The sequence below is a fragment of the Zingiber officinale genome, chromosome 4B, assembly GCF_018446385.1.
Source record: "Zingiber officinale cultivar Zhangliang chromosome 4B, Zo_v1.1, whole genome shotgun sequence".
Lineage (NCBI taxonomy): Eukaryota > Viridiplantae > Streptophyta > Magnoliopsida > Zingiberales > Zingiberaceae > Zingiber > Zingiber officinale.
Genome location: NC_055993.1, coordinates 135,815,044 through 135,959,222, shown reverse-complemented (window position 1 = coordinate 135,959,222; position 144,179 = coordinate 135,815,044). Strand labels below are relative to the sequence as shown.

Below are 144,179 nucleotides of genomic sequence, written 5' to 3'. Positions count from 1 at the left end.
ATTGCTAATAGAGACGAATTAAATTTTATATTTTAAGTCTATCACTATTAATAACGGTAATTAATTTGACTATTGCTAGATAAAATTTAAGCTAATAACTTTTTTTTATATAATGATTAGTGTACGTGACCAAGATATAAAAAAAATTATATTAAGATATATCAAATTTAGATCCTAAAATTTTATATAACAATATTTCATATCTTAACTATAGCATGGCTTCAATGGTAATCCAGGTTGGTACCAACAGACATCAATTGGTCAAATCTGCACCTTTAATTCTGACGTAGTTGATAAAGTTCTAAAGTGAGATTTATATTATAATAATATTACGTGTCAAGTAGGTCAATGCATGCTTATCTAGTTTATTTTGATATATACTCACGTTATAAGTGCAATGGAAAAAATCAATATGCTTTTATAAAAATTAAAGTGAGTCATGATGATTGGACTAGAAAAGTCTTACAAGTGCAGGTAAAATTTGAAAATTCAATTGGTGTTGGTAAATGAAATCTCGGTAGAATAAGATGGATAATAAGTAAATAAAAAAAATGCCAAAGGTGAAATTTCTTGATGATGAAAGTTCAATAGCAGTTGGTAAATGAAGTGATAAGATATTAAGTAAATAACAAAGATCTAAAGGAGAAACTTTTTTGGTGATGAGACGTGTTAATAAGGTGATGAATGACTGAATACTAAGAAAGAAAATTCATGAAGTAAACTCTGAGCCCATGAGTTATGAGAGAGTGGTAACTTATTGTATGTTCGGTAAGTCAGTTAAAGGGGATAGTTCTCAAAATAAAGTAGAGAAATATTTTTACTTTTCAAACTAGATAAAGACACAAGATGAATTAGGTATAAATAATTAATATTTAAAAGAATAATAATTTTAAAATAATAAGTATGAAGGTTATGGTTTAATTAATTATAATGTAGGTGATTATTAATCTAAGATAGTTGAAAGTATAAAAAGATCTCCTTTATTGAAGACGAAGAAGTCTCTTACATACTTTGATAACTTAAGAAAATACTAAGAATTGAATACAAGAGTTTTGCTTTATTCCTAGCATTAGAAGGTATTTTATAACCTCCTAGGATGAAGTGGTCGTTGGTATTCGTCGCTTGGAGGCACCTCCAAAGAGGTTCAGGGTGTCTCCGGTGTGGATAAATATTTATCCAAACTCCAACGATCGATGAATGACTTTGCAGAAATGGAGGCACCTCGAAGTTCCAGCAAGGCGCTCCCTTGAAGAGGCACAAGCGCGCCTCCGGATCACATGAGGGCGCCTCCAAGCTAGGCGCAAGGGCACCTCCAATTGCTACAGATTCCAAAGTCAGTTTTGGAGTTGACTTTCCTCGCGTGGGGTGATGCTCCAGTCATTCGAAGTTGAGCAAATCAGAACTTAACTCTGACTTTCTCCTCGAGCAGGCTTCCTCCCGGCTTTTTGTCCCTCGAACGTTCCTCACGCATCCTTCTCGTCCACCGATATACTCTTTCATAGTTTTTCATACCTAGGATGCACTGAGCCCATCAATTCGTTTTCTGTACTATCCTTCTTGCTCACTGCATCTTTTGATCGATTTTTTGTGTTCCTAAGTTTTTACACACTTAGAGACAAGGTATCAAACACATACAGGACTTAACTTAACTCAAAACCAACCTAGAGTACTTACAATCTCCCTTTTTTTATATGTATCAACCATTAACATTAGGATTAAACAAACAAGTAAAATGCAATTTGACATTTAAGTGCAAGTAGTAATTGCAATGAAATAAATGCAAAAGTATTAAATGCAATAAATGCAATAAAATCTTCTCCTAAACTTAACTTAATAACATATTATCCCCCTTCAATCATATAAAAAATAGAAAAAAATAAATAGAGTTAGAGAAAAAATATTTGAAAATATTTCTAGGGGGTCGTATACAAACATCCCAATGTTGTGGATTTTTACTGATATTAATTTGCAAAGAAAATAATTTTTAAGAATTAAAATTTAGAATTGAAAAAATTAATCTAAAAATTATTTTAGTTTTTGAAGAATATTGAAAATTTTTGTTAATGTCCAGATAAGTATTCAAATCAGTATAAAAATTCTCAGGAACGTACTATTTTTTTTCATTATCAAAATAATTTTTTTTGAGACAGAGATATATATATTGAGAAATGTAATGTTTAAAAATATTTTTAGACTTCGGAAAATATTGCTAATTTTTTTAAGCATATAAGATATGATGTTTATCAAAAAAAAAAATTGTAAAAATAAAATTTCAAAAAATTTTAAATAATAAAAGAATATTTTTGTTAAAAAAATCATATAAAATGAAATAGTAGTCAACAAATTTTGAAAATTTTTATATTAGCAGGCAATATTTTCACTTTTCACATTAAAAAAATTTGGTCAAAAAATTCAAAAAGAGAGTTTAAGAATTTATTAATTTTTGCTAACAATATCAAAAGCAGAATTAAATTTTAAGCATGTATTATAAAATTAATCAAAGAAAATTAATCATGATTTAGAAATCTAAAATAAATATCTACCTACTAGATTTATCAAAAAAAAATTATAGAACATTATGTCTAACTACTTTTATAATTCGACCCCTATGACTCTTAATATACCAAATTAGTCCTCTATTATTTCTAAAATTTAAAAACTTTAAGCATGCATAATTCTTTTTCAATCTTTCTACTTTCTCTTTTAATTTAGAATTTCCATTTGAATTTTGTCGAATTCTTCTCGTGGACATGCTTTAGCTAAGATTATTTTTAAATCCATATTGTCCTTTTTCAATTTAATATTCTTAGATCTAAGTTTACATAAAGATGTAGACATGAGTTTAATACCTTCGTATAATTGGTGGACATGAGTTTAATACCTTCGTATAATTGGTGAGGAGATAGAAGACATACCTCACTTACCGTGTCGAATTCGAAGTTGGATGCTCTCCCTTCACCGCTTTTTTCCTCTGAAGTAGCTCCCCATTTCTCGATACTTTTCTCTTGATAGTTGGTTGTAAGTGTGATTCTAGCGTATTCTTCATTCTCGAATGCTTCTGTTGATGACTAATCCTAGGTTGTTTTGAGGTTCCGTTGTTTGAACATTCTTGTTCCTTTGTCTTTGTCTTCTTCTTTTTCTTTGCTTTCCATCTTCGGACAGTTGTCTTTGATGTGTCCTTCTTCAATGCAGTTGTAGTATCAAATTTTTCTTCTTCTAGGGAGGAACTTCTTAGCCTACATCTTATTAAATTTATTAGTCTTAAAGAACTTATTTAGCTTTCTTACCACGTATGCTTGATCGTCTTCGTCTGTTGATGAACCTAAATTTGGTCTGGTTTGCAGTGCTAAGTTTTGACACAACCCCTTTTCTTTTCTCAGTCATGCACATCGAGTTTCGTGTAATTCCAAAGTAGAAAATAAATCTTCTAAGATACTTACCTCAAAATCCTTAGAGATATAGTGGGAATCGATTATCGATGCCCAGTTCTGGGTCCTCGAGAAGACATTAAGTGCGTATCTCAAGGTATCTCAATTGATTATCATTTGTGTATGATTGTGTGTTGTTTGTATGATTTGTTGGTGTAATATCCTTGGGTCAAGGTTAACCAAGTTGACTAAACTTAAGTTAGCTCAAGCTTGAGTCTTGATGTTAAATTTTCGATATTTGACAATATATGGAGATTGCAGGAGCAATCGTTCGATTAGGGAGATTGTTGGTGCAATTCTCCTCTGGTCAAGAGTTGACCAGTTTGATGTGAAGAAGAGTCAAGTAGGTCAAAGTTGACCAGATACTTGACTGAGAAAGTCTTAACTGGAAGCTAGGTAGTGAAAGTCCCGGTGAGTGAAGTCGGACAGTAGGAAAATCCCAGTGAGTGAAGCTAGGTGAAAGTCCTATTGAGTGAAGCTATGTAGATGGAAAGTCTTAGTGAGTAAAGCTAGGCAGATGGAAAGACTTGGTGAGTGAAGCTAGACACGTGGAAATCTAGGTGGGTCAAGGTTGATCGGACACTTGGTGTTGGGAAGTCTAAGTAAGTCAAAGGAGTGACCGGATACTTGGCACAAAGAAATCCAGATTGGTCAAGGGTGACCGTACATCTGGTGGAAGGAAGTCCAAGTGGGTCATGGAGGACCGGACACTTGGCACGAGACGATAAGTCAAAGTTGGTCAAGGTTGGTCGGACACTTGGCACGAGAAGACAAGTCCAAGTGGGTCAAAGGATTGACTGGACACTTGGTGAAGAAGTCGCAACATGTCAAGATTGACCAGATGCTAGGCACGAGGAGTCTCAATAGGTCACGGTTGACCGGATGTTGGGTATGGGAGCCCTAGACTTGACTTGGGCAAGCTAGGATACAGCAGCCCAGTCGATCGATTGGAAAGTGATGTCGCGAGCACAGAACGGTCTCCAATAGATCAGCCAATCGATTGGGCACCGCCAATCGATCAGTCGATTGATTGGAGGCTAGTTTTCTCGTGCGGACACGAGGAAGCCTGAATAGATCAGTCGATTGATTCTGGCTATTTCCAACAGAGCACAGATGCGCTTTGAATCGATCAGCCGATCGATTCAAGCCTCCCCAATCGATTGGTCAATCGATTGGAATATGACCGTTGTGCAAGTAGCGAGCGACGGACGGCTGGGATGGCGCCGATCTCTTGTGGCAATCGATTGGGAGCAAGCTCAATCGATTGGGAGACCAAGAAGCGTCGAGTATAAAGTCGTGGCTAGCTTTCTTCTCCGTAGCGCTTACACGATCCTTCACTACTACTCATCGCCGGACTGAAAGCTTGGAAGAGAAGTGTTGTTGCACTTTCCAAAGGGTCTAGAGGCGTCTCCATCTTGGTCAAGCAAGAAGAAGGTTTTTCATTTTCATTCTTGTTTCTTCTTGAGTGTGTTGTATCTTGTTGTGTGAGTCTTATACGAGGTTTCTCCACCTCCGGTAGTTACCGAGAAGGAGTGTTTTTCATAGTGGAGAGCGTGTCGTGTGTGGATCCTTGGATTAGTCACCTCTTCTTGAGGCGGATACCAAGTAAATCCTTTGTGTTAGCGTTGTAAGTGTGTTTCGTGGTTCATTCCGTTGCATATCATCATCACCAAGCAAGACAACGAGCGCGACGAGCTATTCACCCCCTAGCTATAAATCGACTCTAACATGAATGTGATAGATGATGTATTGTATGAATTGTGATGTATGGATTGTATCTGTATCGTCATTGTCTATAATGGTTTATATATATTTGGAACTTAGACACAAGGTACATTCTAAATATAAAGGTTCTCTTGCAAGAAAAATTTTAAATTTACCGACGGGAATTTGTTTTCCGTCGATAAGTTTCAACGGAAACAACTATTCTGTTGGTAAATATCGATAGAACTAAGATGTTTTTTCAACGGAAGCCTTTGTTCCGTTGGTGTTTGCCAATACAATTCAAGGATCCCGTCGATGTGTACCGACGGAGCAAAGATTTTCATCGATGTGTAACGACAGAATCCATGGATTTTGTTGGTGTTCTTCGACAGAAAATAAGATTTTATTGGTACGTATCATGATTAACATAGGTTACTGATGGTATCTACGTTTCCATCGATGCTTACCGATTGAATTATAACTTCTGTCGATAATTACCAACAGAAAGTAGCTAGATATACTGACGGAAACACTAATTCTGTAGCTAGATATACCAATGGAATTGTAAGATATTCCATCTTTAGATAAGGACAGAATATAAACTCCATCGGTAAAACCGTCTTCGACACGATATATTCAGGCTACCATTTTTTTATCGCTAAACCAATATAGCGACGGAATACCGATAGAAATTTTCATTGGTAATACAGATTTTTTTTGTAGTGTCAATTGCGACACACTATAGAAAATTTTCAATTGGATGAAAAATCTAAAACGCTGACCGCTTAAATGGGTATTCGTGAGCGCTTTCTGATTTATCCTGCTAGTCGGTGGAAAATTTTCATAAAATCGGACCAGTCAATTCCATGATTAATTGATTCAAAGAGATGAATACCTGGATTTTTTTTAAAAAAAACCTTATGACTTAGTTAAGAATGTTAGGACTCATTGGGAGTTAGCGGTGATTAACTCCGATCGCTTTGATGATGATTTGCTGTAGCGGAAACTTCAAGCAGTCGCTAATACATTCGTTTTACTTGGAATTCACCTCCTTGAGGTAACTAATCCAAGGGTGACCTCCTCACTCACAGTTGTGCTATGAAAACTTCCTTTCGAAGGCGGAGAAGTCTCATACAAACTCAATCACGAGAATACACGAGAAAATACAACAAGGATACAACAAGAATAAGGAAATAAATACAACAATAAAGAACTTTGATCTTGATCTCTTGTTGCTATGGACTGCCTCTTGTTGACTCGAAAATGCAGCAATACTTCACTCTAAATCATCCAAGAACTAGGGTCAATAATGTTACGAGAGTGTTGCTTCAAAATGTCCACGAAAACCCTTTTCTAGGTTTCTTCGGTGCCTCTCAATGGATTAGGCCCACTCCTAATCGATTGTCACATCATTATTTGTCTGTTCACTTGCAGAACGACTCTTTTTCTAAACCCTAATCGATTGGCGAGCTATACCAATCGATTAGACAAGGCCTTAATCGATTACCCAATCAATTCCCAATATTTCTATTCTCTCGCAAAATGCCTTAATTGATTATCCCAATCTGCCTAATCGATTAAACTATCCTTAATCATTTCCTCCAATAGATTGTCCTCTCTTCATGACAAATTACTGTCTAATTGATTGACTCAATCGATTAGTAAGGTCTGAATTGATTGGGCCAATTGATTCAGCACCTATTATGTGATTTGCACTACGAAGCTTTCAATTGATTAGGAATTCATCCTAATCGATTGGCCTTAACTTAATCAATTGCCCTAATCGATTGGATCTACCCCAATTGATTAGTCAATTGATTCCCAACCCTGACATTTGGAATCTGAGTTTAGGGTTTCGTTTGCCCAACATCCGGTCAATTGTGACTTGTTGGGTCTTCCCAACCAAGTGTCTAGTCAATCCTCGACCCACTTAGACTTTTCTCTTTGCTAATCTCTCGTTGAACTTCTGATTACCTAGTACGGTTCTCCTTGATCCACTTGGGTTTTCCTTTGCCTAACCGCTGTTTGAACTCATAACTAAGTAGACTTCTATCCAACCTAATTTCAGTTAGGACTTTCCCCTGCCTAATCGTAGTTAGGATTTTACTTTTGCCAACATGCGATCCTCCTTGATCCACTTAGATTTTTCTTTGTCTACTCGTAATTATGACTTTTCTTAGCCAACGTATGATCTTCCTTGACCCACTTGAATTTTTATTTGCCTAACTCTCGAGTTAGGACTATCACTCGGTAGACTTCCATCCTGTCTAACCTCAGTTAGGATTTTCCTTTGCAAATGTGCGATCCTCCTTGACTCACTTGGACTTTCCTTTGTCTAACCACAGTTAGAACTTATCTTTGCCTAACTTCTAGTTTTGATTTTCTAGTCAAGTATTTAGTCCTCGAGGCCTATTTTACATCTTCTCACATATTATTCAAATATAGAAACTCAAGTTCAAATCTACTTAAGTTTAGTCAAACTGGTCAACTTTAACCCGAGGATGATTATACTAACAATCTCCCAACAAAGAATTATGTGACAACTCTCACTAGGGGAACAAAATGTGAGAGAAGATCAGAAGTAGAGATCTACCATTAGAGAAATTGGGCAAATGTTGCTTGCTAGAGTAAACTACTAGAAAGCAAGAATGAGAAGAATCAAAGGTGAGATTTCATCGCCCATCGTAATGATGCAACAGTAAGACGTCATTTTAATTTTTTTTTAATAGATGTTTATCTAAAAATATTAGATTGATAGGCTACTTATTAGGAACATTTCTCGATTTATTTTAATAATCGGCGAAAAATTTTTATGAGACAAAATCAATTATCCCAATGATGTAAGCTAGATACCTAGTAAAACTAAAAAAAAAAAAAATTAAGATTTCATCTAAAGAAAAAGAAGTGAGAGCTTCCCATACACACACTACAACTAAACCACAAAATATGATCGAATTGGACTCCAACTCAGTTACGGTTCAAGTACATTTCAATCAATCACTAACCATAACTAACTCAACTATTATCAATTTCAACCAAATCACTAGCCATGCTACACAAAATTGCTCGAATTGAGTCCGCACGACACGATAAGCAAGGAAGTGACTAGAGGACTTGTTGTTACTCGACACCAAAGCAAGGAGACCTCGAAAGGGAAATGGACAACGAGTCGGACGCATTCTTCTCGGATGTTAATTTTCTCGTGATTATGTATGTCGTAACACGCCTATTTAGTCCACCGTAATAATTAAGTCTAAGATAAATTGCAAGAGCCGGTCAATTCAAAAGTTCGATCTATTTCATCATCTTTTATTGAGGTGGTTTAATTATTCCATGCTAATTAATTTATTCTTGTGACCCCAAAGAAGGGTACTAGTAGTAGTTGTTGATCAAGAGGAAGACTTTTGACCAAAGTCCATTCTTAATAGACCATTGGTCACGTCAATTTTTATTTTAGTCAAGGAAACAAACTAATAATAACAATAATAATAATAATAATATACTTTTATGGAATATGTACGCCTTAAAAAAAAATCTGGGAATAATAGAGAATAAATTGACATACGGAAGTTTATATAATTTACTTTAAAATTAATATCTGCAATTATAAGGGTTAAATTAAAAGAATATCTTACTAGTTTTCATAGAAAATTTCTACAGTATGTTTCATGGTCAATTTTATAGTTAAATAAAAAATGTAAATCATGGTCGATCTTTTTAGATTAGAGAAATTTCATTCTTTAAGAAATTGTTCTTCAAAAATTTAATCTCGTGACAATTTATCATTTAAATACTAATTCAACTATACCTGTAAGAAAAATATTATCAGTAGTGTCTATGGACAATATTGTCATTTTAAGATGATATACCTCGGCCCCTAAAAATTCTTCTTAACTATTTCAATCATTTTTAATCATGATTTTTTCTAGGTTGATGTCGGGCTAGCGTCCAGCTAAAGGCAAAAATAGTGGGTCTATAAAATGAAAGAGATTTTCTCTAACAATCTGTAGAATTTTGCAAATATAAAAATGTTAGGGGGTAAAATGAAATTTCACCTAAAAAAATAAATTATGGTCGGTAAAATTACGAAAAGAGAGAAAAAAAAAAAAAAAGAAGGAAGAAAGTGGCGTCCCCCTCGTCCAGCGTGGCGCTTACCGTTTCCTCCCGCGGTTTTACATGTTCAAAAATCAACGGTCAACATTCAAATCCGACTCTTTACTCTTTCAACATTTCAAAAAATTCCTCTTCCCTTTCAATTTCATATACGCCCACCCATTCCATCCGCTTCCCTTCCACCGCCCATCTTCCTCCTCTTCTTCTTCTCCATCCTTCTTTCGATATCCAATCTCTGATCTCCGTTCTCCGATCTTCGATCTTCATTCTCAGATCTTCATCTTCCATGGCGTTTCCGTGGAGAACTCGCCGCCGCAGCCCCAAGCGGAAGGAAGACAAGCGGCTGGCCCTCTCCGCTGCCGCGGCCTCCGAGGAGCTCTCCGTCCCCGCGCACTTCCAGTGCCCGATATCGCTCGAGCTCATGGAGGATCCCGTCGCCGCGCCCACCGGCATCACCTACGACCGCCGGAGCATCGAGGCGTGGTTGGATCAGGGAAACGGCACCTGTCCAGTCACCAACCGCCCACTTGGCCCCGATGCCGACCTCCTCCTCATCCCCAACCACTCCCTCCTCCGCATGATCCAGGACTGGACCGCCGCTTACGGCCCCCGACGCGTCCCCACCCCCAGGGCCCCGCTCACCACAGCCGACGCCGTGGATCTCGCGTCGGAGATGTCGGAAGCCGCCCGGTACGGCGACTGGCAGCGCTGCGAGAGGTTGGTTTCCGCGGGGAAGCGGCTCTCCAGGGAGAGCGAGCGGAACCGGCGGTGCTTCGTCTCTGCCGGCGCCGCCCGGTCGGTCGCATTTGCCTTCCGCGCGTTCGCGGAGGGGATTAGCGCGGACCGCCAAGATCCACCCCTCGCGCTGGAGGAAGAGACAATCTCCCTCTTGGCCGCGCTGCCGCGGCCGCTCACCGAAGCGGCTGTGGCAGAGGATTTGGGGGCGCCGGCGTCGCTTCGCCGTCTCGCGGTGGTCATGCGCCATGGCCGCGAATCGGCCGCCGCGGCGGTGCTCGTGAGGGAGCTAGTGGTGGGTTCCAACGGGACGCAGTCCGTCGCGGTGGCCGCGGCGGAGGGGATGGTGGAGGCGCTGGTGGAGCTCATCAAGAGGCCGGTCTCGCCTCAGGCCACCAAGGCCTCCCTCGTCGCCGTCTTCTACATCATCAAAGACAAGACCTCGGCGTCATCGGGGGCGATCGGATTAGGCCTCGTCGGCGCGGTGGTGGAGACGCTGGTGGACGCGGACAGGGGCACGTGCGAGAAGGCACTGGGTGTTCTGGACGAGCTGATGGGGCTGGAGCAGGGGAGGGAGGCGGCGAGCGGTCACGCGCTGGCGGTGCCAGCGCTGGTGAAGAAAATGTTCAGGGTGTCAGAGGCTGCGACGGAGATGGCGGTGTCGGCGATGTGGAAGCTGTGCAGCGGGGAGGAGGGAGGAGGAGGAGGAGGGAATGGGAGGTGCGCGGAGGAGCTGCTGCAGGCGGGGGTGTTCCAGAAGCTTCTGCTGCTTCTTCAGATCGGGTGCAGCGACGAAGCGAAGGAGAAGGCCACGGATTTACTGAGGGCGCTGAGCGAGTGGAGAGGAAGGGAGGAATGCATCGACACCACCGACTTCAAGGGCCTCAAGAGGATTCAGTAAAAACAATCATTTTTAAAAAAAAAATTTTCCTTTGTTTTTTTTTTTTCGTTGAAGGGAAACTTGGCCCAATGATAAAATTACTGCCTACAAAATGTGAGATGAAAACAATCTCTTATAAAATATAGCATAAGACTACTTATAATTGATCCAATATGATCCTTCTCCAGTTCTCCTGTGGAATTGCGCTGTAATTTTGAATTGAGGTTGGAAAAATAATGTATAGAAATTATTTTAGATTCTGACATTTCAAGAAACAAACGATCTTATTTTGTTATTATATTTTAATGGCATTGAAGTATATTTTTCTTAAAAGATAATTTTATTGTTTTAACATAGAAGCATCACATACCTTCCAATGATATTTTTAAGTGGTAGTAAAAGCAAGTTATAGGGTACGCATTATATTTATTTAATTAAAATATATGAAAATCTAAAATAAACTATAAATATCCACTGTGCAAAACATAAAAATCATTATTGATGAGATAATTAAGCTAATATCTTTGTCTAAATTATTTGAATAATCTTTATAATTTTGATTAGGTTATGATACGACAGGTATGTCACGTGATTAAGAGGAAATTAATAGTCCTATTAAGGTGATGGTCAAAGTCAATAGAAAGTCGTTCTTCGATTCCAGACCACCCTCGACTCTGTGTGGTCTCCGACTCCAGACTGCCTCGACTCCGTGTTGTCTCTAGGCTCTAGACCAACCATGATTCCATGCTATATTCAGGATTAGTACCTCTCCCGACTCCAGGTTCCCTAGAGCTGGATTGGTATATCTGACTTCTGGCAAGCGAGGCATTGAGCCATTGTCTAGTGAAGATACAGACAACATAACCATTTTCCCCTAAAGAATATGGAAAACACCGCCATTTGTTCTTGAAAAGGTGGACAACACAATCATTTATTTCAAAAAATGTGGGTAATGGAAGCACATATTTCAGAACACATAGAGAACGTGAAGCATAGCCACAACTCTATAAAAGGTCGTATGCTCTTGCGGGCACAGGAAAAGGGAACTGCCTTGACTTGGAAGAACATCAAGTACTCTTCTTTTTCATTATCTCCCGTCGTAGATTAACTTGAGTGTCGGAATGATTGAGCCGGGACATCCCGGACATCATTCTAACCCTCCCCTTCCTTGTTCCTTCTTTCTAGGCTTTGGTGGATCTCTCAACAAGTCTCTGCTATCCCTAGGAGATTGACGACTTGGTGAACCTCAATGTCAATTCACTGATAGCTCAGTCGTCGGTGATCTCTGGCAAGATCAAGTTAGTGTCATCTATCGGAAATCTAAGTTAAGACCATAATTGAGACGTTGAGATGAGTAACACTAGAAGACTTGACGTCATCACCTCGACAACACATGATTTCAATAGGCTAAGTTGTCGCCACAGTGTAAGTGGTGTTGCAAGGACAATCCCAACAACCAACACCGCCAGTACCCAACCCTCTGCTATTCGAGATGTGCCTCATCAACGGTCAACTCGACCAACCAGAATGCCTCAGGCTACGAGTCCCACTCCAATTGGGACAGCAGTTGTGCGAGTATCATCCCTTGGAATCTTCGGAAGAGATCCCACGTTAAGATCCTTTTAGGGAAAAGCTCGCGCATCTAGCTGAGAGAATGCCCCTCAAGGCCCTCCATTTTCAAGAAACATCCTTCAAGGTGAATTATCATGATATTTCATAGCACCGTCGATCGGGGAATATAATGGAACAACTGACCCTGAGTACCATATCTATAAATTTGAGAACATCTCTTTATTACATCCATACATATAAAACTGTGTTCATGCATCACTTTTCCAAGAATAAGATGAATAAAAAAATTTTCACTCGATGGGTTCGCTCTCAAGAAAAACTCCAAAGAGCCTTTGAAAAAATATTTACAATGGTCAAACTAGGTATCTATGGATGTTCCCTCAGTTACCTTGGGTGTCCTAGTCAGTGTTTTCTCACAAGCTTAACAGATGGAGTTTTTTTAGGTCTCTAGTAAAGAAGTCCTCAGTCGATTTTGAAGATTTCCAGGCTCAGAAAGTCAAATATGTTCATGTTGATGAAGCTCAATATACAAGGAGAAAGGAAATTCCAACTTTGATTTGCATCTATAATCAGCCAGATCGTAACGCTCCCCATCTTACTTTATGAAATCAGAAACTCACAAATTGAATGGGAGAAAAAGTTGTGCAGACGGTGGAAATTGTCGCGGCCCCTACGCCTAAGTTAGGTCGAGGGTCGCTCGAGATGGATGGTTATTGCGCATATCATCAATCAAAAATTCATTCTAGTCACGATTGCCAACAATACGCAAGGGAGTTACGACAAATGGTTGATCAATAAAAAGTCGATCAGAGCCTACCGAGTAGAAGATCCCCCAAGCCTTACTGAGGCTCTTGCTGTCCCATTTGCCATGCTGATACTAATCATCAATCAAATCAGCAAATTCACTACTCCTCTAGGACGCCTCGAGGCTTATCTCTATCTTATAGGGAAGTGGATTGGGAGAAGGATAAAGATAAAAGAGGCAAAGGCAAGATTGATCCCCGAGGAACTGTCCACATGATTTTAGGAGTCCAACAGATGTAGACTTCGCTCGGGACAGAAAGGCTCATGGTCGAAGATAGGAGAGTTACGTTATGGAGTCAGCACTAATTGGGAAAAAGGAAATGATCCTTCAATTAGCTTTGGGCCCAAGGATTTAGAAGGAGTAAAGACTCTTCATGACGATGCTCTGGTGATCAAAGCTCTTATTGCCAACTACATAGTGAAAAGAATGTTCATAGATATGGGTACTCCGTCAACATCATCTTCAAAAATAACTTTGAGCAAATGTAACTTGATGAAGAAGAGCTTCGTCCTATAAACACCTCCATGTATGGATTCACAAGGCATGAAGTGCAGACCCCACGGGTCATCCAAGTTGGTAAGTAGTGGTTTGTTTGCCACTTGAGAACGTGGGGTCGAACTGTGGGACTGTCGGGGCATAAATCCCCAGATCCTGTGCACCTCACCCCACCCACTACTTGCCTGCTCGGTTGCCGTGATTTACCTCCCTCGTGATGGCCTAGGGTCGGGTGCAGCGGGGGCGCTGTGGGAGAATAATTTCGCCTTTGCCACAGGGCATGAAGTGCAACTACTCGGCCAAATCAATCTCTCCCTTTCCTTAGGGGATGATCCGCTAATGAGGATTCGACATACACCCTTTACTATCATAAATATGCCTTCCATCTACAACGTCATACTAGAGAGACCGACGCTAAGTATTTTCTAAGTAGTAGTCTCCACTTTCATCAAAAAAATTCAGTCCCTATAAAAAACCAAGTTGGAGAGGTGAAAGGAGACCAGTCGGTGGCTAGAGAATACTATATTGATATAATCAAGATCGACTCACGCAAGATCCATTGAGCTTGAGATACATCAGTACAAGCTGTTCAAGAGATGCTAGTGTCCCAACCGATAGAAGGCCAACAAGACGTACAAATTCATCCAGACCGAGCATAGGGAATCACTCGAATAGCTGTAAATCTCCAAAAGGAACTCAAACAAGCACAACCATGACATCTTCGCTTGGTCAACTAAAGAAGTTAGAGGTGTATTTTCAATTGTGATGGTTCATTGGATGAACATACTTCCAGATGTTTGGCTGATTTAACATAAGAAAGGATATTTTGGACCTAAGCAGAACAACGTGATCCAAGCATAAATCAATAAGTTAATGAAAACTGGACACATCAGAGAAGTTCAATTCCCGACTTGACTCACCTATGTAGTACCAGTGTCTAGGCTAGATGACAAGTGGAGGGTCTGTGTCAACTTCCAAGACCTCAACAAGACCTACTCAATAGTTTGTTATCTTCTTTCTCACATTGATCAGCTAGTAAATTCAACTTTTGATTGTTAACTTATATGTATAATGAATACCTACCAAGGCTATTATAAAATTCCCCTGGCTCCTGAAGATCAAGAAAAGATCAGTTTTATTATTTTTGACAAGACTTTTTCTTATATTGTTATGACATTCGATTTAAAGAATGTAGGGACAACTTACTAACTACGTACTTATGAATCAAGTCTTCAAGCATCAAGTGGGAGGAACATTGAGGTCTATATGAATGACATCCTAATCAAAACTACATGATCTGAGAAATTAATCTCAAACATGAAGAAACTTACAGTATTTTGAGGCAATACAAACTCAAACTTAATCCCAATAAATGTCTATTCAGAGTCAAGAGCGATAGGTTTCTCAAATATAAGTAATCGAGTGGGAATTGAATCTAACACTGAGAAGGTCCAAGTATTTCAAAATATGTCTATTCCCTGCAATTTCAGAGAAGCCGAGCGACTCGTCTATCACATCATTGCGCTTTCCCAATTCATCTCTCACTCTATAAGCCAAAGATTGGGTGTACTTATATATAAATTTTGAAAAATCTATATACCTGAAAAATATTAATTGTTGTCAAGTACTTAGGAATCCACATCCCACACTAAAATCCAGTCCCCTAGACACTTAGGTAGATTTCCTCATGATTAACAAGGATAACCAGGATATGTTAGATTAAGGGGAGGTACTTTTTCAGGAAAACGCTTTAAAAAAATTTTAGGGATTTTTTAAATTTTTTTAGAATTCTTTTTAAATCTTTGTAAACTCTTTGAACAATCTAAATATGTTTTCCTTTTGAAAAATCACACTTGAAAATATTTTGAAAACTTATTTTGAAAATTCATGTTTTAAAAAATATATTTTAACTGATCTTTTGATTTGGATCAACCCCTAGACATATAGGCAGTCTTCCTTGTGATTAACAAGGAGTCCTAAGGATGTGTCAGGATAAGCGAAAACCTTATAAACAGATCGATATATAAGTTTAAAAATTATTTCAAAATTCATTTGCAAAATTTTGAAAACTTATTTGAAAATTCATTTTGCAAATTTTTGACAATTATTTTTGAAAACTTACTTTGAAAACTCTTTGAACTTCTTTTTGGAAAACATTTGAAAAAGTTAGTTTGAAAACACTTTTAAAAACTTCTGAAAATACTTTCCTTAAAAAATTTTAGAAAATATTTTAGTTATTCTTTTAATTTAAATCAATCTCTAAGACACATAGGATATATTCCTGGTAGTTAATAAGGTCCTAATAAAGTATCAGATTGAGGGGGAGTCCTGATTGAAGGATCAAACATAGTTTTCAAAATTCTTTCCAAGTTAATTTTTAAAATTCTTTAAAACTATGTTTGAAAACTTTTTGAAAATTATTGTATTTTTAACTATATTTTCAAAAGTGATATTTTCAAAATAATGTTTGAAAAAAAATGCTTTAATAAAGATTTCTCAAATGTTTTTTAAAATTATTAGTGCAAAACCAAGGGAACCTTCGATAGTCTTTTTGATGTATGTCAAAGGAGGACAGTGACCTTAAGTTAAAAATATTTTGACTCCCAACTTAAGAAAATTGTCAAACATAAAAAAGGGAGAGATTAATGGTACAATCTGTAGGACTGTTGTGGTCGGCTAGGAGGGGGTTGGATATTCTGCAAACACAAAAAGACAAACCCTCCTCGAACTCTTTAAACTAACACTTGCATATATAAAGTAAGCTGATAAATTAAAAGCATAAAGAAAAAGCGAGGCACAAAAGGTTTACTTGGTTACAACCGATGTGGTTGTTAATCCAAGGAAGATAAAGTCCACTATCAATCTCCTTCAGGCGGAGAAGCCTCGTACAACAATGTAGCGCAAAAAACAGAAGCTAAACTAGAACAGAAGCGCACAAGTGTTTGGAATTACAATACTGAGTTCATTGAAAAGCTTCTGGACCAAGGCTATATTTATAGCCTTGGTCGGGGCTCCTGGAAGGGTTTCGGGTGCCCTGGGGGGATAAAACTTATCCCCCAACGTTCAGATCGAGTCAAAACTCGATCTGGTCAATTTTACTGCTCAGGGCGCCCCGGAGGGCTCCGGGCGCCCCGGAGCCCAAAGTCAACAGTTGTTGACTTTTTCATCCGGGACTTTTTCTCTGGTTCAGTCCCGCCTCGGTTCGGTTCTTCTCCTCCGGATCCGCTCGCTTGGGTGATCTCTGCCATCCGGAAAAGGGCTCACCCGAATCCAACTTCCGGTCTTCTCGAGCAGCCTTCCGCTCCGGCTTCTCGTCCCTCGGAATCGTTGCGTGTTTCCTTCTCGTCCACCAGCGTACTCATCCGGTCACACCCCGTGCCGACCTTAGCTGCGTCTCTTGCTCCCGAGCAATCTTCCGCTCGACTTTCGCCCTCCGAACCACCACGCTTCCTTCTCGTCCACTGGTGTCCCGTCCCTCGGACTGCCGTCCTTCTCGCTAGCTGCGTCTTCCGCTCGAGTACCTGTGCTCCTAAGCTCCTGCACACTTAGACACAAGGTTAAAACAACGTAGGACCTAACTTAACTTGTTGATCACACCAAAACAACCTTGGGGTTCCAACAATCTCCCCCTTTTTGGTGTGATCAACCCAACTTAAGCTAGGGTTACAAATAGACATAGAATAAAAACAATTTATTGCAATAACATGCAACATGATAGAAAAATTTGAATTTCAAAAATTTCAAATTTTAATTTTCAATTTTCTACCTCCCCCTAGACTTATACTTTCCCTTCTCCCCCTTTGATCACAATAAAAATGGGGTTTCAAGAAAAATAATCTAAGAGTTTGACACTTAGAAAAATTATAGAAATCTATTTCAATATTTTTCGGAGAAAAAATATTTCCAAGTTAAAGAAAAAAAAATTCTAAGTCAAAGAATGACTTTTGAAAAATTTCTAAGTTTTCACCAAAAATAAATCTTTCTAAGCTCAAAAATTTATGCAAGAAAATTTAAGAAAATTGATAGCATTAAAAAAAAATTTCTATGCATTTATTTATTTATTTTATACTGATACTTATATCAGCAAGTTTTAAATTTCCATTTCAATTTTTCATAACTTCTCAAATTGCACTTTTTCAAATTTAAAGTCACATATATTAAACATGCAATAATTTGTATCATGTTAATTTCTATTATTTTTTGAATTTCAACTTCACAAAAACATTCAAATAGCATAGATTCTAACTTAGATAAAAATTTTCGAGAATATAAAAATTCTTTCGGCAATGTGCAAAATTCGTTCGAAAGAATATTTTGTAATTTGCAAGAATTTTTTAACAACAAAAATTCTAATTTACAGGAACCTATTAACAATAGATTTCTTAATCCGAAACACCTTTTTGGTGACTCAATTTCTAAATCGCAAAATTCTTTCGAGAGAGTAATTTGTAATTCGAAAAATTCTTCTAATTTGCATAATTCTTTTGTCAAAATATTTTTTAATTTGCAAATTTCTTTTGATAATATTTCTAATAAGCAAGACAAATTTGATAATTGATTTTCTAATTCAAAAAACTTTTTCGGTAATTCAATTTTTAAATCGCAAAAATCTTCAAGCAATTTTTCTATTGAATTAACCAGTTGTTCAGAGGGTAGAGACCATACCTTACTTACATCGTTGGCCGTTGGTTCTGCCCCTATTGAATTAATTTCTTCCGAAGATTCTCCCCCTTCATCGATCTCGGGATGTACTTCGGCTGTTGGGGCTGTCTCGGTAATTTCTTCCGTCTCGGATTCTTCTGATGACGGCTCGATGTCTATCGAGGGGACGACTTCAATCGGTTCTTCGTAGAGTTTTAAGAACTTTTCCCAAAGTTCTTTTGCGCTGTTGTATTCGCCAACTCTATCAAAGTCTTCGTTTGGTATTGCTGTTAAAATGTGAAACTCTGCCCGACCGTTTGCCATTGACTCGTCACGTTGCTTCTTGTTCCATAGGCGTAGATCGAGTTCTTCTCCATTCGTTGTCTTTAGTGCTTCATAACCTGTTTTCATTATTAGAGAAATACCAATATCAGAGTTAAGAAATACCGTCATTTGTTGCTTCCAAGAAGCAAGCTCTCTCTCAAATGTTGGTGGGTAGTCGCTAGCTCCGGCCTAAGGGATTAACCCTTAGGTAATAGACTTGGAGGAGAGACCTCAAAACAAAAGGTGAGCCTATTGGGTCAGGTAGACTTACAGATATAGGCTAGGTTGTCTGTTTATGTTTATATGATTGTTTTACAGGAATCTGGAGCTGGAAGCAAAACAGAGAGAAGACAAACATAAATGGATGAACCAGACCTGACTCGGGTAGAACTAGACCCAAACCGGTTCAATAGACCGAACCAGCGATTTGGTAGACCGACCGGGCTTGGTCCAAAATTACTGAGTTGTTAAATATTGATATGGAAGATGATGTGGTAAAAGATCTGGTTTATTTTTATGATTTGGATAAGGATAAGGATAAGCCAAATAATTTGAATAGAGATAAGGCTTGATCCATATATTGCTTTATCCAGATATGCTTCATCAAGATATAATTTCATCTAGATAAGAGTTGATCCAGTTAAGGATCTGATCCAACTCTATAAAAGGAGATGAAGGCTCTACATTCAAGACATCACTTCTGCTACTACTCATATTCCGTGTGCTCAAAAGGAAGGCTACAATGTGAAGTTTTACTACCGAGAAAGCTCTAGGAAGGGTGCGCTATGCTCAGGACTTCCAGATCAGCTCAATAAAGTTTTTGTTTGTATTTCTTTTATTACAAGCTGTATTTACTTTCATTCTTTTATCTTGTATTTGATAAACTGTAAGATGGGTTTCTCCGCCTCTGGAAAGTTTCTGGAAAGGAGACCACTAGTAGACTCACGCTTGAGTGCATAAGCCTTAGACGTACTGACCTTGGGGGGTTCGGGACCAAGTAAATCCTGCGAGTATTATTTTTCTCGTACTTTATTTTATATTCCGCCACTACTAACGACTTTGATAAAAAGAACGGACAAAATTGAAAAAAACGACAAGTCGAGATTCACCACCCTCTCTCGACCACACCTATCCTACATATCATCAACATATAATGATAAAATGACATACTTTCTTTTTTCCCTTTTCAGGAAAATACAATGATCTTCATTGATCATCTCAAAAATCATAAGATAAAATGACATAGTTAAATCTTATGGTCCATTATCTTAACGCTTGCTTTAGCCTATATATTGACTTTTTAAATCTACATACTTTTTCCTCTTGGCCTTCAGCAATGAAATTTTTTGGTTGAACCATATAGATTCCCTCGTCAAGCTCACCGTTAAGGAAAATAGTTTTTACATCCATTTGATGTAATTCCAAGACATAATGTACCAAAAAGGTCAAAATAACTCATATTGATACCAATTTCACTATGGAAGAAAATGTCTCTTCAAAGTTAAAACCCTCCATTTGGGTATATCCTTTTGTAATTAAATAAACTTTGTATCTGTTAATTGATCTATCAACTTTCCTCTTTATTTTGAGAATCCACTTATTCCCAATAGTCGTTCGGCCTAGAGGAAGATCGACTAAGTCCCAAACATGATTTGAATCATAGACTCCATTTCTTCAACCATTGCAACTTTCCACTTTTCTCTAACTCAACATTCCAATGCTTTCTCAATGGATTGAGGTTCGTTATCATTAACTGGAAGTGTTATCAATGCCTCATTCTCAATATCAAATCTCTTCTTAGGTTTGATTTTATAAACACTTCTTCATAAGTTGGGTTGTTGAAAAGTCAACTCATAACTTGACATATCACTCTCACTTGGTTAAGTAGACTTAGACATCCTTTTGACACCTCTCTTGTTAATATCTCATCCTCCTTAAATAAAGGAATATTTTTATCAACATTACCTCTGGTTGGGAACTCTGTTTCGAGAAAAGTCACATATCTTGAATATATTTCGGAGATGGTTTCATCTTGTTGCTCACCTATGAAAACATAACCTTTGGAGATTTTATGATATTTAATAAAGATACATTTCTTACCCCTAGGTCTTAGTTTTCCATACTTGTGAGAACTATTATGAACATAAGCAACTGACTCCTAGGGTCTCAGATTACTTAAATATGATTTTCTGTCTGTCCAACGTTCATATGGGATAGATGGAACTGATTTTGAAGGCACTTTCTTAAGTATATAGGCTGCAATTAATAATGTATCTCTCTAATAAGAGATAGGAAAATTAGCCTATGTCATCGTAGACCTGACCATTTCAAAAAGAGTTCTATTTCTTCTTTCAGTTAGCCCATTTTACTGTGGAGTTCTAGGGATTGTTAGTTGTCTATTAATCCCTTTATCATTACATAGTATCTTAAACATATCAAATAAATATTTCCCTCCACGATTAGTGCGTAAAGTCTTAACTTTACATTCTGTTTGATTCTCAACTTTGTTTATATAACGAATGAAGTAATCCAATGCTTTAGATTTATGAGAAATCAAATACACATGACCGAAATAAGAGAAATCTATTGGGGTTGGAAGGTCAGAGCCCAAGAGCAAAGCCATGAGGGCCTAGACCCAAAGTGGACAATATCATATCATTGTGAAGATATCTAAATTCTTTTCGATCCAACAAAATCATCAATAAATGTAATGAAATAGGAAGCTCCATGTTTAGCCTTCACATTCATTGGACTACAAATATTCGAATAAATTAATTGTAATGGTGATTCAGTTCTAATAACCCTACCAAATGTTTTCCTAGTTTCTTTTTCAGCAAGACAATGCTCACATATAGACAAGTTAATCTTAGCTTGAGTGTCCAATGTTAAATTTTGAGGGATATCCTAAGACAATTGCCTTCCAATTTTTACTAAATATAGATTCACTATTTGAGTACATATTATATGTTTGATTGTCTTAAACTCATTTACTAAATGTCCACAATATAATTCATAGCATGAGAGAAATTGTGACTGGATTACAACTACTAATTATCTCTATATGTACAATTATGAGCATAATAGAATTTCTCTAGTCGTCGAATTGATGTATTCAGACATCATCAATTCTATAAGAGTAGAACAAATTATACTCCTTGGTTCGCCAAGCAACTGTTTTCTCATGGCTGGATACAATAGGATGTCGAGAGTTAAACGTGGATACTAGTTATGGTAACTAGTTCATTAGAGTGACTCGTTGTAAAACTTCATATGGTTATATATATATATATATATATATATATAGAGATCGAGTGCAAGTTTCCTTCGACTTAAGGTATACAAGTCATCTTGGTCATGGAGACTTATACTTTAACATCTTAAGTAAGCATCTCATTGAGGTATGGACCCGGGATGAGGGATGATTGCTTATAAATTGAAGTGTCCGAAGGTGTTTGGATAGCCCACAGAAGATTCACCACTCCTAGCGAGGAGATGCACCCGTGGTAGTTTTGATGTGATCAACCAAGTCAGGTTATTGTTGGGGTTGCAAGGTTGCAAACATAGTCTTATATTGAAAACACATGGAAAAGATCATGGATTTATAAGAGAAAGATATCTCCATTGACATGAGACCTTTTGGGTAGAGCCCAAGAGCAAAACCATGAGGGCTTAGGCCCAAAGTGGACAATATCATGTCATTGTGGAGATATCTAAATTCTTTTCGATCCTACAATTGGTATCAGAGCGAGGTTGCTCTTCGACGGATCAACACCCGTGGGAGCACGAGCTAGAGATGGATCTCTATGGAGAAGAGGACACGAGGCAAGTCCTAGTAGGTCGGGTGGACCGAGGGGCAGGAAGTCCTAGTTGCGGCTAGGCAAGGAAGTCATAGTAGGTCGGGTGGACCGAGGGGCAGGAAGACCTGGTGGGTCAAGGATCGGACGTGGGAAGTCTGTGATCCTTTGTTTGAGGGGGGATTGTTGGGGTTGCAAGGTTGCAAACATAGTCCCACATTGGAAACACATGGGAAAGATCATGGGTTTATAAGAGAAAATATATCTCCATTGACATGAGGCCTTTTGGGTAGAGCCCAAGAGCAAAATCATGAGGGTTTAGGCACAAAATGGACAATTTCATATCATTGTGGAGATATTTAAATTGACCAAAATCACCTAGGCGATTAGATCAACAGAAGAGCGAAAGGAGGCTGGAAACACTGCTGGAGGCGCCTTCAAAGGGAATTAAAGACGCCTCCGCGCCTCACTGTGGAGGGCACCTTCCATGAATGGAAGGCGCCTTCGTACTGTTCATCGAAGGCGCCTTCCAGCCTTATGGAAGGTGCCTTCAACCAGGTAGATTTTATCGTTGGTAGTGGATAAACTCTTATCCACTGGTGCCTTACTGGAGGCACCTTCCAGCCCTATGGAAGGCGCCTTCTAACCCAAGATAAGATTTTCTGAGGTTATAAAATGGCTCCTGGACCTAGGAAATATAACACAACACTTGTGATTGATCCATCTTGAGTTCTGAGTTGTAATTGAGGTGTCACTCATGATCATTCTATAATTAAGTAGTTAATTATGGACGACCAAGATAAACCAAGAACCTATTAGTTCACACGCACTGACGAGTCTCTAAAAGACATAAAATAAGTTAAAGAATAGGATTCTTAGATCAAGATATAAATGTAATTGGTTAGACCATACATAAGACAAATATGGAAATGTTTATCATAATGGAAGCGCAAATGGAGTACATCTCTTATGGTAGAGTTGAACCATATTTTGTTTAATCACGAGTCATGAACCAACTTGGTTTAGTTGTGAACTAAACCAAGGGGTCAATGAGCAAATTTTTGGTTAAGAGATAATTGGTTGGATTTGTGCTTTCTAATCCAACTCATTAAAAAGGATTATATATAAATGTAATTAAAAAGAATTAGACAGAAGTTTCATTATTTGGTTAATTGGAATTTTAGAAACCTGATCCTCCTCTCCCTCTCCCCTCCCTTTGTCGCCACCCACACCAAGGAGAAATACTTCTCCATATTGCCATGACTACCAAGCAAGGAAGAGACATCTTCCTTGTTTGCTTCTTCTTGCTCTTGATCTTTCTTCTTCTCTCATGGCTAGTAACTTTTGAATGAGAGGCTTGTACTCAAAGAGTTGTCTTGAGGAGCTCTGTATTGATACAAATAGATACGAGGTTCGATAACGTCGCTACGGTTGATGTCCTTCTCGTTATAGGTCATTCGTAAGGTATACATAGCATGAAGTGTGTGTATCCATAAAATTTTAATTATGAGATCATGTTTGGCATGTTGTATCCTTGTATGCGTGTGGTGTGTGTGATATAATAATTAGGAATTATTATTGTTTTATTTTCCGCTGCGCATGTTTATGAAACGTGTTCTAGCACGCACACACATCAGGCATATTTCAATACCCAATAAACCCTCTCTAGCCAACCGATTCATACATTCTTGTCCTGTGTCCTAATCTAGCATGTCAAACCTCATCAGTTATATTTGCATCATTAGTTAGAGCAATGTTTAAAAAATAACTTTTAATATCATAATTGACATTTGTTTCTACATCAAGAACCATAAAACTATTTGTTAAAAAATCATATCCGATTAACACAGAGTTAATCTTAAGTTCAACACATCGGCTATACAATATCCTAAATCAAGAAGACACGTAACGGAAACAAGATTATATTCCATCGAATTTCAGGAGTATACAGGATATCATGTAGAAACAAAACACTAACACCACGGAGGTTGAGTTTGCAAGTGTCTACTCCTTTGACTTTAACTCTTGTATTATTTCCTACATAGATCCATTTGTTGCCAGCTGGTACTCGACGGTACTCTACAAATGTAACTCACTCCTGAGCTATATAATCCATAAAGGATAAGAATCAACTAACAATACTGAGCTAGAAACAAAATACTCAAGAAAAGAATACACATTCGGATTTACCTTTTTCGGCTCAGTGTACTCCCGAACGAAGTGACCCTTCTTGCCGCAATTAAAGCAAGTCAACTTGCTTAAGACAACAGGAATCACCTTATTCAGCCACACAACAGTCCAGTCAATCAAACTCTCGTCTCATTCAACTAGATTTAAAGGGGAGACTAGTGATACAAAAGATAATCAGAGGCTGCCACGTGGTTAAAGGAAAGTCAATGTCCTGCTAAAGTAGTGGTCAAAGTTAATAGAAAGCCGATCTCCGACTTTAGACCACTGCCGACTTTGTGTGGTCTCCTGCTCTAGACCGCCCCAACTCTGTATTGTCTCTGGGCTCCAGACTGCCCCTGACTCTGTGTTGTCTTCAGACTTATGACCACCGTCGACTTCATGTTGTCTCTGGCTTCGTACCGCTCCAAACTCCAAGTTCCCCATAGCTGAATAGATATACCTGACTTCCGGCGAGTGGGACATTGAACCATTGCTTATTGAAAATATTTACAACGTTACCGTTTTTCTCTAAAGAATGTGTGAAACACAGCCGTTTATCCCAAAAGAGGTGGATAACTTAGTCATTTATTTTAGAAAGCGTGGGTAATATAAACACGGATCTCGAAACACGTGGAGAACATGAAAGCACAACCGCAACTCTATAAAAGGTTGTCTGCTCTTGTGGGTGTAGAAAGAGGGAACCATCTTGAGTTGGAAGAATATATAGGACCCTTAGCGACCGGCTAAAGGGGGTGAATAGCCCTATAAAAATAACACGAACCTTCCTCGAATGTTATAGCTTAATTAAACTAACACTTGCATAAATTAAATAAGAAAGTAGAAAGTAGAGGCACAACGAGATTTACTTATTTACAACCGGAGAGGTTGTTAATTCAAGGAAGTTGAAGCTCACTATCAAAGTCTCCTTTAGGCGGAGAAGCCTCTTACCGCAGTTAAAGCACTCAAAATACAAAGCTAGACAAAGGAAATTATTTACAAGTGATCTATCTAAGATTCTGGGACCAGGACTGTATTTATAGTCCTGGTCAGGGCGCTTGGAAGGGTTCCATGGCCTAGAGGGGGATAAAATTTTATCCCCGTCTCGACGGATCGGACAAAACGCGATCTGGATAAATTTTCATGGTCCGGGAACTCGAACGAGTTAACCTTATGTTAACTTGTTTAGTCCGGGTTCTTGCTCCGACTCCACTCGCTTAGGTCCGGGTCTTCCGCTTCGGCTTTGGCTCCGCTTGCTTGGGTGATTTCGATGATCCAGAATAGGGCTCACCTGAACTCATTTTTCGACCTTCGAGCACTCTTCTATTTTGTCTTATTGTCCCTCGAAAACGCCGTGCGCCTCTTTCTCGTCCGCCCGCGTACTCTTCTACAGCATCTAGTCCCTCGAACGCACCGAGTCCGTCGGCTCTCTCCCGTGCCGTCCTTCTCGCTAGCTGTGTCTTTCGCTCGACTTCCTGTGTTCTTAAATTACTATACACTTAGACACAGAGGTTAAAAATCAACAGGAGCTAACATGATTGATCACATCAAAACTACCTTCGAGTACTAAAAGAATATCTACATTTTTTTTCCATTCTACCCGTCATAGACTTACTTAAGCATCAGAGTGTCCCAGGCCTGGATACCCCCGTCATTATTCTAACCTTTTACTTCCTTAATTCTTCTTCCCTTGGCAGATCTCTCTATAAGTCCATGTTAACTCTGAGAGATTGACGATCTGGTTAGCCTCAACGCCAACTCATTGGAAAATAAAAGGGTATTCATTTTTATTAGATGGATAAAAGGGGCGTTTCTTTTTTATTTATCACCAAGACAATGTTTCCTTCCATTTCATCCTTAGTTTTTTATCTTCAAAAATATCCTTATTTTTTTATTATTATAACAGTCATGGTTCACACTTGTTACAACATACCCACTTCAATTTTAGTGAGTACTAATAATATTATATTATTTTTTAACAATAATATTATATTATAGTAGCTAAGAAATGTAGATGTTATGACATTGATATTTTATTTATAATCTGTCCAATATTATATTATAATAATTATGAATAATAATTACTATTACTATAACTATATAATTGTAGCAGTTACAAATATATGTTTAAATCATTTGTTTATATTGTAGTTTTAGGTACCTTCTATAATGTAATAGTATCGAAAAAGTTGTATTTTCACAAATAAAAAATGGATTGAGATGTGATGAAATATTGTTTCATGATAAATAAAAAATGAGTATCTTTTTCGATTCTAATAAAAAAAATACCCTTTGGATTTTGTCCAACTTTGACCGGATATTTTTTTGAAATTTCATGAAAGAGGTGGGGGCATTAATGAAAAATACAACGTCGTTGATTTTAGACCTGTCAATTGTATCGTCACTTCTGGCTGAGCATGGACGTGTATGATAATACTAAACGGGACGACTTCAATAAAGACTTTGACCAATTAATCAATGGGTCAACACCGGAGATTAGATTGTTTTAACAAGTCAATGTCATGATGATGCCGGTGTTATTATTATTATTTTTTTGATATTCTAGCTATTCATTTTTTTAAAAATAGATTAATTTTTAAAATAATCGATTGATTTCATAAAAAAAATGCATCGACCATCAAAATAAATTAAAAAATATTTATAATAATCCATTTAAACGGCCAGCTTTATTATCCCATTGAAAAAAATTTCACCCATAAATACCTAATTAATTATTTGAAGAGTTGAACCACTATATCATAATATTATAATATAAATAAGAGTGCCATTTTATTTTAAAATTTTTTCCTTAAAAATATTTTAATAGGACACAACATTTTCCACAATGTGCATTAAAATTTCGAACTGTCAATTATATCCATAAAATAATTCGTTAAAATGTTAAACGTTTTCTGCTTAATTCCCTCAAACCGAATTTTGTTATTTTTTATCTGAATGGGATAAACTTACTGAAACATTATAACTAAGCCATGTAATCATATATAATTAATAATAGTACATAAAAATATCTAAATTTTAAATTATAAAATAAAAATTGTTTGATTAGATGATTAACTCAAAATGAAATAGGTTGTAGAAGTTTACTTATTAATTTGCCAGCAAACCATAATTCTATTGAAAAAATATGGCGCTGTAGTACTGAAGACGCTGTTTAAAAAATAATTTGGCATAATATTATCTATTTCCTAAGTTGTGGTATGACCGACCAAAAAACATCTATAGAGAAAATAAAGATAAAAGGAAAAAAAAACAAAAGGAAAGAATTTTTTTTTAAAAAAAGACAAAATAGGAAGAAAAAAAATGTGAATAAAAAATACATAGCCACGCATAGGCAGGAAGCGAGGAAGGAAGGACAGTTAGTGGACGAGTAGTCTGTTCTTTTTCAAGAAATAAACGTTCAAAAAAATTCCATGTGAAAAATTTTCTTCATTTTTATTTCCGTCCTCTCCAAAGAAATGTAATAAAAATAATAACAAAGTAATAAAGGTTTAAAATGCCTATAACATCGAATCTAATACAACCAATTCGACTAAAAAAAAAAATTTAACCCACCATTGTACCATTGTGGGCCCACTAAAAAAAATCATTACAAATACACTTTTAACTGAAAATCAAATATCTTAAAGAGAATTAAATACTCTTTCATTTTATCATAGCCCTAAAGACAAATTAATAAAGGTTTATTGGCAACATACAATGACAATAACAACCAAGTCTTATTTAATTTTACTAAATGAGGTCAGGTATATGAATTCTTTTATGTTATTGAGCTCTAACTCTAACTATATTATCATCTATATTTAAATAAATTTTATTTTATTGTTATTGATCAAGTTTTTTTTTATCTTTCTCCTCCTCGTTTAATATGCGTGTTTGTCATAGTTTCGCATCGCCTAATTGAGAACATTTATTGGTCGTCTAAATATATGCCCGCATCATTTTAAGCGTGTCTCTCGGAGTTTTCTCTCTATAGATGCAACTCCGACTTCCTCGCTAATACTCTCATTTTTTATTTTGTCCATTCTTGTATATCCACACATCTACCTAGGGTTGTAAACAAGCCGAGCAAAACAATAAGAGGCTCAGGCTCAATTCGTTATCCCTAAGCTCAAGCTCAAGCTCAGCTCGAGTTTGATTCAAGCTTTAGTTCTTAAGCTCAAGTTCAACTCGTAATAAAATTAAATTGCTCGAGTTCGACTTGAGCTCAGCTTGAACTAAGCTCGGTTAAAGATCGTTTAAGATAATTAGCTATAATAATTAATAATATATTATTATATTTATTATTTATGTGATATTTAATAATAATAATAATAATAATAATAATAAACGTGCCTCTTAACGAACATGTTCGCGAGTCTTACAAACTAAATACTGTTAAGCTCAAGCTCGGCTCGATAATGTTTTCGAGTTCGAAATCAGGCTCGAGCTCAGTTTGTTAACTTAATCAAATAAACTCGAACGAACTCGAACGATTTTTTTTTAATCGAGACCTGAATAGCTCACAAGTGACTTAGCTCGTTTACACCCCCAACATCTACCTTAACATCCTCATCTCTGCAACTCTCATTTTCTATTCATGTGCTCGAGTTATAGCCCAACATTCAACCTCATATAAAATAATAGGTTTAACTACAGTTTTGTAGAATTTTTCTTTAAGTTTTAGAGGTACTTTATGATCACATTAAACATCCGACGTTCTCTTCCATTTTAACCATCTTATTTGTATTCTATGTAAAACATCTCTCTCAATCTCTCTATCATTGTGTAAAAATGATCCTAAATATTTAAAGCTCTCGGTTTCGAAGAACTCATCATCTCCTATCTTAAAAATTATTTTATTATATCTAATATTGCTTCTGTCTTTATTCTATTAAGCCTAAAACCTTTCCCTTCTAGTGTTTCCCGCCAAGATTCTAGTTTAGCATTTATTCCACGTGTTTCATCTACCAAAACAACATCATCTACAAACAACATGTACCACGGTACTGTGTCTTGAATGTACAGTGAGTTCGTCCATAATTAGTCTAAAAAAATAGGGACTTAGAGCTAATCATTGATGTAACCATATTTTTATTGGAAATGCTTCAGTTACTCTGCCTGAAGTATTTACTCTTGTCATTACATTCTTATGCATATCCTTAATTAGTTTAATATATGTTACGCTAACACATCTTTGTTTCTAGAATTCTCCATATAATTTCTCTTATGACTCTATCATAAGTTTTTTTGAAATCAATGAATACTATGTAGGGTTGTAAATGAACCAAGCGTTCGTGAACAAATCTGGTGTTCGATTTGGTAAGAGTTTGATTATGTTCATTCAATATACACAATATCAATTAAATAAACAGTTGTGGCAAAAAGGCGAATACGCTCGCACCCAGCGCCCCCGGCTCGTTAACGTTCGTGAATAACGTTCATGAACAATGTTTGTGAACAACGTTCATGAATAATGTTCGTGAACAACGTTCACGGACCATATTCATTAATAAAAACTCTTATCAATATACTAAATAAACATTAAAATAAAATAAATAAATAAGTTTGAATTATCAAACTTAATAATCAATCAAACAACTGAAAGTTTCAATCAAACAAACTTAAATTGAAAGATCGATAACATCTAAACGAACCAAGCTCAAGCCAAGCTTGAATTAAGAGTTCGATGCCATATCCGTGGGTCGGCACTAGGGGAGTCGCTAAGGTAGCGAATCTACCTTTTTTGAATTAAGAGTTCGATAACATCTAAACGAACCAAACCAAGCTAAACTTCAAACAAGCTCAAGCTCATAAAAAATATTCCAAGTCAAGTTTGGACAACCATTTCAAAAAATTGGTTCATTTTAAGCTCGGCATATTACCTTATCAAAAAAGCTTGAACGACCCAAAGCTCAGCTATGCTCATTTCGTTTACAACCCTAATACCATGTGTAGATATTGTTTACTCCTTATATTTTCAATTAATTATCTAAAAAAATGAATAACTTTTATTGTCGACCTTTCGGACACCCAAATTGATTTTTAATCACCATGATTTTCTTCTTTAATATTTTTTCTATTATTTTTCCCAAAATTCCATGGTATAACTCATTAATTTAATACCCCTATAATTTGCACCATTTTATATATCTCCATTATTCTTATATAAGAAAACTGAGTATTTATCCTTTATTGATCAGACATTTTTTTCATTTTTAATATCATATTAAATAATTTTATAAGTCAATTAATACTTTTTTTCCTTAGATATTTCCATATCTCTATCAGAATCTCATCTAATCCAACAAATTTTCCATTGTACATCTCATTTAAAACTTGTTTTACTTTTAAAATTTAAATTCTACAATAAAAATTTAAATTTCTATACTCATTAATCTATTTAAATTATCTAAATTAAATTAATCACCTAAACCTTTATTAAAAAATTTACTTCTGTCATTCTTTTATTTCTCTATCATTTATTAATACTCTATTATATTCACCTTTAATATATTTTATTCAGATAAAATATCTTTTCTTTTTATTTTATTTTATTTATTCTATAAATATCTCTGGTCAGTCTATTGACAACATATGAAATTTAAATAATAAAATTTGAAGCCACAAGTGGCTAGTTTTTTTTTTCTTTTGGATCATTGAAACATCCAGAAAAGACTACAGATAAAAGATTAATAGGCCATGCCAACTGAAACCAGGCCATAACTGTAAGTAGCCCTACACCAATCACCAAAAACATGTCAAGAATTGCAACATCTACAAAATTACTTTACACCAATTCCTACAAAACATATAGAAGAACAAAATTTACTGGTCGCAAGTCGAGGGCGTAGCGTTTACATACACAAGATGGATCATTAATCCTTCTCATACCAATTAAAATCTTTTACTTCATATTTTGAACCTATAGCACAAAAACTATGGATGCTTGCAAAATTAATTTAAATCTAGTTCCAATCTACACACTGTTGCACGCTGCGCCGATCTCCCAACAATGTCCAAATAAATTATATCACAATCATCATAATTAATATTTTCATGATTGGAGACCACAAATGGATCTGTAAGGATAATGACACACCATAAACAATGCAGATACAGTGGAATAGTTAATGAGAATTCTGTCATCTTCTGTGCTGTAGAATCTGAAAGCTTAATGGATCTGCTTGTGGCAAGGTCCACAAATGCAGTACTACAAATTCCATCGTTGAATCCATCTTCTGAGTTTATTCTGATCCCCGACAGCACTGGCATGGCACAGACAGCAGAAACACTAGATGTACTCATCGAGGTAACAGGTTCATAGCTCAACAAAATTTTGACACCATTAGATGTTATCTTACACCTGGCTAAGCCTGCAATAGCTTGTGATGTTGCTCCTAGAACATCAGCACATAGATGCTCATCGCCGACTACTTTCTGTGCTTCCTTTTTGCTTCAGGTCTTCGCTTTTCTTCTTCCCATTCCCTTTCATGTAGTCTGAAGTTACAAGTCAAAGTAACACTTTCTAGACCAAAATGGAAGATGAAAACAAGAAGAGAAGCTTGCTATCTACTGTTTTTTTTTTAAAAAAAAAATCATATAAACATCAATTATCTAGATATGCATTTTGGCCTTGTGCAACAAACAACTTGCAACTTGAAATGTAAATTGTACCGCACAATAATTCATGTAGTTCAATTTGGTTTAGTGCTTCAAGTTGGTTTACAAATTTGGTTTTGTTGATGGGTTGTAGAACCAAGTTGGGGTTCAATTTGGTTTAGTGCTTCAAGTTGGGTTACAAATTTGGTTTTGTTGATGGTTTGTAGATACTCTAAAACTTTTTGGGATGCCCTTTTGGCTTCCTAGATCTCACCAATGAGCCTCACCTAGTAGAGAGCCTCAAGAACTTTTGTGTTTACTTCATTTTCTTACCCTGGCTATTTTCAAGTCTTACAGCATGTTTGCTTTTTGCCTTAGCCTGCACAGATTTTACAGAATACAGAAGCATACAGTTCCGTCTCCTCTCTTAGCTAGTTACTGTTCTACCAAGGTATACTAAGACAAGGACTGATGAATTCTTGATGTAGAAAGTAAAAGAGGCAGAGCCCTTAAAGGCTTAGAGAGATTTATTTACTCAGCCATGCAAACTATATAAACACATAAACACCATGTAGCCATTTTCACTATTCTGATGATTATCCTAGAAGTACACACCCTTTTTCTTCAACTACAAAAGGGAAAAAAAACTACTCAGAACACTTGGAGCAAAATAAAAGGTAGGTATATAAGTAGTTGTTGATGAAGAAAAATATTAATCTAATTGGTCATCTATTTGTCTGACTCATTTTTGTGCTACTTACAATTTGTGAAAAAAAATATTTTCACATATACAAGTAAAAACTATAAGTCGACTGAAATAACACAAGATTAGATCTAAAGAGGATGTTATAAATTGGTGAAGAAATGTAATTGAAAGCATATAAGTAGGCACAAGGATACTGATCAGATTCCCTTCGGTTAATTTTGCCTACAGCTTCCTTCCCATGTATTCTTGGTGCTTCCTCTATGTATGCAGCACGTTGCTGCCCTATGACTGCCTTTTTGTCTGCCCTTTCTCTACCATCATATAACTGAGGCATTCCTGAAGCAAGTGAGGAAGGTAGCTGACCAGCTTGGGAATACTCTCCACCTGTTTCAGGCATGTGTTCTCTCTTCAGTTTCCTTCGCTTGGAGCCTGCAATGAGTTCCGTATCATCCTTCATCATGGGTACTTTATCCCTTTCCCTGTCATCCATCTGGTGATCATAACACAAAAACATCATTGACTTTTAGCATATTAATGATCTTGACCAAAATCTGACAGTCAACTATCTTGCAAAGGAATTGAAAACCTAACCATCACTATCCATTTGCAAACATGAAACGAGTAGTATGATTTAAGACCTTGTACCCATTAAAAGTTGATGGACGTGAAAGTTGATATGATAATAATTGAGACATGCATTGGAGGAAATTACACATCATTAAAAGTGGAGCTGACCAATCAGTTGCCACGCATTGCTTAATGTTGAAGATTACAAATGGAGCAGAAACATATTGCCCAATCAAAAATGATTAATAAACTGCACGGGTGTATTTGTTTTTATGTAGGTTATTGAATGGATAACACAAAGCAAGACAAGGATGAAGAGCAAACACTAATTAAATAGTAATGTTGCTGATAACCATATATCTTTTCACATTTGGTATATACTATCTTATCAAAGTAAGATGTTTCCAGTTTCCACTTCAGTACAACGTGCTGCCGTTACAAATTTGTTGGCAATTTTTGCATATTGGTGCTTAGTTTCCATCCGGAAGAGTTTTATCTACAATGTTCCATAGCTTCTGATAAAATTGTTGCTTTGTTTCTTTAGCCAATTATCTCAGATGCGTGGCACATTAAGATCCACCTATATATTTAATCATGATCACCTAATAGATAATGAAAGCCAAAGCCTTTTGGACATGCCAATTATGCAAATCCTAAAATAGGATAATAATGATAAACAAAAGAATTTTGAAAATTTTAATAGAGAAAAGGACTTTATATAATGTGGATAATTGTGTAGCCTTTTTAAAACATGATCTTTTATCATTCTGGACAATGATAGAAGAAAATTTTACACAGAATTAAGGTCTACCTTGACTGACGGTCCATCCCGTTCATCACGCTTTCTTTCACGGTAGTCATCCTCTCTTCTACGTTTTGAATCATCTTGGGAGGTTAAAGTATTCTCTTCTGATCGCCTCCTTTCTTTTTCATCATGTCTAGGAGAAAGTCGCTGGATGTGTCTTGTGTTAGTAGTTCTTCTGTCAGTCTCATCATCTCTTCTACTGCTACCCACTGATTGAGGAACAAAACTAGGAGGTAATGGTGGAGGTGGAGGCAAACTTTGTCCATGAAATCGTTCATCGAGATGTGTCTTATCTGTGGAGATCTCAGTATGCCTGGGCTTGGTCCGATCATCTTTACTTCTATCCTCTCTAGCTTTCTCAACTGACCTATCAAGATTTCTATCGGTGCTCCTATCTTGCATTTTTTCAATAGAACGCTCTCTTCCATGCCTCTCCAGTGACCTATCTCTTGATTTGTCATGAAGATCTTTGTCCGTGCGATCCGACTTTTCTCTGTGATCCTTTTCATGTCTTTCATTAGTTTTATCCTTTGATTTATCCAGTGATCTATTAGTACTCTGCTCTTCCAAAGAAGGCTTCTCAGGCTCCAGAAAAGGAGATTTATCCATTGCTCTTGCATCATGACCTCTTTCTTTATCAGAAACTCGTACATCAGTAATTTCACCATCTTTAGTTTCAGTTTCCCCTTTCTTGCGTTTGTATGTTTTTTCTTGTTCTTCACCAGGAAATGTTCTCTTCTGTTGTCTAATGGATGCATCAGAAGTTTCCACATTTTCATGCATTTCATTCATTCTAGTAGATGCAACTGATGTTTTTGTAGAAGCAGGCACAGAGATGCCATTGGATACTGCAGAAGAAGTAACAATAGTTCCACCCTCCCTATTATCAGCTGGATAAACTTGGGCATCTTTGTCTGCAGATATAGAAGACTGTTGACTGGCACTCCTGCTAACTGGTTTTCCAGATTTGTTGTCTTCTTTGGCAACCTCCTGTTTTATCAGCTTTGGAATAGAAGCTCGTTTTTGCAGTACTCTTGTCTGCCAACAAGAATATATCTAGTTCAGAATAAGGTTTACTCCTGTTGCTAGTTTAGAAAATGATTAGGGCAACAAAGCTTGTTCATCAGGTAGATTGCTTTCAGTTTTGTTACAAGCGATCATTCAGAAAATCACAAAAAACAATAGAGTTTAAAAAAGTTGATCTTTTAGATTGATGTCTTATGATGATAGTGCATCTATAAGTCGGTAACTATGAGCAAATATTGATTCTTGCAGTATCGTTCGCCGATTGATCTATAAATTGATGCCTCTACGAGGAAAGGGCAGCCATAAGTTGTTAGCCTAAGCATGGATTCTTACAGCAAGTTCTCCATTATAGACAATCAGCCAAGCCTATTGCTTTTTGTATAGTGTCTTCAGAAGTTGCCAATTATTTTCCACATGGCAAAGGTCATAAAAATTTCAAAATTCAAGAACAATTTCGATATGATGCAAGAGAAGATTTGGTATATTGTGCCAATATTAATTGTAAAAATATTAAAAAGAAGCTTAGGATCTGATACAATAACACATTTAAGACACAATACAACAACAGTTGCATAAAATGCAAGACAAAGAGTGCAGTTGAAAGTAACCTTACAAGCATCAACCCAATATCTGTAATTATTCTATTCATCATATCTTAACCATAAAAGAATGATTTTTTGTTATGCTCTTGTTCACCCATGCAACTTATTATGACCATTATCTATTAATACTCTTATGTGATGAGAAGAGCCCGTAGGGCGTAGCTCAAATGATGGGTGCATGACATCTCTGGCGTAATGACTAGAGGTCGATTCCCAAGAACTGACGACTTGTGATCACCCCACCATGCGCCTAACATGTACCTGCATTTACCTCCCTCCATATTTGTGGGTCCGACATTAGAGAGGTCGTTAAGGTAGCACGGATCTACCTTTTTTTTCTTATGTGATGAGAAGAAATATCCTCAGTAGTCTGTACTATGAGAATTATAGATGATAGATATGAGAATCTTAAATATCAAAATGAAAAACAGTTTGTTATTAATAAAGACCTTGATTAGTCAGCCTAAACAATTCCCAAAAAATTGTTAATAGGTTATTTGACTTAAAAAGTAAGAGTGATGTACACCAAACCTAGATCGATTATTAACATATATCCTTCAAAATGCCTGGTACACAATTTGCATGTTGACCAACAACTATACCTGTATAAGAACTCTACCAGCTTTTAGTATAGAAACTAGATTATAAAACTGGTATGGGCCATCAGGAAAATATACTTACAATTTCAATTTGAAAACAAAAAGGATAATTGATTAAATGAACCGCATAAAGTTGAAAAACCTAGGAGAAAACCAGATGCATTCGAACTACCCACATAGGAAGCACATGGAGGACAACTCTATATGGTATTTAAGTTGATTGGCTAATTCATTATCCTAGAAGCTTGAACATTGAAAAAAAAAGACCAACCTATAGTTTATATTTCTATCCCTTCCACTTCATGTGTGGATGGGTATATTGATGGCTCAAATCCAGCACATGAATAATGAGAGTATCTTTGACACAAGTAGGATATCAACTCAAGACATTCTCCTTTGGTACCATGTTAAGTTGATTGGCCAGATATTTATCCTACAAGTTTGATTTGTCAGGAAAGGGACCGACATATGTATTTATATTTCTTTTATATCATAACAGATATAAATTGTCATAAATCTGAAATATGCATGAATCAAACTCCAAAGAAGTCCATCCTCTGTAATACAAAGCTGTATGGGTAGACAAAATCAGTCTCGGATCCAGGTTTGTGCCAGTTGACGTGGGCAAAATGTATCAATCATCTAACGTATCAAACTCACACAAGGCTGCAGCATACAAAAATAAAGTGTTTTAACTGTGATGTGCAATAACAATCTTTGTATCATTTGTATTGGATGATATTCCTTTCCAGCAATGTCAAACAATACAAACTCCAACAATGTCTAAGAAGAGAAATCAAGCTACTAAGTACTGTTCCTTTTTTTATTTTTTATCTTCCTTAGGCTTTGTTCTCTCAACCTCTCATTATTACTGTCAGATTGCTTAGCCATGCCATCACATGGCAGTGCCCTAGGCAATCCAGTCTAAGTTCAATTAAAAATGATTCAACGTAAAACCAGATTGAACACAATTCAATCCTAAAATCAAACTCTAATCAATAAAATTATAATTTCACCAGTAGAGGTTAACATAAACTTGTTGAAACCAATTCAAGTCTTGAACTCAAGTAAATTCATTACTGAATTGAATATGTTTTTTTAGCTCAATTAAACATTGGTTTAACAATAATAATAAAAAAAATATATAAGTTATTATGCACAAGTAGCATTGAATTATAATTAAATTTCTGCAAGTTGTTCTATGTAATATTCACACAACTAATTATACTTTTTAGGTAAATGGATTAAGTAGGAGTAGATCAAAGACATCAACACAGTTCAACTCGTGCTAAACTATATTGTGTGCTGATACAAGTACCAAATTACCCATCCTTATTGGTTCGTTTGGAGATCTCAAATTTTAAATGTTGGACGACACCTCTTTATCAATCACGGTGATATGTTTGATGTCCTCAAATGGGAGCAGAGTTACAAATAGGGTGGATGTTCTTCCATATGTTATCTACACTATTCTTAATTGACCTTTGTTATTTGGCCTCTTCATCATTACAATGGAAAGAGTACATATTCTTTTAACCAAAATAAATAACCATTAAGCTTAATCCTACTAAACGTAGCCAAGCAAAAAATAAAAGTAAAGCTACAAACAGCAAAAGTAAGCCTCTCTATCTCCTCATACAGACTCAAGTTGAAAAGGAAAAGAAGATCCAAGAGCAATGCAAATTTTATTACCCAAGATCCAGCAATCAGAGCCTTCACCTCATTTAGTTGCACTTTCCTTTGATTAAAGAACTTTTAAATGAGTCCTAAAATTTAACTCTACAAAAAACACTTGTTAAATTGCCTTAAGACTCCACTTTGAGAAAGAAATGAGAGACACACAATTGATGCCAACCATAGTATCATAAGAGATAATAGGCAAAGCATAACCCACTTCTACTAAAATTAAAGAACCTTGAATGAGCTTATGTTAAGTCAAGAAGAGTCACCTAATAACGTGCCTATTTTAAGGAACACCCAATATGCCACTAACCATAGCCCGAACTCAATTGTTGAATTCTCCAAACTATTTTATGAATCTAAAAGAACAAATTAAACTAAATAAACACGATGAAGAACATTAGATAAACATTAGATATCATATAAAATTTGTTAATTGTCTACTAGTACACGTCCAATTTTAGTTACTCATGAGTATCAAGCTTGTAATCAATTGATTCAATTCTGTTTCTTCTACCAAACAGAGTTCAAATGAGTGTATATAAGACACACATTGCAAAGTTACGAGAACAATCATATTGAGAATGATTAATAAAATATTGTTAATATTCCAATCTTTAACGTAGTAAAATTGCTAATTGTAAGGCATCCAATGTTCTATCTTTGTCTACCAATTTTTCCACAGATGTGCGCCTTTAGTTATCATGCAAGAACTCATCTTTAGCACAGTTATTCAAGACAGAGGGGACAGTTGGGATGCACAGTGTTTTTCCTATTGTTGACTTACAATTTTCCTTATTGGAGGAAATGACTATGCTGTAGACAACAACTCTTTAGGAGGCTGTCATTGCTGGAGAATGATGCATATAAAATACCCATTTAAAATAAACTGGGGAAAAGGAAATCAATTGATGCTTTAATTTCTATTTTTTATTTATTTATATTCTCACTATTTCAATCAAACCTAATATAATTTTATATTTATTTATATTCTCACTATTTCAATCAAACCTAATATAATTTTATGTTGAGGAATTTATTGTACGTAAATCATATAAGACTAATTTGTTGTGCCCAAGTAAATTTTAGTCTGGCTTGTAAGGACTATAAAATGGCATCACCTCATTGTTATATAAAGTTACTTTGCTCATTATTCGTGTTTGAAAGCATGTTGCAGTTAATAAATAGCACTTAAATGAACAATTAAATAAAGCAAGGTTTAGCTGCTTATTTCATTCCTTGATGTTGACCTATGCTGCATGATATAGATTGGCACAACTTAACTCTGTTGATATGGTGTAGTTGGTGGACAGGAGCAAGATTGAAAAAAAGAAAAAGAGAGAGAGAAGATGAAGAGGAATCAACAGAGAGGAAGGATTGGAAATGAAGAAAGGATGTACAGTTGTTATTCCCACCTGCACATAACAGAGAAATTGTTTGCTGGCTCACAAGTCATGCTTTGTTTGACATTCATTCTTTCATGGTCACCTTTGAACACTTGCTGAAGACAGCAAATGGTGTGATGTTCCAACATTGTCCCATGGCTCAGTATGGGCTCAAAATAATATCAGGCAAGAAGGTACGATAGCACGAGATTTAAATTGTAAACTAAAATATTTGTTTTCTTTCATTTAGTGAAAACTATGTTGAAGAATTTAACACCATGATACCAGACCCGAATATATCCAGAAAATTATACATAATAGATTCTCGAAACTGATATCTACAAAGGCGATGAAGTGTGCAACATAAGATGCATAGTTGGAGTATGATCATTACTTACATCGGATTCTGCAGCACCTTTAGTATAAGCTTTGGCACTCACATCATCTGATCTCATGGATTCATCGATGTTTTTCACAAGACCAGAATTCTTACTCATTGTAGCAGATATAGAGAAGTTTGTTTCCTGCCCATTTGCCAGAAGGCCAGTTTTCACTTTCGGTTGTGTAGAATCAGGCTTCAAAACACTTCCGCCATCTGTTCTATCAGTAGATTTCATGTGTTGGATATGTTCCTTGCCTGTGTTCAAAGGGTCTACCATCTGATTTCCTGTAGAAGAATTTGGTCCTCTTAACATCCTTTGGAGTAATGTTGCAGTTGATAAAGACGTTGAAAAATTACCAGGTACTGATTTTGCAGCCGATGCTGTTGATTTCAACTCTACAATGCCCATGCCAAATTCTTCTTCAGAAACCCATAAGCTCTGTGTCAGTAGATAAATGAATGAGCAAGACATTGACCAGAAAATTGATATGGATAAAATTTGTTGCAAATTAAATCAGTCTAAAACAACATTATCCAGTTTATGACTAACCTTACGAGCAGCCAATGCCGCAGCAACTCCAGTGGCCAAAACCTTCAAATCCTCTCTTTCATCCCCTTTAATCTTGGTCACCTATAAAGAATAGTCCAACCAAAATGGGAATTGAGAATTCTGAATTCTTTAGATGGCGTCTGAAAAAAAGGGTAAAGAAATGATTATTACCCTTTTCTCAAGATTAAGTCCAGACTTTCGGGTAACAGGGAACACATTAGATATTTTGGTTAAAACAATAAGTGCATTTCTTATTTCCATGTATTCACTAGATTCCAAGCACTGTACAAGTAACCGTGTTATTCTTGTGTTCCATTTGAAGTGTACCTTCCCAAAACAAAATAAAAATTCAGTAAAATACAGTAACAAATTTAGCTGAAATAATTAATGAAACTCAGTTTGCTAAAATAATCTCCAATTATATATATGTAAAGTGTGTTCTATTTCCTAAGATCAAGAACGCTAACCATAAACTGAGAATAAATTTTTTGCATTACCCAGCAGATGGCCATTGCAGAACTTTGCAAAAATCATAGGAGTATCAAGTAAATCTATTGAATAAATAGAGATGGAGGTGTAGGAAACATACATTAGTGATATATTTCAATCATCTAATTCAGAGCAGACATAATAAAAACGATTAAAAAATTGGCAGGATTAAAAAATTGGGCAGACATAATAAAAACGAAACAGAAAGGGTTAGAAAAAACAGAGGTAGAAATAAGTCAAGGAAGAGGATGTCCTAGCTGAAGAATAATGCAAAACAAGTTAAGATGAGAATACACGAGATATAAAAAAAAATAATGCAAATAAAACAAGATAACATGCTGATTGGCACATAAAACATTTGGGTAAAGATATAAGAACATGATAAAAATCAATACATCGAAAAAAAATCATAAACAACTTCTAGCATAGACTGTTGAACCTATAAACTCTGTGTGTGTGTGTTCTGCATCTGAAATTAAGCAAGTTATTTTTTGTTCCTTCTGTTATCGAACATGTTTATGAAGATTTGCAAGCCACATGTTTAAAATGTCTAACCAAGGCTAAGCAACAATGCTGCATCTATGAAACTTCTAAACTTCATAAAAGTAAAAACACGAAAAGTGCATACTCGAACAAACTGGCTGTAAGTGACACGCTGACTGTTTGGAAATCTGTAATAAACGGCAAATCCAGGCATGTTTCCGCATTCATTTTCATAAATAGACTCGTCACTCTGAAAGGAAAAAAAAAAGATCTTATGGCATGAATTTGAAGCAAACTGATGAATCATCTTCCTATAAGACAATTTTGACAAGATAACTTTACAAAACCAACATAAGAAACCAATGTAGCACAACTGAAACAATTCCCATTTACCTTCCAGTGATATGCCATTTTTAATGTCTCATACAAAAACCTTCCAAGTCTTCCAGCTTCATATTCAGTGCAGCAGCAGATCATAGGTTGCAGGGTTTTACAGATAAGAACATCTATATGGTTCACTGTGTTAAAATAAGGTGTTCCAAGAGAATGCAAGGTAAACACAAAATTAGCACAATATACAGCATCTTGCATGCTGAAAGTGCAACGAGGGAAAATGCATCGCTGAAGAAACTCCATGTTGATCTTTAAAGTGTCAGGACAGGAACTTAGCCACTTATCCTTTTCACGAGCAAGCCGTTGGAGCACAGATGAGACATGCTGCTCATGCTTTTGAAATTCACTAGTCAATCTATCTAAAACCTCTTGAATCTTTTCCTTGTCCTTTTTACGTTTTGTGATTGCAATACTTGAGTTGTCAGAAATCTCTTCCAAGGCTTTCATGGCAGACTGTTGTTTGGCAATCTCTGCCTCATACCTGTTTCTGGGAACATGAAGATCATAAAGAGTTAACCCCCAAAATGTGGCATACAGATCTGGAGAAAGGCTATTCCAAGCTTTTGAGGGAAGCATTGACTGGACTGTAGCAAGAAGATCTGACCACCTGAAAAATTATAAGTAGAACATGAATATGTTAAATATTAAGAAGCATGATGCAATTTCAATGTAAAATCCAAAAGTTATTGAGCTCAGAAATAAGGCAGCTACATATTGGACAGGCTGCATACAGCTAAACTTTGTGAGAGAGATTGGATCAAAGCTAAGAAACAGAGCTTAAATCCAACAGAACTTACATTATAGGTCTCCATGGTGAACCAAGATCCAATACAACATCATTTGATGAATTTGAAGGCTCTACTTCATTTTCTTCAGTTTCATTGTTTGAGTGGTCAATGGTGTCAAGGGGCCAGCAAGAATCAGATCCATGCATTCTTTTGAAGAGTCTCATCACGGGCCGGTATACCAGAAAGGCAACCTGTGTCAAACGAGAATTTAGATTCTAAATCTACATATGACAAAACAAAAATCATATTCTACCATACAGCTCAGTTTTATCTAGGTGCTATAAGAAGCAACAAGTCATATGTAGGCTCACATAAAAAAGTAAAAGCAGAAAATTCTAATGCTATTTCAAATAAAGGTCCATTCAATGAAATCTGAAGATAAACTTTCATGTCTTCCCAAAACCACCCACAAGTTTCATGGCTACAATTTGATAGCTAAACTATTTAAACAATTTTAACTTCATCCAATTGTCCACATGAGTTCTTCAATTCAAATAATTATTGATTTTTTGAAAATGATTTTTCTTTGAATGAAGAAAGTATTTCAAGTTAAAAAACACATTGTTCCTAATGGAAAATATCTTATTTTTTGAAGGAAAAAGAGTTTTAACAAATAAAGAGTTTATAAAATTGGTTTATAAATTCAAATAGAACATATATTATTAAGAATAGGATACTATTAAAATAGCTTAAACAGTTTAGCTATGAATTGGAAGCAAGTGAAATTTTTAGAAAGATTTTTAAACAAAAATTGAAAGTTTGAGACACTTGTATTAATTAACCAAAAGAGAGAATAAAAAGGAAAAACAAAAATCACCTCTGGGTCCAGATGGTACTTTTGCACAAGTTCATCTAAAGAAGGAATTAATTGAGCATAAGCTGCAGGAGCCAATGCGTTGCATAGAAAATCTACATATTGCAGGAGTGTGCCGTGACACCTGTCAAACTGTTCACTAACCATTTTGATGTATGACGCATCTGCATTCATGACAACCCTATACACGAAGCAACGAACTCAGCATTGGAGTTATAATTACATTATAAATCAGAATTCAAAATGAACTAGTAAAATTATCATGCAACAACTAACATAATGGATACACAAACAGAATAAGTTGAAACAGTTTTGAATAAATGGTGAAGCAAAACACATTACATGGAGCGGTGGTGAGCAATAAGTACTAGAAGTGGAATAGCCAACTTTGGTTCTTCCTTAGGTAGCAATGCATCCCTCAACCTGTTGGTGGATTTACTCAGTACCTACAAGAAAAAACAAAATATGATCACATGACCAAAGAATTTGGGAGTTTTATAAAGAACTACAAAGACTCCGGTAGAATAACTCAGTCCCAAAAAGAAAAAACAAGATATGATCATACAATTAAACAACTTGGGAGTTTTATAAAGAACTGCAAGACACCAGAAGATCAACCACACAATAAAATGACAACCAAAAAACACTTGCTAAGGTATAGAATTGTTACTGTGTCAAAATTTGCTAATGTATATAGGGATTGCCTGAGTTAATATTAAGAAATCCAACTTAAATTGCTCTACTTGCCACTGCTTGTTCTGTCACTAGCTAAACCAAGTGCCTTATCAACTACTCTCGCTAGATCAAGAGATGTCATCGTCAATCAAGAAAGAAATATAGTACCACTTGATCAACATTAACCTCAAAACCATTGTTCTATATATTAATAATTTAATACTATTTTATAAGTTGACTCCGTGATTTACCTCTCTTCACATGACCTGGGGATGGACTATGAAGGAAGCCTAGGATGAGCTAATCACCTTTTTGCTACAATAATCTAATACTACTTGGAAACTTTACATTAGTTAACTATTTAATTTTCTCTTCATCAATTTGTTTCTTAATGATTCCAATTTCATTTATCCTATCAAACTAACACAACTAATTCATACTTGGATATTCTTTTACCATCAGATCCACAAATGGATATGGATTCTGACAACTATGTTATCTCTCTCTCACACACACACAGTGCAAAAGCAACAGCAAAAGAAATAATGGCATACAATTTGTACATTTTTCTTTATCTTAGAGCATCAACTTTAAATTTGAATCTAGCATGCCAAGGTTCTACCATCAGATCTACAAATGGATATGGATTCTGGCAACTATGTTATCTCTCACACACAAAGTGCAAAAGCAACAGAAAAAGAAATAATGACATACAATTTGTACATTTTTCTTTATCTTAGAGCATCAACTTTAAATTTGAATCTAGCATGCCAAGGTTCAGATGGCTGTCTTCATCAATGAATCCAACAAGAGTGGAAATAGATATAGAGGCCTAAATCCAAAAGTTTACCTATCTATTAAATCCCATGCAGAAAATCAATTTATGTAATAACAAAAAAAAAACATAAATATTGGCAAAATAAGAGTTAGAACAATAAGAAATAACAAAAAATACACCTAATAATCACAGCAATAACTTATACCAAGTTGAGCATTGATAAACCTAACAGTAAAATCTCTCATTTGAAGCCAGCCAACCAATTTGAGAACAAAATTTTCTTCTGTAGGGTGCCAATAGTAGAACAAAAATGGAGAAACCAAATACAATAGCATGCAAAAACTCGCAAACTCTCAACGATTAAATCTGAAACAATGTAGATATTAAACAAGAAAAATTATTGTCCAGGTAAAAGAAAATATAGCCAAATCCATTTCATTGAGGCTTTGTCTAATCGAAACTAATTTGCATAGGCATTGAAGCCACAACAGATACCAGTTTGGCATTGGGCATTAAGCAAAAGCTACAGCCAAATGTGTAATGCATATGTTGAGATGTGTGTATTCAGTTACTAAGAGACCAAATTTTTAGTTTTTATTTATGATAGAATGAGAGAACGTAAGTTAGCATCATATGAAAATGTCCAAACATGACTAGAAGAATTTGTAGTTAGATAAGTCAAACCAATTGGAGTAAAGGGGAGGTAAAGGCCAAATAAAACTACTAAATTTCAACTAAAAGAGATTTAGACATTCACATAGTCACCCTAAATAGTTGGAAAAAGTGTTTGCACACGTTATCTCTCTCACTATCTAGAATACAGAGGTAAACAGATAATTGCTAGAGAAGAAAGGACATAATTAAATTGAGCTAGAGCGAGCATAGAGAGTGAGAGGACAGGAGAGATGAGTTTCTATTTTGGACATGCACTATCCTTCCTCTCTCTATAGTGAGAAGTAATAGAAATGCATATGATAAATGTGGGCAAACATATACAAGTACATTAAAAACACAAATCATCACAAATGTTGAAAGATTATCTGATTAATAGTCTCACATGATGACTTATAGCGGCCGAATGTGAGTTTACCTTATTATTTTTAGTCATTCCAAAGAGAGTAGCCTGATACCGCAAAGTCTCGCTTCCAGACATAGCATCAAGTTGTTCTTCAGTCATATTTTCAGTGTATTGCATATTTGCCATTTGCTGAATAAGTTCCTGCACTTGGACCAAAATGTGTAGGTTCAAAATTCTTAGCAAGACCATAAACAAAAGATAAAGCCTTTGAAGCTACCTGTAAAAGAACAAGCTCAATACCAGTGCCCTTCTTCAACTGATTGACAAGATATTGAAAAAGACCTCTCAACTCCATGGAAGGATACTTCTTACAACTGAAAATAAGCAAATAAGTGATATTGGTGATAGTACCAAAAAAAGCAGTTTTTGTAGGCCGAATTTAACAAGCCAGAGTTTAACAAATAAACACATTCAGCTCATAATAAATTATCATGAGCAAACATTATGGAGGTTAAAAGCATTTATTTGAAGAAATATATACACACAGATGACCCCAGAAGGATGCAAGAGATTGAAGCCAATCTGACAGATTAAGGCCATCATCTTTCAGCTTAGATCGCCCTCCATATACTAGACGCTCAATCACCACATATTCCAGCATGTCATACTCCAACTGTCATGGAAAATGGAAATAAACACATGAAAAAAAACATGAAACTGCAAATAATTGATAAATATATAAGACATGGCAAAACTAAATTCAATAGATCAACCAACAAATAAATTGCTCAGTGCAAGAACTCTGTAAAAGAACACAATCTACACATGACAATAAAAAATATTTTTAGCATAACAAATTTACCTCAAGAAGAAACATACACATGAACCTGGTGGTGGTCCCTTAAAATGCACGGAAGAAAAAATACTGAGGAAATGGCCATAATTTTTTTTTTAAAAAAAAATATGTTTCCAATTCCTCAAAACAATGAAAACGAAGAAAAATAAAGAGACAAGGTTAATCCTATGATCTGCCAAATGAATGTTCTGAAGCTAGGATACTAGTTCTGATAACACAATAATATTTGGCACTTAACATGTAAATATGGACCAGGGCATTAAGGCAGATGACAAGAGACACTCAGATGTCAGTTTATTCAAACAAAAGCAAGGTTTTGGTGCTACAAACATGTAAAGATAATTTACAGTTGTCTAAATAGTGCAACATGCTATAGCATGTTGAGAAATAATACATGGAAGAATCCTGCAATATGAATCCTCCAACGAGAGCTTTACTCTTTGAATGAAAGAAAATATTATTAGTATGTTATGGATGAACTTCTTCTCAACTGACCACCTAATCTCCCCTTAGAGGAGAAAGACTACTGCCATTGCAGCTTCCCCTTTGTCATGTTACAGCACCACCATCCCTCAAGTGGCAGACCCCTCCTTTCTCGCCTCTCATCCCACTAACCCTCTTGATGTCTCTTCCCTTATTCTTTTGTATTGTGTTGAACATAACCACTGAACTTTCCTACCATATCCATTACCCCTTACTAGCTTGTTGATTAGGTCATGTGTTTTCTAAGTCAGAAAAACATTCTTATCTTTAAGACTATGATTTTGTTTTCATCTGTGAGCACGTAAACCATTATTGTTAGATTTGCTTTTGTTTTTCATTGCAAGGCTTTTGAATTAGGCATGTACCATTCAAAATCTCACACCATGCCTGAATTTTGGATTTTACCTAGAACTGTATTGTTGTTATTTTTGAGTTATGGTGCCAGTGGAGATGAAAAAGAAGAATAAAAAATAGAACACATCCATATTATTATCTCTTATACAAAATCATACAATTTTAACATTGTTTTGCATGAACATAAGCTAAAAAACTAACAAGCATCACTTTATCTTCACGTTGTTTGTAACACGTCAAAGGGTGTTGAATGTTAGTATGACACTATACTCATCAACAAATTAAGTTAACAACACAGGATAAATTATAGTAGTTTCGAGTTTTTATAATTTATCGGAACGATACATTTTGACTATGCTTCACAACACAACACAAGATTTCAAACAATGCATCATGTTTCTTTTACTTTTTGAGTCAAAATAAAAATACATCAACTTTTCCTCTAGCTCACTCCAATATGATGTTGTGTTGGATGGAAATAGGATAGATAAGAAAACAAATCAAATAATTGATTTATCCTATTTGTATAAAAGAAGAAATTAATTTAATTCCAACTAATTTCACTTTCTTATTTCTACCAAAATCAAGCAAAAATGAAATTAAATGAAGCTTAGGCATTTATTACCCACAAATAATCAAGTGGCATAATTTTTTTTCCTTTTGATTCCGTCCAAGTAAACAACAGGCATGGGACAGAGTTACAATAGTGGGTAATATTAATTCTTACCTTTCATTTCTTTCCATTTCCCTTCACTTGAACTACTTCATTCCCCCCTACTTCCACTCCAAGTAAAAAAAAACAACTTTAAGGTCCATATTTAATTTTTACTATGGGAATTTTTGTTACAATCATACATAAGTATTCTATTAAGTCATAGTTGTATCTTATTCTTTGTTACTCTCTTGTCAATATTCATCAAATCATTTATTGACTTGTTCTCATATATCTTGTCAAAAACCATCTCCTTGATGATTCTTGTACTATAATGATTCCTGTAAATATTTCTTTGTAATACCAAAAATACTTCAAATAATACATTAAATTTTATCAACTTACAAAATACATACCTAAACATATAAATATAAGGTATATTTAAATATGATCCGTCTTGGTTCTGTTTGGTTTTATCAGCAGCTTACCATTGTCCCAAATTATACCGATTTTTTTATTTTATAAAATAAATGAAAAAGAGGTCAAACTGACAAACTAAATTTTTTCCCACTATGGTTTGATACAATTTGATTTCATTTTAGTTATGGATGCCCAAGCTTACTTGGTGAATAACAGCAGTGGCTGTTATAAAAGTTATGATCATGAAATTAATACTAGAAATCAATACCAATTGTTATTTACCAGACGAATTAAGAAAAGCAAAACTAGACCATGGTTGGCAAACTCAGCCGATTTCAATACGGATAGGAGTAGGCATCTATAAACCAAGCCCAACAAACCAAATTGAACCAAACCAAAAAATTCAAGCTATTGGTTTATTGATTAGTTTCAGGTTGGATACTAGGAACAATTTTCAGTTTTGATTTGGTTTCAGTTTGAACTTGTTCATGCTGTTAAAACCAAACCATTAAGGTTTTTTCAATATATATATAGGGGGAAAATGCAATGTTAACTATTATGATTTCTTATTATTATCTTCCCTAATCTATGTTAACCTTAAATTATGATTTTGTCACTAATTTCAATATAAGTATTATTCGGAAACTAGTTTTTAATTTATTTTTGATTAATTTATATTTATATTTATTTAACAGTTTAAAACCAAATCAAATCGAACAATTCAGTGTGGTTCAAACCGAACCTCAAACCAAACCAAAACAGTTTCAGTTGGTCTTGGTTTGGGTTTGGGTTTTCCAAGCTAAAATTTTTATATTTGGTTGTAGTTTTCCTCACTAAACTAAAAGAATAGTGCTCTTCCCTAGATACCCATCAGCTAAGTTGGATCAAAATCAGCTGAGAATAATCCGATTTCAGTCAAGAAGTCAAGCAATGCTATCAATCCTTTGGAGGTACGAAATAATAAATAAAAAACAACCCAGAATATAATTGATTTGGCCAGAAAACAGATCGAAGAGATGAGAATTTAAGGAATCGGTCTTTTTCACAAAATCAGGTGGCATCACTCCACCATCCTGCCGTCGCAGGCAATGGAAAAAAAAAAGAAAAATGAAGCCAACTAGAGTTGGGACACCTCACAGCTGTGAGTTTACAGAAGAGGCACAGGCCTTGGCTAGGAAGGGAAAAGAAATAGTGCCTTGAAGTTGTGTGGCTGCTAAATTCAGAAGGAGAAGAGGAATGAAGTGTCCCTGCAGTGACACGTGTTCACTGATTAATTATAAGTTTGCAAAGCTTCTAATATATGAAACAGTTTTAACATTCAGTGTTATTAATTGCTTCTATGACAAATGAGGAAATGAAACTAACAATATTATTTAGTTATAATTTTTATTCATTAACTATCATCTAGTATTTAAATGTTTTATATAATTTTAGTTATGTTAAATTAATTGCTATTTTATGTACTATTAATTGTTAATGCATTTTTAACCACCATTCATGAGATATTAATAATTGTCAGATGTCATTCATTATGTTTATGTTTGATAATTTAATCTGAATTTTCAATATGTAAATGTTTTAGTTAAAATATTGTTTGATATTTTTTTAATCATTATAAAACAATATAACTAATTCATTAAATATACTAATTAAAGGATGCCCTTAAACTAAATACTAAAAATATTATCAGTATTATTTTTTGTGTTTTTAACATATGAATAATTGGATTAGGTGTAGGAAAAAGGTGATAGTAGAGGCGGATTTAAGGTGGATGGAAACATTAGAAGAAGGATGCTGTGAGCATGTATAAGTGAACAAATTGGTCTGTTTGGGGGTAAACAAATTAATAATTAAAATTATTAATTACTACATAATTAACTAATACTCCAATACTGTTAGATTAATTAATATAATAAATAAGTAAATAATATTGAATATATAATTAACATTATTAATTAAATTGTTAATGAACACAGTCAAATAATATGAAAAAACTAATATATATAACTACAGATTTAATTGTGCAATATATTTGATATGCAATTACAAGTTTCTATAGCATTTATTTATATCTAGATTAAAAATGAATATTTTGATGCTAATGATTATATTATTTGATATAATATTATTAATTGAGTGATCAATTTTCAATATAAGTGAGTATATTAACAACCAAGGTTTATCCCACTAGGTGGGGTCGGTTATATGGATCCTTTTATGTCATTGAGTTCTATCTCCTACTATATCATCATCTATATTAAATAAATTTTATCTTGTTTTATTGTTGCTAATCAAATCTTTTTTAGTATTTCTCGTTTGATATGCATATTTATCATAATTTCATATCGTCTGGAGCATTTATTGGTGGCCTAAGTACAAGTACATGTCCGTACCATCTTAAATGTGTCTCTTGGAATTTTTTCATGCAACTCCAACTTTCTCTCTAATATTCTCATTTCTTATTCTGTCCATTCTCGTATATCCACACATTCACCTTAACATCCTCACCTCGGCAACTCTCACCTTTTGCTCATGTGCAACAGTGAATATATAATACTATATATAAATTATTTATTGGTTAATAGTGAGTATATCAAATTCTATGATATAAATTGTTTATTCGGATATTTACAGAGTAAAGAAAATTTTTCTTTTAAAATAATAATATTACTCAAATATAGCAACCATCTTTAGGTTTTTGAATACCTTTTATATCTTATTTATTAAACAAGCTTAATTATTGTACATATTTTGAATTTATCCTGATTCAATCCCACCAATCAGATGCCAAGGATACTTAGGTTTTGCAATTTCTGACACCAATACTACCACCCATGAATCAAATTACCAACTCTAATAGACCAGAAAATTCACCTAGAGCAATTCACTATCGTTCAAGGTATTCACATGTTACCGCGTTTGAAAATTGATTCAGATATATGACTCTATACTCAAGGCTAAAAAAGAAAGATAAAGGAGGAAATAGAGGGAAGTTGAAGGAAGTGCGTCCTCCATTGTCCACTCCCTTCATAACTATCTTATTCTTGTAGTAGGTGACACTAACATGTGGTGTTGCTTTGTTCATGGAGTACAAGTACAATGATGAAGCAATGATCCATATCTTGATCCACCATATAACAAACCTCAAAAGCACACAAGTTTGAATCGAGATTCTGTAGCAAATCTCCCCAGCAACATGGTCATATACGTACAATGATAAGAGATAGTTATCGAGGCAGCAAACTATAGTTAGCACGATAAGCTAAAAGTGAATGTTAATATAAACTTGGCATTTACAAATGTATGTTGGTTCAGTTTGATAAAATAAGAATGTGCATAAAAAAAGATAGTGTCAACATCATGGTTATGCTCAGTAATGCTACAAGAGAACCAATATAACCATTTACCAGAAGCACAATAGGCATAAAAGATCAAATAAAAATGGTACCTGTGTTAAGTACTTGAATGCATCCACAACGGGTGTTATCATATCCTTATATGCTTCAATCTGCAATTTATGGTCTTTCCATAGTTCTTTATCTCCAATGGGGATGGAGGCATGATATATCCAAAAAAAAAATAATAGGATAGTCATTCTTGGGAAAAGTGAACCTGCTGAACTATTGTGCGGAGAACAGTCATCGGATTAGAATGAGCAAGCTTGGCTACCATGCGACTCAGTTGTTTCAAGTTTTCCTTTGCAAGCCTTTTCAAAATTCTCCTTGTGTCCAACTAATTTCCCAAATACTGGAACTAAGTTCTGTGCATACAAAATATACATAGATGATATGAAAGAAATTAAAAGATATGGACCTTTGCAAGTTGCCTTGCTGCCAGAAGAATTGGATTTTGTTCATCCTCCTTCTCCCATTCACCATATAGACGATAACGGGCCTACAATGCAAAATTGACAGGATAGGACCAATATTGACTCATTACAAAGAATAACAATACCAAGCGAACCTCATAAGGAAGCATAGACAGAATGTTCCATATCTCCTGGCCAACTGCAGGATTTGCAGGTACCATTTGCAGGGAGGGGAGTAAACATGTTCCTAAAGCTTCCTCAACTCTATGTCTAGCTTCTTTAGCTCGAAAACGAGGATCTCGGTTCTTTGCATCATTCAAATCAGCACATGAGACAGTACTGGAAATATCTTGTGCAGATACATAATATGCCCTTAACAATATGCACACCTGCACATGCAAATATCACCAAATATGCAACCAGAATAAGGAGTGTATTGATATTCACAGGGTATAAGTTACATATTGGTATAGGTAGACATAGTATCTTCATTATATTCAACATTGGAAGTTAGCCTGTAATTTTAGTCTATGGCTTAAATATTGTATCAATGATGCACCATGCAATCCTATGGTATTGACCAAATCATGCAGAGGAGTCGGGAAAGAAAACATAAGAAAGACATCATGTGGTTAACATATGTACAAAAAAATGCCCTTGGATAAAGAAACAGTTTGAAAAAGCATTGTCACCATGATTAAGCAATAAAACAACTTTTCACCTTCTGAAGCAGAATTGTATCACGGTAGAGGTATGGTCCAACAGCAGCAATCATTTGAAAAAATTCCTGGGGAAGATCATCATAAATATTCAGCTTGGAAGCGACAACTGTTGCATCCAAGGAATCAGAGCAAGGATAACTAAGGCTTCCAAGGCTTCTAAAGCTTGTTTGACTGATTAAATCATAAGCTCTTGACATAGTCTTCTTAATGAGCCTACAGCCAGATAAAAGATAGTTGATATAGAAGATTTATTGAGGCCAAAATTGAATGGAAAGAATAAATCATGACTTAACAAGAAAGGCAAGCGTACCCATCACAATACCACTGCTAGACTGTTATACCCACCACTACTAGAGAAGAAAATAAATAAATAAATAAACACTTGAACCCTGAAGGTAAATTTTCAATGTTAAAATTGTGCAGCTTGCAACTGTAGATAGTTAAACATCTTTTATATTGATTTAAATATCCTTTTTTTTGTAAACCAGCAACCATCACACAACAGCATTACTTATGTGTCTGTCTCTAACCTCATCACCTATATATTTTATTCATCCTTTGTCCTCTATGTTGAACTTCTACAGCTAAACCACAACTATTAAATGCTCAATGAGTTCTATCTTCCTCTTAGATCACTTTTTAATATGTTAGTTAATGTTTAAGAAGAAAATCAAAATTCTAGGTATCTCTTTACACTTACAAATATTAGACTTGATGAGATTATTCCAGCACAGGTAGTCCACAAGAGGGTCCAAACACTCCCCCTCAAATTGGTCCAAAGATTTAGTATAAACTCAACTTGTTTCATGTATATTCAACTCTAGGCTTATCATAGATGTTAGGTCATTAGAACTAACAACATGCATAATGATAAGGTTCAAAATTTCATTCCATGCCGGGCGGAACGGGCGAAACTTACCGTTCCGCCCGCGCATTGAAATCGACACTAAACTAGCGGCGATTTCGTCGCGTGCGTCACGCGCCAGAAGGAAGCGCGCTCGTCGTCGGCAGCATCGCGAGACGCTTTCGGTGCCATTGGAAGCATCACAGGGCGCGTCGCGGACGCCGTCTTGACATGACATTTCTATCGGCGCCGAAAGCGTCGCAGGACGCTTCCCGCCGGAAGCGTCGTCGAAGGTGTCGCTAAACGCCTTCGGGGCCGCGAGCGCACGCACGCGTCACGGGAGGGCATGACGCCACTGTGCAAAATTAATATTTTAAATAAATCAAACAATTACTCCTTGTTTGTGATATTTTAAAGAAGCTTTCATAAACCCTAATTAAATTATCTCAAAAAAATATATAAAATATATTTAAATTTTTTAAAAAATTAATAAATCTTATTAAATAATATTCCGAATTGTTTTTACTGTTTTAAAATTTTTTAAAAATTTATAAAAATTCTAATAAATCAAATTTATATTCTTATATATATTTTTTAATTATTTTATTTTTTTTACTGTTTTAATGTTTTATTGATATTCTATTTTTTTTACTATTTTAAATATATATTATTTAAATTATTAATTAAGTAAATAAATTTATATATATAATAGTATTTTGTATTAATTTATATAATTATGATTATTTAATCGGGATATTGGAGAACTATAAAGGTTATCTAAGTAAAATATATTTGATTCACGCTAACATACTATAATATTATGATTTATCACTTTTAATTCAAGTTATTTATAGATCAATTGTTTTTTTTAAAAAAATATATATTTGATTATTTTTTATAACAATATTAAGTTATTTAATAATGAAAACTTATATAAAATTAATATATAACTTATTTTTAAATTATACATAATAAATATATTTATCAAATAATAACTATATATAAATAAAAAAATACCGAAATCGTATTGGCACGGCACGATATCGAAACCGTATCGTTCCGGTCTGGGACCGAAGTCTCGGCACGGATCGAAATTTTAAACCTTGCATAATGGTCTCTTAATATCGCTTTCTATCTGACAAAAAGAAACTCTTCGTGTTTTGTCCTGCAATGGAAAACTAAATCATAATATAATGTAAATGATGACCTGATTATTATAATATAATTTAATTGGTTTAGTTGAAAGACACCCAACTGTTTGAACCAAAAAGACATAATAACTTGGTTTATGCCCAATATGCATTTATGCATCCTGACAATATAGTAGCATCATTCACTTAAAAAGACAATAACTAGGACCATGCCAATATGCATCTTGAAGATGACACGATCATGATATAAGAGATCAACTAGGGAAGCCTTGGGATATTGAAGAATTCTTGAACCTGTAAACTAATGACCCAGGACAATGAGACTCGAGAAAGGGGCTACCACAATCACAAAACAAGATGTCATATTAATTTAGTGAATGCAAGATATTTCAATAAGCCAACCAATTTATGATTTTTCCCTAGACAAGATAATGGCATCTGTGCCCTGGTGTTAGTCAACATTTGGATCCACAAGATGTCAAAGGATCTAGTACATATAACACCAACCTCTATCACATATTTACTTTGAAATGTGAATGCATCCCTATCAGAGCATTCCAATGCTTAGGAATTACCTCATGTTACCTAATCCTAAATTTGAAATTGCTAATAGAGATGGAATTTCAACCTTATAATTCATGTAGTGTCAATCCTATATAATATACCTATGAGTAACATAAACAATGAGAAGAACACTTCCTGAAACTAGGAGCGGCCTTATACACTCTTGATCATGCTTGGTTAGATAAGCGAAAAGATAGATTTTACCAAATCATGCTCTAGGAGATTGCTTCCATATATAGAATTACTGTTTTCAATTTAGATAGAAGGTCATAGTCCCTTTAAACAACAAAAGATGTCTTATATATAGCTCTTAATTGAGACCATTGGGGAAGAAAGCAATCTTGATATCCATATATGTAAAAATTAAATATACTGTATATACCTATATTGGGGAAGAAAGCAATCTTGATATTCAAGAAATCTTAGCCACGTGAGAATATACCTATATTGCCAATACTATATATTATATATACCTTTTTGCCAGCAATCGATGTTTTCGCATGTCAACTAAACCATTAGAGAATGTTTTAACAGTAAATAATAACTTGCACACAATAATAGACTTCCACAAAGCAAGAGAACTAAATTCCCGTGTATGATATAGCCATAATATCACAATTTATCTCCAAATGATGAGAAGTGACGAGCTATAACTGAACTCTATAAAGAAAAGGAGAAAATCATGGTAACATCAAAGTGATTTTGAGAGAGAGATATCGAGAGAAAATCATGATAACTCTTTGGCAGCTTGCAGTATCTACGAGGAGAATTACCACCATGTGGTGGAGGTGCGCAGCCATGTGAGCAGAGAATTCAAAGTTATTCTTAAGAATTTTCTCAAGGAGAAGCACCAAGTAACTTCCCTGCAAGTCTAGGGTGTTCAAAAGTTTACAAGGAGGAGATGGTGCAAACATTGGGAAGTCAACATAAGGAAATTCTAATAAGGTAAAGTTTATTAAATGCAATTTAATCAATATACTAATTAATTTAACTAATTTAATTATTATAAATTATAGATTAAATTAATTTAATTAAATATATTTTAATTCAAAAATGATTAAATTGACAATATTATAGATTTTAAATCATATTTTAAATTAGAATTAACTCATTTCGGTTTTATATCAATTAAATTAATTTAATTAATCACATTTGAAATATATATTAAACTAATTAAATTGAATCATATTAATTACAATTTAATTATTTTCATCACATTTCAAATCCAATGTAATTAACAAAAAATCATTTTAATCATGTTTTAAAATTTATTTGATTGAAATTAACTAGAATTTAAATTATTAAAAATAAAATTAAAGCTACTCAATTTAATTAACCTTAATTTAGAATTAAATTAACTTAAAATTTTTATCAATTTAATTAAGACTTTTGATTAGATTGATTTTTTTTAACATAAGATTGATGGCTAGTGGAAAAGGAAAAGCACTAATCAAAGACATACATAGTAAAGATTAAACAAAGTTCATTTTTAGATTTTTAAAAAATCTATTGTTGGATTATTCATTAAATACTAATTATTGTTAGTTTATTCTTTCTAATTTTTTTACTTTTCTGATTTTTAAAATCTATTTTACTTATTTTCTCACTAAACCAATATTGTCCATACCTGAGTTTTTGAAACTTTTAATGTTGATACATACACCAATACTGACAACAATAATAGATAGCACGATTCAAGATCATGTAATCGAAACTCGGCGCATCCGAGCATCCCCCCCCCCCCAAATGCCTTGGCCACCTGCACTAATGGCCAGTAGCCACTCGTGATTTACCTCCTCCATGTTGGCTTAAGGACGGGTTAGCAGGAGCGCTGGGAGCGAGTGAATCACCTTTTGCCACACGATTCAAGATCTTGTACCACATTCAGCAACACGATCAAAATGTATTTTTAAGTAAATTTGTAACAAATGATCTCTTCTATGCTACTTGTACCAAACATGTCAATGAAAACAGTAGGCCTTGGCATGTCATAATATGTGTCAATATGCATTTAAGTAATTTTTTATTATTTCCATGTACCTTATTTCTTTAAAAATTCTAATAATTCGATTAATAATTTAATTCCTATAGTTTTATTTTTATAAGTAAATAAGTTAAGTGGGAAATTATAGAATTCATTTGCACAACCATTTAGTAAATACTGAATAAAATTATTTTTTCTGTTTACAAATTGATATAGCCATATTAAAAGTAGAAATATAAGTAAAAAAAGGAATAAATAAGTCAAGAATAAATCAGCAAAAACCCAAATGGATTTATCCCAACATGCTTTAATATGCAGGATGTTGGTGGAATACAATGCGTGAAACTTTAATCGAACTGATTATTTAATAGCTACATTCATATTTTTATAAATAATTAAACTAAGTGAAAGAGTATTAAAGAATGAAATGTCATTGAAATCGATTTAGATTTGCCAAAGCATACCAAGTCAGCACAATACAATGTCAAGACTGTACAATTCTAATTGAGATCAAAACTCCAGTATGGAGTGGTACTTTTAACCTTACCCATGGGTTTGTAGTTCTGTTTTCCTTTTCTTTTTATTCTACTTATCTTCTTCCATCCTCCATCTCCAATTTACCATCGGCACTCTCAACACTTCAGAAGTACAAAGAGAGTACCCATCCCAGTGAAAAACTAAATCTCCAACATGTATTAAGATTTTAAATTTTGTTAGGTAGTGCAAAAGAGAATATGTGGTGGTGCACAATGAGTATATAGAAACAAAAGTGGTAAAGGTTGAAGATACAATTTGGGATCAAAAGGATCTATTAAGATGAAATTTTTAGGAACACCTGTAACAAGTTCAAATTTTGTCTATTGTAGGATCTAAGTTGTTTGTTGTAGATCCTTAGTGACTGAATTTGTTGTAATAATAGTTCGCCAACTGAAAATGGTTGACAAGATAACAAAGCAAGAAAAGGAAGTAGCTCAACATTAGACTCAGGAATGGAGAAAAATTCCTATTCTTTGATTTTACAGTATTTAATTGTAATGATGTATGAGAACAAGATCAATCATGGAGAATATTGACTAGTAAAAAAGAGTGAAAAAAGCTAAGAAGTATTCTAAGAATTATCCATTGCTCATATGAAAACACCAACCAGTATTTTTATCTCAACATAACAACAACAACCAAACATTATCCGTGGGATCATTAAATAGACATAAAAGGAAGATAAATAAAAAGGATTAACGCCCTTTCATTAAAAAAATTGTCATACAAAAATAAACATTAAATAGAACCAAACATGTTTTCCCACAAACACTCAAGACACCTAAGACTGAACTACAAAGCATTTTTTTTTATACTTTGCATGGTTGAATGTCCCAAGAAACAATGTTTCTACTTTCTAACGAGTGAACTCAATCACCAGAGCGGAAGTTGGAGCCGTGGCTAACTTACACAATTATTGGGATTTATGTCTTACATTCTTCTAATCCATGAATCTAGTATTAAAACATAATAAACAACAAAAGTAAAAAAGTAATTATTGACTTAATTTCTATCAAGTATAGTGAACTAAACAAAAAAAAAAGGCATAAAAGTGAAACAAAGTAAGAATTACCTGGCCAATGCCTTTTACTAATGAGGAAAGGTAGGCAAGAATGACACTAGTAGGATTGGAAGCCATTGTGAGGCTAGAGATACAGGAAATATACTATGAGACAATGCCCAGAAGCACTTGAATCTAGAATCAATGAGTTTAATGCATGTGGAGCCATGATCCCCTCCTAGAGTGATAATCAAATGTGACTGAACCATAGAAGCAAATCAATCTTGTGCTAGTTCAGGAGGAATTAGTAGCGGGCGCACACAACATCCATTTCTAGAACATGGATAGATGTGTCTCCTAGAATGAGTTTTGATTGGCCCAATTCAGATCACACAGTGGGAAGGAAAAGAATAGTGAGTAGCTTATCATTACCGCCTTGCATGATTCAACAACTAATGTGACCTTGAGTAAGTTTCTAAAAGTGGCAGCAAATGCCTGGAATCAACTGATATATGCACACATCAAACCGTTGATGTGCTTATCGAAATGCCTCAATGGTTTGATGTGTGAGGATCTTGAAGAGAGGATCTTGCAGCAAATGGTTGAGGATCTCTTTCAGCAACTTTTATAACAACCTAAGAAGCATTTTTTCCACGTTTCATCGAAATGATGGTTATGGAGTCAGAAAGATTTAGAGGTGTTGTAAAATAGAAGGTGAAATAATCAAAGAACTTGACATTCTCCTGGAACAAAGGAATCCCTTGAAGTGAGAAGCAGATAAGATCAGTTGGCAACAACAAGAAGATAGACGATGAGTCGTGAATGTAGGAAAGATTTGAAAAAGATCTTCAAACTGGAGATGCACTGACAGATAAAAATAAGATGGTTGACGATCAGTAAATCAAACATATCAGCATATCATCCTGGAAGAAACTAGCATATCTGGTTATGAGCATATTAAATCAGTATCAGGATAGTAACTCAGATTCTGTGACAATATGATCTGAGGCTGAAGATCCAGTTCAGCAGGTAAAGCAGATCTCGGCTGAAACAGAGGCATCAAAGAGCTGAGAACTTGAAACATTCAATGCTGAAGTGAGGTTATAGAGGATTGCGAGGCAGAATGATCTGGTGTTGTTGCAATATTTTGAAGGATCAATAGGAGCCCACAATCTAGTAAGGAGAACAGCATCTCTTAAATAAGAAGACAACTGTCAAAAGAAGTGTTTTTTAACCCAAACCAACGTCTAGATCAACTGGTTAAACCAGAAATCAACAGCCAACCTCCAGTCCTATTGATGGAGAGCACCCTGGTTGAACTAGATTTTGAATTGGTACAACAAGAAAAGAGAACCAGTAATGCCTACAATTCCCTGTCAGTTCCAGTTTTAGAAACACTATCTAAACCCCATCCTTATCCCCCAACAGAGCACACTATGGCAGACATTAAGGATGGCATGGATGTGGGGGCAGCGAGCTCCTAGCTACAATGAGTGGCAATTTGGGTTGATCGGTCAAAAATAGGTCTTCTCTCTCTGACTTGTGATACATTTAATCTAAACCCATACCCAACCTGGGTCTGTAAACAAACCGAGCCAAGCTCAAGCCAACCTAGGCTCGAGCTCGGCTTGACTTGATTTATACCTGCTCGACTCAAGCTCGAGCTCACTCGAACTGGTAGAGTTGAGCTCAAGCTCGAGTTCGATATTTAATTATGGGCCCGAGCTAGAGCTCGAAATTTTTTAATTTTTTAATAAATAAATTAATATATTATATATTATAAAAATATATATTATTGCTGGCTCGTTTGGTTCGACAAGCCACCAAGCCAGTAATAATTAGGCTCGAGCTCAGCTTGATTAGAGGCTTGATTTATAATCAAGCCGGCTCGAACTCAGCTTGAGCTCAGTCAACTTCGAACTCGAGTCAAGTTTTGACTGAGCCGCTCAAGAGCAACTCACGAGTGGCTTGGCTCATTTGCACCCCTAACCCAACTCATATAAGGGTCAAAATCTTAAAACCACAATGACCCATCGACTAGTTTATGACCCGTTTGATAAAATGAGTTAGACATGTTATGTGACACAATCTGTATAATTAAAAAGGTCAGACAGGTTATAATTGAGTCACATGACACTAGTCATGCTACACGTGAATTCATGATGAAGAATCAAATCAAAAGCCAAGGTAGCCACATTTAAACTATATGTATATTAGATTGAATGAGATACTTATGAATAGGTCCTTGTACAATATGCAGGTTTATCCCTTACTTTTCCTTTGTGTGCCTGCACCTTTTCCGGCCTCTGAGGTCTTAGAGACTAGTTGTGTATAAGCCTTGAAAACACTAGTGTGACTATCATGTTAGCATATCCAATATGGTCCCGCTCTTAAATTGCTAGGCACAGTGTCATCCATTTTAGTGTCAGCCAAAACACTACTAACAAGGTATTAGAAAGTGCCACTGACATGATCAATCTTTTAATATGTCACACAAGCTAATCAGAACAAGAATATAATGGATGTTCTCATTTACAGTTACTGTTTAATCCAGATATGTAACTTTATAAATATTAAGGTAAAATAGGTATTTTGGAACTAAGGGACAACTAAGAATCAAAGTGATGCAATGCATACAGGATCATATCATGTGTCAATATTGTAACACACTTGATCAAACTAGGACCAGTGCTTCTATCAGGTTAAGATTTAAAATTTTAATCCTTGGGAACTGATGCCAGTATCTATAGCAGATCTATATGCTAAAGCAAACGGATCACAAGTGAACTGACAGAATCATGAAGCAGAAAGACTTGATGCTGTTGCGATCTTGTAAGGTAGGAGATCACAATCTAGTAAGGATCACAAGATGGTGCAATCCTCTCTAAATCTACAGTCAAGTGCCACAAACCACAACATTTGAAGCAAGGAAAGAATTCACCAACAAGGGTGCACACTCTGAATACACAGGTTTTGGGGCAGCAAGATCCTGCCTATAGCTGATACCATGTGAATTTATAGGAAGAATCAAAGTCATAACCCTAAGCAACAACTTCCATCTATAAGCATATTAGATTAAATGAGATATCTGAGTAAGCCCTTGAACAATTAAATATTCTCCCATTGGTCCTTGACGAACCAAGGTGTGAGTGTGTCTATGCCTTCATAAAACTGGTGTGAGAGTTGTGTTTATATATCAATGATATCCAGCTCAGGATTTGCTAGTCTAGTAAAACTCTATTAACAGTGTATTAGAGAAAATGCTAGTAACAAGATACACCACCTAGTCAACCTATACAAGTTAATAAGAGTCAAAAATCAGGATGGAAGGTCTCATTATTTTTTTTCATTTATATATGTAATCTAGATCCTTATGCTTTGACATTGGCTGATATAGTCTTGGTTGATTGATATCGGCCTCTTCATCCCAAAACAATTTCTAATAACTCAATGTACAAAAATCAACAAAAGACCAGAATCTATAATGGATCAAGATTTCAACGCTTGGGTTTACTATAAAAGGTGACATTTTGGATGCACCTCATCCTAAGGAAGTCCATTATATATGGATTAGATTTTCAAATTGTTGGACAGTATAAATGCAAGATAAATTAATTCTCAGCCATAAATTTTTAGCTTTATCCACATGTGGAAAAAAAAATGGTCATAAATGATAGCCGAGTCTGTTACCACCTGAATATCTCTCTAATTTGGAGAAAGGTCTAGGCAAAGATACTTATTTGGTCCAACAGTAGGATAATTTACATAAGAAAACTACCAAAATAAATGCTCAGCAGAGTTATTCCTGAAGTGGCTGATCAAAATCAGCCATCATACACTTCAATATAATAAGGAAAAGGAATGAAGTGATAAAAAATAACAGTAAAAGAAGAATACCAAAAAATCAAGCATACCTGAATAATCCATCACAAATGTCAATATGCTCAACTGGATTTAGACGAGAAAGTCGATCAAGGAGAATTTGGGCATGGTACCTGAAATCCAAGGTGCCATTTCCATGAGAACAAGTAGGGAATTCCAGCCAGAATATAAAAAGAATAGCATGAATTTAAACACCTTCAGAAACAAGAATTCAGATGAATGAAAGTAAATAGGTGAATAAGGATTGAAATCAAATGCTTGATTCTACAATTGCAATGATTTCAACAAAAAGACACTCGGCAGCTTAATGCTCATTGTAGTTGAAACCTGTCCCATGCTCTCCTATAACTTACAGAAGGAAGCCTTCGTTGAGATTTTAGGAAGCATCTCAGATCATACTGGTGTAGCTAACCAGCAAACCATATGATCATTTCTGCGAGCTTTTGCGAGAACTTGTTTCTATTTGGAAACCAACCATCCAAAATAGTTCTTCTTATATCTGTCAAATTTGTGCCTAGTTTGTATCCAGTTTATTTGAGCCAAATGAAGTTAATATATTAGATTAATCTTTAGATTGTAAGTTATTTGATAGTGCTGTTGTAGGAAGTTCAGTTGTTGCAGTTGATTACTTGTGTGGTAGTGAAGAGATAGATGATCATGTTTTAGCTTTGTAGGACGTCCATGTTGGAGTAGAGAAAGTATCAATTTATATGGCTTAGTTGCAGCTTTGTAAACAATTATATACATGATAAAAGATGAATAAAACATGCAAACAATTGCACAAATAAGAACAGATGAACACAAACAGGATACAACACCCTCTAATGACTAATCAACTTTGCATATCCTCTCCGTCTATGGAAGATTGGCTTCACTTCTCTCAACAGATCCAAGGATATTTGAAATCCTCACATCAGTAAACTCCATCCCATTCAGCTCGTGCGGTCGATAATACTGTGCCACACTCACATTTTTAGAAGATTGATAGATGAAAATGGGAAGTTCGTGTCATGAAACAAAATGAAGATTATGTGAAACAAACCTAAGTTAAGATTAATTCAAATATTAACCCTAGTCTATAAGTAGCACGGCATTGAAATAAAGGTACACATTATGACTATTTCCAGAGATTAACCCCAGTTCTGCAATGCCCGTGTTGCCTAATAAAATTTTACCAAATTAGCATAAAAGAAGTTCAATAAAATGCATCTTTGCAAGAAAAAAGAAAATACTAAAGAACATGTGCTTATATCCATATAAATATCAATTTAAGGAAAAAAAACAAAATTATCAAGAAATTCATCTTCTCTACACAACATATTTACCAATCATCAACGGAAAGGAAGCCGATTAATAAACCAAGTTTTTGGTTATTTCCAACTTCTGGCACCCGTTCTTTGATTGCTTCACTCTCCATATCCAAAGAAGCAAATAGATCAATAGCAACATCTTGCTTTTCATCATCCATTAGATCTTTGCCAGTTGCAGCAAGATTAATTTTGCCAATCTTGTTAACCTGTATAAAACAAAAATTTCACCTAAAATATTTTGTTGGCGTCTAAATTTTCTATGTGCAATTTGAATATCTTAAACAAACATCCAAAATATAGCAAAAAAAAAACCAACAGACAAAAAAAAGTAGTATGGAACAAAAAAGGAACGTTGCTTTTCAACCAACAGATTAACAAGTGAAAGACTAAAAAATATCATTGACTGACTAAATAAAAAGCAGGTATTATATGTGGAAAATCTGCTAACATGTAAGAAGATATGTTTTTGTACTTTAAAAGATTTTAAGTGTAATAGAGGATAATGGTTAAATGAATGTTTGAGGATGTTAATGATGATAGAATCAACAATACAATCCAGAATCAAAAGTGTAACATCAACAAATTGGTAAAATCAAAGAACATAGATAAAGATGGACATATTCAAAGTGAACCAATAAATACTATAGTTAGACAAACTGAATTAGTTAGAGTTGGAGGTGAGAAGGGTAAAGAGAGGAAAAAGAAGACTCTCTTTGCAATAAAAGTGATTAAAAATTGTGGATATTTGAAGAAAACCAGGAAGATTGAAGGGGAAAAAAACTAGAAGAAGAGGAATTGTTAATATTTATTTTCAACTAGACATTACATCAAGAAATAGGAACAAATAAAAGAAAGGAAACATAATAAATGGAAATTATTAAAATCAATTATTTCCTGATTTTCCAAGATTCTTTCCTAGTTCTATGCAATCATTATCTCAAATATTATTTCCTGATTTTATGCAATCAGAATCTCCTAATTTTCCAATACTTCCCCTCAAATTGGTGCATAAATATCAATCCTGCTCAACTTGTTTATTAATTGTTCAAAGTTGACTCTTGCAAGTCCCTTCGTCAAGATGTCAACTAATTGTTGGTTAGAAGGTACAAATGATAAGCAAATGGTCCCCGCTTTAATTTTTCTCCTTTATAAAACGTCAATCAATCTCAATGTGTTTCGTTCTATCATGTTGGACTGGATTATGAGCAATGCTTATTACGGCCTTATTATCAGAGTATAACTTTAATGGAAGTTTTATGGGTTTCTTGAGCACTTCAAGTATTCTGTATATCCACAATACCTCACAAACTCCCTGAGCCATTGCTCTAAACTCAGCTTTTGCACTACTTCTAGCTACAACACTTTGTTTCTTACTTTTCCATGTTACTAGGTTTCCCTATACAAAGGTACAACATCCTGAAGTGGATCTCCTATCATTAACCGATCCTGCCCAATCTGCATCAGTAAACACATTAACACTCCTTTGATTAGTCTTTCTGAAAATTAGACCTTTTCGAGGAATAGTCTTCAAATATCTCATAATTCTATAAACAACCTCAAGGTATTCTTTAAATGGTGCATGCATGAACTGACTCACAACACTGACTAAAAAAGTAATGTCTGGTCGAGTATGAGATAGGTAAATTAATTTCCCAACTAACCTTTGGTATCTACTAATATCAACAGGAACACTTCCTTTTTCCCTGAGTTTTATATTAGGATCCATGGAAATCTCTGCGAGTCTACAACCACTCATTCATATTTCCTCCAAGAAATCAAGAATATACTTTCATTGAGAGACAACAATACCTTCTCTAGAGCGAGCGACTTCCATACCAAGGAAATACCTTAACGCTCCCAAATCCTTAATCTCAAATTCAACTGCTAGGCTTTTCTTCCGTCTTTCCACTTCAATCACATCATAATATCATCCACATACACTATCAATACAGCAATCTTTCTTTACAAACTCCGAGTCTTAGAAAAATCATTCATGTTCAATAGCTCAAAAAAGTAATTGCATGACAACAACCTTAGTGTCAATTCTAATCGTGCCTAGATTGACTCAAGTGCAACTGATCATATGACAGGAATGTCAAACCTTTTCTCTTCATATAGACCTTGTGCAAGTAACCAAAAATTTAAGATTGCAGATAGCACTCTTTCAGCCATTGCAAGAAAAGGTTCTGTTGTAGTATCACCTATGCTCACTCTAAATGATGTTCTTCATGTTCCAAAATGGGCCTGTAACCTTTTATCTGCCAATAAACTGATCCATGATCAAAATTGTCAAGCTAATTTCATTTCGTCTCATAGTGTATTCCAAGATTTGACCTCGGGGAGGATGATTGACAATGCTAAAAAGAGTGAAGGACTCTACTTCCTCCTTGAAGATGGATCTGAATCAAGAAAACAATCTCAACCAAGAGGTTCCTGCTTTGAATTTATTTCTGTTTCGAATAGTAATATTATGTTGTGGCATTTTAGATTAGATCATCCTAATTTTTGATATTTAAAGCACTTGTTTCCTAAATTGTTTCAGAATAAAGATTCATCGTTGTTTCATTGTGAAGTATGTGAGATTGCAAAACACCACCGCACATTCTTCCCTTCACAGCCATAGAAGCCATCAAAAGTGTTTACCATAATTCACAATGATGTTTGGAGTCCTAATAAGATAAGCACTCCCTCTAATAAGAAATGGCTTATCACATTTACTGATCATACTCGATTTTTCTAGGTGTATTTATTGAAGGAAAAATCAAAAGTTGAACAAGTCTTTAAAAAAAAATTCAATATGGTGAAGACTCAATTTCAAACTAACATACAGATTTTTAGAAGTGACAATGGGAAGGAGTATTTTAACATAATCTTAGGAAATTTTTTCCTTAAAAAGAGGATAGTTCATCACAGCTCGTGTATAGATACACCTTAATAAAATGGTATTGTTGAAAGAAAAAATAATCACCTCCTGGAGGTAGCCTGGGCATTACAATTTTCAACTAAAGTGCCAAAATATTTGTGAAGTGAAGCTATTTCAATTGTTGCATATTTAATTAATAGAATATCATCTAAAGTTCTACAATTCAAGACTCCATTCAATACATTTACAACATGTTTTCCTACTGTTCGTCTTTCAACTAATTTATCATTAAAAATATTTGGTTGTGCAACTTTTGTTCACGAACATAGGATAACCGGAAAACTTGAACAAAGGGCAAGAACATGTGTCTTCGTGGGTTACTCCCCTACGCAAAAAGGTTACAAGTGTTATGATCCGATATCAAAAAAAAATTATGACAATGATCCGAAAAATTTATTATTGTTGTCTCACATGGTCAGCACTCAACATCAGGCTTATATAAAAGATATGCAATAATAAAATGCACCTCATCCAAACGTCTTGCTACAAATCCATCATAGAGTTCAAATGCCTCATCATCCTTCGGAAGCAAATGCGAGCATCTGAAAGAGAAATTAAAATGCCACCAGTATTGAATTCAAGATAACAAACAGGTGTAAACATGTAAAAAAAGCAGTTGTGGACAGCATTCCAATACATGTCCAATAAGACAAAAAAAGAGCGTCATTTGAGCATGTTTAACATAGAACATTAACCAACTAAAACATTATAAATATAAATAGGTTGCATACTAAGTTGTGTCAATATCACCATGACATTACTCATCCCAATTCCATCCAACTTGAACATAGAATCATGACATCAAATTCTCTCATAGCCTAGCACTATCAGATGAAAATTATTGTAACAAGATACCAAGAAGTAACTCAAAATAAAAGGTGCTCTATTGTACTGCATGTAAATTACAGTCACCAAGCACACAATTATAACTAATACGAACTTTCAATTAAACATTAGCTAAAATGTGTAACAACCCAAGCAGTTTATGAAAAAATATTGTTTTGAAATTTATAACGCTGCACTGTTACATAATGTAGTGTTATGTGAAAAAAAAAATAATATGATTGTTAATAACTTAGACAACTTCACAAATGACAAGGTATCCAAAAAAAAAACCAAAGAACTTGTAGAGAAGAAAATAACTGTGCACAAGCAAAAAAAAAAGCTAAGCACTATCAAAATTCTCATAGAATTACGCATGCGCAATGCTCACAGGATATACTATTTCTCAGCATCCCATGTAGGAAAGAAACGACCTTAAGAATAATGATAAAGAAAGTAACAACAGAAGAGTGTTAATTCCATTGCACATTTTATCCCTGGATATACAATAAATCATGAGTGATGCTAGGGTGTTAGACAAAGTACCAAAATAACATAAAACAAAAGAATATATCAAAAAGAAGCAATGTGTCTGCTTCATGACAGGAAAAAATGAAAATTGATGGTTCACATAGTACCATGTTTGAGTCTTGCTCTAGCACCAAGTTGAAAGAAGATGAATGACTAAACTTGTTGAATAGTTCTCCATATCGAGATGAGATGACAAACAAAATACCACATGAACAACTTAAAATATGGGTTACTTGTCATTTGTGATCAAAATAAGTTGATCAAAAGAAGGCCAACATAAGCAGAGACAAGGTAAAAAAATACAATGTTAAGTGCTAAGAAACTAGTTGTAGAGAACTTACATACTATCCAGATCTATGAACTCAGCTTTGACAAGCAAAGCTGTTAACCGGAAAAGCCCAGGTGGAGCAGGACTGTTTACTTCTAACCGTTGATAATATTGGAACTTAAACCCCAGAATTTGAGCAGCATGTGACTGTAAACAGAAATTTTCAAAGAAGTGAAGAGGGGAAAACTGGCAAAAAGTTCAGCAAAGAAGAATTAAAGTAGGCATTAATACATACCTTCGGAAAAATAGGTATCAGATCATAGAAAGTATGGTTGTCAGGATAGAGTTCAAAGCATTCCAAAACCTTAGAAATAGCAGCACATGAAAAACAAAATCATAAGTTGTCTTTCATCGAAAAATTACATTCAATTTTGAACATGGCAACAAAGCAGTTATTTCAATCATGAGCAAAAATATTTAAAAAAATACTAATATGAGAAAATTGCAAGCATATGAAAAATGTGCATACGCATTATTAATAGCCAACTTACAATATCAAAGACACGATTGGGGTCCAGATCAAAATGTCCAATCAATGACTGCATAACAAATTACAATAAGAACCAGCTTACTGAAGTTCTGAATGAAAACATAAAGCAGTAGTATAAAACCTTTATTGTGCTAATTGTCACTGTAGAATTGTTTGCAGACATCCCTTCCAATACACCTTGGCAAAGAAGTGTTACCTACAAAATCAATCCAAAAATTATTTGAAAATATAGAATGTAGCAGTACAATTATTTGAAAATATTCAAACAAAACTAAACCAATTCTCTCCCCAGTTGAGGCTAACCCTTACTTCTAAATCTGGCACTATTAACACAAAATATCTAACTCAACCAAAAGATTGATCGCTTGAGATGATATTTAGCAAACAAAGACATGCAGATGCTTATTTGAGCTCTATAATCAACAAAAGAATTATTTGGTATTTCAGGTATTAGAATTCAGCAATTTTGGAAAGACTAAAGTAGGTTGTGCTCCCTGAAGAATCTTAACAAATTCAACCACATGAAATACATGTGCCAAAATAAATAAACAACATGAAATTCATCAATCAAAAAATGTAGATATTTGGACAACACTGTTTTGTTACCGTACTAACGTATGGTGTTGGTAGTGAATTGAAGGGGGAGGAGGAAGATGAAAACGAAAAGAACACAATTATATATATAAATTTGGTATTAAAGACTCATATAGAATGATGCAATTTACAAGCTGCTAGCGGAAATCTTACAGGATCTTGTTTCTTACTCGCAAGGCTGAAAATGATTCAGTTGCTTTCTGAAACTTAGGAGTGAATAGGCAGATAGAGATCTTCTTCGATGCCTGTTACACTTAGAGAGCTACTCCTTATATACATCAAGGAGTGGAGGTTTTGCTTAGCTAGTAAGTAAAGAGCCACTAACTAGCAAATGCCTCATGACTCAGCTCTGTCACACTTAGTGCACGACAATCTACTTTCGGTGCACGTTCTAAAAGTAAAGAGGACACGTAAGTCCTTTATAAAAGAAAAAGTCAGGATAAGATTCCTGAATTATTGTTCCGACATTTGTTTGTGGGGGGGTCCACCACGTCCGCTTCAGTCCATGTGCTGGTGGAAGAGTGAAGAATCTTCCGTAGGATCATCAACCTCTGAGTTGGCTTCATCATCATTATTGATAACTTCGGGTTCTCCTAACCCTGGTTCTTCCCATACTGGATCGTTGTCCCAGTAGCCGTGTTGTTCTATGTTGACCCAATTAATTGGTTCCTGGGCCAAAGGTGCTTCCATGTTGAGCCTTTGTTGCACATAATTTTCTATCAAGTCAGCCCAATACCAGGAGTGGCATGTATCGGTGCTGCACTTATAGAAATGTCGTCCAGGATTCCTGCTAGTGTGAGAAACTAGCAAGGCTGCATCTCTTCCGCATGCACACTGCAAAGAGAGTTGGTTATTTATAATTACATTAACAAGCTCATTACCCTTTTTGCTGGTCCTCAATGCGTTCGAGATATGGGATGCCATTCTTGCTTCTGCAACAGGATTAGGTTTTTGTAAAACCTCACTAATAGCCTTTGTTAGTGGACGCAGTAAGGTGTGCTCCCATTTGTCTACCAGAATTGTATTTATCAGCCGAGAGAGTTCATCAGCTAAGACATTGTCCTTTCCACTTATATGTTCAAAGGAGACTTTTATACCAATCCCTGAAATATAATCTGAAAGGGTAAGCCAACGTACCCGGGATGGTTTGTGATCAGAAGCCTTTTCATAGAATTTGACTATAGCATGGCTATCCGTTCTAATAATCAACTCAGATTTATCAAGATAATAAATTTTAAACTTCTCCAGGCTGTTGATCACGGCCTGAACTTCTGCATCAATAGTGCTTTTCACCGGCAAGAATCGCCCTGAAGCATATGCACAAATTTTTTCAGAAGTCCTTGGTTCTCCTTTAGAAGTCTTCCATTTACATATACCGCCCCATCCCTCCATACATCCGTCAGTTTCAAGGAGGATAATTGCATTTGGCGGGGGAATTTCCAGGTCTGGCAGGTTCTGAACTTGCTGTTTGATCTGTTCTATAATTTTCAAGTCCTGTGTGTTCATACGTCTTTCACCTTTAACAGACGTCTTGGAGTAAAGTGGTCCTAGCGTCTTTCCCAGATTAGGGATGTACGCTCTTGCATAGTTCAAGATTCCTAGCCACCTTCTTAGTGCTCGTATTTCAGTCAAGCTCTCCGGTTTTGTCTCTAGGATTTTTTGGATAATATGTGGTTGTAGCTTGATTTTAGAATCCCCAATAGTGGCTCCCAAGAAATCCACTTGTTTAACTCCAATTTTATACTTGGTTGGGCTAAGTATCAGCCCATTCTGCTCACAGATTGTGATAAAGGCCTTTAAATGCCTTTTATGCGCCTCATAGGTATCTGAAAACACAAGTATGTCGTCAATAATGAATTCTTCAGTACCTCGGAAGCAATTGTCCATCTTCCTCTGAAAGATTGCAGGCGCGTTCTTAAGGCCGAATGGCATAACAAGCCATTCATATAATCCGTCAATTGCCCAGAATGCTGTCCACGGAATTGACTCTGGTTCCATCATAACTTGGTGAAAACCGCTCTTTAGATCAAATTTTGAGTATATCTTTGAATGACCAATCCGTGCAATAATTGTATTAATACCAGGTAAAGAATACTGATCTTTTTCAGTATTATCATTAAGACGTTTGTAATTGAAAACCAAACGTTCTTTACCTCGTTTCTCTAGGCCAGTAACAGGATCAACTTCCGTACCTGATTCTACCATTATGGCTGTGGTTCTGTGTTTACTGGATGATGGTCTGATTACTTTAAGATCTAGTAACCTTTTGACATGTCTGGCCATTGTCTCCTTCATCTTGACAGTCACATGTTTGAGAGGTCGATCTTCTATGATCAAATCTGGATTCTTGACCTCTATTCTGCATTTTACTTGATTCTTTTCCCAGAATTTTAATGGTTCTTCCCCAATAACGCCAAGCTTTCTTAGCCTTTCAAGTTCTCGGGGATCAATCAATTCTTGATTAATAATGCCCTTTTGTGGCATAGCTGCACAAATATCATAATATTCAGTTAACTCAAGATCCAGTTCTTCAAGTAGAGTTACCTGGTGTGCAGTGGGAGGGGTTGAAACTGTGGTAACCAGTTTGTAAAAAGTCACCTCCCCTTTCTCTATTCTCAGTCCTCCTTCCATTGCTCGAATAAAATTCATTCCAAGGATGAAGTTTAATCCTTCTGCTAAAGAGGGCATGACAAAAGTTCTGGGTAGCCTGAAGTACTGCTCACCTACCCAAATTTTTCCTTCCTTCAGAATTTCACTTACTTTTGTTGCACCATTAACACCTTGAATGAGAGCGTCTACAGAGGCTTGTTGTCTAAATTCCTTGGGAATCTTTGTTCCGTCACAGACACAAGTTGCAGCTCCAGTATCCAATATTGCATTTAGGACACAATCTTGATTGTTGATCTCTACTCTCACTTTGATGTTTAGAAGATTATTTCTCTGTGGTGCAGCATTAACATAATATTCATTGAATGTTAGTACAGGAAGAGATGAGGGAACAAGTAACCTGGTTTTGAGATCCATCAATTCCCTTTTATTTATCTCCCCGAGTTCCAGTAGGAGTTGCTTCTCTTGTTTTAAGGCTTCAATCTCCTTTTGCTGCTTTTCATTCATTAGCTTGAGGAAAGCATTTTCTTGCTGGACTTCTGTTAATTCTCTTTCATATTCTGAGGGGGCTTCCTGTATAATTGCTAATTCTTCCATACCTGAGATTTGCTGTCTCAAATTTTTGACTTCTTCCTCAAGTTCGTCTTCTCTTCTAATGAATTTTTGTATCAAATTACTTTGCAGGGCTGAGAGTGACTTCCAGTCTGTCTTCTTCATCTGTGTTCTAGTTGTACTTGGCCATGAAATTTTGAAACAATGATATGTACATAAAGAACAGATGATTAATTTGCACTTTCGACAGTCAATTCTGTTACCTGCCCTTGCTTCAAGTTTGCAGTCTCTACAATCAGCTGCAGTAGTTTCATCATAACTCCAGTCATGTTGACATAAGTATTCTTTTCTTGAGACCCGCATTTGGGATCGCCATTCGGATTCTCCAATTAAATATTCAGAAGGTTCATCTTCTATAACCTGGAGCATATTAATAGGGATAGGTACTGGTTTAAATGCTGCTGATGCCTTCCTTTCTTCTTGTTTATCTGTTGATCCGAAGCTTCGAGATCCTCTCTGAGTTTGATCTAAAAATTGTACTTCCTCTACTTCTGGGAGTGCTATTTTCTCAATAATGAGCTGTGCTATATTATCACCGATATTGAATAATATGTTCTCAAATGAGAAATTGAATAGGATCACCTGAATGCTTCCTCTAAAATCAGCATCAATAACTCCCCCATTAATGAATATACCTTTTGCTGATAAGCCAGATCTAGGAGCTATCCTTCCATAGGTTCCTTCTGATAGTTTGATACTAATGCCAGTGTTCAATATGGCATGAGAATGTGGCGTTAGAACACAACCTTCACATGTTGCTAGGTCATAGCCAGCCGCTCCTTCAGTCTTTCTTTGAGGTAGAAATGCCAGAGGATGCGTTCTTCTTATCTTCAAGGTTTCCTGCGAAATGTCAGTCTGTTGGAGCATAAAAATATCAAATTCTTCAGGCTGATAGGGTAGGTCTTCTCCTTCAGAAACAGAGTAGATATCAGATAAATCTGATTCATTCATTCCTACGGAGACCACTTCTATCCCTTCCTGTAACTCCAAGGAGTCCAAGATTGCAACCCTTTTCATTATTTTTCTAGGGTTTGTGCATTCAGACGCATAATGGCCTGTTTCACCACATGCATAGCACTTGCAATTCTTTTTACGCAAAGCAAGGTGTTTTGCTTTACCAATTCTTACATGGGAATCATGAGGCTTTCCCTTGTAAGTCGTGCTTTTTCTAGCACCAAACTTCTTACCTGTTTTCTCCTTATTCTTCCCATATACACCATGAACAGGTGTATTGCCACAGAAGTTCATCTTCTTGAGCTGGCTTTGAAAAAGGGCTTCTTGACACATATCTTTCAAGAATTGTCTGGTGAAGGCTATTCTTGGTACCACCCCTATTGTGTTGGTAGGGTGCCTCTCTTTGAATGCCTTCTCAACCCTGTCTCCCAGGGGTCTTGGTAGCTTTGTAAAGAATTCTGTTGATAATTCTTCATTTACCCACATTCTTCCACTTTTAGATGCCAAGTGGAAATAGTCATTCATGTATCGGTACACCGCCTTGTCAGTCATCTCATTACATACCAGACTCTTCAGGGTTTTGTAGGCGCTGTCCTGTTCACCAGTTGTTCCTACCTTTGGATTTTCAAGGTAGAAAATTAGCCTCATTTGATTAAGAACATTTTGCGTACCGTTATTGCCCATGGCTTGCTTCTTTAGATCTTCAAATTCTTCTTGGTATTTCATTCGCCATGTCACAAATGCTTTCTTCTCTGATTCTCCAAGAAGGTTTTCAATATATAGAATTTTGTCTTCTGGGAGCTCAAAATTTTTGTCCGCAAGGTGGATGAGGGTAGAGCTTTCCCATCTGTCAAAAACCTTTGGATCAAAATCATAAGGCATTACAAATACCGAACCTCTTCTTGCGTTAGCCGAAGGTAGTTGGAACCATTCAGAGTTGTTTTCCCACTTCTTTGGCTTTTTTCCAGCTAGGTTGGCTTCTTCAATGCCTGCCCAACCTCTTGAGCTTCCAGCTGGGGCATATCCTGGAATATCCATCTCCTCATCTTGAGGTGGTCTGTAGTGACTTATTGCTGATTCTCCGGTGGAGAGAATTCTTTCAATATTTTGGAGCTCAGGATAATCATCAAGAGTAGTATTGATGTTGTATCGGCTTCTTGGTGATGAGATTGTTGTTCCCTCAAGGATTTTTGAGATTGCTTCTTCTTCACTTTCTTCTTCACTTTCTTCATCTCCCACCATGCTTTGGAGGAGAATATCTTCGAAGGCTGCGAGTGCTGGGTAATCTTGAAGCAAATCATTAGTGGCTATAAGAACTGGGTAGTCATCCAGCGAATCATCAATAATAGTAATAACACCGACTATATGTTCTTCATCAGTCTCATCGTCTTCCTTATTGTATAAAGGTGCTCTAGATGAAGTGGCTGGTTGATAGCCTCCAAATTGTATTGAAGTGCTGCCATCATAGTTAGTTGAAGATAATAAAGATGATGGTTGCATAGGGAGAATTACCCTTGAAGGTCGTAAGTTCCACTGATTGCCTTGGAACTTAATGGCTGAATGTTTGGTTGCATCAATTGCTTTGACCCCCTTTGACCGGAGGTATTCCGCAACCTTTTCAACTCGGAATGCAAATCCCACGTTTGGAGTATTTGATAGTCTTGCAGTGATACTTCTTGTCACAAGCAGATTAGCTTCTGCTCCTTCCCATGACTCATATCCATGGGTTTGAATGGAAATCTGAATATGCCTAAAGAAATCTTTAATTGTTAACATAATGTCAGGCATAACATATATTAGCTGATGTCCCTCAGCGAGATCAATCTCCATTGCAGCAATAATGCTTCTATCATCAGTATTCCATCGAGTGTCCCTGAATACTATGAGAGCCATAGTCCCCGCATAGCGTCTATGGAGGATTTGGAAACGTACCTGTAATATCCCAAGATGGATATATTCTAACTCTGCTTGAGCTAGGCGTTCATAAGAATCTTCCATTATGAAAGTACGGTCTTGCTGGTCTGAGCCAGTAATCAGCATCCTTTCTTCAGATCTATAATGATATACCCTGTGATGTATATTATCTCTTCGGGTCATGTAGAGAACCTCCGCAGGTACCGTTCTTGCGCGTTCGTGCATAGATCGCCTTAGTTCAGTTTCAGGGTTCATTAGTAGCGCTAGGGTGTGTTCCCTAGGTTGCCTTCCTACTATAGATCTTCCAAGGTTGGCGATACTTCGACCCATTCTCTCAGCTTCATATCTGGCACGGGCAGTACGTCTATAGTCTCGAATTTAATTTGTTCCTCCACAAGGGGAACACCGGGTCTTTGTGAGGTAGTTGCTACTTCAGTTCCGGTGATAGGAGGAAGATGTGCTTGCCTGGTATTCATTTTATATTTTTCAAAAGATCAAATGGATTTTTGAATACCTTGATTTTTCCTTTCTCCTTGATAAAGGTCCGGTGAAAAGCACTATTGATGCAGAAGTTCAGGCCGTGATCAACAGCTTGGAAAAATTTAAAATTTATTATCTTGATAAATCTGAGTTGATTATCAGAACGGATAGCCATGCTATAGTTAAATTCTATGAAAAAGCTTCTGATCACAAACCATCCCGGGTACGTTGGCTTACCCTTTCAGATTATATTTCAGGGATTGGTATAAAAGTCTCCTTTGAACATATAAGTGGAAAGGACAATGTCTTAGCTGATGAACTCTCTCGGCTGATAACTACAATTATGGTGGACAAATGGGAGCACACCTTACTGCGTCCACTAACAAAGGCTATTAGTGAGGTTTTACAAAAACCTAATCCTATTGCAGAAGCAAGAATGGCATCCCATATCTCGAACGCATTGAGGACCAGCAAAAAGGGTAATGAGCTTGTTAATGTAATTATAAATAACCAACTCTCTTTGCAGTGTGCATGCGGAAGAGATGCAGCCTTGCTAGTTTCTCACACTAGCAGGAATCTTGGACGACATTTCTATAAGTGCAGCACCGATACATGCCACTCCTGGTATTGGGCTGACTTGATAGAAAATTATGTGCAACAAAGGCTCAACATGGAAGCACCTTTGGCCCAGGAACCAATTAATTGGGTCAACATAGAACAACACGGCTACTGGGACAACGATCCAGTATGGGAAGAACCAGGGTTAGGAGAACCCGAAGTTATCAATAATGATGATGAAGCCAACTCAGAGGTTGATGATCCTACGGAAGATTCTTCACTCTTCCACCAGCACATGGACTGAAGCGGACGTGATGGACCCCCCCACAAACAAATGTCGGAACAATAATTCAGGAATCTTATCCTGACTTTTTCTTTTATAAAGGACTTACGTGTCCTCTTTACTTTTAGAACGTGCACCGAAAGTAGATTGTCGTGCACTAAGTGTGACAGAGCTGAGTCATGAGGCATTTGCTAGTTAGTGGTTCTTTACTTACTAGCTAAGCAAAACCTCCACTCCTTGATGTATATAAGGAGTAGCTCTCTAAGTGTAACAGGCATCGAAGAAGATCTCTATCTGCCTATTCACTCCTAAGTTTCAGAAAGCAACTGAATCATTTTCAGCCTTGCGAGTAAGAAACAAGATCCTGTAAGATTTCCGCTAGCAGCTTGTAAGTTTGTGTGAAAGTTTGAAATAAACTTCTCTTTCCATTTTTTCTCTCTCTCTCTGGTATCAGAGCTTGGTTATGGAATACATGGGGTAAAACCTTAAGATAGGGGCCTAATTAGGCTCTGCTTACATAAACTGATGTTTAACCTTGATTGTTTTATAAGTCGAACAGGTATTAGTTCTTTAAAGGTTGCCTTACGCCTGAATCATGCTTCTGCCTTTTTGTGATCAGAAGCCTTTTCATAGAATTTGACTATAGCATGCCTATCCGTTCTGATAATCAACTCAGATTTATCAAGATAATAAATTTTAAATTTTTCCAAGCTGTTGATCACGGCCTGAACTTCTGCATCAATAGTGCTTTTCACCGGCAAGAATCGCCCTGAAGCATATGCACAAATTTTTTCAGAAGTCCTTGGTTCTCCTTTAGAAGTCTTCCATTTACATATACCGCCCCATCCCTCCATACATCCGTCAGTTTCAAGGAGGATAATTGCATTTGGCGGGGGAATTTCCAGGTCTGGCAGGTTCTGAACTTGCTGTTTGATCTGTTCTATAATTTTCAAGTCCTGTGTGTTCATACGTCTTTCACCTTTAACAGACGTCTTGGAGTAAAGTGGTCCTAGCGTCTTTCCCAGATTAGGGATGTACGCTCTTGCATAGTTCAAGATTCCTAGCCACCTTCTTAGTGCTCGTATTTCAGTCAAGCTCTCCGATTTTGTCTCTAGGATTTTTTGGATAATATGTGATTGTAGCTTGATTTTAGAATCCCCAATAGTGGCTCCCAAGAAATCCACTTGTTTAACTCCAATTTTGTACTTGGTTGGGCTAAGTATCAGCCCATTCTGTTCACAGATTGTGATAAAGGCCTTTAAATGCCTTTTATGCGCCTCATAGGTATCTGAAAACACAAGTATGTCGTCAATATAACTAGCAATGAATTCTTCAGTACCTCGGAAGCAATTGTCCATCTTCCTCTGAAAGATTGCAGGCGCGTTCTTAAGGCCGAATGGCATAACAAGCCATTCATATAATCCGTCAATTGCCCAGAATGCTGTCCACGGAATTGACTCTGGTTCCATCATAACTTGGTGAAAACCGCTCTTTAGATCAAATTTTGAGTATATCTTTGAATGACCAATCCGTGCAATAATTGTATTAATACCAGGTAAAGAATACTGATCTTTTTCAGTATTATCATTAAGACGTTTGTAATTGAAAACCAAACGTTCTTTACCTCGTTTCTCTAGGCCAGTAACAGGATCAACTTCCGTACCTGATTCTACCATTATGGCTGTGGTTCTGTGTTTACTGGATGATGGTCTGATTACTTTAAGATCTAGTAACCTTTTGACATGTCTGGCCATTGTCTCCTTCATCTTCGATCACATGTTTGAGAGGTCGATCTTCTATGATCAAATCTGGATTCTTGACCTCTATTCTGCATTTTACTTGATTCTTTTCCCAGAATTTTAATGGTTCTTCCCCAATAACGCCAAGCTTTCTTAGCCTTTCAAGTTCTCGGGGATCAATCAATTCTTGATTAATGATGCCCTTTTGTGGCATAGCTGCACAAATATCATAATATTCAGTTAACTCAAGATCCAGTTCTTCAAGTAGAGTTACCTGGTGTGCAGTGGGAGGGGTTGAAACTGTGGTAACCAGTTTGTAAAAAGTCACCTCCCCTTTCTCTATTCTCAGTCCTCCTTCCATTGCTCGAATAAAATTCATTCCAAGGATGAAGTTTAATCCTTCTGCTAAAGAGGGCATGACAAAAGTTCTGGGTAGCCTGAAGTACTGCTCACCTACCCAAATTTTTCCTTCCTTCAGAATTTCACTTACTTTTGTTGCACCATTAACACCTTGAATGAGAGCGTCTACAGAGGCTTGTTGTCTAAATTCCTTGGGAATCTTTGTTCCGTCACAAACACAAGTTGCAGCTCCAGTGTCCAATATTGCATTTAGGACACAATCTTGATTGTTGATTTCTACTCTCACTTTGATGTTTAGAAGATTATTTCTCTGTGGTGCAGCATTAACATAATATTCATTGAATGTTAGTACAGGAAGAGATGAGGGAACAAGTAACCTGGTTTTGAGATCCATCAATTCCCTTTTATTTATCTCCCCGAGTACAAGTAGGAGTTGCTTCTCTTGTTTTAAGGCTTCAATCTCCTTTTGCTGCTTTTCATTCATTAGCTTGAGGAAAGCATTTTCTTGCTGGACTTCTGTTAATTCTCTTTCATATTCTGAGGGGGCTTCCTGTATAATTGCTAATTCTTCCATACCTGAGATTTGCTGTCTCAAATTTTTGACTTCTTCCTCAAGTTCGTCTTCTCTTCTAATGAATTTTTGTATCAAATTACTTTGCAGGGCTGAGAGTGACTTCCAGTCTGTCTTCTTCATCTGTGTTCTAGTTGTACTTGGCCATGAAATTTTGAAACAATGATATGTACATAAAGAACAGATGATTAATTTGCACTTTCAACAGTCAATTCTGTTACCTGCCCTTGCTTCAAGTTTGCAGTCTCTACAATCAGCTGCAGTAGTTTCATCATAACTCCAGTCATGTTGACATAAGTATTCTTTTCTTGAGACCCGCATTTGAGATCGCCATTCGGATTCTCCAATTAGATATTCAGAAGGTTCATCTTCTATAACCTGGAGCATATTAATAGGAATCGGCACTGGTTTAAATGCTGCTGATGCCTTCTTTTCTTCTTGTTTATCTGTTGATCCGAAGCTTCGAGATCCTCTCTGAGTTTGATCTAAAAATTGTACTTCCTCTACTTCTGGGAGTGCTATTTTCTCAATAATGAGCTGTGCTATATTATCACCGATATTGAATAATATGTTCTCAAATGAGAAATTGAATAGGATCACCTGAATGCTTCCTCTAAAATCAGCGTCAATAACTCCCCCATTAATGAATATACCTTTTGCTGATAAGCCAGATCTAGGAGCTATCCTTCCATAGGTTCCTTCTGGTAGTTTGATACTAATGCCAGTGTTCAATATGGCATGAGAATGTGGCGTTAGAACACAACCTTCACATGTTGCTAGGTCATAGCCAGCCGCTCCTTCAGTTTTTCTCTGAGGTAGAAATGCCAGAGGATGCGTTCTTCTTATCTTCAAGGTTTCCTGTGAAATGTCATTCTGTTGGAGCATAAAAATATCAAATTCTTCAGGCTGATAAGGTAGGTCTTCTCCTTCAGAAACAGAGTAAATATCAGATAAATCTGATTCATTCATTCCTACGGAGACCACTTCTATCCCTTCCTGTAACTCCAAAGAGTCCAAGATTGCAACCCTTTTCATTATTTTTCTAGGGTTTGTGCATTCAGACGCATAATGGCCTGTTTCACGACATGCATAGCACTTGCAATTCTTTTTACGTAAAGCAAGGTGTTTTGCTTTACCAATTCTTACATGGGAATCATGAGGCTTTCCCTTGTAAGTCGTGCTTTTTCTAGCACCAAACTTCTTACCTGTTTTCTCCTTATTCTTCCCATATACACCATGAACAGGTGTATTGCCACAGAAGTTCATCTTCTTGAGCTGGCTTTGGAAAAGGGCTTCTTGACACATATCTTTCAAGAATTGTCTGGTGAAGGCTATTCTTGGTACCACCCCTATTGTGTTGGTAGGGTGCCTCTCTTTGAATGCCTTCTCAACCCTGTCTCCCAGGGGTCTTGGTAGCTTTGTAAAGAATTCTGTTGATAATTCTTCATTCACCCACATTCTTCCACTTTTAGATGCCAAGTGGAAATAGTCATTCATGTATCGGTACACCGCCTTGTCAGTCATCTCATTACATACTAGACTCTTCAGGGTTTTGTAGGCGCTGTCCTGTTCACCAGTTGTTCCTACCTTTGGATTTTCAAGGTAGAAAATTAGCCTCATTTGATTAAGAACATTTTGCGTACCGTTATTGCCCATGGCTTGTTTCTTTAGATCTTCAAATTCTTCTTGGTATTTCATTCGCCATGTCACAAATGCTTTCTTCTCTGATTCTCCAAGAAGGTTTTCAATATATAGAATTTTGTCTTCTGGGAGCTCAAAATTTTTGTCCGCAAGGTGGATGAGGGTAGAGCTTTCCCATCTGTCAAAAACCTTTGGATCAAAATCATAAGGCATTACAAATACCGAACCTCTTCTTGCGTTAGCCGAAGGTAGTTGGAACCATTCAGAGTTGTTTTCCCACTTCTTTGGCTTTTTTCCAGCTAGGTTGGCTTCTTCAATGCCTGCCCAACCTCTTGAGCTTCCAGCTGGGGCATATCCTGGAATATCCATCTCCTCATCTTGAGGTGGTCTGTAGTGACTTATTGCTGATTCTCCGGTGGAGAGAATTCTTTCAATATTTTGGAGCTCAGGATAATCATCAAGAGTAGTATTGATGTTGTATCGGCTTCTTGGTGATGAGATTGTTGTTCCCTCAAGGATTTTTGAGATTGCTTCTTCTTCACTTTCTTCTTCACTTTCTTCATCTCCCACCATGCTTTGGAGGAGAATATCTTCGAAGGCTGCGAGTGCTGGGTAATCTTGAAGCAAATCATTAGTGGCTATAAGAACTGGGTAGTCATCCAGCGAATCATTAATAATAGTAATAACACCGACTATATGTTCTTCATCAGTCTCATCGTCTTCCTTATTGTATAAAGGTGCTCTAGATGAAGTGGCTGGTTGATAGCCTCCAAATTGTATTGAAGTGCTGCCATCATAGTTAGTTGAAGATAATAAAGATGATGGTTGCATAGGGAGAATTACCCTTGAAGGTCGTAAGTTCCACTGATTGCCTTGGAACTTAATGGCTGAATGTTTGGTTGCATCAATTGCTTTGACCCCCTTTGACCGGAGGTATTCCGCAACCTTTTCAACTCGGAATGCAAATCCCACGTTTGGAGTATTTGATAGTCTTGCAGTGATACTTCTTGTCACAAGCAGATTAGCTTCTGCTCCTTCCCATGACTCATATCCATGGGTTTGAATGGAAATCTGAATATGCCTAAAGAAATCTTTAATTGTTAACATAATGTCAGGCATAACATATATTAGCTGATGTCCCTCAGCAAGATCAATCTCCATTGCAGCAATAATGCTTCTATCATCAGTATTCCATCGAGTGTCCCTGAATACTATGAGAGCCATAGTCCCCGCATAGCGTCTATGGAGGATTTGGAAACGTACCTGTAATATCCCAAGATGGATATATTCTAACTCTGCTTGAGCTAGGCGTTCATAAGAATCTTCCATTATGAAAGTACGGTCTTGCTGGTCTGAGCCAGTAATCAGCATCCTTTCTTCAGATCTATAATGATACACCCTATGATGTATATTATCTCTTCGGGTCATGTAGAGAACCTCCGCAGGTACCGTTCTTGCGCGTTCATGCATGGATCGCCTTAGTTCAGTTTCAGGGTTCATTAGTAGGGCTAGGGTGTGTTCCCTAGGTTGCCTTCCTACTATAGATCTTCCAAGGTTGGCGATACTTCGACCCATTCTCTCAGCTTCATATCTGGCACGGGCAGTACGTCTATAGTCTCGAATTTGTTCCTCCACAAGGGGAACACCGGGTCTTTGTGAGGTAGTTGCCACTTCAGTTCCGGTGATAGGAGGAAGATGTGCTTGCCTGGTATTCATTTTATATTTTTCAAAAGATCAAATGGATTTTTGAATACCTTGATTTTTCCTTTCTCCTTGATAAAGGCTGCACCTTGAGAACTAAGATGTGTTCTTCTAAGTTGCTCTGTAAGCTCTGCTACGCCGGTTGTATCAGAGACTTTGTCAAGCTTGATTTTTAGTTGACGTACTTCTCTTCTTAGCTAGATAACAGAATAAAGAATAGAATTAAGCTGCCTAGATAATGAAACTAGGCTTTGTGAAGTTTCTTTTTCAGAAAATCCAACACCAATATCAGGCCACCCTGTAGAAGTAGAGATGATAGCCTCTTTATACTCTTCAGAATCTTTTGATAGGTTCATCCAACAATAACTTGCTTTAGGTGGTTGATCAACTCTTCTACTTTGTCCACCTTCTTTGATAACTCTTCAGTAAGAGTTTCAGTTTGCTTTTCAATATGCTTTGGTTGTTCGCTAAGCTTGATGACTAATTCTTCTACGTCCTTTTTGGAGAGGGGACGTCTCTTCAGATAATCTTGCCTCAGTTGCAATATTTCTTCTTTCAGTTGATTTTGTTGTTTCAGCAACTGTAGTAAATCTTCTCGTTGTTGACTAACAATCTTTGAAAGACGGCTGATTTCTTCTAGCTGTGAGCCCTGTTCCTGGATTTTAGTTCTCACGTCTAGAGTATGAATATTATTTTGCTTGCTTAAAGCAAATAAAGCCTTATTGCCAAGATCCACCCTATAGGCAGTAATTTTCAGATTATGGGCTAAATCGGTTTGCAAAGAAGAATCTAGATTTAAGTAGTCTAGATCTTTTCTATTTTGCCAAGAGTTTTTCCACAAAAGAAATTGGTTTTCAAATTCTTTCAGATCAGTGTTCATATACTAATCAGAGCTAATTGTGAATGATGATGATTAAACAAGATAGGGTTTATGCCTTCCTAGGGTACTTACTTTTCACCTAGTTTAACCTTTTAAGTTTGTACGTCTTACCAGGTACGTGGTCTCTCAAGAATGAAATTTATCTTATTTTATCATTGCTAACCAAGTCTTCTTTGGTCTCCCTCTTCCTCGATAAATATGCATATTTGTCATAATCTCGCATCACCTAACTAAGATACATGTTCATATCAATTTAAATGTCTCTTGTAGTTTTACCTCAATAGGTGAGAAACTCTATTCTTATTTTTATCATGTCCAATGTCCGCACATCTATCTTAACATCCTCATTTTTGCAACTCTCATCTTTTGTTCGTGTGTTCACTACATAACCCAATTCATATAATATAGTAGACATACTCGTCGTTATATCTACTACTACTAAACTTAAATTCCATATATTTTGTCTTTAGTCTGCTAAACCGAAAAACTTTAACTTCCAATGTCTCCCGCCAAAATTCAAACTAGCATTTACGTCTTCACATGTCTCATTTATCAAAACATTGTCATTTGCAAACAACATGCATCATAGTAACATGACAGTGAGTTCATCTATAACTCGCGTAAAAAGATATGGATCTTTGATGTAACCTTATGTTTATAAGAATCACTTCAATTAACCCGTCTGAAGTCTCCACTCTTGTCATTAGACTCTCCTACACATCTTTAATTGTTTCAATATATTCTACGTAGCACTTTTCTTTTATAGAATTCTTACCAGACTTCTCTTGGAACTTTGTTATAAGCTTTTTCTAAATAAATAAATATCATGTGTAAGTCTTTTTTTTTTCCTAATACTTTTCAATCAGTTGTATAATAAGATATATAATTTATATTAACACCTTTCATGCATGAATCCAAATTAATTTGTCATCTTGGTCTCCTTCCTTAATCTTTTTATATCATTTTTCCCAAAGTTTCATAATATGGCTCATTAGCTTAATGCCCTTGTAACTCGCAAAATTTATACATCTCCTTTGTTTCTATAAGGGGTGCTACAGTACTTACCTCCTCTGATTGAATAACTTCATAAGTCATTCAATACATTGCTTCCCTAGACACTTCGATACCTCTATTGAAATATTATCCAGTTCAACCACTTTTCCATTTTTAATCCCATTTAACACATGATCTACTTCTGAAATTTAAATTCTTCGATAAAAATTTAAATTTCCAAAGTTATATTGTTCATCTAAACCTTCGTTAAAAAGTTGCTGAAAATATCATATCTATCGCTACTTTATTTCTTCATCTTTCACTAATACCATGCTTGTGTTGAGTAGTATCAAGTTTCATTAATTTATTAGAATGATATGTTTTGACTGTGCTCTTTGACACGGTACGAAATTTTAAACCAAGGGTATAGCTTATTGGCGACTAAATTGGAAGTTGATAGATAAAAAGCTTGACTAATCGACTAATTTTGCACTAAACATGAGTTGTTTACAAATATTATGCTTGTTAGGAGTCCCTATCATAGATGCGGATCCAAGAGTCTAGCATGGCTATTTCTAAAAAAAATCTACATAATAAAAGGAGTCAAGTGTTAACTTAGAGAGTTGGAGTGTTAGTGTCCAACACAAGTATTGAGTAAACAAAGAGAAGTAATAGAGTGTTAGTGTCTACGCAAGTATTGAACGTGTAAATGAAGAGTCCAAGTAATAGAGCTAGTATAAATGCTACTTATAACCCATAACAAAAGAACATTTGGTAGCTATAAACGTTATTATCAAAATTGATATCCGTATCAAAATCATATGAACAAAACACCTATCCATATGTATCAAATTAACAAGACGAGTGAAATTAGAATCATAATAAAAAAAAGTGCAAAATTAAATAAATTAATTTAAGCAATAACAAGAATTATTTTATACCTCACAAATTAATATCATTAATGTGACAATATATGTGATGAATACTAGAATAAACAACTTAGATTAGTCATAACAGTAGTAATGTCATAATATTATTACAATTATTATTATTATTAAATTAGTAATATCAAATTATTATTATTATTATTATTGAGAAAAAATATTCTATAAATATTAAATAATAACTAATATTATATTATTAAAGTAAAAGTATATCTTTTATATTATCATAGATAATAAATCATATTTTATTAATTCGAATCAATAATCAAATGTTAGATCTTCTTAAATTATATTTTACAATTGATTATTATTTAATATTTCAAATTATTGGATTTAGTTAAGTATGGGGATTTGAGACAGTATTGATCAAGAGAGGTGTTATGCTTTCTCAATTGATAATATCTATCTTAACACAAAATGAAAAAGACATAAATGAGATGCTTAGTCTAATTAGTGGTAGATCACATGCAATAAATCTTAGGTGATGATAAAATGAGAGATGCTAGAATTTACTAGAGCAATTAGGACTCTCTCCCTCTAGTATATTGCTAGTATTCAAGCTAAGATGGGAAAGAACCAGTTAAAGTGACCACATTCGTCATAATCTCAAACTTCAAAACAATATTCAATCTACTTTCTGTTAGAGTATAACTGATTTCTAAGTTTGTCAAATATCTACTTTTTAAAACTTCTCCATCAAGCTATGAGAGGTCAGATCAGCCTTTGCTGATACCTATACGGCTGAGACAATTTGTTTCAAAATCAGCTGATTTTAACAACCATAGTTAAAAATAATCTTTCCATAGATGCTCAGAGACATGAATAGAGTTTCGAGTATGTTCATTCAATACATGTACCAAAGGGTATTCCATTATAGTGATGAAAATTACAACTAAGGAAGAGATACTCCATTGAAAGGTCCACAATTTACTTTCTAAAACAAATTAGAAACATGTGGAGTACTTTAAAACAAATCTTATCAAAAATGTAACCAATATATTATATCTAAAGTTTAGAAAATATCAACTCTAGAATGCTTCAAGTTAAAGAGATTGATTATTGTAACATCATATAGTGTGGACATATGTCGAATTCAAAGTTTAAAATTTTGAGCCGTTCCAGAGTTTCGATATATGAGAAAAATTATACGGTTTAGGTACCATATTATGTTGTGTCGTGCAATTATAGTTTTAGTATTTTTTTCAAATATAAAAAAAAATATTATTTTAAAAATATTTTTATCAATATTTGATTGTTATAGATGTTTTTTATCAAAGGAAAAGGAATTAATTGTAAAAAAAATAAAAAGGAAAAAAGGAAAAGAAATTAACTATCCTAAACCCTAAACCCCCTTGACCTAAAAAGAAGAAAATATAGCCTAAACCCTAAACTAAGATGAAATAAACTCTAAACAAGGAAAGAAGAAAGGAAAAATAAAATAAAATAACTAAAATAACTAACGGCCTGCCCTCAACCGCTACGAGGTCGCAGCAGTCTCACGACCAAATGGAGGCCTCCGTGTGGTTGTCATGAGGTCGTGGTGGCCTCACGACCTCGCAAAGGCCTCCGCGTGGTCACAACGAAGTTGCTACGACCTCGCAACTCCATATGATGCCAATGTTGGTGTCCGTCAATGGACCATAGATTCCACCCATGTCAATCAACGCACTTTGGTATTACAAACCATGGTCATATTGATGTTTGAACATGGTCATATTGATGTTTGATTAGTGTTTAAGGTATTTACATGCAAAATCGTGGTTATACAGTTATGTTACCTTTCCTACAAGATCACCCACACACCCACGCATTGTACTAGTGCCAAGGCATAAATAAATCATACCTACATATGTATTGACAATTATGACCAATTAAATTTGCTTGTTTGATATGCCTATATCATGTCACTCCACAACTCATCTTAGAGTCGATGCCCATTACCACAAAAGGTTTGTTAATAGAATTGTCGGCTCCATGCTAATGGAACATTAGCCCAAAGGAAAATGCTTAAAGATTGAAAGTAACCAGTGCAAATCATTATATATGCACTTTATGAAGCACAGATTTAGGAAGCACATGCTTTGAACCATGATAGTTACAAGGGCAATTATATATACAGAAAATGAATTAACATTTGGGTGAATTACTACTATAAGTCAAAAAAATTCAGATATCAAATAGATTATTTACCAGCTTGGCATATCCCTCGCTCTCTTCTCTTAGAAGATTGAACTTAGTTTGTTGATAAAGAAGGCGAGTGTTTACTCTGACCTGCAACAAAAAGTGATGATTCAGATACTCAGTTCCCTCATTAATCAACACCTTTCTTTGACTCTCCAATGTGTGAAAATAAAGAATGGGACGTATAAAGCAAAGGAACTACCTAAGAATGAATGTCTATAGAAAGAATTACAAGCAGCAAATATATCACAAGGATTAAAATTCCAGAATAAAACATTTGAACTAAATCAATTACCTCCTTCATTTTCAAATCTGGACCTTTAATCTTACTCAAGTCAGATTCCCACAAAAAGTCTTCCTAGAAGAAGGATTAATGAGGTATTGGAATGAAAGAAATCAGTCAGAAAAATGAAATTAAATAATCCATGAAATAGTCAACACATAATTCAACTAAACAATTAAACAGATTCACCTCGCATCTCTCCTGCAAAAGCCTAGATGGAACCAGTGACGAGTCAACTAGCCATTTAGTCTGCATAACAAATGTTAAAAACTAAATTAAAAAATGGTACAAAGAAATCCAAACTTTGGAAGTAGCAAAGATTTTAAAATGAATAATTAGACAATTTCCATAAGTCCATACTAATTTTAAATAAGAATTTAGAACATCTAAATTTTTTCCCTTAAAAAGTGTGTGCGCACCAATTTATCAATTGGTCGAACATACATGACCATGACATTTGAACATGTAAAAGGCATAATACACTCTTTTTATCGCCAGATCACCAGCTCTACACTCCAAATGAATATTATATTAAGGCATTGCCAGAGAAGATTGAACACAAAAAAAGAGAGTTATACAAAATTGTAATTTCAAAACCTTTGGATTGTAAAGGCCTCTTGCATCTCTATTAACAGTTTAATGAAGTTGGAAATCAATTATTGGTTACATTAGTGATGACTGGGAAAACTATATTAGATTTTGCGATAGCATATGACCTTATATTAGCTAATACGTTTTTTAAGAAAAGAGAAGAACATTTAGTCACATTCAAAAGTGGGAATAATAAATCGCAAATTGACTTTCTTATGGTTAGGAAGAAGGATAGAAAGATTTGTAAAGATTGCAAAGTCATCCCTGGAGAAAGCTTAACTACCCAACATAGGGTAGTAGTGTTAGATATACGCCTTAAACATAGTATCAATAGAAAGAAAATATATACAATTCCTAGAATTAAGTGGTGGAAGTTAAAGGATGGGAAGCAACATATATTTAAGGAGAAGGTAGAAGTACAAGCATTATGTGAAATATACGATGACTCTAATACAACATGGGATAAGATGATATCAAAGTTGAAAATAGTAGCTAAGAGTGTCCTCGGTGAGTAAAAGGGGCATGCACCGCTAAGTAAAGAATCTGGGTGGTGGAATGAGAAAGTACAAGAGAAAGTGAAGGAAAAACGAATAGCTTATAAGGAATTATATATTTGTAAAAATGAGAAAAACTTAAAAAAATATACAATAGCTAAGAAAGTGGTGAGTGAAGCAAAAAATGAAACTTTTGATCAGTTATATCAAAAATTAGATACAAAAGAAGGAGAAAGAGACATTTATAGAATAGCTAAAGTGAGAGAAAGAAAAACAAGAGATCTTAGCCAAATAAAATGTATTAAAGATGAATGTAATAGGGTATTAGTAAGCGATGGAGAAATAAAAGAGCGATGGAAGAGGTATTTTCATCAACTTTTTAATGAAGGTTTAGGAGACCAACTTAACTTGGATAATTTAATTAGGTCAAATGAGCATCGAAATTTTAATTTTTATCGTAGAATTCAAACTTCAGAAGTAAAACAAACTTTAAATGAGATGCACAATGGAAAAGCCGTTGGACCAGATGATATTCCGATAGAGGTATGGAAGTGCTTAGGGAAACAAGGTATTGAATGGCTTACAAAATTATTTAACATGATATTGAAAACAAAAAAAATGTCTGATCAATGGAGGATAAGTACTCTAGTTCCCTTATATAAGAATAAGGGAGACGTACAAAATTGTGCAAACTATAGGGGTATTAAACTAATGAGTCATACTATGAAACTTTGGGAAAAAGTAATAGAAAAAAGATTAAGGAAGGAGACCACAGTGACAGAAAATCAATTTGGGTTCATGCCTGGAAGGTCGACAATAGAAGCTATACATCTTCTTAGACAATTAATTGAAAAATATCGGGAGCAAAAACAAGATCTACACATGGTATTCATTGACTTAGAAAAAGCTTATGATAGAGTCCCAAGAGAAATTATATGGAGAATTTTAGAAAAGAGAGGTGTTAGCGTAACATATATTGAACTAATTAAGGATATGTATGAGGATGTAACGACCAGAGTAAAGACTTCAGAATGAAGCATTTCCAATAAAGATAGGGTTACATCAAGGATCAGCTCTAAGTCCCTATCTTTTTAACCTAATTATGGATGAACTCATCATAGACATTCAAGACACAGTACCGTGGTGCATGTTGTTTGCAGATGATATTATTTTGGTAGATGAGACACGTGAAGGAGTAAATGCTAAGCTAGAATCTTGGAGGGAAACACTAGAAGGGAAAGGTTTTCAGCTTAGTAGATTAAAGACAGAATATATAGAATTTAAGTTTAGCAATATTAGAAGTAATGAAACAATTGTTAAGATAGGAGAGGACGAGTTGCCTGGAACCACACGATTTAAATATTTAGGATCATTTTTACAAAATGATGGAGGGATTGAGAGAGATGTCTTACATAGAATACAAGCAGGATGGGTGAAATGGAGGGGAGCGTCGAGTGTTTTATGTGACCGTAAAATACCTCTTAAACTTAAAGGTAAGTTCTATAAAACCGCAGTTAGACCTGCTATGTTATATGGAGCTGAATGTTGGGCTATGACTCGAGCGCACGAGCAGAAGATGAGAGTTGCAGAGATGAGGATGTTAAGGTGGATGTGTGGGCATACGAAGATGGACAAAATAAGAAATGAGAGCATTAGAGAGAAAGTCGGAGTTGCATCTATTGAGGAAAAACTTCGAGAGACACGTTTAAGATAGTACGGACATGTACTTAGACGACCAATAAATGCTCCAGTTAGGCGATGTGAAACTATGATAAACATGCATATCAAACGAGGAAAAGGAAGACCAAAAAAGACTTGGTTAGCAACAATAAAACAAGATAAAATTTATTTAAATATAGATGATGATATAATAGGAGATAGAGCTCAATGGCGTAAAAGGATTCATATAGCCGACCCCACCTAGTGGGAAAAGGCTTGGTTGTTGTTGTTGTTGTATTAGTGATGACAGGGAACTGAAACTAAAACTAATTAATTTCCAAAGGTTCTTCCTTCTAGATGTTCTTATTTCGTTTTCTACATTCACTCATTTTTCATATTCTGATATGATCTCAGAGACAAAAATTAAATTTAACCCAAATAACTAGTTATCAAACTGAAGTTAACATCAAGACTTCCACAATTTACTGGTATTTAGGAACTGGATCCCTCCTTCAAAGACATGGTTATCGTTAAGCGCATGTTTTGCACCTCTCTTGACATAGTTCTAAGTGTTCAAAATATTTTCACATAGTCATGTCTATGGTTGGTTTTTTCAAATGATCATTCCCCCAGAATGTCAGGGAAATTACCATTTAGACCATCAGTTTGCTATGTCATTATGATCCAAGCGGAAGTATCATCAGAGGCTGCCTATCAAAGATTAGCAGAGTATATACCCCTTGTTGTGACCGGTGGCCAGTGGATCCATGTAGGATCTTGAAGTGCAGTTATATACTAGACTGGCTAATAAAAGGGTCGAATGAAATCACAGATACGCCATGCAACAGTGGTTGGCAAAAGGGCTAACATCATAGCAGTATGAGAGTTGATGGCTTCTCACATCAACCTAATGGAGAAATTTTGACTCCACCATTGAATTCAGGAGAAAGGTTGTCTTGAGCAAGAACTATGATAGTGCCAGAAATAGAGGATGCATTGAAGATAAGTTTGATGTGAATGGAGATGGTGAGAGTTATAAAGTGATAACACCACAATAAATGCAGTAATTGGAAAACACAACAAGCAGGGAAAGTGGTGTGGTGCACCAGCTATGTGGAGGGCATTTGGTACAACCTAGGAGTCTATGAGGAAATCTCAAGGATGAAAGAGAGTTAATCATTGAGACGACATTGTAGTGAACAATAGCACCAGTTAATTTGAGCTAGTAATAGAGTTGCTCAGAGATCTCAATCAGCTTGCTAATTTGATTTTTATTTCATTGTATTTTTGTTTTGTTCGTATGATGTTTTATATGTATACTTTTCATTGTACTTGTAGGGAAAAAAATATATGAATATACAAAGTTTGTTGAATTTATTAGTTATTTTGAATTAGTATATAGTGTTTTGGATAAGTATATAGTTGTTTGGCTTTTGGTTCCCTTTTATCACATCGTCATTAAGTGAGGTACCTCCTCATGAGTGGGAATTAGACCCCGGGATTGACACAATAGGAAAAAATAAATTATAAATTCATGAAACAGTTGGCCATCAATATCAAAATCAAGCCACTGTTGACTAGCATCTTGGATCAATAAGTTACATTGCTGGTTGGGATCACAATCAATACCAATGCCACAATTTGAAATCATGAACTCCACTTTTTAACCATCTATTCTCATATGTACAATGTTTACAAACCTCAAAGTAAGTCACACAACTAAATATTGACTCTATTAGAACATAGAAGAAGACTCCCACTACCGCACTTCCAAAGTCATTTACAACACCAAAGCCTCCTACAACTCCACTACCAAATAGCAACTCACGGTTATTCCATAAATAACTCCACTTGACCAAAATAAACTAGACACAAACTCAATCTGAATAAGCAGTTAACAAACTCCATCTGATCAACACCAAGCCAATCACAGTTCACTATTGAGTTGGTGTTTGGCTGGGAATATAACAGATTCTTTGCTCCAGAAATGATGTAGAAGACTGGAGTATTTCTTTCTTTCAATAGCGATTGATTTTGCTTCTCCATAAAATCTCCACTTTCCTCTATTTATTTTAGTATGTTTCCTGATCTTCTTAAACTGAACAATAATTAATCTTCTTCAGTAGCTTGAAGCTTCTTAAAGTATGTCAATTAGCACGAGATTCACAATCGTGTGGCACAACGACATCATAGCACATGGTATCACAGTGAGTCTGGGAAGGAAAGGCAATAATGTGTCATGCCAAGAGAAGGAAACATGAACTTGTTCGATCCATCAAAATTTTCTGTTTTAAATTAATGTTTTCCATAAAAAAATAACATTTGTCATTAATTTCTTGACAACTTTATTAGCCTTCCCAAGCCAATTTGCTAAGCATTACCTTCATGGACCACAAAAGAATGTGACAGCACCTTTTACTATCACAGTTACTAGCACATACAAATCGCAAAACAGAAGGACATCCCAAATCGGGACAATTATGCATACATAATAGGATGGGTATCATAAAACCTATTGTAAAAAAATCACAATAAACAACATAACAAGAGCAGCAACAGAGATGACAAACAAGCATGAGTTACAGCATCTAAAACACTGTATTTATTAAATCACCAAGCCGGTTTTACTTTGGAGAGAGACAAAATGCAAGAAATATGAATGCAAGAAAAGAGAAGGAAATAAGGCAACTGTGTTTCCTTAAAGGAATTTGTATTTGAATATGAAGGGAAAAAATAATAAATTTTTCATTATATATTTATTTTCTTTTAAAGTTAAATAACAAATAATTTCCTGAAATGTAGCAGCTGGACTCATAGTCAGGGGCAATGAGCAAGCAAAGTAGCTGAAGTGATACTTTGTGTCCAATTTAGATGGAAAATTTTTGAGAAAAAGATTATTTCCTCTCACTTTTTTTTCCTACCAAACTTTCCCTCCAAAAAAATGTTTATTTTTCTTTCCCCTCTTTTTCTTTCTCTTTCTTTCTCTCAAAGGAAATACAGCATGAAGAGAAATGCTAAAGGCAAAATTCATGTCCAATTAGAAATATGTAATGAAAAATTGTAAAAGTGGTAAAAATTTAGAAAGGCTCATTCCACACTGTAGAAAATCAACAAATTCTAGTGTTTATGATTGGCATAATTCAAAAATGCACTTACCAATTTGATAAGACGAGCCCGATTCTCCCCGGGCATTGTAATCTGAAAATATAAAGAGAATGTGATGGTAAATAAATTGCAACGGATGTGTTAGATAGAACCAGAGAGAAAGAGAACCAACACAAATTAGATAGAAGTGATTTGATGCAACAAAAGATATGACATATGCCTATAAATATTTACAAAATGATGTGGGTCAACCAAGATAAACCAAATTGAATTCCTTTACCACAAAATATCATGATGCAAACAAATAAGGAGATGACCTTTTCCAAGAGTAAGGTACAATTAGATTAGCTTTCCAGAAAGGTAAGTTCACAACATGGACATGGATGAATGGACTCAAGTGAACCAAAAACGTAATTCATCACCCAGCAATTATCTTTGGAAGGTGAGAATCCAACTGAACCTTTTGGATATGACTAAGTGTATCCAATCAAAAGCCAAGTCATTCTAGTTACCTGATTACATTTGAACATAAGACGAAAGTTACCAGAAATACACACAGGTGGTATTAGAGTAGGGAAAGTTAGAAAGATAACGTAAATCTCTCTAGGATTTTGGTCTTTGGGCAAATGCTAACATATAGTTATATAAAAGCATAGTTATATGTGCCATGCTCAGAGTATGGATGCATCAGGTCTAGCTGCCCTCCTCTCTTCTCTCTCACCATTTTACTTCCTTTCCACACACAATTGTCAATGCAGTTCTTAATCTAATGAACATAACAATTAAGTTTTGAAATTTGAGTAACCACCCCTCCAAAAAAAACATGCATGCGAACAGGATTTTTTTCATTTTGATATAAATTTTAATTGTTTATAGATTCAAATTTGTCACACGAGGTTAAAAGGCCTATAGTGATGCTTTTGGCAATGGAGGAGGAACATGGACTACCACAAAACTGAACCATAATATAAAATAATGCAAGGGTTAAGGCCATGTATTGGTGTTGTAATCCTTCTGTTGGAATAAAATCTGTTTAATCTATTGTGTAGTTTCTATTACAATAATATGAAGATATACCCTTAAATAGGAGAAATAATTGAAAGTAAAGAACACATTAACTCTTTTAACAAGCTTTCGAAGAAATAAAAGAAAGATGAACATGAAAGAATTAGACTGATAAAAATGGGAAGAACAAAAGAAGGATAAAAATGGGAAGGAATAATGAGAACCTAGCTCTGATATCATTAGCCACAAGCTTAATTTCAATATCACTCGCCGGTATGACACTTAGATAATTTATCCCTGCAAAGTAACTATGTAAGTTTAACTTACCAAAGACCCACACAAGACGCTAACAGAGATTGAGAGGGCTTGAGAGATTATTAAGGAGTCTACCATTATTGATGAGGATGTCCTTGGGAATGATAAATAAAAGAAGGGAAGGTTGATCCAATGGTGTATATTATGTGCCTAGAAGGTTCCTACAAAGTATAGATGTCTTCATGAAGAGAAGAGAATTCTAGAGAAACATTTCTTAGGCTTGACATTGAATGGGCTGTGACATCACGCTTTGCTTCCTTTGATCTCCAAGTTTGTAGACTTGAGCGGATCACTTAAGGTTCAATTTTCCATCTCAATTCAAGGTCATGCTTAAACCCAACGAACGGTTTTGAGTGTCTTTCTATTGTTTTATGTTGCATGATGTCTATAGTGATTCATTTTCTTTGTAAACTTTCCTTTTTGATCTATTTTTCTATTGTCATTACGAGTCCAGTATATATTGAAGCAATTTATTTATTAGATATTTCAACATTTACTATCATTTCATCTTTGAGTATTCACTTTGTTTGTTTTTTGGTGATTATGATATTGCAACGAGTGAGGAGTTTTTGTTTATATAGGAATAGAGCCATTCGAATTCTGACAGCGATATTATACATTGAGAAAGAATGTACGACTGAACTCAAATTGGTTGGGGTATTTAGCAAGAATCCTCAAACTGTCTAATATGATTAAATTAGGTCTTACAAGAAATTTTATAGGTCAAAGTCAACAAAGGTATGGAATAATTGGCTCAAGCATCAGGTAACATGATTCAATAGCTAATTGAACTAAAGGCATTACTGAATTCATCTTCCTTCTAAACATTCATTAAGTGCAAGCCCACCATACTACAGAGCCATACTTTAAAAAATGGGTGAATGATGAAGTTGAATCATAATTATTTATACTTATAAATCCAAACTGAATTCAACAAGAACACAATATGAAGTAGGAGCTAGCATGGAAGTGACAGAAGTACACTTATGGAAGTGACAGTATTGCACTACTACGATATTAACTGACCGATTTATTGAAATAAAATGATTCGTTAAAAGTACCAAATCCTATGTCACATATTGTCTTTTTAAGAACTCTTAGCTAATCTTGCATCACTTAGATAGATTGCCTAGGAAGTTTCAACTAGCATTTTAACATTCTACATCCTCTGATATCGACACAAAATGGCATGACACTGTGTCATGATAACATGAATTGTTAGCTCTTTAAATAGATAAGTAAATGTTGTATGATACCGACTTTAAGAAAACTTTTGCAGCATACATAATACTTTTAACTCCTAAATTTTGTTAACCTGAAGAATGCAGCTACTCTTCAAAAATGACCAAAAATATGTCAACAAACTGTCCAATAAGAAAGGAAATTGTTTGAGGAAAATAGAGCAGTCTAGAAAACCATTTCAAGGATTTCAATAAATCACTAGAAGACCATCAGGTCATGTTATCTTGGAACGATTACCTTATTGTACATTAACTAGGATTTCCCTAATTATGCAGCTAAATTGATCCTTTTTTTTCTGTGGTAAAGTCAAATTCCATCGAATGGCTGAATCAAACTTGAAATATTTCTCCAGTTAGCATAAAATCAGATAATTTCCATAATATTCAAAGTCACTTACCTAGAACCTATTCAAATTCAATCAAATGGCTGAATCCACAACTATGCCCTGCTAGGAATTCTTTCATTGTCTACTGTTTCTTCATAGAGTAAAGCAAACGCTACACATGCTAGGATGACACCTCATTGCATATACTAACCAGCATTCATAGCAACAGAACAATCAACTTAATTTTCAGGAGAGGTTTAATATGCTTTCAGTGAACCCAATGAACTGACTAACTATACTAATGTGTTCTGAGACTTTAGCCACCATTTACTCTTAAGAGAAACAAATTTAAAATACCTAAATAGCTTAACCAGAAAAGTTTCTCTTAGTTCACGAATCCAGCTCAAAAGCAGAAGATCATGAGCTAGTAATAAGCTGCATGAATAAGATAGAACGAATCTTTATGGGAATTGCATAAAAGTAACTGACATCTTGCCCCATATGAGCGATGGTATCGGCCAAGACAGAACTCATATCCTCCAGCTGTTGCTCCTCCACGAACACGACCGAGTCCAACGCCGCCTTGCACTTTGGGGTCGGCAAATCTCCACGAACCTGAGCCCAATCCAATCGAGAAAACAAAAACATCAGACCTCGCTCCATCTTCGGCGGAGGCGATGCAATCTAAAAACCCTACAACTCTCGATAAGCACGGACCACGGCACAGCAAAGCTCGTAGAGGAAGCGGCCCATGGGGACCGGATCGGCGACCTTGAACCCAGCGTTCGAACCCTTCCACTCCTGGAGGCATTCCTCGTTGACGTACTTGGATTCTAGCGTCATCGAATCGAAGAGGCAAGCAGAGCCCTAGGGTTTCAGGCGGAAGCTCTCGCCAAAGGTTACAGCCCCCCAGGAAGGAGGGGATCGGGGGCTCAGGGGACGGCGAAGTGGCGGCGCAGGGAAGGTGGCGGTGGCGAGAGAAGGGTTGACGAGGTCGCGATGCTTCTCCGCCGCAGTGAGCCACCGCGGGTAGCGACTGCAGTGGCTTCGAGGACGGCCGAGCAATGCAGCAAAGAACTTGAAAGATTTATTGGGCCGAGATTCTTCCATAAAGCCCACTGCCGTTGATCTGGTGGTTCGATTATGGATTTTAGATGAATGTGGAATTAATTGGAATATAAGATCCTGAGACCAAGTAAATTGTATTTTTATTATTTTAAGGATAAATAATATTTAAAAAAAAAAAATTTTTACTTTTTGAATTGTTTTCAAAACAAATATGTTTGATTTCGTTAAAAGAACAAGACCATCCAATTTGTTTTATTTCTATGCTTAACTTAATTGGATTGAATTTGGTTCATAATAATGCATGACTTACCTTGAGTCATATTATCCATCCAATCATTATTTAATATATGTCGTGATTATATATATATATATAATTTTATTACCATTAACATATAAAAATATTGTCACAATACACAACAACTAAAGTAAAAAATTAGCTCGAGAAATAAAATCAAAGACAATTTATGATGTGGATGTCAAAGGATAATGCTAGAGTGCAATTAATCTGATGAGTCACTAAAATAGAGAGGATCGTTGAAACATAGATGGTTGATAGAAAACATAAGGTCGTTGGAACAAAGAGGGTCGTCAAAATATAAAAATTTGCTGGAATTGTGAAAATATATGAAATGCGAGCATATTTTTTCATTAATCTTGTATGTGACCTTTAGAATCGGTTCCTAAACCGCTTCTAAAAGAAACTTATAGGATCGGTTCTAATAACCGATTATATATATATATGTCCAATAGCAACGGTTTACCAATCGCTTCATAAAAATCAATTGGAGCGATTTTAAGAGTGGTTATACTTGACCGATTCTATTGGGTCTGTTTTTACAACCATTGCTAATTTTTCGATCTTGAAATGTCCTTTTTTGTAGTGAGAAGAAATTCTCCCTCCTCGATCCGTGGTGGCGGCGTACCAAAACACTAGGGAACACCCAAGCCCCCTTCTCTCGGATAAACAGTGCCACCTAATAAGCCTTAAACAATTTAATGGCTAAACTGCCCTCCTCTTTCTCTCTAATTCCTCCTAAGTTCCTGTAAACTATATCCACATCAAAAGACTTCCTTCAAGTCTAGTCGAAGGAGGCGCAAGTCCGACTGACTAGACTCAGTCTAATGTAAAGCAAAAAATCGCTCCTAAAGGCAAAGTTCAATCGTTGGACCTATCATATGAAGTCGAACGAGTAGTTGTGGCGATGCCGAGCAAGTAACTAAAGTAATACCAAGTGAGCGACGAAAAATGGTACCGAGCGTATGCCGAGCAAGCGATCGATTGAATGTCGTTCGAGCGACCAAGCGATATCGAGTAGACGGTCAGACGATGATGATCAGAGCAGTTGGGCGATCATGTAAATGTCAAACAAGAAGCAAAACAAGTGTCGACCGAGCTGCGAATGCAGGACAGGAAGATGAGTGAGACGCAAGCGATGAATGAGAGGAATGTCGACCAGGCAATGAGTGCCGAATAGAGTGACAAGTGAGACCAGCACTTGATCAGGGAGAGAACTCGACAGACTAGTGATTGTGCCCGACCGAGAGGTCGTTGGCCATGAGAGCCCTGCTCGCTTATAACTCAATCTCAGGCAAGAATCTGAAATGCTGCCCGAGAGAATTCGATCGAACGGTCGAATGGTACCTAACGAATGTCCAACAAATAGAAGAATGTCGAGTGTGCGTATAAACGGAACAAAGCAACAGACCGAATAGAATCGAGTGGGAGATCGAAGAAATGTCGATCAAGCTCTCGAGAGAACACCAGGCTGGTAGAAAGGTGACGGTTGAGCGGTATTGAGCGCGTGATCGAGAAAATGTCAACCGAGCGATAGTAAACCGGGGCGTACGACTGAAAAATGCCCACCGAGCAATCGAGAGAACATCGAGTGGATGGAAATTAAAGACGATGGGCAAGCGGTGTCGAGTGTGCAACCTAGAAAATGTCAACCGAGTGATAGTAAACCGCGATCGGACGGTCAAAAAATATCCACCGAGCAATCAGGAGAATGTCAAGTGGATGGAAATTAAAGACGATGGCGAGTGGTGTCGAGCGTATGACCTAGAAAATGTCGACCGGGTAATCGAAAAAAATATCGAATGGGCGACTGAAATAATGTCGAGCAGGTAGATGAAGGATGAGTAAGCAGAGTCGAGCGCGCGACTGAGAAAGTGTCGACCGGACAACAGGGAGAATGTCAAGCGGGTCGAAAGACGATAGGCAAGCGATGTCGAGCGTGCGATCGAGAAAGTGCTGACCAGACAATCAAGAGAATGCCTAGCTAGTGGACGTAAAAATGTCAAGCAATACAAGCAAGTAGCTGAATGGATGGTCGGGCGATACTGATCGATCAGCTAAGAGAATGCCGACTGAGCACCCGAAAGAATGTCGACCGGGCATCCGAGAGAATGTCGATCAAGCATCCAAGAGAATGTTGGGCAAGCGGCCGAGTGGTACAGTGAGTGGTTGAGCAAACAACCAAATGACATTGATCAAGCAGCTACTAAGATGCCGACCGAGCAACAGAAACAATGCCAAGCAGAACCTAGAGGTCGATGGTGAATGAGAGTGAAACCTGTAAGCTGAGCGAGAGCGAATCCTGTGAACGGAGTGGGCGTGGAGTCTGTGAGATCGAAGGCGAACGGGAGTATAGCCCTTGAGCCGAGCAAGCGCAGAGTTGGTGAACCGAGGGGGAGCAGATCCTGAGAGATCGAAAAGCACAACGTCGATGCAATGAGCGAGCATGAAGCCCATTGAAGGCAGTGCAAAAGGGGGCCAAGTCGGAGATCCGAGTGGGCGCAAAGCCCGTGAGTCGAGTGGGCACGAAGCCTGTGAGCCTAACAACGAGTGGGACGAGTGACTGAGTAGCGAACATCGACCAATCGGTGAGTGAGAAGAGTACCCAACCAGGGAGGAAACTTGACCGCCTAGTCGATGTGCACGTGTGCGGCGCATGCTTATAACTCGCACTAGGGCAAGAGTCTTGAGAGGCAACCGGGAGGTCGTTGGTCGCAAAAGCATGCTCGTTTATCACTCACGTTGGGGCAAGAATCTAGAATGTCGAACGAGAGGTCGTTGGTCATGAGAGCATGCTCACCTCACGCTGAGATGAGAGTCTGGAAAGCCGATAGGGAGGTCGTTGGTCATGAGAGCGTGCTCACATATAACTCGCGCTGAGGCGAGAGTTTGGAACGTCGATCGAGATGTCGTTGATCATGAGAGCATGCTCACTTATAACTCACGCTGGGCGCGAGAGTCTGGAACGCCAATAGAGAGGTTGTTGGTCGCGAGAGCATGCTCATTTATAACTCGCATTGAGGCGAGAGTCTGAAGCCCGAATGGGACGTCGTTGGCCACGAGATTATGCTCGTTTATAACTCGCGCTAGGGCGAGAGTTTGGAGCCCGACCAAGAGGTCGTTAGCCGCGAGAGCATGCTCACTTACTGGGGTGAGAGTCTGGAGCCCGACCAAAAGGTTGTTGGTCGCGAGAGCATGCTCGCTTATAACTCGCGCTGGGGCGAGAGTCTGGAGCGCCGACCAAGAGGTCGTTGTCGATACTCCGGTCTGAGACCAGTGGCGATACTCTGGTTCAAAACCAGTGGCGATAGCACGATCCCGAATAGAGGAGGATAAGCCTTGAAGTCCACAGAAGCGGAGCCTGTAGCAATATGAGAGGGTAAAGCCTTTATCATACATGCACGCGAAGTGGTGTCGATCAGTTGAGGATCTAACTTGATCCCTCGACTCCCAAATGCCCATGAAGTCGGGGAGAGAAAGTGTCGATCCCTCAACTCCCAAATGTCCACGGAGTTAAGAAGAGAATAATTTGAGCTCTAACCATTAAAAGGAATGAAGCCCATAGCAATATAAGGGAGCAGAGTCCGTAACAATAAAAGGAAGTAGAGTGCCACAGGTTGAGGGTGCAAAGCCTGTAGACGTAAGAGGATGCAAAACCACATAGTGAAGAGTGTAGAGCCTATAGCACACCTGATTGAGGAGTTGGGCCCCTAGTCCTTGATCGGGGAGTAAGACCCCTAGCCTATAATCAAAGAGCGAGACCCCTAGATCTTGATCGGGAAGCAGTACCGCGAGTCTCTGATCGGGGACCTGTCTCCCTAGTGTCTGATAAGGGAGTTGTGCCCCTAGTATCCGATCAAAAAACTATGGCTCTAGTTTTTTATCAAGGGACAAAGATCTTACTCTCTTATCAAGGAGATATAGTAGATCTTGTAACCGTAAAAAGGGAGCAGAGCCTGTAACGAACCTGATCAAGGAGTCGTGCCAATCGGCTGAGGGTCTGTCTCGGTCCCTTGACTCCAGAATACCCATGAAGTCAGGAAAAAAATAAAATGAAAAAATTAACCTATCAGCCAACTAAAGCTCCAACTCAATCCCTTGACTCCCGAATACCCGTGGAGTAAGGGGAGAAGAAAATATGTTTGTTACGATCCTCCGGGACTGTGATAATGGTAGAGAACCTTCTAATGTCATCCATCTTCATGTTTCATAATAGGTGGAGAAGATTCCCACAGACGATGTCAAATTTAATCCTGTCCCGAATCTGAGTCAGACAGATCGCCGGGTGAGGTGGATGGAATGTTGATCGAATCACGATATCCCGGAGGGGAGGATATGTTGAGATCGCTTCTATGTTGACCAAGTCGTCATAAGTCCTCTGGTAAACACTATCTGCAACCAGCGACCAGGTCACCCCCGGCCTTTGGTGCCCCGATGCACAAGACACATCCAACGAAAATATAAGAAATAGACTAAGATGTATAATAATGAAATGCGTATAGAATAAGAATGGAGAACGTACCCTGGTTCAGGGGGCGCCCTCGGGTGGTTCGGTGAGCTGGTCAGGACGCTGCTCGAGTTGTTGTGATCCGGAATAGTAGATGAACGGGAGCCGGATGTGGAGCTGGGTCTGGCGGTGTCGAGCCGAATGCGACCTGGATCCGGAATACGACACGCAAGTCGGGACCTAACAGCAACATGTAGACCAGGATATGACCTCAACACATAATCCAGGATAAGATATCAGCACACAAGGCAGGAGATCATAGCGGCACGTAAGCCAAAATACAATAATGGCACACAGGTCGGATAGTAATAACGACACGAAGGCCGGAACACCACATTGGCACAAAACTGGAACATAACAACGACTCGTTGGTCAAAACAAAATAGCGACTAAGACTTCGAGAGACGAGGGTGTCGAGTTATCAGATCCGACAGCGGCAAGAGAGGCGGTGCTATGGTGTCCTGGAGAGCGGCAGCCGAGGGCTACGTTGGAGGCGCGCGGTAAATCGAGAAGTGGTAGTCGGGGGAAGGAGCTATAGTGCTAGGCCGATAGCTCAGGTCTATTCACATAGGCCTAGCAGCGAAGGAACTGCTAGCCTATACCATAATGACACTAGCGACACGAATAGCGGGGAAGAAGGAGGCGTCGAAGCTAGGGAGGTGGCTGCAAGGACTCCTCATCACGGTGGTGGTTGTTAAGGTCAAAATGTGCTAGAGGGGGGTGAATAGCTAATCGCGCTCATCGTAACTTGCTTCTTGGTGATGATATGCAGTAGAAAGAACAAGAAATAAAAAATACAACGCTAACACAAAGGATTTACTTAGTATCCACCTCAAGAAGAGGTAACTAATCCAAGGATCCACACACACGAGCACTCTCCACTATGAAAACACTCTTTTATGATAACTACCGAAGGCGGAGAATCCCTACAACACTCTCAATACAAGAAGAAAGAAAGGGAAGCAAATACAATTGAAATCTTACAAGATTTACACTGAAAACCCTAATCCTAACTTCTTCTTCTTCTTGTAGATCGCCTCTTGACTTGGACGTGCACCAGCACTTGCCTCCAAGAACCTTCAAGAACTGGCGGTGAGAGCTCAGAAAAGTCGCTGTGAAGATTAGAGAAGTATCGGGCGAAGAAGTGCTGAAGAAGATGCTCGAAAGGCTTTATCCAGCGCCAACGGTCGGATCTCAATCGATTGAATTGTTCTCAATCGATTGGGGAGGTTTTGGATTGATCGCTTGATCGATCTAGAGTGCCTCTGTGCTCTTGAAAATTGCTTGAATCGATTGCCCAATCAATTCACATGTCTTACACGATTTCCAAGCTCCCAATCGATCACCCGATCAATTGGAGGCTCCCAATCGATCGGGTGATCGATTGGGAGGGTCTATGTGCTCGCGGTGATAACTCCCAATCGATCACTCGATCGATTGGGCTAAGATTTCTTCGCGGCACCCGTCTAATCGATCAACCGATCGATTGGACTATGATTGAATCGATCGGTTGATCGATTGACTCATTGTTGGCTTGCCAAATCAAGTCTAAAGACCCTAAAAATCAACATTCGATCAACCATGATATATTGGGACATCATGCCTAGCATTTGGTCACCCTCGACCTGCTAGGACTTCCTTACTAAGTGTCCGGTTAATCCCTTTGATCCACTTAGACTTTTCTCCTCATGCCAAGTATCCGGTCAACCCTTTGACCTACTTGGACTTCTCAATACAAGGTGTCCGGTCAACCTTGACCCACCTGGATTTCCACATGCCTGGCTTCACTCACCAGGTCTTTCACCTAACTTTACTTACTAGGATTTTTATACTGCCTAGCTTCACTCACTAGGTCTTTCACCTGACTTCACTCACCAAGATTTTCCAACTGCCAGGCTTCGCTCACCAGGACTTCTCCTCTGCCTAGCTTCACTCACTAGGTCTTTCACCTGGCTTTACTCACCAGGATTTTCCTTCTGCCTAGCTTCACTCACTAGGTCTTTCACCTGATTTCACTTACCAGGATTTTCATACTGTTTAGCTTCACTCACTAGGACTTCCCAGTTAAGTATTCGGTCAGTCTTGACCTACCTGACTCTTTTTCACATCTAACTGATCAACCTTGACCAGAGAAGAATTGTACCAATAGTCTCCCCAAATGAATGATTGTACCTGCAATCTCCATGTATTGTCAAATATTGAAATCCAAACATCAAGACTCAAGCTTGAGCCTTCTCAAGCATAGTCAACCAGGTCAACCTTGACCCAAAGGATATTGCACCAACAATCTCCCCCTTTTTTATGTTTGACAATACCTTTAAGTTAGGCTAATCCCATAGCCTCAACTTCGTTTCATGCCAAGGCATGAATGAGGGTTTTCTTCATTCTCCCCCTTTCCTATAAGGCAAACTCCCTCTTTAGGTAATGAAGGTCTAACTTAAACCCTACATTCTCCCCCTATTGGCACACATCAAAAAGAACTCTCCCCTGAAGAGTTACTCACCGTTGGTCATAACTTCACTCGTTGGACACAACACTACAACGAAGCTCTCATACCCTTCACTGTATTCAACAGTCACCCTTGAGCATTAACCAATCCAACAATGAAGGTCTCATACCCTTCACTGTATTCAACGCTCACCCTTAAGCATTAACCAATCCAACAATGAATGTCTCATACCTTTCACTGTATTAAATGCTCACCCTGGAGCATTATTCCACGTTATGATGCTCATCCTAGAGCATCCATAACCCCACAATAAAGATACCCACTTTCCATTATTTTTCAACGCTCAACCTTGAGCATTATTTTTCTAAACGAAGGTTTAACCACCTTCAATGATTTTAGAAAATAAATTCCATTTCCTTAAGTTCCACCTTCTATCATTGCACCAACAATGACTTGGAATCCCCAAATATTTAGAAAACCCAAAATTAGAAGTTTTGAGATTCAAACATTCAATAATGAAATCAAACCTCAACCTAAACTTCTACTTAGTCTTCTTTAACCAATCTATCCTTGTTTTCATCATGAAAACTCTCCCTAAATGTATACAAATATGTTTTGATGGGTTAGGAAAGGTTACGTAGACTAAAAATGATCTAAAATACTGAAATTAAGCTTTCCCGGCCGAAATCAGTACTTCAATCGATCAATGGATCGATTCAAGCAGTGTGGATCGATCGATGGATCGATCCGGCGAGCTTCTGCTCGCGATAACAGCCTTCTTAATCGATCACTCGATCGATTGAGACACTCCAATTGATCAGGTGATCGATTGGAACACTGAAATTCTAAAATTTCATTTCAGTTAAATTCAGAAACTCCCCAAATATTCTACAAAATTCTAAAAATCATAAAAATCGTTGTAGACATTATTTAGGGTATATACTATCAAGGAAAAATAGTTTTCTATGAAAATACTTCTTATTTTTAAATATTGACACAACCTTGAAAACTTATAAAATCTTCAATGTTTTCTTCTAGTTTGTGTCTAACTTTTCAATGATGATTACTATCAAAAGATAGTCTTCACCAAGGTTTTTCAAAATGTATTTAAAATTATTTTCAAAATCAATATCTAATCATGTTCTTTGGGCTCAATATACATGACTTGTACATTAGTTTTCCAAATGATTGGAAAACACATAACTATGTGTTTTGATGAACTCAAAACTCAACTAGATGCACTAAATCAACATCTTGAATTTTGTTCATTATTCTAACATCTCACTTGTATTTAATGTATATTAAAACACATACAAGTCACCTTATAGTTATTTGTGAGATGTAAAATTTGGTTTTTGTCCTAAACTAGAGAGCATGCATATCTACCTTGACATTTTGAAATTATGAACATCCATCTAGGATGTTACTTGTTAGTAAATGTCATTTTCCTTAATTGCAATGAATTAAAAATAATTCATAATGTGCTATGGCATACATAAAAATAAATAATTTTCAAAAGAAAATTCGCTAAAATTACATGATGTATGCATGCCATGACATGATATTTTTGTATTTTTCATAATGAAACATGAATGTAACATATGATGTCATGACATATGAAGGGCAAACAAACATGACAAGTTAGCATAAATAAAATATACCTAGATTACCTATCTAAGTATCCTTAAACCTTAGCTAACTTAAAATTTTAAATCGTAGATTGGCTATGATTTCCCAAAAAGATGCCAAAACCCAACTTGGCATTTCTTTAACTCTTGATTTAAATTTGCGCCAATTAAAATTAAGTATATTTCCTCAAATTTTGACACGTTTTACTCTTCCAAAGAGTAAACAATTAAATTAAGTTCTAGATTTGTCTTTAATTCCCCAATAAGATGCCAAAATCCTAACTTGACATTTCTTTACACTTGATTTCTTGTGTTAATTTAAAAATTACCTCAAATTTCTCAAATTATGGCACATTTTGCTCTTCTTCAGAGTAAATGAAATCCACTTTATTTTCAAAGGTTAATAATAACCTTGAAAATGCTCTCTAAGTGTCAACTTCATCAAAGTTGGGTTAACTACCCTTCCAATTAGAGTTGATACTCTCTAACCCATCTAAGGGGTAGAGAAAATATTCCTAGGAACTCAAAACCTATTGGTACTCCTTGGATGCTCTACGTACTCACTAGGGATAACTTCCCTAGATACTTTCCTAATGACCATGTTAGACTTCTTAGAAGCCTTTGTCACCTTTTCTAGGTCAACTCTAGGGAATGCTTCCCTTGTGACCTTCCTAGTGACTTTCTTAGACCTCTTAGAAGTCTTAGTCATATTTGTTGTTGCAAAGATACTCCTAGGGATAACTTCCCTTGTATCCTTGACTTGACCGCTAGACCTAGGGTTGGTTCTATAGCTATATGGAACCCTATGATAAGAAGACACATCCTTCTTGATTTTAGGTTTGTATCCCAAACCCCTATGGCCATTGGATATCTTATGTGCTCCTAGACCTATATTATGCTCTTTTTGTCCTTTTAAGATATTTTTCATCCATTTTTGGGTCTTTTCAATTTTATCAAGCATTGACCTCAAGACTTGATTTTCTTCCCATAAATCCCTAGATTTTGGTTTTTTATTGTGTCCTTGAGCATTTTTATTTTTAGGCTTATAACTAAAATCCTTAGAGTTCTTCCCTAAATTTTTATCTACCTTTCTAACTTTAGGTGTGGTAGTTTTAGCATGAAGAGCTACATATTTTTCCTTAATGCTATCCTGCTTTCTATTTTTGTGGTAAATAGCCTTAAAATGAAATAAATTAGACCTAGCATGCTTTTTACCATTATTTAAAAGGGTAGGCTCAATAAATGATACCTTGGGTTTTACCTTTGAAGCTCCCCCTTAACTTGTGTTTCCTCCTTTAACTTTGACAGTTTTCTTCTCCTTTGAACATTGGCTCTGATAATGTCCTTTTTGATTACACAAGAAGCACACAATGTGCTCCTTGCTCTTCTTAGTTGTAGGGTGGTCTCCTTAGGCTTCTCCTTGCCCTTTGGTGTCACTTGGCCCTTCTTCTTGATTAATTTAGGGCACTTACTCTTGTAATGCCCATGTTCCCTACACTCAAAACAAATAATATGATTTTTATTTTTAATTGAAATATTTTTACTTTCGCATGTAGGGATGACACTTGATCCTCCATTTGATGTCTCTTGATTTTTGGATAATGCATCATCTTGTTATCTGATCCTGTCCGTGCACTGAGTCGATGGAACTGGGGATGTGGCACTCTCTACTGCTCCCTGGTGATCCTCACAGCGACGTAAGCCTCAGACGAACCTGCAACAAAGTCGGGCCGGGAAGGGGTTCCTGGCGACGACCCTCCGACGCTCAAGTCAGGCGACGACGAGAAGAAGAGAATAAAGACTGTGGCTACAGTAAATGATGCTAGAAAATCATACCTTCGTCGAAGTCCGGGGGTCTTTATATAGGACCTCGGAGAGGCGCGTGCACGCTTCCCGAGACATGCACGTCCCTCAAAGCATACCTTGGGATGGCGTGTCAGAAAAGCATGTCAGACGCCATACCGTAATTGTCCAAACATATCTCTGTCATGTCAGCGGAAACTCCCTCCGTACGATCGTTGGTACGGCCCGGCCGCTGACTATGCTGCTTGTCGACGGCAGACGTCTCGAGAATGATATCACTAGCTGCCCCTTTTGTCCACTTCTAAGCCATTTGTCTTTAACCGGGGTCGGTCGGGCAGATCGATCGGCCTCCCAAGCGCTCGGGTATACACATACCTCGGCCCGGGTGAGCCGACCGATCGGCCGATCGGTCATATACTCGGATGAGGGACCGACTAGTTGTTCTGCCGTTCGGCCTAGCAACCCAGCTACTCGGCCTAGTGGTTCCCCTATAAAGGAACTTGTGAGCGTTGGAAGCTCGACCCAAGGTCGAGCTGTCTTCGTGCTGGCCCGGGGTCTACCCAGGCCGGTCGGCCAAGAGATTCTTCCCTGCTCGGTCGAACCTTTGACTTCCTCCTAGCTCGGCAGGACCTTTGACTCTCCCGTGCCATTGACCCCTTTCTCTGTGGGCCCCCGTTCCTTACCACCGGATCACATGTCTTCCCTTCAAGTCTAGTCGAAGGAGGCGGCGAGTCCGACTGACTGAACCGTTGAATCGGTGGCGTGTCTGCCACTCGGTGGTTGATGTTAGTGTCTATCCGATCGGGGGCTACGCAAATGGGTGATGCCGATCGGCGCGTCACCGGTTGGCACTTGGAAAGTTTTATTTGCCTGCCGTCGTCCCGTCGCTCCGGCAGCGGGCACACTGATTATCCCTAGAAAACTCCTCGGCATTTGTGTAAATCACCGTCATTAAGGTTGAGCATGCGGCCATGCCCGCATGATGGTGCTCATTAAATGCGACCCGTAGGCAAGCGCCACGTGGTCGCGCATCTGTCACCGTTCACTCGAGCCGTCAGGTCTGATGTGACCTTTGGCTTTTCGAATTCGACGGTCAGATCCCCTCCTCGGATCTCGTGACCTGATCGGACGGCTCCAGCCGATCGAGCCCAACGTTTATAAGGACATCTCCTCTTCCCCAGCCGCTTCGCGATATCGCGTGTGCATCTGAAGGCTTCCTCTTCCTCTCGTGCAGCGTTCCGGCGAACTCGTTGCTTCGCTTTCCGGTGATCCGTCGCCTCCTCCTTTGGTCCTATCTCTCGTAAGGCCCCTTCGCCCTTTTCCTTTCAGTTCTTTTGTGTTTTTCTTCGCACTTTCGCCGTACTCGTGCCCTCTTAGACACTGTTCCGGCCATCCTTTTCCTTAACCTCTGCCATCTCTTGCTTTAGCCCTTATCACTAATGGCCAGTTCCTCTCGTCAGTCCGACCTCGCCCCCGGCCTCTGGTATACCACCACAGAGAGCCGATTCGACGAGAGGGATGCGCTGAGCCTCACCCGAACCTTCGAACTTCCATATGGCCATGAACTAATACTAGCCACACCCTCCGATCGGCCACACGACCCCCCGACCGGCACTGTTTACTTTTTCCGAGACCAATTCGTGGCCGGTCAGCACTTTCCTATCCATCCGTTCATCCTTGAGGTGTGCAACTATTTCCGCCTCCCGCTCGGCCAACTCGTCTCTAACTCCTTTAGGTTGTTATGCGGGGTGGTTGTCCTCTTTAAGCTGCATGACATTCCCTTAGTCCCTAAGACTTTCCACTACTTCTACTATCCCAAACAGTCCGAGTGGGGTACTTTTCTCTTCCAGTCGCGGATCGGTCTTGTTTTCTTCGACAAGATGCCGACCTCGAACAAACATTGGAAGGAAAACTATTTCTATCTTCGTTTTCCCGAGCAGCCATCCTTCCGCACTAAATGGCAGACCACTGTGCCGAGCCCGCCGGACCTCGGTAAATATAAGAGCCAGCCAGATTACCTCCGCGCAGCCAATTTGCTAGCCGGGCAAAGATTCAACATCAACAAGCTGCTCTACGAGGGGGTGTTATATATATTTGGACTGAGCCCAATCAGAACGAAGCTTCCGAGCAGCATGGGTAAGCTTTTTCCTCATCCCCCTTCCTTTTGGTCTAACTGATTTATTCTCCTTTTATGCAGCCGACATCATGTGGCGCGCCAAGGTTGTCGATCGGATGAAGTTGAAAGCTGCCGAGGTGGAGGTGGCGGTCGCAAAAGAGATGGTCGATCTGGGCATCACCCCGGTCGGCTCACACGAGGGCGAGAGCGAAGAAGCTCCGCCAACAGTTGGAGATAGGGCTGTAAACGAGCCGAGCCGAGCTTTGGGGTGTTCAAGCTTGTTTGATAAGATAACCAAGCCGAGCTGAGCCGAGCCGAGCTTAAAATGAACCAAGCTTTTGAAATGAGTGTTCAAGCTTGGCTTGGTTTATTTTTTATGAGCTTGAGCTTGTTTGAAGCTTGGCTTGAGCTTGGTTCGTTTAGATGTTATTAAGCTCTCAATTAAAGCTTGGCTTGAACTTGGTTCGAGCTTGGCTTGAGCTTGGTTTGAGCTTGATTCATTTACATGTTATCGATCTCTCAATTCAAGCATGTTTGATTGTTTGAAATTTTTAATTGTTTGATTGGTTATTAAGATTGATAATTTAAATTTATTTATTTATTTTATTTAATTTTATTATTTATTTAGCATATTGAAAAGAGTTTTATTAATAAATATGGTTCATAAACATTGTTCACGAACGTTGTTCATGAACATTGTTCACGAACGTTAACGAGCTGAACACATATGTGTTCAAGCTTGTTTGTTTAGCTTAACGAGTTGTTCAAGATTGTTTGTTTAATTAATCTTATGTATATTGAACGAACGTAAATAAGCTCTTACCAAGTCGAACACCAAGCTCGTTCACGAACGCTTTGTTCATTTACAACCCTAGTTGGAGAATTGGCCGTTCAGATACCTGCAACCGCGCCGATCGGTGATGCTATCTCGTCCGCCGGACACCCGGCATCAGAAGAAGCGGGGCACTCGGTTCAAGACTCCCCCTTGATAATACGCAAACGGCGTCGGACGTACCTCCACACCCAATCAGCCACTTCCGTGGAGCATGTAACAGAGCAGGCCGGCGCTACCTCTGTAGCAATCACCCTGGCCCCAGCTCCAGTCGAGGCCATTTCCTCGGATCGAACTCCTTCCCAGCTTGATCTGCCTGTGGCTTCCCTTGGGGCACCGCCCGTCAGTTCCCAGCCACGAGCTCATCTTCAGCTTAGGCGTTCTGGTATAGTCTCCGCCCCGCTCGGTGAGTCCTCCGGGCGCGCAACCTCAGCTCAATCTGATCCGAGCGGCCGTCGAGTGGTTAAGGTCGTCCTCCACCTCCCAACAGAAGAATTTCTTCTAGCGGTTAATCGGCCAGTCGCCCCGGAGCATCAGATCACTATCCGTAGACCGCTCGCGAAGATATGGGAGGATGCGAGGGCCCGCGTCGCATTGATGACTCCTGGCCAGCTCGGAGACAGCCATTTGCAGCAAGCTACCAGGGTATGCCTCTTAACACGATACTTGCCTATTTACTTTGGTTCTTGACATTATTCCATCTGAACGCAGAACTGGGTAGAGAATATCGCGGCCAGCAACCGCCTGGCCGCGTTGGAGGAAGAGTTAAGGAAGCTCCAAATTTCTGGAGGGGCGCCGGCTCAAGGGCCTTCATATGCCACGTTACGGTCCGAGCTAACCAAAGCAGAGAAACTGCTAGTGGCCCAGCGGCACAAGTCCTCTAGCTTGGAAACCAGGGTAGCTGGGCTCGAAGCCCAGGTTAAGTCCCACGACCAGGAGCTCAAGCTGGCCACCAACAGAAAGAATAGGGCCGTCACCGATCTAGAAGCAAAGAATGTGTAGACCCAAGCGCTGGAGCAGCGCGTCACGGAGTTGGCCGACCTGCTATCTGTCGAGCAAGCGGGTCGATCGGCCTCCAAAGCTAAACTTCAAGGGGACAAGAAAGATCTCCAAGACGCTCTTGACGCTTCCTGAGCTGCGCTAAAGGAATATCAAGACGGTGAATCAGGCCGCTTCGAGGTGATGAAGCAAAACTATCTCCGCTCGGACGACTTCGGCGAGAAGTTTAGCGATCGGCTAGTGCTAGCTTTTGAGGAAGCCATCCGGGCGACAACGGTTTATCTGAAGGCTAAGGGCCAACTTCCGGAGACGACCTTCATCCCTCCCAAAGACATGGCCGGACTGCTAGAAACCATTCCCGAACCCATCTTTGATGCCCTAGAGTGAGGAGCATTTTCAGCTTGTCTTTGTTTCCATGTTTTGGAGTTTTATCTGTAGGCATGCCGTTCGGCGATTAAAATTATCTACTTGAATCTGTCTTTCAGTCTACTTGACTGTTATTTTTATTCGAGTCCATATAAAATCCCGACTCTGCGCCTGTTACTTCTTCGCCCGCATTCTGCCCGAGCGGTGTTCCTTAATATTCGGGCCGGGGGGTTTATAGTCGTGCGGTCCGACTCTGGGATTTAACGTCGCAGCTGGACGGTCTTCACGCCGGGGTTTTTATAGTCGCCGATCCGACTCAGGGATTTAATGTCGTCGCTCAACGGTCTTCACGCTGGGGTTTTTATAGTCGCCGGTCCAACTCAGGGATTTAACGTCGTCGCTCGACGGTCTTCAGGCCGAGATTTTCATAATCGCCGGTCCGAATCAGGGATTTAACGTCGTCGCTCGACGGTCTTCTGGCTGGAGGGTTTATAGTCGCCGGTTCGACTAAGGGATTTAACGTCGTCGCTTGACGGTCTTCACGCCGGGGTTTTTATAGTCGCCGGTCCAGCACAGGGATTTAACGTCCCCGCTCGACGGTCTTCTGGCCGGAGGGTTTATAGTCGCCGGTTCGACTCAGGGATTTAACGTCGCCGCTCGACGGTCTTCACGCCGGGTTTTTTATAGTCGCCGGTCCGACTCAGGGATTTAACGTCGCCGCTCGACGGTCTTCTGGCCGGAGGGTTTATAGTCGCCGGTTCGACTCAGGGATTTAACGTCGCCGCTCGACGGTCTTCCCGCCGGGGTTTTTATAGTCGCCGGTCCGACTCAGGGATTTAACGTCGCCGCTCGACGGTCTTCTGGCCGGAGGGTTTATAGTCGCCGGTTCGACTCAGGGATTTAACTTCGCCGCTCGACGGTCTTCGCGCCGGGGTTTTTATAGTCGCAAGTCCGACTCAGGGATTTAACGTCGCCGGAGGGTTTATAGTCGCCGGTTCGACTCAGGGATTTAACTTCGCCGCTCGACGGTCTTCGCGCCGGGGTTTTTATAGTCGCAAGTCCGACTCAGGGATTTAACGTCGCTGCTCGATGGTCTTCGCGCCAGGGTTTTATAGTCGCCGGTCCGACTCAGGGATTTAACGTCGCCGCTCGACGGTCTTCTGGGCGGAGGGTTTATAGTCGCCGGTTCGACTCAGGGATTTAACGTCGCCGCTCGACGGTCTTCGCGCCGGGATTTTATATTCGCCGGTCCGACTCAGGGATTTAACGTCGCCGCTCGACGATCTTCGTTCGGCATAAATTGTTCTTTTTTACTTTACTCTTGCAGTCAAAAGATACAACGGGATTGAACATTATGAGTTACAATGACACACCTTTCACCCCGCTCGGTACGGCTGGAGGTGATTTGCGCTCCACGAGCGCTCTAGCTTCCGTCCATCTTCATCTTCGAGGTAATAGGCGCCCGAGCTGAGCTTTTCTACAATCTTGAATGGCCCGACCCAAGGAGCTCCCAGCTTGGTCACGTTGCCGACCGGCTTGACTTTCTTCCAGATGAGATCACCGACCTAAAAAGATCTAGGAATTACCCGTCTGTTGTACTTTTGTTTCATCTTTTGCCGATACGCCATCAGCCGAACGACGGCTTTAACTCTCGTCTAGTCTACCAAGTCCAGCTTCAAATGCCTCCGCTCAGCATTATTCTCGTCGTAGGCTTTTATCCGGTCGGACTCTATCCTGATTTCTACCGGGACGATGACTTCTCCCCCGTACACCAGGTGAATGGGGGTTGCTCCGGTTCCCTCCTTGGGTGTCGTTTGGAGCACCCATAATACCCCGGGCAGCTCGTCTACCCAACTGCCACCTTCATGGTCGAGCCGAGCCCGGAGAACTCGTAAGATCTCCCGATTGGTAACTTCGGCTTGCCCGTTACTTTGGGGATATGCTACAGAGGTGAAGACTTGCTGAATGTCGTACCCCTCGCACCATTCCTTGAGCTGTTGACCCGAGAACTACCTCCCATTATCGAAGATGAGCCGTCGCGGGATGCCGAACCGACAAATGATATGCTGCCATATAAATTTCTTTACCATTTCCTCGACTATTTTAGCTTGTGGCTTGGCTTCAATCCACTTGGAAAAATAGTCCACCGCTACTAGCAAGAACTTTCGCTGTTTGGTCGCCATTGAAAATGGTCCCCCAATGTCCATGCCCCATTGATCGAACGGGTAGGACACCGTGGAAGTTTTTAATTCTTCCGCGGGACGATGTGAGAAGCTGTGGTATCGTTGGCAGGATAAGCATGTGGAGACTGTCCGGGCGGTGTCCTCCTGTAATGTTGGCCAAAAGTAGCAGGCCAAAAGAATCTTCCTTGCCAACGAACGACCGCTCGGATGCCCGCCGCATAAGCCTTGGTGTACTTCTTGCAAAATGTAGTCCACATCCTCCAAGCCGACGCATTTAAGCAGAGGTCTGGAGAACGCCTTTTTGTAGAGCTGGTCGCCAATGAGGACGAAACGACCAGCTCTTCTTCTGAGCAGATGTGCCTCCGACCGATCGAACGGTGTTGCTCTAGACTTCAGGAACTCGGTTATAGCCATTCGCCAGTCATTTGGGAATGTGAGTCCCGTCATCCGATCGATGTGGGCTACCAGGGGACACTTGTGCGACTGGCTGTTCAATGACGATTGGTGATATCGAACTGGCCAACTTGGCCAATTCATCTGCTGCTTGATTGTCCGAGCCGGGGATCTTCCGTACCACCACCTCTCGGAAACCGGCCCTTAGTTTGGCGAATGCCTCCACATAAAGCTTTAGCCTCATGTTGCTTATCTCAAATGCTCCTGAAAGTTGCTGAGCGGTCAATTGTGAATCCGAATGAATTAGAACATTACTAGCTCCCACATGCCGAGCAGCCTGCAGACCTGCTATGAGGGCCTCATACTCCGCTTCATTGTTGGTTGCTTTGTAGTCTAGCCGTATGGATAGGTGCATCCGATCTCCGTGAGGGGAGACCAGCAGCACGCCTACTCCGCTTCCCTGCCGAGTGGATGAACCATCTACGTACACCCTCCAAGTGGCCTCGGGCTCTGGATTTTACACCTCAGTGATGAAGTCTGCCAATGCCTGTGCCTTGATTGCCGTCCGGGGCTAATACTGTATGTCAAACTCGCTAAGCTCTGTGGTCCATTTGATCAACCGCCCGGACGCTTCAGGGTTCAGCAGAACTCGGCTTAAGGGGCTATTCGTCATGACGATGATCGTATGTCCCAGGAAATAGGGCCGGAGCCTTCGAGCGTCTAGAACAAGTGCGAAGGCAAGCTTCTCAAGACCAGTGTAGCGAGACTCAGCATCTTTTAGAATGTGACTAAGGAAATACACCGGCTGTTCTTCGTCGTTCTGTCGGACTAGCGCCGAACCGACCGCGTGCTCGGTTGAAGACAGATAAATGCGGAGAGGCTCGCCGACAGAAGGCTTTGCTAATATAGGTAATGATTTTAGGTAGGTCTTCAATTCTTCGAACGCTCGGTCACACTCCTCGTCCCATTGGAATTTGGTTGCCCGGCGCAGGATCTTGAAGAAGGGCATGCTCCGATCGGTCGTCCGCGAGATGAACCGGGATAGCGCTGTTATGCGACCCGTAAGGCGCTGAACTTCCTTCAAGTTTTTGGGCGGCGGCATATCCTGTAGCGTTTTGACCTTGCTAGGGTTTGCCTCAATGCCTCGCTCGGTGACTATATAGCCTAGGAAATGACCACTTTTTGCTCCGAACAGGCACTTCTGCGGGTTTAACTTGATGTCGTACGCCCGTAATGTCTGGAAAGTTTCCTTTATATCTGCACATAGGTCGGCTGCTCGGAATGATTTAATGAGTATATCATCAACATATACCTCTAGGTTTCGCCCGATCTGCTTCCGGAACACCCTGTTCATGAGTCGCTGGTACGTAGCCCCCGCGTTCTTCAGTCCGAACGGCATGACGTTATACCAATAAGTGTCATCCGCCGTGATGAAATTGACCTTCTCTTGATCCTCCCGGGCGAGCGGCACTTGGTGATATCCCTGATATGCATCCAGCATGCATATCAGTTCGCACCCGACGGTCGAATCCACCATTTGGTTAATCCGGGGTAGTGGGTAAAAATCCTTCGGACACGCCCTGTTCAGGTCGCGGAAGTCGATGCAAACTCTCCATTTGTTGTCGGGCTTGGAGACTAGCACCACATTTGCGAGCCAGCTTGGGAACTGCACCTCGCGTATGTGGCCGGCCTCCAGAAGCTTCTCGACTTCCGCTCGTATGATGACGTTCTGCTCGGCACTATAGTCCCGCTTCCTCTGCTTGACGGGCCAAGCGTCCGGCCGGATGTGTAGCTCGTGCTATGTGACGCTCGGCGAGATTCCTGGCAACTCGTGCGTCGACCAAGCGAAGACATCGTGGTTTTGTTGGAGACACCTGGTCAGCTCCTCCCTCTGGCTTGCCTCCGGGTCGGAAGCTATGAACGTCGTGGCCTCCGGTCGAGCCGGATGAATCTGTACCTCCTCCTTCTCTTCATAAACAAAAGTAGGCAGCTTCTCGGTTATAGCATTTACCTCGATACTGGGGGCCTTCCGAGCGGATCTTGCCTCTGCTCGCACCATCTCCACGTAGCAATGGCGCGCTGCCAACTGGTCGCCTTTAACTTCTCCCACTCGGTCTTCCACGGGGAATTTGATCTTCTGGTGGAAAGTTGAGATGACCGCCCGAAACTCCTTGAGAGCCGGTCGACCCAAAATGACGTTGTATGCGGAGGGAGCATCTACAACGATGAAGTTAGCAATCCGCGTCCTCCTGAGTGGCTCCTCCCCGAGAGAGATAGCCAGCTTAATCTGACTGACTGGCTGAACCTCGTTCCCCGTGAATCCGAACAGAGGCGTGGTTATTGGTAGTAGCTCCGCCCTGTCGATTTGGAGCTGGTCGAACGCCTTCTTGAACATTATGTTGACCGAACTCCCTGTGTCAATAAAGATGCGATGAATAGTGTAGTTTGTTATTACCGCTCGGATGATGAGGGCGTCATCGTGCGGCACTTCGACCCCCTCGAGGTCACCAGAACCAAAGTTGATCGCCGACCCGATCGCCTTCTCTTGGCTGCATCCCACAGCATGTATTTCCAATCGTCGGGCGTACGACTTGCGGGCTCGGTTGGAGTCCCCACTTGTTGGCCCCCCGGCGATGATATTGATTTTCCCCCGAGCGGAATTACTTCTATTTTCTTCCTCCCGAGCAGATGGCCTGGCTTGCTCGTGGGAGACTCGAGGGTTGGCCCTTGCCTGGTGATGTTGCTGCAGTTGGTGGTGTCGCTCGGGTGAACGTCTGATTATTCGCTGCTCGGCGTGTTGATGCTGAGTTCGCCTGTCCGGTGAAGGTGACCGGCGATGATAGATCCTCGGCTCAGGCTGACTAAATGGGGGGGAGTCTTCGGCAGTCTCGAGTATTATGGGTGGCTGATTGATGGATTTTGCAAAACATGAGCGTCTATACCTTGCCTTTTTGCCGAGGCCGCTCGGCTGCAATGTGCTGAACGGCGGGCGATTTGAAATCTTGAGGTGGCCTCATCCCCTCAGCACGTGGCCCTTTTGGCGGTTGTTGGTTGATATGTGTTCTCCGTTCGATTTGGACTGGGGGTTCGCCCGACGCTTCCTTCTTTCGGGCCGCTTGTGCTTCCTCCACATTAATGTATTCACTCACCTTTTTCAGCATGTGGTCGTAGTCGCGAGGCGGTTTCTTGATCAGCGAGCGGAAGAAGTCCCCGTCGACTAAGCCTTGTGTAAAAGCATGCATCATTGTCTCAGACGAGACCGTGGGGATGCTCATAGCGGCTTGGTTGAAGCGCTGGATGTAGGCTCGGAGAGTTTCTTTCGGGCCTTGCTTCATGGAAAAGAGGCTCACGCTAGTCTTCTGATAGCGTCGGCTGTTGGCAAAGTGATGGATGAAGGCCGTTCGGAAATCTCTGAAACTCTTAATTGATCCGTCCGGCAACCTCCAGAACCACCGTTGAGCCGAGCCGGATAATGTAGTGAGGAAGACTTTGCATTTAACTCCGTCGGTGTATTGATGAAGAGTAGCAGTGTTATCGAACTTACTGAGATGGTCATCCGGATCAGTTACGACATTATACTCCCCGATCGATATCGGAGCGTAATGCTTCGGGAGCGGGTCTTGTAAAATTGCCTCAGAGAACTAGCGATTGACCCGCTCGGGGGATGACTCTGTACGCGGTGCTTTCCCCTTTCTGGCGTCCCGCACGGGCGCTTCGTCGGACGACCCTTGGTTGGCTAGGGCTAACTCCTACGGAATCTGGAACAGTGCCCGATGAAACGGAATGGGGGCGGTCGACGCGTCTCCTGGGGTGCTAGTCTGCCCTTTGTTCTGCGCCCACGTAGAATATTGTTCCGGTCGGTCCTCCATTGCCGCTCGGCCTCCCGAGACCGAGGCGGCCTGTTGCGCTATCCTCTCTGCTTGGGCCTTCTACTGTTGCTCAACCATCTTCGCGACTCGCGCTTGGATGAGTGTTTCGAGCTCCTCAGGAGAGAGTGTTACCATGAGTTGGCGTTCAGCTTCTTCCATCTTCTCGACTCGAATTCAGGTGTCTTCCCACAGACGGCGCCAATTTGATCTTGTCCGTGCACTGAGTCGATGGAACTAGGGACGTGGCGCTCTCTGCTGCTCCTTAGTGATCCTCACAGCGACGTAAGCCTCCGACGAACCTGCAACAAAGTCGGGCCGGGAAGGGGTTCCCGGCGACGACCCTCCGACGCTCAAGTCAGGCGACGACGAGAAGAAGAGAATAAAGACTGTGGCTACAGTAAACGATGCTAGAAAATTATACCTCCGTCGAAGTCCGGGGGTCTTTATATAGGACCCCGGAGAGGCGCGTGCACGCTTCCCGAGGCACGCACATCCCTCAAAGCATACATTGAGATAGTTGTGTCAGAAAAGCATGTTTGACGCCATACCGTAATTGTCCGAACATATCTCTGTCATGTCAGCGGAAACTCTCTCCGTACGATCCTTGGTACGGCCCGGCCGCCAACCATGCTGCTTGTCGGCGGCAGACGTCTCGAGAATGATATCACTAGCTGCCCCTTTTGTCCTCTTTTAAGCCCTTTGTCTTTAACCGGGGCCGGTCGGGCTGATCGATCGGCCTCCTGGGCGCTCGGGTATACACATACCTCGGCCCGGGTGAGCCTACCGATCGGCCAATCGGTCATATACTCGGATGGGGGACCGGCTAGTTGTTCTGTCGTTCGGCGTAGCAACCCAGCTACTAGGCCTAGTGGTTCCCCTATAAAGGAACTTGTGAGCGTCGGAAGCTCGACCCAAGGTCGAGCTGTCTTCGTGCGGGCCCAGGGTCTACCCAGGCCGGTCGGCCAAGAGATTCTTCCCTGCTCGATCGAACCTTTGACTTCCTCCCAGCTCGGCAGGACCTTTGACTCTCCCGTGCCATTGACCCCTTTCTCTGTGGGCCCCCGTTCCTTACCACCGAATCATTATTCATTTGACCCGGATGTAGAAACTTCTCCTTCTTCTTGATCTCAATCCTAGAGGTGGAGACTTCTTCATCTTGTATATGGGACAAGAAGTATGTTCCCTCCTTGCCCTTTTCATTGCATTCCTTTGAATATGAGGCTTCTTGGACTTCTTCTTCGAAAGTTGAACATCTCTCAACTTCGGAGTCCTCTTGCTCTTGATCTTGATCCACTGAGTCGCCCTCTTTGGATTCTTCTTAATTTGGTACAGTGGTAGGGATCTCATGAATCTTTGTCAATTTACTCCAAAGCTCCTTGGCATCCTTGAATTCTCCAACTTGAGCCAAAATATTGCTTGGCAACAAATTGACCAATAGCTTGGTCACTTTGTCATTTGTCTCGCTCCTTTGAATTTGCTCTTGGCTCGACTTGCTCCTCTTGAGAGTTTTTCCCTTTAAATTTGTTGGAGCTTCAAAACCTTCCATTAGAGTAAATCATTGTTCTATCTCCATCATAAGAAAATTTTCGATCCTTGATCTCCAAAGATCGAAGTTTGTGGATACAAATGGTGGAGGCACCCTCGTGTCAAATTCGAATCCATCTCCAAATTCCATTTGAAGTTGAGCTTGATGAAATCTATAACTTAAAGAATTTTGCTCCAACTTCTTCACCCTTTAGCCTTGTTGCCCCTTCCGACGATGATTCCAGTGAAGAACGACCTCGTTCTGATACCACTTCTTTAAAATCGACTTTGAATTACTATTAATAATGAAGTTCCATTTTATAGTACCCGAGGGAAAGAAAGATTACCAATGGACGAAGAAGGAGCAGGCCGACTACGTGGCAAACAACAAAGCAGAGTTCTATCTGCTGAGCGTCCTTCCGCCATAAGAAGTCAACCGGATCAGCACCTACGACTCAGCAAATGAGCTTTGGGAGAAGTTCTTTGAGCTACACGAAGAGACGTCCGAAGTCAAGATCACAAGAAGGGACTTACTTCGGAACCAGCTCACCAACCTACGATTTGAAGAAGATGAAACGATTGCACAACTTCACTCAAGAATTAAGGAGCTCATCACCCGACTTTTAAATTTCGGAGAAAAGGTAAGCAACCGAGATTCTCTAAAGTACGCTCTTAATAAATTGCCTAGAAATACAAAATGGGCATCACTAGTAGATGTCTTCTATATCTCTAAGGACTTAGAATCTATTACCTTAGAAGAATTATTTTCAGCTTTTGAATTGCATGAATCGAGATGTGCAGGTACGAAGGAGTCAAAGAACAACATCGTCTTCAAGATAACAAGAGACGAACATGAGTCGGAATCATCTCTCGACGACGAAGAAATGGTAATGATGGTAAGGCGTTTTAAAAAGTTATTTAAATCAAGAAAAATTAACCATTCACAGGGTAGAAAGAAAAAGACAATCAGATGCTACCACTGCAACGAAGAAGGGCACGTTAAGGGCAACTGCCCTAAGTAAGGAACAAGGATAAGGACAAAGGAAAGAAGCCTGTCCAAATGAACAAGTACAAGACTTTAAAGGCGACGTGGGACGAAACGTCGTCTGAATCGGAAGTTGAGGCTTTCTCCGGGCTTGCGTTGATAGCCAGTCATCAAGACGAACACGAAGAAAGCTCTTCCGAAATGAGCATCGAGAGCATCGATGAAGGGGGAGCGACATCAGAAGAAAGCAGCAGTTCAGGGGGAGCCATGGACAACGAGATCGACAAGGTAAGTCAGGTACAATCTCTTCCTCCCGATAAAATGTTTAAATTCGTTAAATTATTACCTAAAGATTATTGTAAATTAGAAAAAAAAAATTTAAAAGTAATTCTAGCAAAATCATGTCTATTAGAAGACTTTGATAAATTAAAACTAGAAAATGACAATTTAGAGAAAGAAATAAAAAAATTGAAAAATAATACATGCACATATAGTATAAGTATTAGAAGATATAATTTGAACTGGTATTTTAGATATCATAAGGGATAAATTAGAAACACTTCAAAGAAATATGCTCCTAAGAAATTTCTAATTAACTTAGTTGGAAGGAACATTTACTAGGTTCCAAAGTCTTGTTTTAATTAAAGTATAATTGGCCTTAAGGCTTTCAGAGAGTAAATTAAACGTTTAATTTCCTTATGAGGTTTTATCTAAAAAATAGTTGTTGCTCCACTAACCAAGAAAGCATAGTAATTCGCCATAGTCTGGAAGTCAAATATTGAAATAAAATGTTTAATTGACTAACTGATAAAATATTAAAATTAAAATTAGATAATGTTTTGAATAATTACTTAATTTTTTTTAGACAATTCTTAAATTTTTCTATGCAAATCAGTTTAACTTAAAAAAAATCTCATTTTTTAAACTTAAAGTTTTTTAAAGTTATTTTATAAACTTGTGTTTTACCCAAATGTATTTTATATGTTGCATAATTTTTTAAAAAAATTAGAATTTTTTTTCCATAGAAAATTTTTTCTTACTTTTAAATTTTTTTATTTAAAGTTTTGTTTGTATCAGATTTACTTTACCAAAATTTCTACACAAATTATTTTTTAAAAATTGTTTAAACTGAGAAAATTATTGATTATTTTTTCAAAAAAAATACTTAGAAATTTTTTCTAAAATATTACTTTTTTAGTGCTCTCAAAATTATTATTAAAAATCTTGATAATTTTTTTCAAAAAATATTTGAAAATCAAAGTTTTATAAACGTTACCTTTAGATTTTTTTTGGGTACCCTATTTTTTATGTGATCAAAGTGGGAGAAGGGAGAATTAAGTCTAGGGGAGGTAGCTTAAAATTTGTTTTTACTTTTTTGCACTTTATTGTAAAATTTAGTATTCTAAATTTATAGTTGTTTACCCTATCTTAACTTGGGTTGCTCACATCAAAAAGAGGGAGATTGCTGGTACCCGAAGGTTATTTTGATGCGATCAAACATGTTAAGTTAGGTCCTATTATGTTTAACCCTGTGTCTAAGTGTGCAGGAGCTTAGGAGCACAGGAAGTCGAACAAAATACGCAGCTAGCGAGAATGACGACATGGGAGAGAGCCGACGGGCTCGGTGCGTCTGAGGGACGAAGTGTTGCGGAAGAGTATGCGGGTGGACGAAAAGGAGGTGCGTGACGTTTCTGAGGGACGAGAAGCTAGAGCAGAAGGTTACTTGAGAAGGCCGGAAGTTGGATTCGGTTGAGTCTTATTCCGGATGGTCGAAATCACCAAGCGAGCGGAGCCGAAGCGGAAGACCCAGACCAAGGCGAGCAGCATCGGAGCAGAGGGTCCGGATCGAAAAAGTCAACCATGTTGACTTTTAGGGTTCGGGCGCCCGGAATCTTATTTTATACACTTCGACGTGGATGTTGACCGTTGCGTCGATGATAGATTTCTATCCCATTCCAGGCGCCCCCAACCAAGGCTATTAATACAGCCTTGGTCCAGAAGTTAAATAACAACAAGTAATTCTTGATACAACATTTGTGAACTTTTCTGTTTTGTTTAGCTTCTTCCTTTCTGAACTTTCATTGTTGTAAAGAGGCTTCTTCGCCTGAAGAAGAAATTAGTGTGCATCATTTCTTTGAATCAACAATCTCCCCAGTTGTAACCAAATAAACTCTCTGAATCTCTGTCTTTCAAGTTTCTTTTATTTATCGTTTATGCAAGTGTTCTTTTAAGTCCGAGAAAAGTTTGTTTTGTTTTTTGTGCAGGGCTATTCAACCCCCCTTCTAGCCGACCAACGGTCCCAATAATCTCTAGTCATAAGACGTTTTGTGTCAGCATTTAAAGCGTAACTGCATTGCTGGGTTGAATGTACGACTTCCACATCGTTCGCACCTAAGGACCGACTTGCCTGAAGAAATCATAGGGCTTAACCACTCCACCATCCTACTCAAACCAATACAGTATCCTTTGCATAGCATTCGTCGGCTCCCCAACAATCGATAGGATGAGATCTCATATCTATAGTACTCGCTTGATTAGCATCGCTTGATTAGCAAGGAACTCAAGTGTTCCATCTCCTAAGTCTAAACATCTGCTCTCCTTAAGTAAGCATGATGCAACCACTTGATTCCTAAAGCATCCTCCTTGGATTGTATATGCTAGACCACCTTAACCAGAAGGGTAAGGCCCGGCCCTAAGTTCATAGTTTACGAAAACCCAATCCACCTTCATTTTTCAAATTTGTATATATCTGTCTATGACATCGATGGTATTTTGACGTCCATATAAAACAATCTGTATGTTATAAATACATTCAATGATGTCCATAGAAATCGAAAAAGATTAGTCAAAAACACTCCACCCCGCTAGCCTATTAGACTCAGACTACATGCCGATTGTATTTCAGCAAACTCCACCACATGCGGCCATCTTCAGATAAAGTTAGGCGTGACCCACGCGCAACTCGTATTTACAAATTCGAGATCTACTAATTTATTAGAGCTTGTGTAGCACGAATAAATAATGAAATATGATCTTCTTCCTATGCAAATCATGATCTTGTGTAGCACGGATTAATTTATTTATGCAGAAAACGTCATCAGCGACATCAGCGAAGTGATAACGTAAGTCGCATCAGCTTGAGGGGCCCATGAAAAGCTCAGTAGGCCATTCGACGCCAAACTCCAATTCCATAAAATTGATGGTGTGTGAACGTGACACGAAGAAGATAATGAAGTGAACGTGACACGTTATAAGTGCGGATGTTGGGTGCATGCACCTTCGGTTCCTACAAATGCAGTGCGACGGTAAATGGCCAGACGGGTAACCCAAACACTGAGGATTATTCAATTATCAAGTTGGATCGTAGATATATGTGTTTTTTGAATTTATTTTATTGGTCGGTAGGAATTTTTTTAGAATTGGATTATCTACTTTCAAAATTTATTAAAAATTAAATAACTGGATTAATAAAAAAAATACAGTATTAAGACAACCACCCGTTTGGTTTAACGAACTTAACAAGATAATTATTTTATATATCTCGTGTAGACAAAAAACAAAATTTAAAAGGCATTCCTTTCTATTATTTTCTAATATATATATTGATGTTTTTTAAATGAAAAAATAAAGGAAAAAACTTTGATAATTGTGCCGTGTTGTGTAGGGAATGATTGATTGGCACATTTGATAGCCATTCCTAGCGACATCCTTTTATTCCATAATTATTGTCTTATTTTATTATTATGACTGAAAATATATTTATTTTATAAAAACAAAATATTTATAAATGAATAAATAATTATAGCAGATAAAGAACAAATTGTCTATTTTTAAGAATATGCAATAAATAAATAAATAAGTAACAAGATTGGTTCCTTTTGATTTAGTTAGTTGAAATGATATATATAGAATAGGCACCGATGCAGTGCTGACGAGGATTCATATTGCATGGTTACGATGAAGGTGAAAATTAAGACGATCGATACTATCGATTGGGTGAAGTATGTTTCGATCGAGGAAGAAGGTTTCGGTCTAAACTCATGCCCGACATGGGGAGATATCAAATGACCAACGTTCAATGGATTATTAGACGCCAGGCAAAGAAGACAAGGTGCAGAAGTCGGACAGAGCGGCTACCCCCGCTTGACCCAGACAGCAGAGTTTAATTTCGGTCGAACTGCTACCCCACTCGGCCTGGCAGCAAGTCTCGACAGTGGTAGAGGGGAACTTCGGTCGAGCGGACACACACATAGGAGTAGCGAGGTTCTAGCCGCGCGGACGGGACACTAGAGCGGCGAAATTTCGACAGAGCAGTCAATCCGCTCGGTCTAGCAGTACACTCCCTATGATATCCATCGATATCTTTTTGTTAATTAGTTGGTACCGCCGACATCAGACATGGACAGCTAGAAGATCGTACGGCAGAAACTTCCACTGTCACTTCAGAGATATGTTCGACTTGTTAAGGTACTGTGTCAGAGACACTTTACTGATAAATCTTTTCAGGAAAAATTTTGAGAAGCGTTCTTGTCTTGGAGAGTGTGCACACACGTTATAGGAGCTCTATATAAAGGTGGTCGAAACATCAGTAGAGGTATGTAATATGCGAGACACTGTGTTCTCTACCATTCATTTTTGCTCTACCTTCTGTTTCATCGTCAGTGGCTGACTTGAGCGTCGCAGGACTAACGTCGGGGACCCCTTTTTTAGTTCGACACCGACGTCTTTGTATTGCAGGTCTGAACAGAGTCTATAAATGGTCAACAGGAATACCATATCTTCAGCTTTCCATCTATTCGACTTTGAGACAGGATGAGACGCTAAATTTATAATGAAAAGAATATATTTACATAAATAATTTATTTAATTAATTATAATTACCTCATGGGACTCGATTGCTTAATTAACCATGATTAATCCCTTTAATCTGTCTCATCCAATTGAGCCCAATGAGTCTAAAATCTCTCTTCCAGCCTAAATAATATTTTCATCCCTTCTTAACTGGTCCTTCGATTAGTCCACCATGTCTAACCCTATCTAGCACGATCACTTAAGTCTAGTTAATCAAATTTATTATTTTTATATTTTCTGCTTTTCATTGACTTGAAGGGAGGCCACATGAGTTGCTTCTTGTCACCTTCATAATTCTATCTCGTCATTTATTTGAAAATGTTTATTGATTATCAATCAATTGATTTGGACTCAAAGCAAGTGGCCCAGAGGCGGCTAATAGGTGGGGTGGGCACTCAACATCATAAACTCCCGCAGAAACCCTTTTGTTAATATTTTATGCCAATTATTTTTTTCATTAAATAATAATAATAATAAATTAGATATGTTACCTTAACGACCCCTAATATCAGTCATACGAATATAGAGAAAGATAAATACAGATACACAGATATTAGACGTATGGTAGGGGTAATCCCAGATCATCAGCTCTTGATAATCGACTCCTGCACATTACATCAGAGATATCATGCGTCCACCGTCGGTCCTATGCTCTAGGGTCAATTAATATTATAATAAATATCATACTAAAACTTATTTAATTTTATTATTTAATATTGATTTTAAATCAAGATAATTTATAAAAGGACGTACCTACCCTTCTAAATTGATTAAAAAGCATACTATACTTTAATAATTACAGAATGATACATTAATTTATTTAGCCTTCCCATTCTATCCCTCCAATCAACGGCATTCAACCTCAACATCTCTCTCTCCTCTCTTCATTTCAAGTCCTGTGGATTTATAAAATTACAAGGAGTTCAAATATGATATTCATTATTTATTTTACTTCTTTAGAAGTGTTAAAATGTTATTTAAAAATTGATTGAAATCCTATATTGGACCTAATATGAGTTCATATAAGAATGTCAATTCAAGTGGTTCGAGTCGGATTGAATTTTCTTTTTTAAAACCCAACCTGAATTTGATCAGAACCTAAACCCAAATTCAACCCGAAACTCCTAAACCGAACCCGACCAACCCGAATAACCCAAAAATCCTATTCAAAACAACATTTTTTTTACTATTTTTTCTATAATTTTTCACATTTATCTCAATACTCCATCATTATCATACTAACATTGATATTAATGCATAAAAATATCTTAATTTTTAAAATAAAATTTTATTTAACAAAAAAAAAAATCACTAAACCCTATATTTAGATCAACCCAGAACCTAACTAAACTCGAAAATTTTTAACCTAAAAATGCTCCAACCCGAACCTAAAAATGGTCAACTTGAACTTGATTTTTTTTTCCGGTCGACTCAGGTTGGGTCCTCGAGTTGGGTTCAAAATTGACACCCCTAAGTTCATATCAGGCCTAATGTGGAATTCCAACTGATTTTGATTGAAATCCACTGATTACCTAGAGAGTTCTGATTGTATCCATTTAAGATCTTGTGAATTTTTGAGGTTACAAGAAGTCCAAATATTTATTTTCGACTTCTCCAGAGATATTAAAGTTTTATTGAAAAATCGACTGAAATTCCACACTGGGCCTAATATGAGTTCATATCAAGTCTAACGCGGGATTTCTACCATTTTGGTTGAAACCCACTAATTGACGTAGAGAGCTTTGATTACACAAATTTAAAGTCCTGTGGATTTTTTAAGTTGCAAGGAGTCCAAGTATGAACTCATATCAAGCCTAATGTAAGATTTCGATCAAAATCCATTAATTAACTTAGAGAGTTTCAATTGTACCCATTTTAGACCCTCTGAATTCTTGAGGTTGCAAGAAGTCCAAATATATTTTATATTATTTATTTTGGCTTCTCCGAATGTATTAAAATGTTATTGAAAGTATCAGCTGAAATCCCACATTGGGCCTAATATAAACTCATATCAGGCCCAACGTAGAATTTCAGCTGATTTTAGTCGAACTCCACTAATTTACATAGAGAGCTCTTATTGTACCTATTTCAGGTCCTGTAGATTTCTAAGGTTGCAAGAAGTCCAAATATGTCCTCTATTATTTATTTTAGCTTCTCATGATGTATTAAAATATTATTGAAAAAATTGACTGAAATCTCATGTTGGACCATAACTCATATAAGACCCAATGTGAGATTTTAACCGATTCTTTCAATAACATTTAAATGCTTACAAAGAAATCGAAATAAACAACGAAAGACATATTTGACTCTTTGTAATATCAGAAATCCACATAACCTAAAATGTATGCAATCAGAGCTTTCTAAGTCAATTAGTAGATTTCAAGTGAAATCGACTGAAATCTCACATTGGGCTTGATATGAACTCATATTAGATCCCATGTGAAATTTTAATCAATTTTTTTTTCAATAACACTTTAACAACTTTGGAAAAACGAGTATAATCGGAACTTTCTAGGTTCGAAACTCATTAATTGATTTAGAGAGTTCCAATTGCACCCGTTTTAGGTCCTGTAAATTTATGGTTGAAGCCTACTGATAAACTTAGAGAATTTTGATTGCACCCGTTTCAGGTCATATGAATTTCTTAGATAACAAGAAGTCAAATATATCATCTATTATTATTTTTAGTCTTCCTAATAATGTGTTTTAAAAAAATGAATTTGAGTTGAATAAATGGATAGCTAGAGAAAAGGAAAGAGATATGGGGGAGGGAGTGTGATATTAAGGTTATATGCTTTAACATAGGGGTAACATGGAAAGATAAAATAAATTAATGCTTAGGTAATTAATAAAGTACGGTATGTTTTTGGTTAATTGAAAAAACAGGGTGTACCTTTTCATAAATTGCCATTTAAAATATAACAATAAAATATTAGTATTATAAATTTCACACCCCCCAGCCTAACTGACTAACGATGGGCCCGCCTCGTGCGTAAAAAATGACCGTATAGTTCACGTGTCCCTTTTTTTTTTCCATTAATAATACTGATTTATTAATTAAATGGCCTCTTAATTAATTACCAAAAAACGCAAGCCATCCCCACACCTTCTACCCGACTTCGTCCGCCGTCTCCACGTTTAACTCACGCTGGTCGATGGGATCTGCGCACCGCAGAAAGCCTTCACCTCCTTGGCCAACGGACCCATGTGTCCACCAGTGTGCAATTATATGGCCGGGTCGTAGGGCTTTGGTTATCCTACCGACGGTGACCGGATTCTCACTTATCTCATCCCACTCGCTATTAATAAAAGCGCTACCTTTCGAATCGAAGGGTCGCCGATCGAGCCCTAATCCTTTCACCGAAGGTTTCGCCATGGCAGCCGTCGGCAATCGAAGGCTTCCCCAGCTTCATCTCACCCTCGAACTTCCGGAAACAGCCGCCGCCGTTGACTGTGGCGTCCGCTTCGCTCTTCCTCCTCTTCCGGCGGCAGCGGCGGCACTGTGCTCTTCTTCCTCTTCCTCCTCGTTGGCCCCGTCGACTGAGCTGCGGGTCTCGGACTTCGAGAAGATTCGGGTGCTCGGCCACGGCAACGGGGGCACCGTTCACAGGGTCCGTCACCGCCGCAGTGCCGCCGTGTACGCGCTCAAGGTTGTCCGCGCAGATCCGTTGCTCCGGCGTCAGGCGTACCGCGAGATCGACATCCTACGCCGCGCTTCGGACTGTAACCACGTGGTTCGTTTGCACTCCGTCATCACCACCCCATCCGGTGATGTTTCTTTCCTCCTCGAGCACATGGACGGCGGATCCCTCGACGCCCTGCTCCGCCGACGAGGGAGCCGCCCCTTTCCGGAGTCCGCGCTCGCCTCCATCGCACGCCAGGCCCTCCTAGGCCTCGCGGAACTCCACTCCCGCCAGATCGTGCACCGCGACATCAAACCCGCCAATCTCCTCATCAACTCCGTCGGCGTGGTCAAGATCGCCGATTTCGGGGTTGGCAAGGTGCTGCGGCGGTCGCTCGACCCCTGCGACTCCTACGTGGGCACCTGCGCCTACATGAGCCCGGAGCGGTTCGATCCGGCGTCGCACGGCGGGGACTACGACCCGTACGCGGCTGACGTGTGGAGCCTCGGGCTGGCGGTGCTGGAACTGCACCGCGGTCATTTTCCGCTGCTACCGGAGGGGGCGCAGCCTGACTGGGCGGCGCTGATGGTGGCGATCTGCTTAGGAGGGGCGATCGGGACGGTAGCGGAGGGTGCCGCCTCGGGCGAGTTCCGGGAATTCATCGAGTGCTGCCTGCAGAAGGAGAGCGGGAAGCGGTGGTCGGTAGCGGATCTTCTGGGGCACCCGTTCGTCGCCCGGGCGGATGGCATCGAGTCGGAGCGGGCGCTTCGTGAGCTAGTGCGGGAGAACTCGGTCGAGTCGTAACTCGCCTCCGAGTTCCGACTCGGCGCTCGTCGTTTATCGTGTACATAAATGGAATGGAAGCGGGGAGCAGTTGGGTTGGACCAACTGCCAACTCCCACGTGTTCGGGATTCTTTTTCGTTTTAGAACCTTCAATTATTTGATGGACTCTCTTGATTTCTCATTTAACAGTAAATGAAGGGTTTCATAGAGATGTAACGAAACGAAATGAATTCACTGGAGATTTTGGTTAGTTTGTAATGTTATGGTCTGTTGGTAATGGCCAAGACATATTATACGCTAAGGAAGATAATCGAATTATAGTTTGATAATCGTGACTATTATCCCGACTATGAGTTCATAGTTTAAGGAGTTTATGATTGAGGTATATTAAGATTTTTTTTTTTTTTAAATTTGTAATGTATTATATGCTTTTGATATGCCAAAATAAATTTGACATTAATATCAGAACTAGGTTCAATGAAATGGAAGATCATTGGAGTTGATGGTGTCGTTACTAATCTCACCAACTAGGAATGGTTCTTTGCCGTTGAGCTCAACGATGTCCTTGACTAAGGGTTCTACGATGGATTTTGAAATGGGAGTGGACGCATATTGCGTCGTGTGTCGGTGTCGAGTTGTGGGTCGATGAACAGTGTTTGTTGTGGTAGAAATTATCGTTGTAGAAGTGCAAATCGTGGGCATCGACGACCTCGTGAGGAGGCGGGCAATCGACGTATGTGGTCGGCGAGACCCGGTGACTGCGTCGGGAGGCTGATGCTCAACAATCGTGTTTGTCACGGCAGAGATTGTTGCAACAAAAAACAAAAATCACGTATCACGATTTCTGCGCATTGCAAGCCTCGACAACCGCTTCGGATGGTTAACAATTGGCTTTCATGGTCGGAAATCATCGATGGCTGCATTGGGACACTGACAAATGACGGCCATGGACGGTGATGTGGATATATCTTAGGGATCCAAGAAGAATTAAGGGGAGGAGGGAGGGCATTTTTGTCATTCCATTGTTTAGGGCTTTAAGAGAGGGGAGGAAGCACTCTTGAGGGGGGACTTGGGGTTTTTTCCGCTTTCAGAGGGAGAGGGTCGTCTTCTTCCTTTAGGGTTTTCACCGTCGGAAGAAGCATCGGAGAGAGGCCAGCTTCTTTGTTCTCTTCCGCTGCCACCATTGGGAAAGCACGCCTCAGCCGCCTCATTGCCTCCCCTGGCGTCGGCAACACACATACTTGCTTCCCTCACACCTACAGACCTCCAACGCCTCATTCCCCTCGTTGCCATGCGTTCATGCTGACATCGATGCTTCTCATTCCCTCAGCTGTCGACTCCCCTCTTCCTTCTCCATCCCAATGACACCGATGTCGCCTCTCCTCTTCTCTCTCTCGTGATATGCTGTCGCCTCATGTTGAGGAAGACCGCCTCACCCTCGCGAACGCCGCCTCTGCTGCCATTCGTCGTCAATGCCTGCCATCTCCATGACTGAATCGCCCCTCTCCTCTCTGCCTCTCTTTGGCGAACCGTCGCTGCATCTAGCGGCTGCCATCGCATACGACGACGAGGACGCGTCTCGTCGCTATCTCCTGTCATGCGGGTAGCAGCTCCCTTTTCCCTCATGCACGCCACTAACCCCACCTTTGTTGACGCCTCCTCTCCACACCGACAGTCGCCTCCTAGCTGCCGCCGGTCACCCACGAGGCCACGACCCACTCCATGCTGAGGGTGTCGTTGTTGCCCACCACAGCCATGGCCTTCGTGCCATAGTTGCTGCCACCTCCACACCATGGCTAGCTGTCGCTATCTTTGAGAATCCGACGCTTATCCGATGTAGATTCCTCGTCGTTGTATGCCTTTGGCCGGGGTGTCGTGATTGCGTTCCGACCTTCAGGCCTACGTGTCGTTATCTCAAACCTTTGTGTCACTATTGTGTTCTGGCCGTAGAGTCGTCGTTTTGTTTCGACCTTCGTGCCGTTATTGTATCCCGGCCTGCTTGTTAATCTCATATCCCGGTCTATGTGCCGATCTCATATCCCAGCCTGCGTGTTGATCTCATATCCTGGCCTGAGTGTCGCTGTTGGGTCCTGGCCTACATGTTGCCTTCCGGGTCCAGGTCACATTCGATTTCGTGCCGTCAAATCCAACTCCTCATTCGACATGCATTCATTTACTTTTTTAGGTCACGATCACTCGATTAGCATCACAACCGGCTTACCGATCCACCATAGGGCGCCCCTCTAGTGAGCCTTAATTTTATGTTACAAATGCCTTAATTTTTTGTTAAAAATTAATTAAATATTTTTTAATTAATTCTTATCTTTTTAAAATAGTTAGAAATTTTCCGCGCCTTCTGTGGAATACTCTTTCAACCAGGCAGATTTTGTCGTTGGCAGTGGATAAATTTTTATCTACTGGTGCTTTGCTGGAGGTGCCTTCCAGCCCTATGGAAGGCAGGATAAGATTTTCAGGGAGCTATAAAATGACTCCTGTACCTAGGAAATAGAACACAACATTTGTAATTGAATCTTCTTGAGTTCTGTTCTATAATTGAGTGTGCAAATTGTTGTAAAGAGGTTTCTTCGCCTGAAAGAGAGATTTAGTACGCTTTTAACTTTTTTTGATTAACAATCTTCCCGATTGTAATTAAGTAAATCGATTGTGCGTCTTTTTATTTATTTAATTTCTTAATTTCGTTTATGCAAGTGTTAGATTTAATTACGCTATAAAAGTTCGAGGAAGATTTGTTTTTTATTGCAAGGCTATTCTCCCCCTCTAGTCGGTCACTATCGGGACCAACAAGCACCTCATACGAACTTTGGAAAGGAAGGCAACCTAACCTTAGCAAATTAAAACCATGGGGTTGTGCGTGTATGCTTATGACAAATATGACAAGTTAGGCCCGTGAGAAAAGAAGTGTATTTTCATCAGGTACTCTGACCACTCTAAGGGGCATATGTTCCTTGCACACATACGGGACTGCCACTGAGATTAAATCTCATGATGCCAAGTTTCTTGAGAAGGATTCCCCTAAGAGAGGTGAAATCAATCGAGACTTCACTTTCTACGAGATGGATGAGTTTGGTGGCTCAGCTGAACCCAGGAGCAGGATAGGTCGTATCAAGGATTTTGGTTCTAGTGGGAGTGGTCCATCTTCAGGTGTGGTGACTCTCTCTCCTAGTAGGAGTTATCGAGAAAAGGTACCTCATTGTCATTTTCCGATTGAAGATGAGATTCTCATTTTAACTCCCAGAGGATAACGGAGAACCAAGGACATTCAGAGAGGCTCTCGAGGGTTTAGCAAAGGACCAATAGTTAAAGGCCAAGTAGGAAGAAATGGAATCAATGGAAGTCAACAAGGTCAAGGACCTAGTTGACTTACCTAAGGATAGAAAGGACATTGGGAACAAGTGAGTTCTCAAAATCAAATGGAAGACCGATGGATCGATCAAGAAGTATAAATCATGTTTGGTAGTCAAGGGTTACACACAAATAAAGGGAATTGACTACGAGGAGACTTTCTCCCCAGTAGTCAAGTTTACATTGATTTGTCTACATCATATGGACGTTAAAACTACTTTCCTTAATAGAAATTTGGATGAGGAGCTCTACGTGGAACAATCCATTCAGTTTATTCTAGTAGGCCAGGAAGATAAGATCAATCGACTTCAGAAGTTAATATATGACCTGAAATAGCTATTCCGGTAGTGATACCTAAGATTTCATGAGGAGGTGTGATCTTACGATTTTACGATGGTCAAGGAGGATCATCGTGTCTATCTAATATGGTCAGACAACTCTATGATTCTATCATTGTGTGTGGATGACACACTATTGGCTGAGAATTATATTGAGTATTTAATAACAATTAAAATATGATTGTCAACCAGTTTTAACATTAAAGATATATGGGTGAAGCTGAATTTATCCTCTTAGTACAGATAGATCCAGAGGGATCACTCGAGAAAAATATTGGCTCTTTCACAACAGACTTACATTATGAAAATTCTTGAGCACTTTTGGGATGAGTGAATATAATCCCATAGATACTCTGATCACTAAAGGTGAAGCCCTAAGCTTGGAAATGTCCTATCACTCAGGAAGAGGTAAGGGAAATGAGTACAGTGTCTTACTCTAGTGCAATTAGAAGTCTTATGTATGTAATAATGTGTACTTGATCGGACATATGATATGTAGTAATCTGATAAGCAAATATTAGGCAAATTTTAGGAGGGGTCACTAGAGAGCAGTGAAAAGATTTTTCGATAACTTAAAGTAACTATAAACTTATCCTTGTGTTATGGAGGAGGCAATTTGCGCCTTGTGTGTTGCTTGAGCGCTAATTGGGGAGATAATCTGGACAAGCGAAAATCAACATCGGGTTTTAGTTTCTTGCTTAATGGCGGGGCCATCTTATTAGGGGTGCAAATGAGTTGAGCCGCTCGTGAGCGGCTCGGTTAAAGCTCAACTCGAGCTCGAATTTGACCGAGCTCGAGCCGGCTCGTTTAACATTCGAGCCGAGCTCGAGCTTATTTAACACTGGCTCGAAGGCTCGTCTAGCCTTATCGAGCCAGGTTAATTTTGTTGGTGCGGTTAGCACTAACGATTTAACCCAGGTTTTGATGAATGACAAATCAGGTTAAGTTAGTTTGTTTTTGTCTGACACTTTGATCGAGTGTGCAGGAGAAGTCCAGACAGGTCGACGGGCTGACCGGATGTCTGGCACGAAGTCGGCTAGGTCGCAGGTGGCCGGATGGTGGCGAAGTCAAGCGGGTCGGCAGGTGACCGGACGCTTAGCGAAGTCGGCTAGGTCGAGGTGGCCGGATGGTGGCGAAGTCAAGCGGGTCGACGGGCTGACCGGACGGTTGGCGAGAAGTCCAGCTAGGTCGACGGGCTGACCGGATAGCTGGCGAGAAGTCCAGACGGGTCGAAGGGCTGACCGGACGTCTGGCAGGTAAGTAAGGTAAGTCACTGGAGGGGAGTGACTGCGAGGACGCGTTCCCGGGAAGGGAACATTAGGCGTCGATCCGGCTTAGATCCATTTCGGATATCTAAGTCGAGATCGTGACTAGATTCCGGTCTCGGAAAGACGGAATCTAAGTCATACTACTTTTGCTAATTCATACTCACTTTGCTTTTGCTAACAATCTGTGTTGCAGGGTAAATTTGCCTCCGGACTAACGTTTGTCTTGCAGGACGGATTCTGCGGGAAAACAGGGTCCGGGCGCCCGGAAGGGATCCGAGCGCCCGGGAGGGAAATTTCATCCTGATCGCGCGTCGCCACGTGGAGCTCTGTAAAGCCAGGGCGCCCCGAGCCTCATATAAAAGAAGGGTCAGAGGAGAGCTTCAGTACAACAACGAAAAGAAAAGTCTTCCACTGCTCTGCACTTCTGCGACGCTAACAAAGCTCCGACACTACGCTCCTTTCTTGTCTTTATTGTTGGTATTTGCTTTTCATTTTCATTAGCATTCATTGTACTGGTTTTTGTAATCATTATTTCGAACTGCTAGTGAATTGCCCAACGAAAGTACTCACGGAGTACGGGCCTTCGAGTAGGAGTCGTCACAGGCTCCGAACGAAGTAAAAAAAAACACTGTATCTATTTTACGTTACCGCTGCGTTTATACTCTAAAATTTCTAATCGATATTCACCCCCCTAGATATATCGAATCTAACGGTCCTACAAATTTAATATTTTAGTAATTAAAATTATTAGTACTTTTAAAATAAAGAATAAGTTAAGGAGGAGTTTGTGGCTAGAGCATATCATTTGGTGTATTTGAGGTCTACGGTTCAAATCTCCATTGGGACAGGTTTTTAATTTATTTTTCCAAGTCAAGCTCGAGCCGGCTCGAGCTCGACTTGAGCTTGACTCGAGCTCGAGCTCGAGCTCAAACTCACAAGCTCGATCAAGCTTGAGCCGAGCTCGAGCCTATGCAGTTTTCTCGAGCTTGAGCTCGAGCTCGAGCTGGCATGAGCTCGAGTTCGGCTCGACTCGATTACAGCCCTACATCTTATGAAGTAGTAAGAAACAAACCCGCGATGCTCTATCTATAATAGAGGTTGAGTTTGTGGCTTACTCCATATAATAGTTTAAGAAAGTGTTTGTCTCTGAAGATTATTAGATATCGTAGGGATTGTAGCGGATAGTGGGAGATCAGTGATAATTTATTGTGATAATCAGGCTGCTATTGCTTACATTTGAGACTTTAAGTTTCATAGTAGAACCAAACACATAGACATCGATATCATTTTGTGAAAGACATCATCGAAAAAGGTGAAGTGACAATCAAGTATATTTTGACACGACATGGTAACTAACTCCTTCACCAAACTCATATCTTGATATCCCTTTATAGGACATAGAGAGTCATTGGATTTGAGTATCTTATGAAATTTCTTAATTTGTACTTTATTGACGACATTGATGTTTAATCCTGTCCGAATGCTGAACCAACGGACGCTGGGCACGGGGCGCTCTCCGGCTGTCGACGTGGATCTTCGACTGGTAACACAGCTCCGGCGAACCTGCACAGAAGTCGGGCCGGGAAGGGGTTCCCGGCGGCGACCCTCCGACACTTAAGTCAGGCGAAGCTCAAGAGAGAAAAAGTGGCTCCAGAACTCCTCGAAAACGTACCTCCGGCGAAAAATAAGGGCCTTTATATAGGGCAGCGAAGAAGTGAGTGTACGCCTTCCGAGGTGTACACGTGTCCATAGCCCATACTCCAGTAAAGACTTGTCAGTGAGCTTCCCTAACCCATACTGCTACAATCTTAGCATGTCCTCGATGGGATAGCGGAATCCCCTGTCACAAGATTTGGAGCATGGCCCCCACGTGAAACATACCTGCTGTCAGAAAAAGACGTTCCTTGTCCTTTTCCTCTTTGCTCCAAATCTAGCTTCCGGACGGACAGCTCTCTCAACATCTGGCCGGACATATGCGATGGTTTACTTGGGGAGATCCTCCATCACGTGCTTTATGAGGACTATTAGCAGTGTTACCTTATGGCTTTGGCCGAGCGTGAGGTCCGCTCGGCCCATGACCTTTTCCACTGAGCGCCGGAACCCTGATTTCGACAGGGCGCCTTTAACCATCAGCCGTATATCGTCCGGTCGGCAAGCCGATCGGACCCATCCCTCTCCGGGCGTTCGATTCCATTGGCCGGCCGGACGTCCGGTCGGACCCTGCCCTATCCGGCCGTCCGGTCGGACCTGGCCCTCTCCGGATGGACGATTGCCACTGTGGCTTCCACGTGCGCGTTGACTTCACAGGGCAGGGCCCCCTGCCCTTACTACCAGATCACTTGCCTCCCCTTCAAGTCTAGTCGAAGGAGGCGGATAGTCCGACTGACTGGACCAAGAATCCGGCCGAGCGGTTCCTCCGTGCTTGTATCATCCGCTCGGCCGACCATAGAGGCAGCCTTAAGCGAATCAACAATGGTCTTCACCGGATCTCCTAGTATTCTGCGCCAATCTTCGACATTAAGGTTGAGCATGCTTTCATTAAATGCTCCGAATGATTGAATGTCACGTGGAGCAATGCCATCGGTGTACGGCGGCGCTGGCGTGGTGTTTTGATGTGATCGAAGCGATTCGAAATGGACGGCTCGATGCATTCTTTGATTCCCATGACCTGGATCCAACGGTGGAGGCCGGCCGGCCCCCGCCCTATAAAGCCTTCGTTTCCTTCTCTCCCTTATTTGCTTCCGTGATCTCGACCACTGCCTCCAGTGCTTTGGAGCTCCAGCGATCCTGTTTCTGCTCTCCGACGCTCTCCGGCTCTTTTTTCGCGATCCGTTTCCTCGCAGTAAGATTTTATATCTTTCCTTCCTCCTTTCCGGTGTTTCCTCCGCATTTTTTCCTCAATTTCGATCCTTGAAACCTCCTTTCCTTTGCTGTCATTTTTCTCCTGCCTTTTTGCCTTTTGATTCCTTCCGATCGGCCAATGGCTAGTTCTTCAAATCCCGAAGACCAATCGCTCGGCCCATGGTACACCACCATGCAGTCCCGATTCGAACAGCGGGACTTTGATATTTTGACAGACAATTTCGAAATCTTTGAAATTAGTTTAGCCGATCCTTCCGCTCGGCCCCATAGGCCGCTGCGCGGAGCTTTCTGTCGGTCTTCGTTTTCCTATACATCCTTTCATCATAGATGTCCGCAATTTTTTTTGTGCCGCTCGGCGATCTAGTACCCAATACCTTCCGTCTCCTGCGGTGTTGTCGTTTTGTTTAAGATTCACAACATCCCCTCCGCAGGAGGTCTTCTTTTATTTCTATTACCCCAAGCAAGCGGGCACCTTCATGTTCCAAGCTCGGCCGGCTTGGTTTTTCAACAAACTCCCTTCTTCCAATAAACATTGGAAGGATTATTTTCTACATCCGCATGCCCGATCGGGCCACCTTCCCGACAAAGTGGCAAGTAAGCTTGCCCCCTACTCCCCATTGAAGAAGTTCAAGACACCCGGACTACCTCCACGCTGCAAACATACTAGCCGGTCTGCGACTCGACATCAATAAGCTCCTTCATGAAGGAGTGATGTATATCTTCGGTCTGAGTCCTATACGGACTCCTCTTCCGGCCAGCTTCGGTAAGAACTTTACTTGGACATTTGCTTTGATCGCTAACTGATTTCCTTTCTTTCTTTTGCAGCGGACATCGTCATGGATTCAGTGATGGCCGGCGTTTTGAAGAGAAAGGCGGCCGCTCTGGAAGCCGCGGCGGCCAGAGAAATGGAAGCTTTGGGTATCCATCCGGTTGGATCCCACGAAGGTGAGAGCGGGACTCAGGCTGAGTCGGCCGCTCAGGCCTCTCAACAAAATGTGGCCAGCGGAGCCACCCCTCCCCAAGAGCGAACTGCACCCGAGGAAGGTTCCGCTCGGGAGGAGGAGCAGCCTCTACAAAAGAGGCGCCGAGTGGAGACTCCTCTGCGCTCGGCCACGTCAACGGTCCAACCGTCCGAGCGAGCAACCGCCGTCGCTCGAGGCAAGGCGCCAGAGGTCGAAGCCATTTCGTCCGACCGGACTCCTTCTGAATGGGACGAGTCGGAAGCCCCCATTGAGGCTATTCCGGTTAGCACCCGCCCACCCGCTCGGCACCCGGTCAAGAGCTCAACTATCCATTCGCAGTTTTCTGCGCCGGCTTCTGATCCCGGTCGGACAATCCCTGGTCACGGCCGTACAGTACGGATCACCCTTCATCTCCCGACTGAAGAATTGCTGCCAGAGGCAGACCGGCCAACCGCGCCCGAGCATACCATCACCTTGAAAGGGCCCCTGGCCGAGATGTGGGCCGACGCTCGGGCGCGCATTGCAATGATCCCCCTCCGGAACTTGGCCAATAGCCATATGAAGGAGTCCACGGGGGTAAGTTTTCTTTTATTAAGCTTCACTTGCATTTTTCCGCTCGGCCTTTGACAATTTCGCCTTTTTGCATCAGCGATGGGTGGAAGAGATAGCCGTCTCCAACCGCCTGGCTATGGTGGACGAGGAGCTGAGGCAACTGAAGGCGGCAGGCGGTCCGTCCGGCTCTCAGGGCGGCCGAGCAGAAGAAAACGGCCGATCAGGCCCACGCCCTGGCCGAGTCCGAGCGACAAGTCAAGTCGCTCGACACAAAATTAACCCTGGCCACCACCCGAAAAAATACGGCCATCTCCGATTTGGAGAAAAAGAACGTGGAGGCTCGGGGCCTGGAGCTTAAGGTAAAAGAGCTGATGGAGCAGCTGGACGAGAGAAGGTGGGCCGCTCGGCCGACGCGGCAAAGCTTCAGAGTCTGAATGAGGCCCTCACTGGCTCCCAGGCGGCCTTCAAAGAATATCAAGATGCCGAGCCGAGTCGAGTTGCTGCCTTAAGACAGGACTACATTCGCTCGCCTGCATTCTCGGAGAAAATCTGCGAGCGGATGTACATAGCCTTCGACTTGGCTATGACCGCGACCACCAACTATCTGAAGTTCAAGGGTCTTCTTCCAGATTCCACTACCATTCCGGCCGACGATCAAGTGGCGCTCCTGGAAAGCATTCCCAAGACCCTTTACGATTACATAGAGTAACTTTTGTAATTCGTCCACTCGGCTAGATATGATCCCTTTTGTACTTAGGCTGCCCGGCCTAAAGTTTTAATTTGAATGCAGTGTTTTCCTTTTGCACGCTGTCCTTTTAAGTTAGCATGTGTGTCGTCCACTCGCCTATTATCACTCTTCTGGCATTCGAAAGGGAGTGTAGCGAAGTACTTGGAGTTATCTTTCCGCTCGGCTATTTATTTCAAGTGCGTAACCTTCCGCTTAGGTAGCAGAGATCGCTCACTAGAAGCCGACAAGTACCTTTGTGCTCTGAGCCGAGCAGGACGTGGAGTCGGTTTTATCGATATTGAAGGCGAGTTTCCGGAGGAATTGCATCCTTCTTATTGGCCTCACCCACACGACGATCTTCCAATCGGGCGTTTATAGACGTCGGCTCGTCTCTCGATATTTAACGTCGGAGCTCGACGGTCTTCCGCTCGGAGGGTTTATAGACGCCGGCTCGTCTCTCGATATTTAACGTCGGAGCTCGACGGTCTTCCGCTCGGACGTTTATAGACGCCGGCTCGTCTCTCGATATTTAACGTCGGAGCTCGACGGTCTTCCGCTCGGAGGGTTTATAGACGCCGGCTCGTCTCTCGATATTTAACGTCGGAGCTCGACGGTCTTCCGCTCGGAGGGTTTATAGACGCCGGCTCGTCTCTCGATATTTAACGTCGGAGCTCGACGGTCTTCCGCTCGGACGTTTATAGACGCCGGCTCGTCTCTCGATATTTAACGTCGGAGCTCGACGGTCTTCCACTTGGAGGGTTTATAGACGCCGGCTCGTCTCTCGATATTTAACGTCGGAGCTCGACGGTCTTCCGCTCGGAGGATTTATAGACGCTGGCTCGTCTCTCGATATTTAACGTCGGAGCTCGACGGTCTTCCGCTCGGAGGGTTTATAGACGCCGGCTCGTCTCTCGATATTTAACGTCGGAGCTCGACGGTCTTCCGCTCGGAGGGTTTATAGACGCTGGCCCGCCTCTCGGTGTTTACCGCCGGGGCTCGACGGCCTTCCGCTCGGAGGGTTTATAGGCGCTCGTCTCTCGATATTTAACGCCTGAGCTCGGCGGTCTTCCGCCGGAGGATTTATAGGCGGCTCGTCTCTCGATATTTAACGTCGGAGCTCGACGGTCTTCCGCTCGGAGGGTTTATAGACGCCGGCTCGTCTCTCGATATTTAACGTCGGAGCTCGACGGTCTTCCGCTTGGACGTTTATAGACGCCGGCTCGTCTCTTGATATTTAACGTCGGAGCTCGACGGCCTTTACGGCTAACTTTAACTGACTATATATGCCCTGCCGAGGGGCGAGGGGCTTTCGTTATCGAGCGTGCGGCTCATATATTTATATGCCCGGGCCGAACGGCCACGGGTCTTCACGCAGTAAGCCGTTCGGCGGAGAATGCTCAATGTGTTTTCATCTTTTTGCTTCCTGCATTACAAGTACATAGGCGACTAGCATATACACAAAAATGAATTACATTCGTGCACCTTTCATCCATCTCGATAAGGCTGGAGATGATTTGCACTCCACGGTCGATCCAACTGCCGTCCGGCTTCATCCTCCAAATAATATGCTCCTGATCGGAGCTTTTCAATAACCTTGAAGGGGCCCGCCCACGGTGCCTCCAATTTGCCGACGTCGCCGACCGGCTTGACTTTCTTCCAAACAAGATCGCCGACCTGGAATGATCTGGGGATTACGCGGCGATTGTAATTTTGCTTCATCCGTTGCCGGTACGCCATCAGCCGGACGGACGCCTTGGCTCTTTCCTCTTCGACCAGATCCAACTCTGTGTTCCTCCGCTCGGCGTTGCCCTCATCATAGCTTTGGATCCTAGCGGATTCGACTCCGACTTCAACAGGAATGACTGCTTCGCCACCATACACCAAGTGGAAAGGCGTGACGCCCGTCCCTTCCTTTGGAGCCGTTCGGATGGCCCATAGGACGCCCGGCACTTCATCTGGCCAACTTCCTCCCAAATGGTCGAGCCGAGCGTGCAAGATACGAAGAATTCGTCTTGACCGTTGCTTTGGGGATAAGCCACGGACGTGAAGTGTTGCTCGATGCCGTAGCTTTTGCACCAATCCTCTAGCATCTTCCCTGTGAATTGCCGCCCATTGTCTGAGACCAAGTGGCGAGGGATGCC

The 144,179-nt window shown here is 38.9% G+C and overlaps 3 protein-coding genes across 5 annotated transcripts; 2 read left to right on the top strand and 1 right to left on the bottom strand.

Moving 5' to 3' along the window:
- The first annotated feature begins 9,404 nt into the window (after positions 1-9,404).
- LOC121978010 (U-box domain-containing protein 21-like) lies at positions 9,405-11,127 on the top strand. Its single transcript, XM_042530406.1, has one exon. The coding sequence runs from the start codon at positions 9,532-9,534 to the stop codon at positions 10,879-10,881; it is 1,350 nt and encodes a 449-aa protein (XP_042386340.1). The 5' UTR covers positions 9,405-9,531; the 3' UTR covers positions 10,882-11,127.
- A 20,469-nt stretch (positions 11,128-31,596) lies between these two features.
- On the bottom strand, positions 31,597-98,745 carry LOC121976916 (THO complex subunit 2-like). 3 transcript variants are annotated; one of them, XM_042529329.1, is made up of 33 exons: positions 98,406-98,745; positions 98,178-98,303; positions 94,853-94,894; positions 89,142-89,201; positions 88,965-89,027; positions 88,679-88,759; positions 69,779-69,853; positions 69,659-69,706; positions 69,403-69,471; positions 69,181-69,314; positions 67,953-68,028; positions 64,579-64,769; positions 63,286-63,366; positions 53,291-53,504; positions 52,725-52,958; positions 52,575-52,655; positions 52,374-52,493; positions 52,210-52,269; positions 46,542-46,669; positions 46,274-46,370; positions 46,069-46,197; positions 43,868-43,971; positions 43,529-43,706; positions 42,721-42,902; positions 41,924-42,530; positions 41,676-41,780; positions 40,730-40,885; positions 40,559-40,639; positions 40,366-40,447; positions 40,025-40,293; positions 34,341-35,372; positions 33,157-33,452; positions 31,597-32,182 (listed from the first exon to the last, which is right to left on the bottom strand). In XM_042529329.1, the coding sequence occupies exons 1-33, from the start codon at positions 98,529-98,531 to the stop codon at positions 32,161-32,163; spliced, it is 5,349 nt and encodes a 1,782-aa protein (XP_042385263.1). In that variant the 5' UTR covers positions 98,532-98,745; the 3' UTR covers positions 31,597-32,160. The 3 variants fall into 3 exon arrangements, with proteins under 3 accessions (XP_042385263.1, XP_042385262.1, XP_042385261.1); XM_042529328.1 differs by having other exon boundaries at positions 31,597-32,154; XM_042529327.1 differs by having other exon boundaries at positions 31,597-32,154; positions 40,025-40,447.
- A 32,121-nt stretch (positions 98,746-130,866) lies between these two features.
- Positions 130,867-132,216, top strand: LOC121976915 (mitogen-activated protein kinase kinase 9-like). The gene has a single exon (XM_042529326.1). The coding sequence runs from the start codon at positions 130,934-130,936 to the stop codon at positions 131,984-131,986; it is 1,053 nt and encodes a 350-aa protein (XP_042385260.1). The 5' UTR covers positions 130,867-130,933; the 3' UTR covers positions 131,987-132,216.
- The last annotated feature ends 11,963 nt before the right edge of the window (positions 132,217-144,179 follow it).

Excerpts from the sequence above, each read along its gene's own strand:
- LOC121978010 (XM_042530406.1), top strand. The coding sequence starts at position 9,532 with ATGGCGTTTCCGTGGAGAACTCGCCGCCGCAGCCCCAAGCGGAAGGAA.
- LOC121976916 (XM_042529327.1), bottom strand. The coding sequence starts at position 98,531 with ATGACGCTAGAATCCAAGTACGTCAACGAGGAATGCCTCCAGGAGTGG. Across the intron at positions 98,304-98,405 it reads ACGAGCTTTGCTGTGCCGTG|GTTCGTGGAGATTTGCCGAC; the intron begins GTCCGTGCTTAT and ends GATTGGGCTCAG. Across the intron at positions 69,472-69,658 it reads CCAATCGTGTCTTTGATATT|GTTTTGGAATGCTTTGAACT; the intron begins GTAAGTTGGCTA and ends GCTATTTCTAAG.
- LOC121976915 (XM_042529326.1), top strand. The coding sequence starts at position 130,934 with ATGGCAGCCGTCGGCAATCGAAGGCTTCCCCAGCTTCATCTCACCCTC.